General features: G+C 48.4%; 2 protein-coding genes across 6 annotated transcripts; one reads left to right on the top strand and one right to left on the bottom strand.

The window, feature by feature from the left end:
• Positions 1-712: 712 nt before the first annotated feature.
• On the top strand, positions 713-20,557 carry PAQR3 (progestin and adipoQ receptor family member 3). Its single transcript, XM_075998750.1, has 6 exons — positions 713-1,055; positions 6,819-6,981; positions 12,331-12,486; positions 13,449-13,646; positions 15,064-15,154; positions 18,018-20,557. Exons 1-6 carry the CDS (start codon positions 871-873, stop codon positions 18,158-18,160), a joined length of 936 nt encoding a protein of 311 aa, XP_075854865.1. The 5' UTR covers positions 713-870; the 3' UTR covers positions 18,161-20,557.
• Positions 20,558-28,592: 8,035 nt separating this feature from the next.
• BMP2K (BMP2 inducible kinase) lies at positions 28,593-105,344 on the bottom strand. Of its 5 annotated transcripts, none has more exons than XM_075998680.1 (16): positions 105,089-105,344; positions 82,343-82,461; positions 81,459-81,564; positions 79,573-79,715; positions 76,562-76,683; positions 73,775-73,856; positions 69,634-69,766; positions 65,252-65,355; positions 63,179-63,258; positions 57,006-57,166; positions 55,011-55,168; positions 54,080-54,160; positions 52,925-53,097; positions 50,175-50,332; positions 42,201-42,314; positions 28,593-31,437 (listed from the first exon to the last, which is right to left on the bottom strand). In XM_075998680.1, exons 1-16 carry the CDS (start codon positions 105,228-105,230, stop codon positions 29,966-29,968), a joined length of 3,348 nt encoding a protein of 1,115 aa, XP_075854795.1. In that variant the 5' UTR covers positions 105,231-105,344; the 3' UTR covers positions 28,593-29,965. The 5 variants fall into 5 exon arrangements, with proteins under 5 accessions (XP_075854795.1, XP_075854797.1, XP_075854796.1 ...); XM_075998682.1 differs by lacking the exon at positions 105,089-105,344 and adding an exon at positions 91,773-92,488; XM_075998681.1 differs by lacking the exon at positions 42,201-42,314 and having other exon boundaries at positions 105,089-105,343.
• Positions 105,345-142,862: the final 37,518 nt, after the last annotated feature.

Genomic DNA, 142,862 nt, shown 5'->3' with positions numbered 1-142,862 from the left:
GGGTGCTGAAGCGGCCCCCTTGGTGGCTGGGGAGAGGAGCGGGGCCGGCGCCGCGTGTGACGTCAGAGAGGGCGGCAGCGACTCCCTCAGCGGGTGGTTGGAGGAGTGGGGCCGGCGCCGCGTGTGACGTCAGAGGGTGCTGAGGCGGCCCCCTTGGTGGCTGGGGAGAGGGGCGGGACCGGCGCGGCGTGTGACGTCAAAGAGATCTGCGACGGACCTCTGGGCCGAGGGGCGGGGCCGGCGCTGCGTGTGACGTCACAGATGGCTGCCCTGACTCCTCCAGCGGCTAGGTGGAGCGGCGGGTCTGGCGCGGCGTGGACGTCAGAGTGCTGGGGCGGCCCCCTTGGCAGCTGGGCAAAGGGGCGGGTCCGGCGCTGCGGTGACGTCAGAGAGGGCTGCGACGGCCCCCTTGGCGGCTGAGCGGAGGGGCGGGGCCGGCGCGGTGTGTGACGTTAGAGAGGGCTGTGGCGGCCCCCTCTGCGGCTGGGCGGGACCAGCGCGGCATGTGACGTCAGAGGGCTGCGGCGACCCCCATGCTTGGCGGAGCGGAGAGTCTGGCGCTGCTTGTGACGTCAGTGATCTGCGACGGCCCCCTCAGCCGCTGGGCGGAGGGACGGGGCTGGCTCGGCGTGTGACGTCAGAGAGGGTTGCCGAGGCCCCTTCTGCGGCTGGGCGGAGGGGCGGGCCCGGCGCGGCGTGTGACGTCAGAGAGGGCTGCGACGCCGCTGGGGCCACGGGGCTGTGCGCTGAGAGCGGCCTGAGCGGCGGCGGCGGCGGCGGGCTCCGGGGCGGGGGCTGAGCGGCGAGGCCCCCTCCCCGGGGAGCGGGGCCGGGCTGGCTCCCGGGCGGGCGGCGGCGGCGGCCGGGACGATGCACCAGAAGCTGCTGCGGAGCGCGCACTACATCGAGCTGGGCAGCTACCAGTACTGGCCGGTGCTGCTGCCGCGCGGCATCCGCCTCTACACCTACGAGCAGATCCCCGTGTCGCTCAAGGACAACCCGTACATCACGGACGGCTACCGCGCCTACCTGCCCTCGCGCCTCTGCATCAAGAGGTGGGTCCCGCCGCCGGCCACCTGTCCCCGCCCGCCCCTCCGGCCCCGCCGGCTCCCCGACCCCGCCAGCCCTCCGGCCCCGCCAGTCCTCCCGCCCCGCCGGCCCCCGTCCCCGCCCCGTTAGCCCTCCAGCCCCGCCGGCTCCCCGACCCCGCCAGGCCTCCCCCCCCGCCAGCTCTCCTTCCCCGCCAGTCCTCCCGCCCCGCCAGCCCCTTCAGCCCCGTTAGCCCTCCAGCCCACCCGGCCCGCCGCCAGCCCTCCGGCCCTGCCAGTCGTCTTTCCCCGCCAGTCCTCCAGCCCCGCCAGCCCCTCCAGCCCTCCGTCCCCGTTAGCCCTCCAGCCCCGCCAGCCCTCCGTCCCCGTTAGCCCTCCAGCCCCGCCAGCCCTCCGTCCCCGTTAGCCCTCCAGCCCCGCCAGCCCTCCGTCCCCGTTAGCCCTCCAGCCCCGCCAGCCCTCCGTCCCCGTTAGCCCTCCAGCCCCGCCAGCCCTCCGTCCCCGTTAGCCCTCCAGCCCCGCCAGCCCTCTGTCCCCGTTACCCCGCCAGCCCCTCTACCCCCGCCGGCCTCGCCAGCCCTCCAGCCCCCGCCGGCCCCGCCAGTTCTCCTTCCCCGCCAGTCCTCCTTCCCCGCCAGCTCTCCAGCCCCGCCAATGCCCCCCCCCCTCCGCCAGCCCCGCCCCGCCCTCTAGCCCTTCTGCCACCCGGTCCTTGCTCTTTCCCGCCCCGCGGGGGTGCTTGGTCCCCGGAGTAGGCACGACAGTAAGGGCGGCACCGTGACCGCCCTCCGGTGGCGCTCTGCTGCGCACGGAGCGTCCGTCCGCTGCACCGTGTATTCTCGGGGACACGCGTGTGTCGGGAACCGGCCCCGCAGCAGACAAAGGCTGCGCCGAGCTGGCTCTCCGTGTGCTCCTTTTCGGAGCAGCCCTGCGGGTGCTCGGACGTCCGGGACCAGATAAGTGTCTGTGTGGTAGGAAACAAGTTCACGGGGCCCTGTAGACGCGTGTAGAGACCCCAGGTCTGTCCCCGTAGCCGGCGCTTGTGGGGCCCGCGCTCGGGGCCAGGCCCTGCAGGAGACGGCAGACGTGGCCCCCGTGTCCTCCTGGAGCTGCTCCGGTCTAGCCTGGGTGGCAGAAGATAAAGAGATAACGACACGGTTACATAATAACCATCGTGGAACACGCCGTGTAGGCAAGGCACTCCAGCAGAGAGCACACAGAGGCAGCTCTTAGAGAGGAATAATAAGTCTTTGCCACTCCCAACCTTTAAAACCTCAGACCCCTCGAAGGCCTGTGTTTGAAAAAAGCAAGAACCGAAAAGTTACTGTTCTGGTTCTCAAAACAGCTGTCAAAATTCCCTGGGTGCCTCCTGACAGGCAGAGAACCCTGCTTTAGGAGAATGGAGGTATAGACGGGTTAGTTCCAGGTGGCTGGTGTCGCTTGCAAACCCCAGTGCTGGAATGTGGGGTTCTTAAAACCAGGTGTCTCACGCGTGATCTTCTTTCTAGGGTGTCTCCCCCCCCCCTGTTTTTCTTTCCTTTTGTCCTGCCTTCAACATGTGTCTGTGACTCATGGTCACAGGTGACGTCACTGTCCAAGCCCTACTTGGTTTGCACGGACAGTCCACGGGACTTGGCAGTTGGAAGCCCGATTACCACTTTCCTTCCCTGGCTGCCTCCCGTGCTGAGTAATTCTAGGAGAAATCAGCCAGACCCAGCTGTGGACGGAGATTTGTCCAAGGACAGGGCAAGCAGGGAATTTTCTTTAATATTTTTCACCCACCTAGCAATGGCTCTCTGCATTCTTTTTTTTTTTTTTTTGGGAGACAGAGTCTCGCTTTGTTGCCCGGGCTAGAGTGAGTGTCGTGGCGTCAGCCTCACTCACAGCAACCTCAGACTCCTGGGCTCAAGCCCAGCTAATTTTTTCTATATATGTTAGTTGGCCAGCTAATTTCTTTCTATTTTTAGTAGAGACGGGGTCTCGCTCTTGCTCAGGCTGGTCTCGAACTCCTGACCTCGAGCGATCCTCCCGCCTCGGCCTCCCAGAGTGCTAGGAAGACGGGCGTGAGCCACCTCGGCCGACCGGCCGGCCCTCTGCATTCTAATGTGAGGGTCTGAATCTCAGAGCAGAAGGTGATAGATACAGTATTAGATTTTGAGCTGTTGAGTCAAAAAGAGTTTGGTGTCCAGATCTGCCACTTAAGAGCTGTGGGACCTGGAGCAAAAGTTAACCTTGCTGAGTTTTATTTTCCCCACTTTTAAAAATGAGGGTGGTCACCATATCTGCTTCAGAAGGTAGTAAGGATCAAATGAAGATTACGTGTATAAAATGCTATGTAGGGCCTGGTTCCTAATAAGCCCTCAATGAGTTGTGGCTGTTAGCACCAGTGATTTTGAAGCTGAACAGATGATGATGATGATTGATTTTGAAGCTGGAAAGAGTGTGGGGGTGCCTAACTTTCCATACGGTGAGAGGAGATCTTCTGTTGGATCGGCTTTTGCAAGTGCTTTTCCCATCAGCTTGATCCTTTCCAGGTTCAGCCTTTTGCCTTCTCCTCTTTTAGCTTTCAAGAGTGACCGGGACAGATTTTGTATATGGCCTGGGGCGTTTTATGTGTCATAAGGGTTCTGCTGCTACCTTTAATTGGAAGGAACGTGGAAGAACTGTGCCTCTCAGTTTTGATCAGATTATACTGAGTTCCAGAAGATGAAAAGTTCTGAGGCAGTAGGCAGAGCATGGTGTTGACTGTCAGAGCAGTCTTGTAGTCTTGTTCTCCTGCACGTTTGTGCCTTCCCTCCGGTAATTATAAGTAGTCTTTGTACTCGATGCTCATACACGACAAAGCCCGAAATTCGTAATACAAAATTCACTTTATTTTTGATGATTGGTTAATAGTTTGGGGACCTTGCTTTGTTTATCACTTGTAAAAATGGGAAAATTAGGCCGGGCGCGGTGGCTCACGCCTGTTATCCTAGCACTCTGGGAGGCCGAGGCGGGCGGATTGCTCGAGGTCAGGAGTTCGAAACCAGCCTGGGCAAGAGCGAGACCCCGTCTCTACTGTAAATAGAAAGAAATTAATTGGCCAACTAACATATATAGAAAAAATTAGCCGGGCATGGTGGCGCATGCCTGTAGTCCCAGCCACTCGGGAGGCTGAGGCAGGTGGATGACTTGAGCCCAGGAGATTGAGGTTGCTGTGAGCGAGGCTGACGCCACGGCACTCACTCTAGCCTGGGCAACAGAGTGAGACTCTGTCTCAAAAAAAAAAAAGGGGGGGGGAGTTAGAATCATGGTGACTGTTGCCAATTCAATAGGTTAGAGCTGGTATGTCAGTGCTTATTAATAAGGACTTCAGAGTCAGGAAAGGTGCAAGACCTAAGTTTAAGCACAAAGATTATATTTTGCAGGAATATTTTATTTTAAATTTTAGTCATATCACCTTTCGATAAATAGTCAGATTAGTCCTGTCCACATCTAGAGAACCATTTCCCAAAAGGAAGGACGGAGCTGGAAGAAAGTCTCTGCAGCCTCTAATCCAACTCCTTGACATTACAGATGAAGAAACCGAAGCCCAGAGAGGCCAAGCGACTTGCTTGGGTGGAGACAGTGCGTCTGCTGACTCCTGGTCAGGGCGGGACACTCCCCACTAACCTGTGCTGCCAAGACCAGTCAGCCAGGGCGTTCTGAGACAGGGCAGGCAGTACTTGTGTTAAAAGTGGAGCCCAGCGGGCGCGGTGGCTCACGCCTGTCACCCCGGCACTCTGGGAGGCCGAGGCGGGAGGATCGCTTGAGGTCGGGAGTTCGAGACCAGCCTGAGCAAGAGCGAGACCCCGTCTCTACTATAAGTAGAAAGAAATGAATTGTCCAACTAAAAATACATAATGAAAACATTAGCTGGGCGTGGTGGCGCATGCCTGTAGTCCCAGCTACTCGAGAGGAGGCTGAGGCAGGAGGATCGCTTGAGCCCAGGAGTCTGAGGTTGCTGTGAGCGAGGCTGACGCCACGGCACTCACTCTGGCCCGGGTGGCAGAGTGAGACTCTGTCTCAAAAAAAAAGTAAAGCCCTGTTGTTCCTAAAAAGGATAGACATATGCCACCAGGAAACTAGTACAGTTTCACAACATCCATAGCAAACCTGTTCCAGCTTGTCTATTTTTTTTTTCTTTGAGACAAAGTCTCACTTTGTTGCCCCGGCTAGAGTGCCTCGCTCACAGCAACCTCCAACTCCTGGGCTCAAGCAATCCTCCTGCCTCAGCCTCCCAAGTAGCTGGGACTACAGGCATGCGCCACCATGCCCGGCTAATTTTATACATATATATATATATATGTATATATTTTCTTTTTAGTTGTCCAGATAATTTTTTTCTATTTTTAGTAAAGACGGGGTCTCACTCTTGCTCAGGCTGGTTTCGAACTCCTGACCTCGAGTGATCCTCTCACCTTGGCCTCCCAGAGTGCTAAGATTACAGGCATGAGCCACCACGCTAGGCCCAGCTTGTTTATCTTAAAGAAACTTTCCACCTAGCACTCTGGGAGGCCGAGGCAGGCGTGTCGTTCGAGGTCAGGAGTTCGAAACCAGCCTGAGCGAGACCCCTTCTCCACCAAAAATAGAAAGAAATTAATCGACCAACTAAAAATACATATAGAAAAAATGAGCCGGGCGTGGTGGCACATGCCTGCAGTCCCAGCTACTCGGGAGGCTGAGGCAGGAGGATCACTTGAGCCCAAGAGTGTGAGGTTGCTGTGAGCGAGGCTGACGCCACGGCACTCACTCTAGCCTGGGCAACAGAGTGAGACTCTGTCTCAAAAAAAAAAAAAAAGAAAGAAAGAAGGAAACTTTCCAGTGGATAAATTTGTATTTTTTCTGCTGCTCTTAAGTCCATTTAATTTTGCGTTTGGATTTAATGTGTACTAAAGTATTTCAAGTTTATGCACAACCTTACACCGAGCAGGTTTTCAGATACCTGTTACTGACTAAGTGTGTTAGCCAATATTGGGTTTGCGTCTATACATTTTTTTCTGCAGACATTTTATAGACGAATCTGAGCAAGGCAGTGTGCTGGGAACAATGGTGTCATAAAGATGAATGGTATTTGCGGTCAGGGAGTTGGTGGACTGGAGGATGAAATGGAATTTGTATGTAAATAAATCTAACATAAGGCCGGGCGCGGTGGCTCACACCTGTAATCCCAGCACTCTGGGAGGCCGAGGAGGGTGGATTGCTCTGCTCGAGGTCAGGAGTTCGAAACCAGCCTGAGCTAGAGCGAGACCCCGTCTCTACTATAAATAGAAAGAAATTAATTGGCCAACTAATACATATAGAAAAAATCAGCCGGGCATGGTGGCGCATGCCTGTGGTCCCAGCTACTCGGGAGGAGGCTGAGGCAGGAGGATCGCTTGAGCCCAGGAGTCTGAGGTTGCTGTGAGCGAGGCTGACGCCACGGCACTCACTCTAGCCTGGGCAACAAAGTGAGACTCTGTCTCAAAAAAACAATAAAATAAATTAAAAAAATAAATAAATCTAATATAAACAAGGAAGTGATAATTATAATAGAGGTGAGCACTGCACAAGCTCTAGGTCTCAGGATTGGCGGAGATGCGGAAAAAGTTGGAGATTAATTAATTTAAATAATATATCAAATTTAGGAGGGTGCTGATGGGGTAAGAGCTTAAAGCAGCAAGAGTCCGATGATCTGAAAATTGCCCCTGCCCTCTGCGTGCTGACCCCAAGCCCGCGTGGATCTGAGTTGCGTGTCTGTTTGCTTTCCAGTTTGTTTATTCTATCTAATGAGACGGTGAACATCTGGAGTCACTTGCTGGGCTTTTTCCTCTTCTTCGCGCTGGGAATACACGACATGACGTCCGTGTTGCCTTCAGCAAGCGCAACCAGAGAAGACTTTGTGATTTGTTCCATCTGCCTCTTCTGCTTCCAGGTAAGGCATTGCCAGATACTGTTGTTGGTAGAGAGAAGTCTCCTCGGGCTCGGCCAGGTCACCTGGCTTTAGGCCCCGGACTTTGCCCTCAGCTTACTCAGTTTTTTTTTGTATTGTTTTTTTTTGAGACAGAGTCTCACTCTGTCGACCGGGCTAGAGTGAGTGCCGTGGTGTCAGCCTTGCTCACAGCAACCTCCAACTCCTGGGCTCAAGCGATCCTCCTGCCTCAGCCTCCTCCCGAGTAGCTGGGACTACAGGCATGCGCCACCATGTCTGGCTTATTTTTTTCTATATATATATTTTTTAGTTGGCCAATTAATTTCTTTCTGTTTATAGTAGAGACGGGGTCTCTCTCTTTCTCAGGCTGGTTTCGAACTCCTGAGCTCAAACAGTCCTCCCGCCTCGGCCTCCCAGAGTGCTGGGATGACAGGCGTGAGCCACCGCGCCTGGCCCTTTTTCACTTTCATAATATAAACACCAAAATATCTTCTTGTCATGAGAGTATTTTTGAAATCTATTTAAATTTCAAAGATTGGGAAAATTTGTTTCTTTCCTCCCTACCTTTTTAGGTGTCTGCTTTAAGGTTAACACAAGGACATGAATCTCTTACCGTGTTCTGTTGTCCGGCTGAAGTAGACATTAGTGTCTACTTAAATCTTGTTAGGAAAGATTTCTCATCTTTTTTCTGTTTATGCCTGTGATTTCTGTGTTTGTTATTTCCGTAACATCTTTATTTTACCCTTCCGCTCTGCTGGTGTTGATTTATTTTTGTGCTATGGCTTTAATGTTAATTTCCTTGGATCCTTTTACAGCTGCCTGGTTTTACATACTTTCGGTTTCTCTTCCTCTTGTATTTGTTGGTCCCATAGCACTTGCGTTTTTCTTCAAGGGTCTTTAAAGACGCCTTTAAAAGTTACATGTAGCAGTTTTCGAAGCGGATAATTTTAAAGCAGAAAACGAATGAGGGCCATGATCCTGCTGACATTTAAATTTTTTTTTTTTTTAATGCAGAGAGTCCATAAAATCATAAAAAGAAAAACATTTAAAAAGCATAAAAAGAAAAAGCTATTATCCTCCTTCCCGATAGACACAGAGCAGCCTTCCCCGCAGTCACTGCGAATGCTCAGTTCGAGAGGGAAGCCCACGGACCACCGCGCGGGTGCTGCTAGTTGCACGTCACTTTGTTTCAGAGCTTCGTCATTTGACTCCAGACTTTGACCTAAATACACGAGAACCACCTTTCTTCCCCCTGACCCCCGCCCCCATTTTTTGTTCCTAATTCCAGTTTCTGGAATGATATTTTAAAATTTCTTTGAGGGTAAGAATACTCCATATTTTTGTGTTACTAGAAAATTATGTTTTCTTTAAGTATACTCTTCTTCTTAAGTATACTCTTCATGAGGTTTGCTTTTTGTCCTGATTAGAGCCACCACATCTCTTAGAATACATGTCTCGTTTTATGATAGAATTGAATCAGTTTCTTATAGGTAAATTTTTACATGTGTCATAGCCTAGACTGAGATACTCCTTTTTTGGGGGGGGAAGGGATGGAGTCTCGCTCTGTCGCCCACGTTAGAGTGCCGTGGCGTCAGCCTAGCTCACAACGACCTCCAAACTCCTAGGCTCAAGCCATCCTCCTGCCTCAGCCTCCTCCCGAGTAGCTGGGACTACAGGCATGCGCCACCACGCCCGGCTAATTTTTTCTATATGTTTTTAGTTGGCCAATTAATCTCTTTCTGTTTATACTAGAGACGGGGTCTCGCTCTTACTCAGGCTGGTCTTGAACTCCTGACCTTGAGCATCCCAGAGTGCTGGGACGACAGGCGTGAGCCACCGCGCCCGGCCAGATAGAGTGCATTCTGCATAGTGGAATGTGATTCAGGGGTTCGGAACCTTCCCAGGGGTATTTTTATTTTGGAGAAGACGACTAGAGTATGGGAATACCTTTCACCAGATCCAGTCCATTTAAATGCAGTTCCACAAATATTTGTCGAATGCCGCCTTGTGTACATCCGGGCACCGTGCTAGGTGCCAGTGGCATGTTCCCGAACCAAACCAGTGGACCAGAAAGACCATGTCACCTGCGTAGGAGAGCAGAAGAGAAACTGAGGCGTTTAAGCAGAAAAAAAAAAATAGTTGCGTATCACTTTCTGGACTCACAGGCACCGGTTTTGTGATTGAGTCCTGAGAGAGTGGAGAAAGATGAGGCCAGAGAGGCCGGCAGGGGCCAGAGTACAAGGCGTTTTGTCATCAGGCCAAGAAACTCGGATGTAGGATATGACACTGTGATTGTCTGCTTACCATGATGACGTGAGATAAATCCATAGAAGGAAATGTTCTGACTTTTCTAATTTTTTAACTGAAACATTCTCACTTTGAAAGGTTATTTTTCAGTCTGTTTTTTTAAGGATCTCTAGCAGTAACATTCCTTTTTTTAATAAACAGAGCATAGGCTAACTTTTTAAAAACTTGGGGTTTTCTGTGAATACTGTTTATCCTACTTTGCCTTTGACACCATAGCTTTTCTCTTTCCTCTTCTGTTTTCCCTTTCACAACGAGACGAGCTTTATCATTGTTTCTCATTGTTAATCTTACTGTAAGACATACTCACGTAGAAATTCAAGCCAACACCAGAGTTTAGGGAGGCTGCGATCACCCCCACGGCACTCTAGCCGAGGTGACAGAGTAAGACTCTGTCCCTAAAAGAATAAAGTTTATGGAGGAAAGTGAAAGTCACTTGAAATTCCATTTCCCAGGGGTAGCTACACTTGACATTTGGGTTAAAACTCCTCGGCTGAGCATTGTGGCTCACGCCTGTCATCCTAGCAGTCTGGGAGGCCGAGGCGTGAGGATCGTTTGAGCTCAGGAGTTCGAGACCAGCCTGAACAAGAGTGAGACATCCCATCTCTACTAAAAAAAAAAAAAAAAAAATAGCAATTATCTGGATAAATAAAATATATATATATGTATATATATATATATATATATTTATTAGCCGGGCATGGTGGTGCATGCCTGTAGTCCCAGCTACTCAGGAGGCTGAGGCAGGAGGATGGCTTGAGCCCAGGCATTTGAGGTTGCTGTGAGCGAGGCTGATGCCGCGGCACTCTAGCCAGGGCAACAGAGTGAGACTCTGTCTGAAAAAAAAAACAAAAAACCAAACTCCTCCGTATGTTTGGGTATGCCTGGCTGTCTCACACCTGCCTACCTGTTTGCTCACCTGCCTGTCTACCTGCTTCTAAGGCACCGTCATCCCTGCTCGCTGTTTTATGACCTGCTCTTGTGCCCCTGTAACAATGGGATCTTTCCCCATCAGTGAGAACACGCAGGTTATTGCTCTCCTGATCTATGGTGCGGAATCTCAGCGGGCATCTGAGAAAACAGCATTTCTCAGCGTTTTAGAGTTATGTTTAATTAGGTCATTAAACTCTGACTGGTTGCTTAGCAGCCAAAAAGCTACAGATAAGTAAGGATTTTAGACAGTGGGTGAAGAAATGGAGTTGTAGTTAAGTTATAACAATAACAAGCACATTGTTTTTTTTGTTGTTTTTTTTTTTGAGACAGAGTCTCGCTTTGTTGCCCAGGCTAGAGTGAGTGCCGTGGCGTCAGCCTAGCTCACAGCAACCTCCAACTTCTGGGCTCAAGCGATCCTCCTGCCTCAGCCTCCCAAGTAGCTGGGACTACAGGCATGCGCCACCACGCCCGGCTAATTTTTCTAAATATATTAGTTGGCCAATTAATTTCTTTCTATTTTTAGTAGAGACGGGGTCTCACTCTTGCTCAGGCTGGTCTCGAACTCCTGACCTGGAGTGATCCGCCTTCCTCGGCCTCCCAGAGTGCTGGGATGGCAGGCGTGAGCCCGGCCAAGTCCGTTGTTACTGAATGTGGACTCTGAGCCTGTGGGAGTGGATTGGGCTTGTTTAATGACCGCAATGTGGAATAGCTAGAGGACCATTTCCCTGCCTTAGCTGCTGTGTACAGAATGCGCACATTGGACTTGCTTCATTTTTTTTTTTTTTTTTTTTTTTTTTTTTTGGTCCCATTTTCTCCGCCTGCATGTCTCTGTCTTAGAGTGTAGGCTCTTGTCACTGCTCCCCAGGGCTATTCCTGTAACCTGCCCTTCCTGGCCACACCTGTGAGGCACCTGCAGTCACGTACCTGGCCCATAGCATGGAAGGTGAAGCCCTTGGATGCGCAGGGACTTGTCGGAAGGAACCTCGTCATGGAGAGGCAGCGTGGCGTTCTTTTGCTGGTTCTGCATTTCTCCCAGAAGCACGTGCGGCACCTTTGCCCATGGCTTAGGTGAACGCCAGAACCTCCTGAGGTCTGGCTCAGGTGACAGCCCTCCCCTGCTGCTCTTTTCCTCCCACCAGCCCCGCCCCAAGGTGCAGGCAGACAGCCACACAGCCGATGTCGCCCACCTCAGTTTTCTAGCCACGTTCCACACCGACATTTTTTGTTTGTTTGAGACAGAGTCTCACTCCGTTGCCCCAGCTAGAGCGCCGTGGCGTCAGCCTTGCTCACAGCAGCCTCAGACTCCTGGGCTCAAGCGATCCTCCTGCCTCAGCCTCCTCCCGAGTAGCTGGGACCGCAGGCACGCGCCACCATGCCCGGCTAATTTTTTCTATATATTTTTAGTTGGCCAATTAATTTCTTTCTATTTTTAGTAGAGACGGGGTCTCGCTCTTGCTCAGGCTGGTCTCGAACTCCTGACCTGGAGCTATCCTCCCGCCTCGGCCTCCCAGAGTGCTGAGATGACAGGCGTGAGCCACCGCGCCCGGCCCATATCTGTATCACTTCTATATCACAGGTGTTGGACGTGCATCGAAAATGTCTGGAAAGACACAAATGTCAGTTGCTGCCGCCTCTTGGAAATGAGTGGGAGGGGCTTATATTTTCGACATCATACAATTCTTCGTTGATTTTTTTTTTTACAGACATATATTACTTCCATACATAGTAAATACTTTATAAAAGTAACCTCGTTCATGGATCAAAGTAATGCCTCAGATATTGTTGAAACACACACATTGTATAATTTTCCCATTACTGTGCTATTCGTTTATATTAAAATGATTTTTTTATATTAACAAAACGGCTATCATTTTATATTAACAAATGGCTACCATAAAGTGGGATCGTTGTTCCCACTTTACCCGTGGGAGGACGGAGGCCCCGAGAGATGACGCGGCTTGTCTTGCCGCGGTAGCGCACAGAGCCGGCTGGCGAGCCCGGGCGTGGCGGGCGTGCAGTGCTGGCCTCTGGCAGGGCCGCCTCCCCGACATGGGCCGTGCCTCACGCTCTTTCTTTCCGCGGCGCTTGGGTGAGATGCGTTTGCGTCCCCCGCAGGTCTGCATGCTGTGCTCCGTGGGCTACCACCTCTTCTCCTGCCATCGCTCGGAGAAGACCTGCCGGCGGTGGATGGCCCTGGACTACGCGGGGATTTCCATCGGGATACTGGGGTGCTACGTCTCGGGAGTGTTTTATGCCTTTTACTGTAATAATGTGAGTAGCTCAGAATGTTTGACATTTTCTCTCTCTCTCTCATAAGTCCTGGGTTTTCTTTTTTTGTTTTGTTTTTGGTTTTTCTTTTTCGAGGCAGAGTGTCACTCTGTTGCCCAGGCTAGAGTGAGTGCCGTGGCCTCAGCCTCGCTCACAGCAACCTCAGACTCCTGGGCTCAAGCGATCCTCCTGCCTCAGCCTCCCGAGTGGCTGGGACTACAGGCATGCGCCACCACGCCCGGCTGATTTTTTTCTATATATATGTTTAGTTGGTCAATTAATTTCTTTCTATTTATAGTAGAGACGGGGTCTCGCTCTTGCTCAGGCTGGTCTCGAACTCCTGACCTTGAGGGATCCTCCCGCCTCGGCCTCCCAGAGTGCTGGGATGACAGGTGTGAGCCGCAGCGCCCGGCGTTTAACATTTTTTTAACCCTTTGCACTCAGGTCGAGTGTGACTCGACACGGCTAGCAACAATTATAGAGATTAAAGTGACTCTTTGAATGCATCAATAATTTGAAATATAAAAAAAAAATCCAAATAAATAAGTCTGCATGAAAAGAAACCCCAGTTTTTCATTCCACTCCCGCGCTTTGTAAAACCCCGGGGCGTTTGAGAAATTAACTCCGGAGTAGAATATCGGAGTGGAGAGAAAGGCGAGGGAGTGCAGAGGGCCGGGGCAGGGAGGGGGCCTGTCCCTCTGGGGAGGAGAAGAGCAGGGAGCCGGGCGGGGTGGGGAGGGGCCCTGTCTGTCTGGGGAGGAGGAGAGCAGGGAGCCGGGCGGGGTGGGGAGGGGCGCTGTCCCTCTGGGGAGGAGAAGAGCAGGGAGCCGGGCGGGGTGGGGAGGGGCCCTGTCCGTCTGGGGAGGAGAGCAGGGAGCTGGGCCGGGGCGGCCGGCTGGCGTGGGAGCCGGATCCAGCCCGCCCCAGGGCCTGCGGCAGACTGTGTCCCTTTCCTCTGACTGCAGTACTGGCGCCAGGTGTACCTGATGACCGTGCTGGCCATGATCCTGGCGGTCTTCTTCGCGCAGATCCACCCCAGCTACCTCACGCAGCAGTGGCAGCGCCTGCGCTCCGCCATCTTCTGCTCCGTGTCCGGCTACGGCCTCATCCCCACCCTGCACTGGGTCTGGCTCAACGGCGGCGTCCGCGCGCCCATCGTGCAGGTAGGCCCGGCGCCCTGGTCGGTCGGTTGGTGGGTCGGTGGGCAAGCCCCTGTGTCCTCTCCCCAGTTTGCTCCCTGCGGGCGCAGCGGTGCGGCCGGCCCCAGAGGCCGGTCCCTGCCCTGGTAGAGCGCATTCGTAGCTTCACACTGGTGCTGCGGTTCCACGGCTGTTTGTATTTATTTATTTATTTATTTATTTTTTGAGACAGAGTCTCGCACTGTTGCCCGGGCTAGAGTGAGTGCCGTGGCGTCAGCCTCGCTCACAGCAACCTCCGACTCCTGGGCTCAAGCGATCCTCCTGCCTCAGCCTCCTCCCGAGTAGCTGGGACTACAGGCATGCACCACCATGCCCGGCTGATTTTTTTCTATATATATTTTTAGTTGGCCAATTAATTTCTTTCTATTTGTAGTAGAGACGGGGTCTCGCTCTTGCTCAGGCTGGTCTCGAACTCCTGACCTTGAGCAATCCTCCCGCCTCGGCCTCCCAGAGTGCTGGGATGACAGGCGTGAGCCACCGCGCCGGGAAGACTAGTACTCCTGAAGGGTGGGGTTCTAACAGAAAACTGGCAGTTCTCAGACCAGATTGGCGCCTTCAGGGTGCTGTGGCTGCAGACAGAAAGCCAGCGGTTCCCAAAGGCGGAATTCTCACGTGATCACAGGTCATTCATTCCAGGAGGAAACTTTCAGAGAAATTCTCTGATAAGCTCTAATTTAAAAAAAAAAAAAGGAAACTCCTGGAAGGGTTAATCCTGGGGGTTGGGATGATGTGATCTAAACCGCGTGAGAAATCTGAGGTCGATTAACCCGAAGAACGTAGGGCTTAAAGAGGGCCACGCGATTCTCACGTCCTCGAAGGGGAAGGAGGAACAGCGCGTCTTTACCTCTTAAATGCGTTCTCGGCGAGCTAGGTTTATATCAAGTGAGATTGGCGGGCTGGCACTTTGAGGGCCAGGCAGACCTTCCCAGGGTGACACAGCGGCGCTGGGCGCAGCAGCGTTCGGGAGGACCGCCATCGGGGCTGCTGGAGCAGGTCTCCGTCCCGGGTGGGGCTGCTCGGAGCTCCCAGCCTCACGGGAGCCCCTGGCCTTGAGTCCCTCTGCTGGTCGGGCTGCCGACTCCGTCCCGTGTCCGCAGCACGGGGGGAGCCCGGCTCCTGCCGTGGAGACGAGCCGCGGCGCAGCTCAGAGCCGGCACTCGCACCAGTCGGCTCACACAGAAGCCAGTGGCAGTTGATAGTTGGCGCTCTCCTTCATAAAAGAGACAGAGGCCGGGAGTCAGAATGCTCAGAGCCCCACGCCGGCTCTGCCACCAGCTCCCGATGGCAGGTGGTCGTCCAACCGTCTCGGCCCTCTGCCCCAGCGCCAGCCGGGGGTCCGGCCCAGGCGGGGGAGCTCTGAGGACGCGCTTTGCTCTTGCAGGACTTCGCGCCGCGTGTGCTCGTGATGTACGTGATCGCCCTCCTCGCGTTCCTGTTCTACATTTCCAAAGTCCCGGAGCGGTACTTCCCAGGTGGGTGTCGCGGCCGCGTGTGACATGGCCTCACGGCGCCTTCCCGCGCGGGCTCGGGGCGTCCACACCGAGACCTCTGCTGTGCTGTTGGTCCTGCAGAAAGGCCCTCCTGTTCCCAGGTGCCGTCTAGAGCTTTAACTTCCCTCCTCACGGTACGGGTTGAGCTCCGTCGGCAGGTGCAGATACGGCCGTTCCACGTCGGGAGCTGGGGCAGAGCCCGCGCTGGGCTCTGAGCACTCTGACGCCCAGCCGCTGCCTTGTGTTCTTGTTCTTGTTTATAAAGGAGAGCGCCAATTATCAACTACCATTACTCCTTTATGAACCGACTGGCTCTTAAAAATAATCTATTGGCCGGGCGCAGAGGCTCACGCCCGTCATCCTAGCCCTCTGGGAGGCCGAGGAGGGAGGATCGCTGAAGGTCAGGAGTTTGAGACCAGCCTGAGCAAGAGCGAGTCCCCGTCTCTACTAAAAATAGAAGGAAATGAATCGGACAACTAAAAATATATAGAAAAAATGAGCCGGGCGTGGTGGCGCATGCCTGTAGTCCCAGCTACTCGGGAGGCTGAGACAGGAGGATCGCTTGAGCCCAGGAGTCTGAGGTTGCTGTGAGCGAGGCTGACAGCACGGAACTCTAGCGTGGGTGACAGAGCGAGATTCTGTCTCAAAAGAACCGTTTCCCCAGGGAATCGGAGACGGGATTATACCACTCACCCGTGCTGGGGAGGAGAGGGGTGAGACACCTGGCCCAGGCGTAGGCACACTCAGACCCTCTGTGCCCCTGGTTCCTCACCTCTGAGCTGTAGGTGAGACTGGGACTAAGAACTAAGGGCAACACTAGGACGTGGGAACATGTCTAGGACGTGGCCCTCAGTTGAAGGCCACTAATCTTTAGACAGGGATAGAAAACAATTCTAGCAAAATTTATTTTTATATCACTTTATTACTAATTCTTTTTTTTTCTTTCGTTCTTTTTGAGACAGAGTCTCACTCTGTCGCCCAGGCTAGAGTGAGTGCCATGGCGTCAGCCTCGCTCACAGCAACCTCCAACTCCTGGCCTCAAGCCATCCTCCTGCCTCAGCCTCCCAAGTAGCTGGGACTGCAGGCATGCGCCACCATGCCCGGCTAATTTTTTCTATATATTTTTAGTTGTCCGATTCATTTCCTTCTATTTTTAGTAGAGACGGGGACTCGCTCTTGCTCAGGCTGGTCTCGAACTCCTGACCTTGAGCGATCCTCCCGCCTCGGCCTCCCAGAGTGCTGGGATGACAGGCGTGAGCCACCACGCCCTGCCTTTATTGCTAATTCTTTTTAAAATTCTGTTATTTGTAATAGACAAGTAAGAAATTGAACCATGAAGACTCTCTCTTCTACACCTGCGGTCCCCAACTTTCTGGCAACAGGGGCTGGTTCCCTGGAGGACAGTTGTCCCACAGAAGAGGTGGCTGGGCGGAGCTCTGAGAGTAGCAATGGGGGCGGCCATAAATACGGAGGAGGCTTCACTCGGGGGTCCTGCCTCCCCTCCTGCTGTGCACCCCCCTTCCTGAGTCTCGGTTGAAGCCAGTGTTTTCGTTGGCGGGGTGGGGGTTGCTCTGAGGCCCCGTCCCTAAGGTGGGCGGCCCAGGGCTTGGGGACCTCGGCTCTGCCCCTGTGGTCATGGCCACCATGGTTTAAGGCCTAAAAACACTCAGATCAGGAGTTGCCGGCCGTCTGGTGCAGGACGCCTATGAACAGTCAGGTGCCAGGGGACCGGGCCCTCCCCAGGATGAGGTGGACGCCCCGTGGGCCCCGGCAGGACGAGTGCGGAGGGCGGGTCCCCCACAGCAGGGGCGGCACGGAGACCATGGGAACAGCCGTGTCCCGCGGGCAGAAGAGAGAGCGGCGAGTATCCTGCGTGCATGCCGCAGAGACCTCCTCTGGCCGGTCCCACGCGTGGCCTGGCCCTGAGGACGGGCGTGGGCATCAGTGCTGGGCACAGGCAGGCAGATCTGAGAGCTTTGATTCAGCTCAGGTTAAGTGTTTTTTAAATACTTAAATGACAAAACGATGTGTGTTGGGTCCACTCCCAAAGTGTCCACAGGTAAAACGGAGTGTTTCCCGTAAAACAAGGGGGGATGCTTAGACATCCTGGCCCAATAGAAGCCTTACCCCGAAAATCAGCCCTGGTGGTGGGCGTGGCTATGAAAATCAACCCCAGTGGTGGGTGTGGCTATGAAAATCAGTCCCGGTGATGGGCGTGGCTACGAAAATCAGCCCAGGTGGTGGGCGTGGCTATGAAAATCAGCCCTAGTGATGGGCGTGGGTATGAAAATCAACCCCAGTGGTGGGTGTGGCTATGAAAATCAGCCCCGGTGGTGGGTGTGGCTATGAAAATCAGCCCTAATGATGGGCGGGGCTATGAAAATCAGCCCTAGTGACGGGCGTGGCTGCGCAGCGCATCTGCACGACCCATGCGTGTCGTCGCGGAGCGGGAAAGAACACGAGCAGCCCTTCTCATCCGCCCCGTGAGAGCTCTAGTGCTCGACAGGAGAGATCAGGGCTGGTGGCTCTAAAGGAGACAGAGTCTCGAGACATTCAGGATGGGATTCGGGGTTTGGAGAGTGAGGATGATGTCCCAGAAGAAGACGACTTCACTCTATTTGAATCAGTGTAGATGGTTGTACCGTCCTTAAGAAAAAATAACACATCCCCTGAAAATAATCTCTGGGGTGTCTTTGAGGAAAAACAAATATAAGGCCCTGTCTTATTTTCAGGGAAACATGGTATATGTTATGTGTGTATTTTTTAGTTTTCTTTTTTAATGTTTTTTTTCCCTCGTATGGACACACTACGGTCTGTACGACTTTCTCTCTGCTTCCCCTTCCAGGACAACTGAACTACCTCGGGTCCAGCCACCAGATCTGGCACGTCCTGGCCGTGGTGATGCTGTACTGGTGGCACCAGTCCACGGTGTACGTCATGCAGTACCGGCACAGCCAGCCCTGCCCCGCCCACGCCTCTCACCTGTGAGCCCAGGTAGGGCCGGCGAAGGCGGCCGAGAAGCAATACGTGACGGGGAGCCGCGCGCCCCACTGATTCTGAGGTTCCCATCGTTTTTTTCCCTTTTTCCTCGTGTTTAATGTATCATGGGTGATGCTTTCTAAAAAAAAAAAAAAAACTGGGGAAAAAATGTGTTTGGGGATCTACATGCTATTTAACTGCTTGACGAGACCCTGGAAACTACTGATTTGCTGCTTGTGCAGAAAGTGACAGTTGATGGTCAAGAAACGGCAACAGGGTGAAGGTGAAAGTAGTGCAGAGATGGGGTTTGTCTCGCTGAACACCAGCTTAATTTCCTTAGGAAGGGCTCCATCTCCATCAGAAAGTGGAGTCACCCTGTGTGATTAATAGGTGTTTTCAGTAAATCATCCAGTTTAAGTGCCTAAATCCAGGCAGTTGTGTTAATTAGGACAAGCTAGGATGGTGGTTTTGAATAATCACCGGCCTTCAAGTAAGAAACTGGCACTTAATGATATCATTTTCTTTAGCTCGTAGGTTCTCTTTTCCCTTAGGAGCGCAACACTGTATGTTTTACTTTGCCAGAACAAAAACTTTGTACTCCTTTAAGTTGAGAGGGGTGTCGGGAAGAGGAAAAGAACTCGCGTTGCCATTTTTCTGTCAGACAAGATAGAAGCTGTAGAAACTAGCTACGCGATCAGTCTGCAGATCCCGCGGTCTGAGAACCAGGAGCCACCTAAACATTTTAACTCCAGCTCCTATTTCATTTCACACCATCGCTGAATCCTCGGTGACCACCGGCTTGCGGAAAGTTTTTGATCCCAGAGTCGCAGGCGAGCTTTCGCCTCCCCAGTCTGCCGCCCCGAGCTTCCTCGCGAAGGGGCTTGCCCGCTCCCTGGGTGCTACTCTCAGGGCCAGGGTGTCCGCGTGGCCGTCTGCACCCTGACACGAGCCTTAAGCCTTAGAGCAGAGCCGTGCGGACGCCCCCGTGTGGTGGCGTGGCCGTTCTCCTGCGCGCTGGTCTGTCCGCGCGTGCGTGGGCATCGCGTTGATCGATCGCACTCACCTGGTGTTTTGACCCGAAGCATTGAACGTGCTCTTTGCTGTCGACACTTAAAGAATAGGTCTCGCTGCGCCCTAACCTGCAGCAGCCTGACTCTCTTGTTCTTTTCATGCGCGTAAACTAAAAATTAAAGCAGACATTTATACAAACTTGCATCATTTAACAGAATATAAACCATTACCCAAATCTCTTAAAGCGTGGACACAAGCTTGTCTTAAATACTGGTGTATTTTCAGAACAGTCGAATTACTGAGTATCAGAAAAAGAAAATGTAGGTTGAAGATGAAGCCTGTTCCCCAAATGCCTTTTGTACACATATTAGGAGAGTTAAATGTGCCTCGGTTTGTGCAGCTGCCAGATGTCGCTTCTCTTTCCAGCGTAGTGTTTTTGGGGATATAAACTCCCCGTGCCGGGGTGCGTGGAGGATTCCCCGGTGGGCCTGGGGCGGGCACTGCAGCGTGCCCGCTACTGTGACGGGTGCCGCGTTGACAGGGCCGCTCTGCCCGGTGACGCCACAGCGTGATCCTGTGCTGAGTGGTGAGAGAGGAGGGTGACAGAGTAGCAGGATGTACTTCTCCTGAAACATTCCTTATTGGCTCACATGCTGTGGTATCTTTTAAATATGATAGATAATCTTGTCACTTTGGCCAAACAGACTAACGCTGAGTCGTTGTGATTAAGTTAAAAATGAGGGGAAGGCCTGGTTGTAGCTCTTTCTTTGAATTTAAAAGACATTCAGATCTCACCGTAGGGAGAATTGTTCCATGTAAACATTTCAACTTGTTATGAAAATACTGTGAGAACTCGCTCCTCTCTTTTCTTTACTATGACGCATTTACTTACAGAGAATGAATGAATGTGGATTGCTGTCGACTATAAACACTTCTGTATGTCAGCATTTAATGGCCACCTACTGTGTGCACAACACTACTGGTAAAATTTTTAAGACATTGTTAACATTGAAACATATTTTAAAATTGCCTATAAATCTGAGCCTTGTAATGTATATTTAAGTTATTTTTGTTTTTATAGATTAAAATGACAGTATACTATCCAGTACTGGAAAAAAAAAAAAACTGGTTTCAATTTTATCAATGTGTAAACTATTTGCCTACCAACTTTTACAAGTACGTTTTAAAATTATCTATGGCTGTTTTAAATTGTCTGGTGACTTACAGAGCTGTAGTTAACTCATTTAAGAAACAATTATCTTTCTATATAAAGCCATTTTCCAATAGCAAGACAGTGCTTGTCTTTTTTTGTTACCACACCGAGTGCAATTCAGTAAGCTGCATGGCAAAACATGTATTATATTATAAATAAACCGGGTTTACTAAATATCTCAAGTGCCGCACGCTTGTCATTCTTTGTGATACGTAACAGCTTTAAATATCATATTTTGGAACCAGGAATGAAGACTCGGGGAGTACCTGTCCCATCTCACGGCTCCCTTCCCGGACAGACTGTCTGCCACGAGGAATGTGGCTGGCGGCACAAGCTGTGCAGCGCCCTGCCGGGCAGGCACCTGCCGGACGTGTTCTGTGCCCCGCACGAAATGTCGGGGGGCAAAGCCTGCTCTTCCGGAGTCCTGCCCCCCTGCCGAGCTGCGTAGGTCTGTGTCCCCCCGAAATCGGCATTCCTTGTCATTCCACGCCTGAGAAAGTGTCTGAAGAGCTGGCTCGCCCGTCAGGAGGCAGACGGGGTGTCTCACGCATGCGCTCTCACGATAGTTGTGCCAAGGTCCCCCTGGGACGTTCTGGGCCGTGTTTCCCGGGCAGTGAGACAGTAATCCAGAACTGACACACTAGCTTTAAGGAAAAACATTTTTGGGAGCCCGAGGCAGACAGTGATAGGGGTCGCTTATGGAAAGGAGACCTCCATAACTAGAGAGGGCTGAAATGAACAGAACGAGGTTCTAGTCCTGCCCTACAAATCCATTATCAAAATAACTATCTATTAATGACATGCGTGTGATGCCACTTGTGCCAACCATCTGAACTATCTAGAATGATGCCGTCTGAATCACGCCTAGCCTACAGTCTCGTACCCTACAAAACCGAGTTTCGTATGTGAAGGAGAGAGAAAGACATTCTCAGATAAGCAAAGACTTGAGGGAACTCACCAAGACAAGAGCAGCCCTCCAGGAAGTGCTCAAAACAGTGTTAATACCAAGACCAGCACAATAAACATGCAAGAATGTTAAACAAAACAAAACAAAAAACCACAAAAGCTAAAGGTCAGAGGCCAGATACCACAGTGGCTCAGGAGAGAAAACAAACCAACAAAGTTCATCTCAACAGGACGAACGGAAATGTGCCCCACTCACCAATTCTCTCCATGCGAATGGCTTGAACTGCCCACTATAAAGAGACATGGGCTGGCCGAATGGATAAAAACACGCAAGCCGAGTGTCTGCTGCCTTCGGGAAACACACCTAGAACCCGCAGGAACGCACTCAGACTCAAGGTGAAGGGGTGGAGAGCAATATTTCAAGCCAACAGAAGCCAAAAGAAGGCTGGCGTGGCGGTTCCGATCTCGGGTCGCTTAGTCCTGAAACCGACGAAAGTAACGAGAGACAAAGAGGGCCCCTACATAATGGGAGAAGGAAGACTTAACAACTCCAAACATGCACGCGCCTAACTTAGGCGCACCCAGATTCGTAAAGCAAATTCTACTTGATCCAAAGGAATTGATAAACAGCAACACCCTGACAGCCGCGGACACTTCAGCACCCCTCTGTTCGCACAGGACAGACCCTCCAAACAGAAAACTAACAAACAGACTTACACAGGACTCTAGAACAAGTGGGCCTGACTGACATCTACATAGAACGTTCTACCCAAAAAACACTCGGATATACGTTTTTCTCCTCGGCTCCTGGGGCATTCTCTGAGATTGACCATGTGTCTCCTAGGCCACAAAGCATGTCTAAAAAAAAAAAATTTTTTTTTTTTTTTAAATAGAAATTATACCATGCGTCTTCTCAGTCCACAAGTGGGATAACATTAGAAACCAGCCCCAACAGAAACTGTCAGTCATGGAAACGAAACAGCCTTCTGCTGAACGATTATTCCCATTAACAAGGAAATCGGGATGGAAATTGAGAGATTCTTGGAACTTGAACGACAAAGGCGACACAAGCTATGAAAATCTGGGGGACACACACAGCTATAAAAGCAGTCCCGAGAGGAAAATTTATTTCCATAAATTGCCTACATCCAAAAGACAGGTCACAAATAAACCATCTAATGAATCAAAGAACTGGGAAAGGATGAACAGACTGACCCCAAACCCAGCGGAAGAAGTGAAATAAATAAGATCAGAGCAGAACTAAATGAAATGGATGATTAAAAAAAAAAAAAAATGGAAGATTAATAAAACAAACAGTTGGTTCTTTGAAAAACATAAAATCGACACACCTTTGGCTAGACTTAACGAAAAGAAGAAAAGAAAGAACCCTAACAGGCTCCATCAGGAATGAAAAAGGAGAAATTACAATCGATGCCACCGAGATACAAGATATCATCTATGAATACTATAAAAACCTCTACGCACATAAACTGGAAAATGTGGAGGAAATGGACAAATTCTTAGAAACACACAGGCTCCATAGGCTCAACCAGGGAGAAATAGAATTCCTGAACAGACCGATATCAAGTACTGAAATTGAAAGAGCAGTAAAAAGACCTTCCTAAGAAGAAAAGTCCCTGACCAGATGATTTCTCACTTGCCCATCCATGCACGAGTGGATTAATAAAACGTGGTCTGTGCGCACCACGGAGCACTACTCAGCTCTGAGAAACAGCGGTGACCCAGCACCTCTTGTGTCTTCCTGGCTGGAGCTGGAGCCCATCCTACTAAGGGAAGCGTCCCGAGAATGGAAACACAAGCACCACGTGCGCTCACCAGCAAACTGGTGTTGACGGATCAGCACCTAAGTGGACACACAGGAGTGACATCTGTCGGGTGTCGGGCGGGTGGGAGGGGAGGAGGGGACGGGTGTAGACAGACACGACGAGTGAGACGTGCACCGTCTGGGGGATGGGCATGCTTGAAGCTCTGATTCGAGGGGGGAGGGGGGCACGGGCGATGTATGTAACCTTAACATACCCTCATATGCTGAAATTAAAAAAACTAAGTAGCTCAAATTACAGCATATATATATATATATATATATCTTTCTTTCCTGGCATAATCAAGGATTAAAATGTTATTTAACCAAATAACCAATATATTCTTTTTGTTTGTTGTTTTATTTTATTTTTTAAAAATTTACTGCTTTTCCTTTTTTTTTTTTTAAGCCACACATGTTGGAATCTCACCAATATATTCTTTAACCAAAGATGTTAATAATCTTTAAAGAGTTTAAAAAATAAGTTACACATAATACAAAAACTGTAAAACAAGTTGTTCAAAAGGTACTTCAAAAATCTAAGTTTTTGCCTTAAGTACCAGTAATTATAGTGACTGAACAAATTGTGCTATCAAGTGTCCCTCTTGCAAAAAATCTAAGAAAAATCAGTTTTCTTACCTAAGTCCTAAACTAAGTTTCTTAAGAAACTTAATCTTACTAATCTTACTCATTCTTCTATTCCACTAGAGGCTTAATGTCTGGGGTGTGAAAGAAAGAAATGAATAGAAGTTTCCATCCAAAACTTTTAATAGGCAATGGTAAGTAATGAAGCATTCAAAAGTCACCGATTATAAAGAATATTGCAGTCCATTTGGGATTTATTGCATTTAAAGAAAGCAGATTGTAACAGTAAGGTATGATAAATAACAGTAAGAAAATAACTCTTAAATTTCAAACAGAGTGAATCGGGGACAGAATGGAGTCAGAAAGAATAAGCAATGTAAAGACAATAAAACGATAAAATCTGTTAAGTGCTTACTCAGATATTGGGGGGTTTAGGGGGCAACAACTGATTCTATTCCATAACAGTTTCCCAGCTATATTTGAAGGTCGAAGTTATACTTTTAACAAGTTTGTTTTTATAACAATTTTAGAAACATGATAAAGATGTAGTAAATTCGGTTTATTTAAAGGTTAAAGTTATCTGCTTAGTGGTACATAAAAGGCCTCAGAAAATTCAAGTTTAACAAAAAAAAAAAAATGGAAGTGTGATCAGAGAAAGTGCACTTAAAGCTATTTGCCAACAGTTAACAAGCAGCTCCTAGACCGTTTCTGTGAGACGACCTCAGTCGCAAGACGAGCATAGTAATAAAAACAGTTCGCTCTCCAAGGTGGTACTACCATTGTAAAACAGAAACAACCCTAAATGACGACCCTTGGCGTTTTCGCCCACCTTACTCTTTTAGTGGCTTTTGTAAACTCTCACTAGGAGTGAATGTTCTTTTGGACACGATTGTGGTTGCAGTTGCATTTCTTAAAAAATTCACATTACCTCCACGGTAGAGAGATGTGGTATGTGCATGATTGTTTGTGTGTATGTATATATATATATATATATACTTTTTATCTTCATATATAAAACACCACTGAGTATAAAAGTTTTCAAATAAACTATTCCATTTATGTTATTCTCACAGTAGACTCTGTCAGCTCAATAATTGGTAAATTTAATATAATAGATTTGCTAAAAAGAAAAAAAATAAGAAAAAAAGTTCACTGCACATTCTAAATATTAAAACAAATGTACCCAAACTCTTCAGAACTAGTGACATTAAAAATACTTGTACCAGGCTGGGTGCGGTGGCTCACGCCTGTCATCCCAGCACTCTGGGAGGCCGAGGCGGGAGGATCGTTTGAGCTCAGGTGTTTAAGACCAGCCTGAGCAAGAGCGAGACCCCATCTCTACTAAAAATAGAAAGAAAATGAATTGGCCAACTAAAAATATATAGAAAAACTTAGCCGGGCACGGTGGCACACGCCTGTAGTCCCAGATGCTTGGGAGGAGGCTGAGGCAGGAGGATCGCCTGAGCCCAGGAGTCTGAGGTTGCTGTGAGCGAGGCTGACGCCACGGCACTCACTCTACCCTGGGCAACAGAGTGAGACTCTGTCTCAAAAAAATAAAAACTACTTGTACCTCCTAAGAGTGCTCGTGTGAAGTACCAAGTCCTAAACTAAACCGAGCAGGGAGCTTGGTGCTGGTGAACGGCCGCAGCCTGGCATCTTCCACCCGGGAGAGGAAGGCAACAGGCTGTCGCTGTCCGGCGAGGAACGGTGGGACAGAGAGCTGTGTCTCCGCAAATGCCACAGCTGCGCCCAAATCACACGCACGCACGCACAGCAGCTGGGGTGTGGGGGAGAGAACCCCGCTTCTGCATAGACGCTCCTGTCAGCTACGCCCGTCACCAGGGCTGATTTTCATAGCCACACCCATCACCAGGGCTGATTTTCATAGTCACGCCCACCACTAGGGCTGATTTTCATAGCCACACCCATCACTAGGGCTGATTTCCATAGCCACGCCCATCACTAGGGCTGATTTCCATAGCCACGCCCATCACTAGGGCTGATTTTCATAGCCACGCCCACCACTAGGGCTGATTTTCATAGCCACGCCCATCACTAGGGCTGATTTTCGGGGTAGGGCTTCTATTGCGCACCTGCTCAGACATCCTGCTGGGGCTTATTCTATGGGGAGGGCTTATTTTTGGGGAAACACGGCAGCTTCAGAGTATTTCTCTTCCCTCAGTGTGCCGTTCTAGTATAACAGGCTTAGAGTCGCAACAACCTCCCCCAGAACCACAGGACGCCCAAATAATGCTCATGATTGTTTTCAGCTTTCCTTCATTTACACTAAAGTTGGGACCACTCCTTCATGGAGCCACATCCTGCTGCAGCTGCATCCTTGTCACCCCTGGTGACACCCACAGGAGAGGGACCCTCCTTCCCTCCGGCCGCGTGGAGCAGCCAGCACCCGGACAGAGAGCCGCGAGGGAGGCCGAGAATGGAAACAGAAGGCGCCAATCTGTGCGTGACCCCTCGTGAAAACGCCCCTCCTGCAACACAGGTCTTCCTCACTTCAGTCCCACCGGACCCCAACTCGAACCCCACATCTTCCCTGGGAGCCACCGCGTGGGAGAGGAACGTTGCCAGGCCGCGCTGGGGCGAGCACACGAACGTCGGACCCTCAGCCACGTCGGTTTTTTCCGCAGAATTTTTATTGCTTTTCTTATTTCTTTCTTTTTTTTTAGTTTTTTTTTTTTTTTTTTTAAAGCTGTTCGGGTGTGGCTACATCCACAGAATTTTTCTAGCGTTAAAAGCCAAAGGGTCTAACACGTCAGCGCCTGAATCGTTTGCAACGACTCAGGTGTCTTGAAAAGCAGGTAGAGCTCCAGGCCTTTCACGTTGATACCCCAAGGAGACCGTATGGTAAGTTCTTCCGACGCCTCTTCTAAATGAGGCAGCTCGTGAGGCCTGGCAGAGACCAGGGGCTAGTAAGTCAGGAAACACAGTGTGTGCACATCTCCCAAGAGATTGCAAAAAAAAAAAAAAAAAAAAAAAAAATTTATGTTTGATACAAACCCAGAGTAGTTCATGAATTTTACTTTGCGTAATCAACTCTTCGCTTTTAAAAAGAAAAGTATCCCTTGAATCTATTCTGCAACGTTTTAAAGAACATCTACCTGAACATTTGCATCAGCAGGATTAACCAACCTGAGGATGTGAAAAACGAAACAAGGTGCAAACATAATATTTTGCCTTTTGGCACAAGGACAGTTGGTGCAGTTTGGCTCCAGAATTACACAACTCTAAGCAGTAACGTGGTGCTCGGTCTGCCTCTGCTGCTCAACATGCTGCTTCCCGATCCAATTTGTAGCTGATTTGGCACGTAAAAGAGAAAAAAAAAAAAGGGCCGGGCGCGGTGGCTCACCCCTGTCGGCACTCTGGGAGGCCGAGGCGGGAAGATGACTCAAGGTCAGGAGTTCGAGACCAGCCTGAGCAAGAGCGAGACCTCCGTCTCTACTAAAAATAGAAATTAATTGGCCAACTAAAAATATATAGAAAAAATTAGCCGGGCATGGTGGCGCATGCCTGTAGTCCCAAATACTCGGGAGGAGGCTGAGGCAGGAGGATCGCTTGAGCCCAGGAGTTGGAGGTTGCTGTGAGCGAGGCTGACGCCACGGCACTCACTCTAGCCCGGACCACAGAGTGAGACTCTTGTCTCAAAAAAAAGAGAAAAAAAGCATTAAAAAAGAATATGTGGTTTAGCCACATATACACCGCTTCTTTCCAAGTTGAGAACTGTGAAAACAGGCCAATAGCTTATCCCACTGGGGCACTATAATTAAGAGATTCTAATAAGACGACTCATAAAATACACTGTGATCGGGCTCAAAGAGTTAATTTAAAATGCCGTGTTTCCCCGAAAATAAGAGCAGGGTCTTATATTTATTTTTCCTCAGGAAGACACCCTAGGGCTCATTTTCATGTGTTATTTTGTTATTTTTTTTTTAAGTACGGTACAACCGTCTGCAATGATTCAAACACAGTGAAGTCTTCTTCTGGAACATCATCCTCACTCTCCAGACCCCGAATCCCATCCCGAATGTCTTGCGACTCTGTTTCCTTTAGAGCCACCAGCCCTGATCTCTCCTGTCGAGCACTAGAGCTCTCACGGGGCGGATGAGAAGGGCTGCTCGTGTTCTTTCCCGCTCCGCGACGACACGCATGGGTTGTGCAGATGCGCTGGGCAGCCACGCCTGTCACTAGGGCTGATTTTCATAGCCACGCCCATCACCAGGGCTGATTTTCATAGCCACGCCCATCACTAGGGCTGATTTTCATAGCCACGCCCACCACCAGGGCTGATTTTCATAGCCACACCCAATACTAGAGCTGATTTTCTTAGCCACGCCCATCACCAGGGCTGATTTTCATAGCCACACCCAATACTAGAGCTGATTTTCTTAGCCACGCCCATCACCAGGGCTGATTTTCATAGCCACACCCAATACTAGAGCTGATTTTCTTAGCCACGCCCATCACCAGGGCTGATTTTCATAGCCACACCCAATACTAGAGCTGATTTTCTTAGCCATGCCCATCACCAGGGCTGATTTTCATAGCCACGCCCAACACAAGGGCTGATTTTCATGGCCACGCCCATCACCAGGGCTGATTTTCATAGCCATGCCCATCACTAGGGCTGATTTTCATAGCCACGCCCATCACCAGGGCTGATTTTCAGGGTAGGGCTTCTATTGCCCACATGCTTAGACATCCTGCTGGGGCTTGTTTTATGGGTAGGTGTTATTTTCGGGGAAACACGGTACAGCAATCAAGGAGAGTGCCAGTTGGTAAGAGTTTCCACCCCTTTCTGTAAATTGCTTTAACAGTTCTAGTAACTTCCGAATGCTAGCCTGATCGGGAAGGCCAGTTCCTTTTAAGCTAAAATAGATGCAGACACAGGAAACACACATCGCGTTTAATTCACATTGATTCGTGTATGCGACATGCCCATCGTGAAGCACGATCTCTATAAAATCTCAAGTTCGTCATATGGGATTTGTGGTGGGGAAAGAAAAGGCGATTCTGGTAGCCGGGTTCTGGCTTTCGGTGAAGACAGGGCCCAGCCGGTGGGGCTGAGCAAGACGCTGGCGAGTCCTGCAGGACCGGCCACCTGTCGGGCTCCCTGGCTTTCTTCCCCTGCTCTGCCCCTAAGCCTGCTCCGCCCTCCACACCTGGTGAAGACAGAAGGGAAAACCGCTGCCCAGGACTCGGGGAATAGTTGGCGGAGGGGTGGTGATTTTTTTCTTAAAGTGCATCAGTAAATGCAACGTGATTTTCTTTTTTTTTTTTTTTTACAAGGTAAACGTCTCAAAATTCGGGGTTTCAGCTGCGTGCTTTGTGTCCGGAAACAAAATTTCTATCCCAGAGTTTCTAACAGTCTGCTCGATTAGGGGCATCGCACTAAAAAGTGGGGGCAGGAAGCCATTCGAACACGGGGTGTAAAGTGTTTCCAAAACACTGAACTTCTTCTCTTGCTCTGTCACTTTTTCTTTTTTTCTCTTTACATTTCTCAAATGTCAGCTATATTTATTTCTCTTTATGTTTCTGTTCTAGGCTTCTGTGTGGAGATCCCATTTTTAAAAAAATGTTGTGTCTCAGCTGACAAAAATTGCATATATGTGTCAGGCACAGCGTGTTGTGTTGACATACGTGTCTACCGCGGAACGTCTGAGCCGAGAGCGAATGAACGTGTGCATCATTTCGTGTCATGTCTTTACATGAGATATTCCATATTAATGGCACTTGTTTTTCTAAAAAAAAAAAATTAAATAAAAAAAAAAAAAACAGTTTTAGGCACAGTAAGTCAGGTACTTCTTGGCTCTGCCGGAGAGAAACAGGTGTGCAGTCTCTGCGCTCCCCAGAAAATAATCTTGCAACTCTTTAAGAGAGTCAGGCTGTCTTTTGCCGTGTGGCCGTTGGAGGCCTTAACAAAATTCGCAGACACTGCCTGAGCGTGTGTAGACAACCCTGGTTTTCAGTGCTGGGCCCGGAACGAGCCGGGGACACAGACACACCCAGGCGACACTCCCGCGTCCGAAGCGGCGACACCCGCGGGAAGGCGCCGCGTGCGTCTCCCCCACGCGTGCACAGCAGCAACCCGGGTGGGAGCCGGCGGCGTAGACCCGTCCCTGCCGCAGAGAGAACTTCCTTGTTCTATTTGGTTTATTGAAAACTCGCCTGTCCCGACCGACTCCAAGCGCGCGTGCCGCGGAGCCGCACAAATAAACTTTCTTGCAAATCCCTAAAGCTCTGCGCGCGCCGCCGCGGGACGCGCCTACGGCCTGGCGGGGAACGGGGCGGCCCCGAACGGGTCGGGCTCGGCGGGGCGCGGCAGGTGCGTGGGCAGGTGCGCGGTGGCCAAGCCGGGCAGGTGCGGGGCCAGGTGCGTGGGCAGGTGTGGGGACAGGTGCGCGGGGGCCAAGCCGGGCAGGTGCGCGGACAGGTGCGCAGTGGCCAAGCCAGGCAGGTGCGTGGGCAGGTGCGGGGCGGCCAAGCCGGGCAGGTGCGCGGTGGCCAAGCCCGGCAGGTGCGGGGACAGGTGCGCGGGGGCCAAGCCGGGCAGGTGCGCGGGCAGGTGCGGGGCGGCCACGCCGGGCACCACGAGCGCCGCGAAGGGCACCGCCCCGAAGTCGTCGGTGCCCGGCGCGTCGCCCAGGCCCGGGCCCCAGGGCGCGTCCGCGGGGCGGAAGGGCTTGGCGCCGAAGGGGTCGAGCAGCGCGTCGTCGGGCGGCGGCGCGCCCAGGTTCTCCTTGGCGTCCGAGGCGGCCCGCAGCTCGCCGCTGCCCTGCGAGTCGCGGCGGCCGGGCCTGCGGGGCCTGCGCGCGCGCTCGGGCGTGCGGAGCCCGGGCCGGGGCGCCCTCCTGGCGGGCGCGGGCGCGCCGTGGGGCCGCCTCCCGCAGGCCCGGGGCGCGGGGCCCGGGCGCGCGCGGCGCGGGCGCGGGGTCAGCCTCTGCCGGGCGCGGGGCGGGGGGACCCCCGCGGGCTCCCCGAGGGCCGCCGGCCCCAACGCGTCCTCGCCGCGCCCGCCCGCGCCCGCCGGCGCCGGGAAGGGCTGGAACGGGGCGCAGCCGAACGCGTCTACACTCGCGGCGCCGCCGCCCCCGCCGCCGGGGACCCCGTGCGCGCCCGGCCTGGTGCCGAAGGGCGCCCCGGCGAACACGTCGGGCTCCTCCCGGGCCCGCGCCCCGGGCCGCGCGCGCCCCGCCGCCAAGGGCACCGCGGAGAAGGGCACCGCGCCGAACGCGTCCAGCGCCCCAGCCCCAGCGCGGGGGGCCCCGGGGCGCGGCCGGGTCAAGCTGGGGTCCCCCGTGGGCCCCCCAGCACGGTCTCCACCGCACTGCGCTCCCGCCTGCTCGTAGTCCGAATCCGAACTCGGTTTCTCCTCCTCCTCCTCCTCCTCTTCCTCGTCCTCCTCCTCCGAGTCCATGAGCAGCGGCCGGTGGCCCAGGCGCTCCGCCTCGGTGTCCTCGTCGTTGAAGTCGCCCTGGTCGCCCGGCAGAGCCTCCTCTTCGTCCTCTGCACCCTCCTCCTCCTCGCTGCTCTTGGGGGAAGGCGGGTCCGACTCGAAGTCGCTTTCGGATTCGTCCTTGCCCTTGTGGACGCGGCCCTGCTGCGCCGACGAGCTCCCAGCGGTCTTCGCAGCCGGCCGACCCTTAGGCGCCGGGCCGGGCTTTCCGTTCCCGACGGGGTCCGCGGTGCGGTCGTCCAGACCCGAGGCTGCCCGGCCAGGTGTCTGCTCCGGGGAACCTGCAAGGTGCACAGAACCGTCACTGCGGCCCCCGCGCATCTGCGACCCCCGCGCCCCCGACCGGCCTGCGCCCCCCCACACCCCTGCGCCCCCGACCTCCATGCGCGCCCTCCGACCCGCCCGCGCCCCCGACCGGCCTGCGCACCCCCACACCCCTGCGCCCCCTCCGACCCCTCTGCGCCCCCTCCGACCCGCCCGCGCCCCCGACCGGCCTGCGCATCCCCACACCCCTGCGCCCCCGACCCCCCTGTGCCCCCTCCGACCACCCTCGGCCACCTCCGACCCCCCTGCGCCCCCTCCGACCCGCCCGCGCCCCCTCCGACCCCTCTGCGCCCCCTCCGACCCCCCGACCCCCTGCAACTCCTCTGACCCCCCTGCGCCCCCTCCGACCCCCCTGCGCCCCCTCCGACCCCACTGCGGCCCCTCCGACCACCCTCGGCCACCTCCGACCCCTCTGCGCCCCCTGCGCCCCCCGACCCCCTGCGCCCCCCGACCCCCTGCGCCCCCTCTGACCCCCTGCGCCCCCTCCGACCCCCCTGCGCCCCCTCCGACCACCCTCGGCCACCTCCGACCCCTCTGCGCCCCCTGCGCCCCCCGACCCCCTGCGCCCCCTCTGACCCCTGCGCCCCCTCCGACCCCCCTGCGCCCCCTCCGACCCCCCTGCGCCCCCTCCGACCCCCCTGCGCCCCCTCCGACTCCCCTGCGCCCCCGCGACCCCCTGCGCCCCCTCCGACCACCCTCGGCCACCTCCGACCCCTCTGTGCCCCCTGCGCCCCCCGACCCCCTGCGCCCCCCGACCCCCTGCGCCCCCTCTGACCCCCTGCGCCCCCTCCGACCCCTCTGCGCCCCCCCGACCCCCTGCGCCCCCCGACCCCCTGCGCCCCCTCCGACCCCCTGCGCCCCCTGACCCCCCTACGCCCCCTCCGACCCTCCTGAGCCCCCCACCCCCTGCGCCCCCTCTGACCCCCTGCACCCCCTGACCCCCTGCGCCCCCCAACCCTCCTGTGCCCCCCAACCCCCTGCACCCCCTCTGACCCACTGCGCCCCCTGACCCCCTGCGCCCCCTCTGACCCCTGCGCCCCCTCCGACCCCCCTGCGCCCCCTCCGACTCCCCTGCGCCCCCTCCGACCCCCCTGCGCCCCCTCCGACCCCCCTGCGCCCCCTCCGACTCCCCTGCGCCCCCGCGACCCCCTGCGCCCCCTCCGACCACCCTCGGCCACCTCCGACCCCTCTGTGCCCCCTGCGCCCCCCGACCCCCTGCGCCCCCCGACCCCCTGCGCCCCCTCTGACCCCCTGCGCCCCCTCCGACCCCTCTGCGCCCCCCCGACCCCCTGCGCCCCCCGACCCCCTGCGCCCCCTCCGACCCCCTGCGCCCCCTGACCCCCCTACGCCCCCTCCGACCCTCCTGAGCCCCCCGACCCCCTGCGCCCCCTCTGACCCCCTGCACCCCCTGACCCCCTGCGCCCCCCAACCCTCCTGTGCCCCCCAACCCCCTGCACCCCCTCTGACCCACTGCGCCCCCTGACCCCCTGCGCCCCCCACCCCCTGCGCCCCCTCCGACCTCCCTGTGCCCCCCGACCCTCTGCGCCCCGCACGCCGCCTGCAAACGCCCCCGCGGGCCACACGCACAACGCATCGCATCGTCATTAAGAGATGAAGTCCCTGGCCGGGCGCGGTGGCTCACGCCTGTAATCCTAGCACTTTGGGAGGCCGAGGCGGGCGGATTGCTCGAGGTCAGGAGTTCGAAACCAGCCTGAGCGAGACCCTGTCTCTACCAAAAATAGAAATAAATTAATTGGCCAACTAAAAATATATATACAAAAAATTAGCCGGGCATGGTGGCGCATGCCTGTAGTCCCAGCTACTCGGGAGGCTGAGGCAGGAGGATCGCTGAGCCCCGGAGATTGAGGTTGCTGTGAGCGAGGCTGACGCCACGGCACTCACTCTAGCCTGGGCAACAGAGTGAGACTCTGTCTCAAAAAAAAAAAAAAAAAAAAAAAAAGAGATGAAGTCCCTGATGTAATTCTCTAGACTAAAACATCACTTCTTGTTCCTTAACCATGGCCCGTACCGGGCGTCCTCAAACTATGGCCCGCGGGCCACATGCGGCCCCCCCAGGACACTGGTCCCTCGGGTGATTTTGCAGCCACTGCCCGTCCTGCTTAGCAGCCCACGGTCCCCCGGCGCGTGTGTGTGGAATGTGCCCGCTCTCTCCAACGGTCTGGGGGACAGTGGACTGGCCCCCTGTTTAAAAAGTCTGAGGACCCACCGTCTGGGGGATGGTCATGCTGGGAACTCAGACTTGTAGGGGTAGGGGGGTAGAAGGGCATTTACTGAAACCTTAAAATTTGTACCCCTATCATATGCCAAAATAAAAAAAGTCTGGGGACCCCTGGTTTAGAGGAAAACAGTGTTGTCAGCCTGTGCCATCAGCCTTACAGAGTGGCGCTCCTGTCCTGAGCTAGACTCTAGAGGGTCAAGTCCTTTTTTTTTTTTTTTTGAGACAGAGTCCCACTCTGTTGCCCGGGCTAGAGTGAGTGCCGTGGGGTCAGCCTCGCTCACAGCAACCTCCAACTCCTGGGCTCAAGCGATCCTCCTGCCTCAGCCTCCCCCCGAGTAGCTGGGACCACAAGGCATGCGACACCACGCCCGGCTAATTTTTTCTATATACTTTTAGTTGTCCAGCTAATTTCTTTCTATTTTTAGTAGAGACCGGGGGTCTCGCTCTTGCTCAGGCTGGTCTCGAACTCCTGACCTTGATCGATGCTCCGGCCTCGGCCTCCCAGAGTGCTGGGATTATAGGCGTGAGCCGCCGCGACCCGACTGTCTGTGATCTGTAAATAGCTGTGTTGAGGACCCTGTGTAAGGCATGGAAACTGACGGCTTTCAGAAAGAGCAAGGTAAGACACCCGCAGTGATCCATGCCACCTTGTGGGTAACTGGGGAAATTTTCTGTTGGCGCGGACAGACTGGTTGTATTTATTTTATGAAGGTATTTATCCAAATTCATTTTCTCTCCTGTATTCCCACACCCCACACTGACACTGCTGAAATGTCTATTTCTCCATCCTCTCTCCCCTGTGTAAGCTGTTACAGAGTCAAGAGCAGAAATGAACACCGGGTGCAAAAGGTGGCTCACGCCCGTCATCCCAGCACTCTGGGAGGCCGAGGCGGGAGGATCGCTCGAGGTCAGGAGTTCGAAACCAGCCTGAGCAAGAGCGAGACCCCGTCTCTACTAAAAACAGAAAGAAATTAATTGGCCAACTAGAAATATATAGAAAAAAATCTCCTGGGCATGGTGGCGAGTGCCTGTAGTCCTAGCTACTGGGGAGGCTGAGGCAGGAGGATCGCTTGAGCCCAGGAGTTGGAGGTTGCTGTGAGCGAGGCTGACACCACGGCACTCACTCTGGCCCGGGCAACAAAGCGAGACTCTGTCTCAAAACAAACAAACAAAAAATATAAGTATTACAAGTTATAAAAGCTGGTTACAACCACACAGCGTATAGTACTTTAAAATGTGCCTTGTTGCGAAGACCGCCTAAACGCACAACCCATTTCTTTGCCTAAACATGTTCCTGTAGTTTAAGACAAATATTCCCACTATTGGCTTCTGGGTCCAGATGCTTCTTTCTAGCTGTTGGATTAAAATAATACACGTTTGATTTACTATGACGTTTAATCGAAATTACTGCACTGCTAAAGTTAATTTCCCAAAAGTACAAATATGTTGCTTTATAATTCAATATATCCTAAACCCGAATAATCCCCATATTTGCTGAGATTTGTATGATTAACATAAAAATGGCTGCTTTTCAGGTAGGTAGGTAGAAGGGCTATAGTATTTAGTATAAGCACTAGGAACATGTATTTACAGCAATAAAAAATACCCAGAATTTGCAAACAGAGCAATGCACTAAATAAATAAATAAATAAATAAAATAAAATAAAATAAAATAAAAATATCCAGAATGTGCCCAGAATCATACTTCGCTCACATCTTTTCTCTATTATTTTGGTAAAATACTGTAAAATTCCACATATTAACCAATTATTTTTATTTTGTGCTCTAAATAGGGCATTTTTCCTCTCTCCTTAAACTAAATATAGAGTGATGTTTTGATGATTCCTAGTTGGGAAATTCTTTATTTCCGTTTTGTGCTTTGGAACTGCAAACTAAAACTTTCAGATTTTTTTTTTTTTTTTTTTTTTTTTTGAGACAGAGTCTCGCTCTGTTGCCCAGGCTAGAGTGAGTGCTGTGGCGTCAGCCTAGCTCACAGCAACCTCAAACTCCTAGGCTCAAGCAATCCTCCTGCCTCAGCCTCCCAAGTAGCTGGGACTACAGGCATGCGCCACCCTGCCCGGCTAATTTTTTATATATATATATCAGTTGGCCAGCTAATTTCTTTCTATTTATAGTAGAGACGGGGTCTCGCTCTTGCTCAGGCTGGTCTTGAACTCCTGACCTCGAGCGATCCTCCCGCCTCGGCCTCCCAGAGAGCTAGGATTACAGGCGTGAGCGCCCGGCCCAGCTTTTTATGTATCCTAGCAAGTTGCATTTTAATCAGTGATACTAAAGCAAGTTGACTAGTTATGCCGTGATTTAATAAACAAATGTCATGCAAAAATCTATGTGATCAACTAGCAACTATAAACAAATCTTAAAAGGGTTAATCAATTGAGAGAGATTATTTCAAATGCTGTTCCCCAAAGTAGACCGTCAGTCAAATCATTAAGTGATTTTTAGTGAAAAAACTCAAAATAGTGAATACATTAATATATTTCACGTATGTATAAGAAAATATGAAATAAAATTTTATTTATTTATTTAGAGACAGAGTCTCACTGCATTTGCCCTGGCTAGAGTGCCGTGGCGTCAGCCTCGCTCACAGCAACCTCAGACTCCTGGGCTCAAGCGATCCTCCTGCCTCAGCCTCCTCCCGAGTAGCTGGGACTACAGGCATGAGCCACCATGCCCGGCTAATTTTTTCTATATATATCAGTTGGCCAATTACTTTCTTTCTATTTATAGTAGAGACGGGGTCTCGCTCTTGCTCAGGCTAATTTCGAACTCCTGACCTCGAGCAATCCGCCCGCCTCGGCCTCCCAGAGTGCTGGGATGACAGGCGTGAGCCGCCGCGCCCGGCCACAATGTCCTTACTCTTAGTCCAAACTCAAAAGCCAAAATTTGTCGTCAATGCCTAAAATGACAATCCTCAGTCTCTATTTTCATATATTGTTAATAGTAGGCTTTTAAACACATACTTCATAAAAATGATGAGATTTCAGTTCTTGCCGTGCTAGTATAAAAAAAATATTGCAAAATACATATTCTCAAATCAAATGAATGAACCATCATAAACTATATCAAAAAATGCAAAATATCAGGCCGGGCGCGGTGGCTCACGCCTGTAATCCTAGCTCTTGGGAGGCCGAGGCGGGCGGATTGCTCAAGGTCAGGAGTTCAAAACCAGCCTGAGCAAGAGCGAGACCCCGTCTCTACTATAAATAGAAAGAAATTAATTGGCCAACTGATATATATATATAAAAAATTAGCCGGACATGGTGGCGCATGCCTGTAGTCCCAGCTACTCGGGAGGCTGAGGCAGGAGGATCGCTTGAGCCCAGGAGTTTGAGGTTGCTGTGAGCGAGGCTGACGCCACGGCACTCACTCTAGCCTGGGCAACAGAGCGAGACTCTGTATCAAAAAAAAAAAAAAAAATGCAAAATATCTAGAAAATATCAGATGTTTGCCTAGGACTGTTCCTATTCCCAGTCTTCCAATCGGGTTTCCACGTAGAAGGCAGTTGTTCTTTTAGTTTTAAGGCAGGCAGTACATTTTTAATCCTGTAAGAAGCTTCCAGTGTCCGGGAAATTTTGTTTGGGTGTTCTTCCCTTGGCTGTCGGATTACAGAGGATCAATGGCTTGGAACTGCGATTGCAATTACGAGCCTTCTGCTGTCTCCCCATGTGGGGTAGAGGGAGGGAGACTGTGGGACCCTCAAGTTCACTCATTTACAGTGAAAAGACTCAAAATAGTGAATACATTAACATATTTCCCTTATGTGTAAGAAAATATGGAATAAAACTTTCTTTAGAGTAGTAGCTCAGGTACACACTGTTTTTTCCACTTTAGAAAAGAACAAACATTTTTCAAGATTCAGTCCTGTCATCCCAGCACTCTGGGAGGCCGAGGCGGGAGGCTCGCTCAAGGTCAGGAGTTGGAGACCAGCCTGAGCAAGAGCGAGACCCCGTCTCTACTAAAAATAGAAAGAAATCAATTGGCCAACTAAAAGTATACACAGAAAAAATCAGCCGGGCGTGGTGGCGCATGCCTGTAGTCCCAGCTACTCGGGAGGAGGCTGAGGCAGGAGGATCGCTTGAGCCCAGGAGTTGGAGGTTGCTGTGAGTGAGGCTGACGCCACGGCACTCACTCTAGCCCGGGCAACAGAGTGAGACTCTGCCTCAAAAACTAAGTAAATAAATAAAACAAACATTCAGTGTTGTGGATTTAATTATTACTGCCCTACTTTTAGAGCCCAGACTCAAAATCATAGACTCTCACAAGTGGAAGAAACTTCAGTGATTGTGTAATTAATCATCATCTAAACTGTTACGCTCACTCAAGGGTACTGAGTTTGACTACCAGAAAAGCCAGAATTCATTCAGAGCCAAATCCAGAAAATAAAGTGAAGGACTTAAGACAAATGGCGCAGATGTGGGCAGATTCTGGCCGCCAATCACGCTCCGGAAACTCGCCACGCTTCGCCCAAGGACTGTGGGTTTGGGAGGAGGCCTTACCAAAATCTGCACCACTTCTCAGGAGACAGGCCACGGGAGGGGGTGTGAGTTTAAGGAGACAATCACACTGGCTGTGAACACTCTTTCCCCGCCAGATTAAAAATGGCATAAAAGTGTCATTTCTATTAAGTTACTCACATTACTGTAGATTTTTATTTAATAGGTTAATGCTCTTTTTATTTATTTATTTATTTTTTCCGAGACAGAGTCTCACTCTGTTGCCCAGGCTAGAATGAGTGCCGTGGCGTCAGCCTCACTCACAGCAACCTCCAACTCCTGGGCTCAAGTGATCCTCCTGCCTCGGCCTCCTCCCGAGTAGCTGGGACTACAGGCATGTGCCACCATGCCCAGCTAATTTTTTCTATGTATTTTTAGCTGTCCAGCTAATTTCTTTCTATTTTTAGTAGAGACGGGGGTATCGCTCTTGCTCAGGCCGGTCTCGAACTCCTGACCTTGAGCGATCCTCCCGCCTTGACCTCCCAGAGTGCTAGGATGACAGGCATGAGCCACCGTGCCCGGCCCAGGTTAATGCTTTCATCTATTTTTTGTTAGTGTTTATAGAATAGAGTTTAGAATCAGACAGAGCTGGAGCTATACTCACGAACTGTGACCTCATGCAAGTCACTAGCCCTTTTTGAGACTTAGTTTCCACTGTATACAGCCGAATTCATAAATGTTAGCTATTACTGCTGATTATCCTGAAATTCTTCAAGAATTATACATTCGAACCCACGGGAACAAACAATACACCTCCTTCTGCCTTATAAAATGAGCCAGCATTTGGACTGACAATCTGCACAAGTTTACGTTCCAACAAATATTTACTACCGTGTTTCCCCAAAACTAAGACCTCCACATACGATAAGCCCCAGCAGGATGTCTAAGCACATGCTCTACCCTGAAAATCAGCCCTAGTGATGGGCGTGGCTATGAAAATCAGTCCTGGTGGTGGGCGTGGCTATGAAAATCAGCCCTGGTGATGGGCGTGGCTATGAAAATCAGTCCTTAGTGGTGGGCGTGGCTATGAAAATCAGTCCTGGTGATGGGCGTGGCTATGAAAATCAGCCCTAGTGACGGGCGTGGCTGCGCAGCGCATCTGCACAACCCATGCGTGTCGTCACGGAGCGGGAAAGAACACGAGCAGCCCTTCTCATCCGCCCCGTGAGAGCTCTAGTGCTCGACAGGAGAGATCGGGGCCGGTGGCTCTAAAGGAAACAGAGTCGCAAGACACCCAGGATGGGATTCGGGGTCTGGAGAGTGAGGATGATGTTCCAGAAGAAGACGACTTCACTCTGTTTGAATCAATGCAGATGGTTGTGCCGCACTTAAAAAAAAAATAACACATCCCCTGAAAATTACCCTAGGGTGTCTTCTGGAGGAAAAATAAATATAAGACCCTGTCTCATTTTGGGGGAAACATGGTATATATGATGTGATCTTCCCGATCCCTAAACCCAATTTAAATTCCCATTAGACAGTGAGACCCACAGGGTGGCTGTCTAGGATTTTGGGGGAGAGAAGAAGTTCACTAGACCTAATTGAAAATGAAATGCAAAGTGAGAAATCTAAAACTACAGTAACCCGGCTAATGTGGCCCACATGTCAATAAAACTCTTCAAATGCAATTTTAGAATTTCACAGAACCTTCATATGTTTCAGAAATTGTGGGTGTTTATCGAGTATTCTACACTGTGATACTGCTCACAGAGACACACACCCTTGTGCTGGTAGACACGGTAACAGCCAAACAGGCCCCCTGGGGAGAGGGAGGGGTATGTGTGGCAAGACTGGGAATGTGGTGGTGGCTCTCGCCTGTCATCCTCCCACTCTGGGAGGCCAAGGCAGGAGGATCCCTCAAGGTCAGGAGTTCGAGACCAGCCTGAGCAAGAGCGAGACCCCCATCTCTACTAAAAAAGAATAGAAAGAAATTAAGTGGCCAACTAAAAATATAGAGAAAAAAATGAGCCAGGAGTGGTGGCGGATGCCTGTAGTCCCAGCTACTTGGGAGGAGGCTGAGGCAGGAGGATCGCTTGAGCCCAGGAGTCTGAGGTTGCTGTGAGTGAGGCTGACGCCACGGCACTCACTCTAGCCTGGGCAACAGAGTGAGATTCTGTCTCAAAAAAAAAAAATTGTAAGGAACACTAGATTCAGGACACTGGTTTTTCTTAAATGCATGTTAGCACTGGACATAAAACGTACCAAATTCTTAACACCATTCTGCCACACGATTAAACTCATTTTGTATTCAAGTAGCATTCTCTATATGGCTTGCGTAAAATTAATTCTGTTCAGTCAACTCTCAATCTCAGATTCACACTGAGGAGTGTGAATCTGTACGGAGTCATGATTTCTTATATTCGATGGATGGCATTAGGTAGTGATCAGATTGGCTACTGCTCGGGATTCAAAGACAAAGGACTCAAGATTCCAACCCTCAATCAGCTTAAAATGTAACACAGTTAAACACTCACGGTAAAAAGTTAAACAAAGTAACAGCGGCAATCAAGCTGAGTCTGGGAACGTGTTGCTGACTACGAAACCCCCAGGGCCAAATTCACAGTCAGTCCAAGGACAAGGCCAGACACTGAAGCTCACTGCAGTTCTCGGGACTCCACTGTTCATTTCCCCCCAGGGTTCCTCCAAGCAGCTGCTAAAGAGCCAAGAATCTGGGAGGCCGAGGCGGGAGGATCACTCAAGGTCAGGAGTTCAAAACCAGCCTGAGCAAGAGCGAGACCCCTGTCTCTACTAAAAAATAGAGAGAAATTAATTGGCCAACTAAAACTATATATACAAAAAATGAGCCGGGCGTGGTGGCGCATGCCTGTAGTCCCAGCTACTCGGGAGGAGGCTGAGGCAGGAGGATCGCTTGAGCCCAGGAGATTGAGGTTGCTGTGAGCGAGGCTGACGCCACGGCACTCACTCCAGCCCGGGCGACAGAGTGAGACTCTGTCTCAAATAAATAAAAATAAAGATCCAAGCAGCAGTCATGCAGGTCCCTGCCAATCTGAGGATGGGGCAACTCCCTCTAGAGGATGGGAGAGAGCCAGTGCCGAAACTGCTTTCTGTCTGCCACAGCTAGATCAGGACCTCAAGCCACTGAGCATTCGCTCTTCCGAGCTTACCAAGACTGTTCAGAGGTGGCATAACTAGAAAATACCACTTTTGTAAGCTAGGGCATTGGAGGCGTGAGGAAGCGGCTGTGCCAATGATTGCAGATGCACGCAGCGAGACATCTTCTGTAGTTAATGACGGCGTGTCAACCACGACAAGGGCATCCTGAAGGCGGAGAGCAGAAAATGGCAAGACTGTGGACGGCTTCCAACAAACGGCAAAGAGAGAAACGCAGGCACCCTGGAAGCAACTGAAGCAATCCTCATTGCTGTGCTGTGTGTTATGAACAACCCAATCTGAATGCTGAAAGCCGTTCCATGTAACCCATCTGAAATGCTACGTACTTGATTCTCATTGTGACTTTGTAAGTTTTTTTGTCTGTTTGTTTGTTTCTTTTTGATACAAAGTCTCACATTCCTGCCTGGGCTAGAGTGGCTGACGTCAGGCTAGCTCGCAGCAACCTCCTGGGCTCAAGCGATCCTCCTGCCTCAGCCTCCTCCCGAGTAGCTGGGACTACAGGCATGCGCCACCACGCCCGGCTCATTTTTTCTATATATATTTTTAGTTGGCCAATTAATTTCTTTCTATTTTTAGTAGAGAAGGGGGGGAGGGGGTGTCTCGCTCTTGCTCAGGCTGGTCTCGAACTCCTGACCTCGAGCGATCCTCCCGCCTCGGCCTCCCAGAGTGCCGGGATGACAGGCGTGAGCCACCGCGCCCGGCCCGAAATAATCTTCTATTCAACTTTCTGTAACACCTGCTTCTTATTGTCACTCTACACTAAAACAAGACTTTTGTTGTTATTCTCGCGTACATTTTTTTTAATGACGGCGATGACATCACATGTGTAACTTGCCTGGGTGGGAAATGAAAGGAACAGAACCGAAAGGGTCTTCCGGAGGCCGGTGGCGTGGAGCAGAGAGTGGGTCTACGCTCTTATCTGAGGGGGCTGTCTCCTCCTCCAGCCTGTCTGCAAAAATAAGACGGAACAAAATAAAAAAATAAAATAAAATAAAAGTGGTCTTTCAACCAAAAAAAAAAAAAAAGTGGCATGCAGCATAAATAAAAGCGAAAATTAAAGTCACAGCCCTTTTCAAAAATATTCAGATTGAGAGTCCGCTAGGACGAGCTTTAGGGGGTTGTCATAATGAGGTTCATAGATATTTGTTGTCGAAAAGGCAAGACTAACAACACGATCGGTGCCAGGTTCCACTCGATACAATTAACCTAAAAATCTAACAAAATAACTTAAGTCTGGTCCACGGAAACACTAGCTATTTTTTCAACCTGTAACACACTGGACCTGAACTCAAAAGCTTACTACAGAGAGACATATTTGGGTAAACCTTCTCCAAAAACACATAGAGAAAAAATATTGCAAATGGTCGTTCATCCATAAAATAGGTAAAACTCCTATTTCTCAATAGCAATAAGGATTCACTGTATTTCATCATTCGTTCCTCATATTACTTTGCATTATTAGCAAATCATTCACAAGCACGCATACACACACACAAAGACACAGATGAAAACCAAGTTTATTCGTCCATCCAACAAATATCCGAGCACCTAGGCAACTGGCATGTAACATCAAATAAAACAAAGACCTCTGTTTATGCGTTGGCATGAAGAAACAATAAACTAAGAGCCCAATAAGAAACATAACACGGTATGTTAAAAATGAAGCCACTGGCCGGGCGCTCACGCCTGTCATCCCAGCACTCTGGGAGGCCGAGGCGGGAGGATTGCTCGAGGTCAGGAGTTCGAGACCAGCCTGAGCAAGAGCGAGACCCCGTCTCTACTATAAATAGAAATTAATTGGCCAACTAAAAACATATATATATATAAAATTACTTAAGCTCAGGACTTGTGGAAAAATAAAGAAAAAATAAATTTAAAAGAAAGAAAAAAATAAAAGAAAAAGAAATTTAAAAAAAATATATTAGCTGGGCATGCTGGTGCATGCCTGTAGTCCCAGCTACTCGGGAGGAGGCTGAGGCAGGAGGATCGCTGGAGCCCAGGAGTTGGAGGCTGCTGTGAGCGAGGCTGATGCCACGGCACTCACTCTAGCCCGGGCGACAGAGTTGAGACTCTGTCTCAAAAAGAAAAAAAAAAAATTCTATTTGGGACTTATTCTGCCTCCTTTTCCGGCCTCTAAGGTTGGATCTTTGGCCCACGGCTGTTCAAAGAAACCCAGTTCACGCTCAGGCTGGCCTGTCCTCAAGAATTCTGCGGGTGGGTCACACCGGTCTCAACTGGGTTCTCAGGAGCTACAGGGAGGGGAGCGGGGGGGATCCTAACAGAACTGGAACTCCCCGTAAATACACCTGTAACTTTGGAGAGAGCGTCAAGTCCAAGCAGAGTCCCGTGGCGGCGATTCTCGCACTCGAGGCGCGTGTCAGCCACCTGGGGCTGTGCTGGCACGCAGGCTGGGGTCGGGTAAGCGTGGGCCGGGCTCTGAGACTCTGCACAGCAGCCGGCTCCCAGGTGACAGCGAGGCTGCCGCCCAAGCAGCAGGGGCTTCAGAAGAACAGGCCCTGGAGCCCACGGTCCCCGAAATACCTTAGGGCCAGGCGTCCTCAAACTGCGGCCCGTGGGCCACGTGCTGGCGTTTTTGCCCGTTTGCTTTTTTACTGCAAAATAAGGCATGTGCCGTGTGCGTAGGAATTGGTTCATAGTTTTTTTTTTTAAATGAATAGTCCGGCCCTCCGACGGTCTGAGGGACAGTGAACTGGCCCCCCTGTTTAAAAAGTTCAAGGTCGGGCCGGGCGCCGTGGCTCACGCCTGTCATTCCAGCACTCTGGGAGGCCGAGGCGGGAGGATCGCTCGAGGTCAGGAGTTCAAGACCAGCCTGAGCAAGAGCAAGACCCCATCTCTACTATAAATAGAAAGAAATTCATTGGCCAACTAATATATATAGAAAAAATGAGCTGGGCATGGTGGCGCCTGCCTGTAGTCCCAGCTACTCGGGAGGAGGCTGAGGCAGGAGGATCGCTTGAGCCCAGGAGTTGGAGGTTGCTGTGAGCGAGGCTGACGCCACGGCACTCACTCTAGCCTGGGCAACAAAGCGAGACTCTGTCTCAAAAAAAAAAAAAAGTTAGGGTATTAAGTAGGGAACGTCCAATTTCCTTAAGTACTAAGTTTGACGGTTGATATCTCTGACATTTTTTGTTGTTTTTTTTTTTATAGAGTCTCACTTTGTCACCCAGGCTAGAGTGAGTGCCGTGGCGTCAGCCTCGCTCACAGCAACCTCCAACTCCTGGGCTCAAGCGATCCTCCTGCCTCAGCCTCCTCCCGAGTAGCTGGGACTACAGGCATGCGCCACCATGCCCAGCTCATTTTTTCTATATATATTAGTTGGCCAATGAATTTCTTTCTATGTATAGTAGAGACGGGGGTCTCGCTCTTGCTCAGGCTGGTCTCGAACTCCTGACCTTGAGCGATCCTCCCGCCTTGGCCTCCCAGAGTGCTGGGATGACAGGCGTGAGCCGCAGTGCCCTGCCGGTTTTTGTGTTGGTTTTAATTGTGAAGGTACGTCCTCATGCTTTCCAACGAATGCTTTGGCTTGTGATTATCTTTCAAATTATTTTTAGAGCAATTTTCGTGAAACCATGGATGAGTCAAAAATGCGTGTTATTTTTGGATGTGAGTTCTGTCGTGGAACCGGGACAGCGCATGTGTCTACGGCAACCGATTGGATGAAATGGTGAGCATGCTTGCAATTAAGCAGCCGACACTGGTCAATAAAAACGGGTCATCGTATTATCCTGCATTGAGCTTGAGCCCGTTATCCGAAGTGAGGCGACACAGGATCAGAAGAATGGGCTCCACGTGCTCTCGCCATCAAATTGGCACTGACCGATCAACACCATGGTGCTCAAAGGGTGGTGGTGTTCTCCAGGGATTCGGGGGTTGGGGGTGTAGACCCACATTTAGGGATGGGGTGAGCATTGTGGAGGGGAAGGGCATGCTTCTAACCCTTGCTAGGGAGAAGCTGAGATATAAAATGTAACCAAAACGTTCGTACTCTCATATTTTCTTGAAATAATAAAAAAAAAAAGAGGTCAATCCTCTTGCAAGAAAACATAAGTAAACACATGGAGATACTTCTATGCTAACTTCGATTATCCAATTATTTCAAAACAGAAACCTCAATGAATTCCTAATAAAATTGAACCATGTTTTCATTGTTCCACAAAACAGTTTTTCAACAAAATATTTTTTAAAAACAATCCGGATTTCTACAGTTCATATGATAATCTGGGTCTTAAGACAAAATACAAAATAAATATACCGTGTTTCCCCAAAAATAAGACAGGATCTTGTATTTATTTTTTCTCAGGAAGACATGCTAGGGCTGATTTTCAGGGGATGTGTTATTGTTTCCAAGTACGGTACAACCATCTGCACTGATTCAAATACAGTGAGGTCGTCTTCTTCTGGAACATCATCCTCACTCTCCAGACCCCGAATCCCATCCTGAATGTCTTGCGACTCTGTTTCCTTTAGAGCCACCGGCCCCGATCTCTCCTGTCGAGCACTAGAGCTCTCACAGGGCGGATGAGAAGGGCTGCTCGTGTTCTTTCCCGCTCCGCGACGACACGCATGGGTTGTGCAGATGCACTGCGCAGCCACGCCCATCACTAGGGCTGATTTTCATAGCCACGCCCATCACCGGGACTGATTTTCATAGCCACGCCCACCACTAGGGCTGATTTTTCATAGCCACGCCCACCACTAGGCTGATTTTCCTAGCCACGCCCATCACCAGGGCTGCTTTTCGGGGTAGGGCTTCTATTGCACACATGCTTAGACATCCTGCTAGGGCTGATTTGATGGGTAGGGCTTATTTTCAGGGAAACACAATACGTTAATTTTTTAATTACCTATAAATAAAAACGAATGAAATGGTTAATGTAGAGTACTTTTCAAATACAGTTATCCCTAAAATGTACTTAAGTACCATTTTCAAATGATTGGTTTCCTTTAGATTAGAAAAAAACTTGAGCTTGATTTGTCCAATGTAAGAAACTTACCTCCTTCTCCCTTTCCAAACAACTGTGTTGATGAATAAAAACAATATCTTTATTTTTATTTATTTATTTTTTGAGACAGAGTCTCACTCTGCTGTCCGGGCTAGAGTGCTGTGGCGTCAGCCTCGCTCACAGCAACCTCCAACTCCTGGGCTCAAGCGATCCTCCTGCCTCAGCCTCCTGAGTAGCTAGGACTATACAGGCATGCGCCACCACGCCTGGCTAATTTTTTCTGTATATTTTTAGTTGGCCAATTAATTCCTTTCTATTTTTAGTAGAGACGGGGTCTCGCTCTTGCTCAGGCTGGTTTGGAACTCCCAACCTCGAGCGATCCTCCCGCCTCGGCCTCCCAGAGTGCTAGGATGACAGGCGTGAGCCACGGCGCCAGGCCCAACCATTAATTTTCATTGCACAGTCAGTCTTCCACTGAAACTCTTAAGGTCCTGGGAGAAGTCTTTTGCCCATTAGCACAATATAAACCCTATCACGGGCTGGGCATGATGGCTCAAGGATCACTGGAGCCCAGGAGTTGGAGGTTGCTGTGAGGGAGGCTGACCCAACAGCACTCCAGCCCGGGAAACAGAGTGAGACTCTATCTCAAATAAACAAATAAATAAAAATAAACCCAATCGCACAGATCCAATACTCTACACCTTACTTCTTGTGAATGAAAAGGTGCTAGAGATGAATGATTACAGTTAAGTAAAACTTTGGGAGGAAATCTTCCCAAACTACATTCTATACATTATTTACAATCATAAACGTTATTAAAGACATTTCACCCCTTGACCCCCGATAACCATGACTATCAATTATTACGAGAAAAACGCGACCCTTTTCCATCCCCCCCGTCATTTGCCAGTCCTGCTACTGACGTGTTTGATCGCAGAGCCGCTTCTACTTTGATTTTTTAAAATTGCCACTGAGAAACCTGGTAATTCAGATGCATTTTTTTTTTTATTTTATTTTTTTTTTGAGACAGAGTCTCGCTTTGTTGCCCAGGCTAGAGTGAGTGCCGTGGCATCAGCCTCACTCACAGCAACCTCCAACTCCTGGGCTCGAGCGATTCTCTTGCCTCAGCCTCCCGAGTAGCTGGGACTACAGGCATGCGCCACCACGCCCGGCTAATTTTTTCTATATATATTAGTTGGCCAGCTAATTTCTTTGTAGTTTTATTAGAGACGAGGCTCTTGCTCTTGCTCAGGCTGGTCTCGAACTCCTGACCTCGAGCGATCCCCAGCTCATTTTTTTCTATATATATATATATTAGTTGGCCAATTAATTTCTTTCTATTTATAGTAGAGACGGGGGTCTCGCTCTTTCCCAGGCTGGTTTCGAACTCCTGACCTCGAGCGATCCTCCCGCCTTGGCCTCCCAGATTGCTGGGATTACAGGCGTGAGCCACCATGCCCGGCCCAGATGCAATTTTTAAATGCTAGCTGAAGGCCAAAAACCTAAGGTCAGAGACTAGAACTTCTACAGCGTGATAAGGAAAGGGAAAGTGGCATTTACTTATGGAGTGCCTGGACTCAGTCAATTATTTCACTGAATTCTCTTGACAACCCTGTGAGGTAACACCATTATTCCCAGTTTATAAATGAGCGAGTGAGACTGACAGGAGTGGAGTGACTTAACTGAAACGGCAGCCTAGTTAAGTTTCATCTGAGGGATCAGAATTCTTGTTTCCTGGTACTACGGGCCCAGTCAAGCGCACAGCCTGTCGGCAGGGATCTATCTCAGCAGCTCCGGGAACGTGTTGGGTGGTTTTCCAAGTGGCTGAGGTTGCTTCCAAGTCTGACCTCCTCATCAAGTCCCTTTTGTACTATCACTTGGAACTTACTATCTTTCTTTTTTGAGACAGAGTCTCACTCTGTCGCCCGGGCTAGAGTGAGTGCTGTGGCGTCAGCCTCGCTCACAGCAACCTCCAACTCCTGGGCTCAAGCGATCCTCCTTCCTCAGCCTCCTTCTGAGTAGCTGGGACTACAGGCATGCGCCACCACGCCCGGCTAATTTTTTCTTTATATTTTTAGTTGACCAGATAATTTCTTTCTATTTTTAGTAGAGACAGGGGTCTCGCTCTTGCTCAGGCTGGTCTCGAACTCCTGACCTCGAGCGATCCTCCCGCCTCGGCCTCCCAGAGTGCTGGGATGACAGGCGTGAGCCACCACGCCTGGACGGAACTTACGATCTTTCTGTGACTAACTAATAGTGCAATGAAGTCTGAATGCTCTTTGGCACACACACACACACACACAGAAATGCATGCACAAATTACACGGTTGTCTGATCTTGAAGTTTGAAAGCAAATAGCTGGTGAAGAACTTTACATGCCAAACCCAATTTTATGAAGTTATTGCACTACAGGCACATTCACACGCTGTTCTTGCCTGTGCTAAGTAAATGAAACGTGGGTGTCATTACAAACTTTAGGGAGATTAGAACAACACATAGTTATAACATACAAAATAACGCAAACGCTTCACCAGTTCCATAAACTGATTTAAGCATATTTTACCCAAGGAGTTGAGAACACTCATATAGCAAACCCTGTCACGACAGATTAAAATCAATACCATGTGCTTTAAAAATAACCATTCAGATATAATGATTTGGTTACTCCCTATATACGCCCCCACCCCCGCCGTCCCTCTGAAAGAAAAGATACATTACTGCCTTTTTTAAAACCTCACTTTTGGGGCTGCTCAACATAAATTCTAGGAAAAAATGCCAAACAAAATAGTTGTGGTTTAAAGAAAATTTTTTTTAATAAGGTTAAGATTGGTTTTACCAAAGTCAACAAACCTTTATTGAGGGCTCAGAACTCATTTTTGTATCTACAGGGTAATCGTCAGTTTAAATCTTCATCATCATCATAAACCAATATGCAAGATACAAATTTAAATCCCAACAACTATTCTTACAGGAATTCGGGGCATTTATAAGTTTTACATAAAATATGCAGAGAAACAAAGCATTTCATCTATTAAATGTTGTCGTAAGGCCGGGTGCCTAGATGAAATAGAAATCGGGAGCTACAGAGCAAGGACCGTTAAGACCTTCGTCTCACATGCAAAAGGTGGAAGAGTGAGGTTTCTGCTCCTATTTCGCAACCCCCTCGAAACACCCAAAACCCTTTTCCAAAAATAAAAAGAAAAAAAGAACATTTGCAGAGTGCATGTGGCACAGCCTGACGTATATGTGTTAGTTAGTAGTTTAAGGAGAGGCAATGATTCCAAGGAAAAACGTGGAGATAATCTGATCGCAAGTGACAAAGAATTTATTTGACTTCTGCTGTGGCAGGACGACAGAGCAGCTGTCCTTAGTCACCTCGGATCCCGAAACATTAACATTAATCAGGCATTGTCAAAGGGCACCTCAGACCCACAGGATTTTCCACCGAATGCGCAAGAAAACAGAGCCGCAGAACGGTTCGGAGGAAGGTGAGACGATAAATAACATCTCCCCCCCCCCTTTTTTTTTTTTTACTTGAACATCAATTTTCCTCGTTTTGGAGATACTGTGAATTTAGGGTCTGTAAATATACAGTATTTTAGTGGTAGGCGCGTACCAGCCCACTGTCGGCAATCTTGGATGTGACGGCTACCATGGAGCGGTGGGTTTCCCGCGCACACAGACGGTCTGGCTGGGTCTGTGAAAGGCGGCGGCCCGGACTTCGCCCTCTAATGCACAAAGAGAATGTTCTACGCACCACCCTCAGAAACGGTCTTTGGCCTCACTGTTAATCACACAGCTGTCATTTTACTGGGAAGCAAAATAAGCCTTCAGGTGTCCCTTACTTGATCTCAGGAGGTCGAACTCTCGGTCCAACAGCTCCTCTTCTGTTAGCTTGGAGAAATTATCCTCTCCAAAGGGGTTCCACCCTGACATGTCGGGCGGGTTACTGATGCTCTTCTGGTTTGCGAAGTTTGCCACGGCCTCTTTACCGGCAGCTGGCCTGTGGTAGAACAGTTGAGAAAGGAACCGGGAGAAGAAAAAAATCAGAATGAAAACTGACAGCGCCCTGGGGTTCATACTTTATAGATGCTCAGAAGATGAGATCGCCGTCATTTCATTACGGTGGGGTGGGGTGGAGAGAGAACCCGTGGGGTCTGAATCTTCTCCATAAGGGACACCAGCTCCACGACCACCCACAGAACGGTGCATTGGCTGTGCACCCTCGGGCAAGTTCCTTAACCTCCCTGGGCCTCAGCTTCCTCATGTGTAAAAAAGGAATGACAGTATCTACCTTTATGGGGTGTGAAGGGAAGAAAATGGTGCCTAGCAAAAATATAAGCAGTCAACAAATACTAGCTGTTATTGTCACAGTGAACAAGCTTCAAAGTGAAAATCAGTTACCGAGTTTCCCCGAAAATAAGGCAGGGTCTTATGTTTAGTTTTCCTCACACACCCCATGGCTTATTTTCAGGGGAGGTGCTATTTTTTCTTAAGTACGGTACAACCATCTACATTGATTCAAACACAGTGAAGTCGTCTTCTTCTGGGACATCATCCTCACTCTCCAGACCCCGAATCCCATCCTGAATGTCTTGCGACTCTGTTTCCCTTAGAGCCACCGGCCCCGATCTCTCCTGTCCAGCACTAGAGCTCTCACGGGGCGGATGAGAAGGGCTGCCCGTGTTCTTTCCCGCTCTGCGACGACACGCATGGGTCGTGCAGATGCGCTGCGCAGCCACGCCCGTCACTAGGGCTGATTTTCATAGCCACGCCCCTCACCAGGGCTGATTTTCATAGCCACACCCCTCACCAGGACTGATTTTCATAGCCACGCCCATCACTAGGGCTGTTTTCGTGGCCACGCCCATCACCAGGGCTGATTTTCATAGCCACGCCCACCACTAGGGCTGATTTTCATAGCCACGCCCATCACTAGGGCTGTTTTCATAGCCACGCCCATCACCAGGGCTGATTTTCATAGCCACGCCCATCACCAGGGCTGATTTTCATAGCCACGCCCATCACCAGGGCTGATTTTCATAGCCACGCCCATCACTAGGGCTGATTTTCATAGCCACGTCCATCACTAGGGCTGATTTTCAGGGTGGGGCGTCTCTTGCGCACAGGCTTAGACATCCTGCTGGGGCTTGTTTTATGGGTAGGTCTTATTTTCAGGGAAACACGGTGAATAGGTATAGTAACAGTCGTGCGGTACGTGTGGCTGGAGCCTAGGCCGCACAGAAGGTCTGGGTCCCTGACCATTAGCGGCCGGGTATGGAATGGTTTCTACCAGCCCTCCTCCGCCTTTTGGCTGAGACCAAGTGTAGTATCTCTTCTAATCATCAGTTTGACTGCTTCTACCACAGCTCTAAACACGTGACTTCACAGGACTGGAGTATATCAAGTCTTAGTTTCATAGATAACCAACTCATTATTTCCCAGCCTGGGGTATACAAGATGACTTTTTTTTTTTTTGAGACAGTCTCACTCCGTTGTCCAGGCTAGAGTGAGTGCTGAGGCGTCAGCCTGGCTCACAGCAACCTCCAACTCCTGGCCTCAAGCGATCCTCCTGCCTCAGACTCCTCCCGAGTAGCTGGGACTACAGGCATCCGCCACCACGCCCGGCTCATTTTTTCTATATATTTTTAGTTGGCCAATTCATTTCTTTCTATTTTTAGTAGAGACGGGGTCTCGCTCTTGCTCAGGCTGGTCTCGAACTCCTGACCTCGAGCCATCCTCCCTCCTCAGTGTCCCAGAGTGCTCGGATGACAGGTGTGAGCCACCGCGCCCAGCCTATACAACATGATTTTAATGATAAACTAATTTTTTTAATTTTAATAGTTGCACAGAAAATAGAAAAAAGTACTTATTGCGACGTATCAAAGCTGTGATTCCCTGAATGGTTTCAGCACAGATGGGAACAAAGCAGCAGCACCGTAGCCACTCACACAAGTCAGAGGTAGGACGAGCACCTTGCGAGCCTGTGTGTGTCTCAAACCTTGGGCACCCAGCTCGCTATAACTGATCGGAAGTTTAGATAGCATATATGCTACAGAACACTAACACAAATACTTTCATACGAGACGTCTAATTCATCGTTCCATTCTCATCGGTGACATGACTCAGCTTCTGGAAGTTCAGACAGTCTTTCAGAACAAAAAGTATACATAAGTATGTACGCTATGTCAGCGAAGACTATTGAATGCCTTTGGATTTTCCAACTAAATACACTAGATTTAACTGATAATTTTTGCTGCTAGCCAGGTGTGGTGGCTCACGCCTGTAAGTCCCAGTATATTGGGAGGCCAAGGCAGGAGGATCGCTTGAGGCCAGGAGTTCGAGACCAGCCTGGACAACATAGTGGGATCCTGTCTCTACAAAACATGGAAAATGAGCCGGGCGTGGTGGCGCATGCCTGCAGTCCCAGCTATTTGGGAGGCTGAGGCAGGAGGAAAGCTTGAGCCCAGGAGTCGGAGGCTGCTGCGAGCGAGGCTGACGCCACGGCACTCACTCTAGCCCGGGCGACAGAGCGAGACTCTGTCTCAAAATAAAAAGACGTGTAACCAGAGCAGGGAAACGACAAGATACTTGCCTACTGGCAGCGTGCGAGAAGTCCGTCATGGTCCCGGCCTGAGCGGGGAGCGAGGCCGGGCAGGGAACGGAGGCCGGCGAGAACTCCCGCGGGGAGGCGAGGCGCTCGGGGGAGGCCAGCTGGCGCGGGGGGAGCACCTGCTGCTGCAGGGACGCCTGCCGGTGCTGCTGCATCTGGAAGAGAGAGGGCGCCACGCAGGCTCAGGCTCCCGTCCCAGAGCACACGCCCGCCGGCCGCTGCGTCCCCCCTGCCCAGTGTTGGCGACCGGACCCGAGCCCTGAGAGACTGGGGCCTGCAGGGGCAGCCGGGCTGCTCCAGAGCTGCAGCAAGATGACGTGAACCCGTCCAGGAAGCTGCAAAGCCAGGCTCACTTGGCCAGATCAAAAAAAAGAGAAAGAAAAAGAAAATCCTCCTTTAAATGTTTTAAGAAAAATAGGGTAGCTTAAAGTGACCGGTGCGGCGGTTGCTGTAAAAAAGGTCAAATCATCCTCTGAAGCAGATGCGCTGTCCCGTAAGTTCCACCGGGTACTGGCGAACGGGGGAGGCATGACTGGAGGGCACGGACAAGAGTGGCCTCCCTCACGCTGCGAGACCGGAGAAGCACGTCCATCCGCCGACTGCAGCGCGCCACATTCAGGCACACGGTTCCCCGCAGCTCAAAGCTGCCTGAGGCCGGGCGTGGTGGCTCGCGCCTGTCATCCCAGCACTCTGGGAGGCCGAGGCGGGAGGATCGCTCGAGGTCAGGAGTGCAAGACCAGCCTGAGAAAGAGCAAGACCCCGTCTCTACTATAAATAGAAGGAAATTAGCTGGCCAAGTAAAAATATATAGAGAAAAAATTAGCCGGGCATGGTGGCGCATGCCTGTAGTCCCAGCTACTCGGGAGGCTGAGGCAGGAGGATCGCTTGAGCCCAGGAGTTGGAGGCTGCTGTGAGAGAGGCTGACGCCACGGCGCTCACTCTAGCCCGGGCGACAGAGCGAGACTCTGTCTCAAAAAAAAAGAAAGAAAGGAAGCTGCCCGAGAACTTATGACTGGCTTTGATGAGACACATGCAATCAACTCCCTCGAACTGACTCTGAACAACACTGTTTACACCGTGCACTGCAGCACAAAGCTGTGCACTCAGAGACATCCCCGGAAATCATCTGACATTTACCATCGCAGGATACTGGGATGCAGAAGACGGCGGCTGGTACGCTGAGTGCGCCAGGAACTGCTGCTGCACCGCGTGCTGACACTGCAACGACAGAGACACGCCTGTCAGCCCGGGTGCCGCAGCTCCCGCCTGTCACCCCAGCGTGACAGGTGAGGCCGAGGCGGGAGGTTCGCTCGAGGTCAAGAGTTGCAGACCAGCCTGAGCAAGAGCGAGACCCCCCCGTCTCTGCTGTAAATACAAAGAAATTAGCCGGACAACTAAAAACATATATAGAAAAAATTAGCTGGGCTGAGGCAGGAGGATGGCTTGAGCCCAGGAGTCTGAGGTTGCTGTGAGCGAGGCTGACGCCACGGCACTCACTCTAGCCTGGGCGACAGAGCGAGACTGTCTCACAAAAAGAAAAAAAAAAGAAAGGGAGGCCCAGAAGGGTCAGACAGCCAGACAGCACGCCCAAGGCGATTCAGCCAGGTCACGGCAGAACCCGACCCAGACCCCGGCCCAGGGCATCTTCTGAAGCGACACGAAAGGCCAGGGCCCTTCCCCCGAGTCCTGCCTGTTGTGGTCAGCGCCCGTGCCTTCCCCCACGCCGCCCGGTACGCCTTGGCCACCAGCCGCCGCCGCGCCCTTGCGTGGGCCCGCCGCGTGAGAACGCTCGCGAGGGTTTCCTCATCGGTCCCCAAGTGCGCGCTTATCCAATCTAGGAGCGTCTTGGATGCGTCCATGGGGTTCTCTTACGCTTGAAGCTGGGGCGCGGCGGGGTGGGGGGCGGAGGGGTGGCAGGGGTGATATGTGTAACCCTAACAATATCTGTACCCCCATAATATGAGGAAATAAAAGGGAAAATTATAAAAAAAAAAAAAAAAGAGGCCCACGCACAGAAGGGAAGGCACCGACAGGCAACGCGCAGGCGCCGGCACCCCGAGGGACTCACCTGCTGGGCGTAGGCGTCCTGGAGCAGGTGCGGCTGCTGCAGCCTCCAGTCCCCCTGCTGCAGCTGCTGGAGGACCCTGTGCGGCGGCGGGGGCAGGGGCGGCTGGGGAGGGCCCTGGCCCAGCACCGCCTCGGGCCCGCTCCCGGGTCTGGGCGCCCCTGAAACGGGTTTCCAAGAGCCCGACGTTAAGAACACGCTGATGGTTTCAGTGGCGCGGCCGGATGCCAGACACTCATTCCAATCGTCGATTAAGGCGGGGGGGTCCTCAAACTTTTTTTATTTTACACACACACATATATATGTTAGTTAGCCTATTAATTTCTTTCTATTTTTAGTAGACACAGGGTCTCGCTCTTGCTCAGGCTGGTTTCGTTTTTTTTTTTTGTTTATTTTGAGACAGAGTCTCAGTCTATTGCCTGGGCTAGAGTGCCGTGAGCGAGACCCCTTCTCTACTAAAAATATAAAAAATCAGCCGGGCGTGGTGGCACATGCCTGTCGTCCCAGCTACTCGGGAGGCTGAGGCAGGAGGATCGCTTGAGCCCAGGAGTTGGTGGTTGCTGTGAGCGAGGCTGACGCCACGGCACTCACTTTAGCCCGGGTGACAGAGGGAGACTCTGTCTCAAAAACAAACAAACAAACAAACAAACAACCAGTAATAGCGGTTTATAGTTAACATTTCTTAGGGAAATTATCAGGTATTACATTAAGTAGTCATTAAGCCTCACGATGACACGATGAGATGGACAGTAACATTTTTACAGGCCGGGCGCGGTGGCTCACGCCTGTAATCCTAGCACTCTGGGAGGCCGAGACAGGAGGATCGCTCAAGCTCAGGAGTTGGAGACCAGCCTGAGTAAGAACAAGACCTCTGTCTCTACTAAAAATAGAAATTAATTGACCAACCAAAAATATATAGAAAAAAAAAAATGAGCCGGGCGTGGTGGCGCATGCCTGTAGTCCCAGCTACTCGGGAGGGAGGCTGAGGCAGGAGGATCGCTTGAGCCCAGGAGTCTGACGTTGCTGTCAGCCTGAGCAACAGAGTGAGACTCTGTCGCAAAAAAAAAAAAAAAAGAAAAAAAGAAAAACAGATTTTTATAGATATATTACTGAAAAATGGAAAAATCAGGTTCATGAGACTCAAAGTGTAGGCGCTTAACCATCCAAATTGGAAACATTTTCACATTTAGAAGAATAATTTTCCTCAAAATCAGATGAGAGGACAAGCTGTTTCTTTTTTTTTTTTGAGACAGAGTCTCACTCTGTTGCCCAGGCTAGAGTGAGTGCCGTGGCGTCAGCCTTGCTCACAGCAACCTCCAACTCCTAGGCTCCAGCGATCCTCCTGCCTCAGCCTCCCGAGTAGTAGCTGGGACTACAGGTGTGCGCCACCATGCCCGGCTAATTTTTTCTATATATATTAGTTGGCCAATTAATTTCTTTCTATTTATAGTAGAGACGGGGTCTCGCTCTTGCTCAGGCTGGTTTCGAACTCCTGACCTTGAGCGATCCTCCCAGAGTGCTGGGATGACAGGCGTGAGCCGCCGCGCCCGGCCCGAGAGGACAAGCTCCTACTTCATGATGTCCGCGTGGTTCAAGACAACTTCCCCTGTCCAGGCTGCAGGCTCAGCGAGAAGACACGCAACTCGGGAAAGCTGCCGTCTCCACTTCCCCTTCTCCAACACAACGCAAGAGTTTTCTGCAGCCCTGGACTTTATTAACCAACCTCAAACCCTCAGAGTTGGTGGCTCTCGGATAAGAATTTGTATTTTTTTTTTTTTTTTTTGGTACCTTACTTCCCTATTGCCAGTCACCTCCACCTCTGCCTACAACTTTAGGAAAACAGTGGAGTTTATTAGACGTAAGTAGAAAAGTTTCTTAAATTATCTGCTCTGTAATTTTTAAGTTTGCTGGCAATGTATGCCCCCAGGAAACCGAACCATACAGGTCTTGCTTTCGTTAACTTTTATAAAGGGGACGGGCTGGGCAGGGCTGCGTTACCTTTCGGCCTGTGGTTGCCAAATTCACCGGGAACAGGGACTTTGACAGGCGTTGCCGAGCTGGGAATGGCCAGCACGCTGGGAGTGCCAGCGGTGGAGTTGGCCTTTGGTCTCTGTCTTGGTGCGATTGAGGTTTCTGTTGGTCCAATGGCATCTGTTATTCTACGACAGAAGAACAATTTCATTCCAAATACTGGGGTCATGTCTAACTCACTGCCCGTTCTGCAGAGCATGTTAAGTCGACAGATGCATTTTAATTATTGCCCATCACGACGCTAGTCCTCTTGGCTCCCTCCTAAGTCTCGCTCCCAGGTAGTCAATGTTTAATGGAGATAGGAAAGCAGATAAAACAAAACTAACCATCGTCCTCAAAATAGTACCCTACCAATAAAGCTGGCAGAGAGAGTATAGCCCCAGACACTGTTCTTAAGGTGATAAAATGATACTGAAAGGAAACAAACAGAAAACTTTTCCTACTGTTTTAGACAAATCTGAGAGACAGCTCTGTGAATCAATAAGAGAAATAAAAATAAGAAGCAACGAGAAATCTTCTATCCTAGCTTAGACTCGAGGCACTTAAAAAAACAAACTGCGCTGCGGCATGTAAAACAAAAGCAGCCAAGACATTTAACAGGTGCAAATGCACGCTCACGTTCAACCTCTTGAAGCTTTAAGTTCTCTTTACTTAAAACACTGAGTAGAAATTATACAAAACTCTTCCCGTGAGGACTTAGTTTAGGCCCCAGATGTGGCTGGTGAAGCGATCAGCACAGTTTTGAAATCAAGAGACAGTAAATATAATTTGAGAAGACAAAGACATTTGCTTTTCTTTTTCAAAGAAAAAGGCAAGTAGGCCGGGCGAGGGGGCTCACGCCTGTCATCCCAGCACTCTGGGAGGCCGAGGTGGGAGGATCCCTCAAGGTCAGGAGTTCGAGACTGAGCAAGAGCGAGACCCCGTCTCTACTAAAAAATAGAAAGAAATTATCTGGACATCTAAAAATATAAAGAAAAAATTAGCCGGGCATGGTGGCGCATGCCTGTAGTCCCAGCTACTCGGGAGGCTGAGGCAGGAGGATCGCTTGAGCCCGGGAGTCTGAGGTTGCTGTGAGCTAGGCTGACACCACGGCACTCACTCTAGCCTGGGCAACGGAGTGAGAGACTGTCTCAAAAAAAAAAGAAAAGAAAAGAAAAGAAAAAAGCAAGTAAAATATCAGCTTTGCTATCTATAACTTACAAAAACTCAAATACTTTTTGATAGGGCCGTATGTTTGCTTTCCAACAGGATTTGCAATGAAACCTCTTTATTAAGTTCCCTTTCCACATTTTCAAGTGATTCAATCCTTAGGATTTTTACACATATGACTTATCAAGCACACATCTGCATCTACCTACAGCTTCGCAGAGTTCCTCCCTGACATCTAGGTGCACCACAAGAGGGAGCCCTGTAACAACTATTTTTCCAAAACAAGTGAACCGGAATCAAAAGATTTTAAAAAAATCAGAAATATACTGTATACACACGCTGGTTGTTGAAAATAAGCATGTATACTTTAGATGAGATGGAAATGACACCATTGATATGAAAATTGAACAAACAGGCAGTAAAAAATCATATATACATATAACAAATCATATCTCATTTTAACGATAATCAAGAATGTATCGACTTCAAACTCTTGATGTGGCATTATAAAGCCAATGCTGTACTGCATAAGTTCAGGTGATTTGGGGAAAATACCACATATAACAAATCATATCTCATTTTAACGATAATCAAGAATGTATCGACTTCAAACTCTTGATGTGGCATTATAAAGCCAATGCTGTACTGCATAAGTTCAGGTGATTTGGGGAAAATACCGTATACAATCTGTTTATCTATTCTTTATTAGCAGGTGGTACAGGCCAGCCCTAACTTGTTCCCGGCCTAAATTGCTCTTTAAAGGTTCACAGCACACATAAGCATGACAAAAGCTCTTAAAAGCACATTAAGGGTCTGCAGAGTTTGTTCGATCTAAGGCCTCCTAATCTGTTCTGCCAACGTACGGATACCTGTCGCACATTTACTGACACCCAGCAAAACAGCGCACGACACCCTGCTTTCGGGGAACTTACAAGATACTCAGGAAGGCACGGCGCACGGCAAAAATAAGACAAAGTGACAGACAGGAGAAACACTGGTCGCCAAGCTAGGGCCGTGGAGAGGTTCTCGGAGGAGGAGTCATTTTACCTTCGGCCTGACTCGGCTAGAGAAGGTTCCGGGTAGGAATTGGGGTTTACGGTTTTTAAAATAAAATCCGATTCCACTGGACAGTGAAAAAAAGAAGCGAGGCATTCCGTGTCAAGGGACGGGAAGAAAACGCCTGGACTTGTGAGGCAAAAGGAAGACACCGAGTGGACCAAGGTCAAAGAGAGGGCAGAGCGATCGCTGCGCACACGCTGCCGCCCGGCCTCAGTGCAGGACTGCACCGTCCCAGTGCCGTGCCTCTGCCTCCTTGCTCTTCCTCCCCCTCTCGCTGTCACCTCGACAATCGGCCCCTAACTCAGACCCTCTCTCCTGCTTAAAATCCTTCCGTGTTTCCATCTGCCATTCTCAACATTTCCGTCTTTAAGATACATGCTAGACAAATTTCACGTGTCCCAAGAGCAGGTGCAAAGTTTGGGGAGATGGAAGGAAACTTTTTTTTTTTTTAAGGCAAGAGTCTCACTCTTTCATCCAGGCTAGAGTGCCGTGGCATCAGCCTCGCTCACAGCAAACTGAAACTCCTAGGCTCAAGCCATCCTCCTGCCTCAGCCTCCCGAGTAGCTGGGACTACAGGCATGCGCCACCACGCCCGGCTAATTTTTTCTATATAGTTTTAGTTGGCCAATTAATTTCTTTCTATTTATAGTAGAGACGGGGGTCTCGCTCTTGCTCAGGCTGGTTTCGTGCTCCTGACCTCGAGCGATCCTCCCGCCTCGGCCCCCTGGAGTGCTGGGATTCCAGGCGTGAGCCACCTCGCCCGGCTGGAAGGAAACTTTTAAGAAGTAAAGCAAGGAGCACCACAGACTGAAGGCAAGGCAGTTGGATCATACCCACATAACAGCTTTTTGAAAAGATGTGAATAATGAAGCTAGCTATTAAAAGATCTCTCACCCCCAAAATATGCCTTTTACAGGGGAAAAAATTTAATTTTTTTTAATATCAAGCCTGGGACACATTCAGACTTTTAAAGTTTTCACTGATACTATTCATAAAGAATAAATTTATATGTTGACCAATAAGCTCCAATGAGCCCTATTTTGAATATATATATAATGTACAGATTTAGCATACTATAAGCACTTTAATTTTAAATAGCACTATTTCATTGGCTTAAAATTTTATCGCTATTTCTTGTGCCATGGCGAAAAGACACTTAAAGTATCATTCTTGTCCGGCCGATTACTGTTTTGTTTTTTTTTTTTTAAATCAGCACCTATCTTCTCAAAGATTTAATTATCTGCAAATTACAAAGAACACAAGTAAGGGTGAAATTCAACTGGCAAACCCTACAGTTGATTCATGATCACCGCTGGGCTGTAGCAGCAGATGCTGAGGAAAGCTGTGAGGTGGGAAAGACAGCTGCCGGTCACACTGCATTCCTGAAGTTAGAGGTAAGGTCGATCCTTCCTCTCTCTCCCTCCCCTTCTCGCTCTCTCTCAAGAGAACCTTTTGAAACTCAAGTGGACGAAGATCTTTTTAGAGCGATGCCACGTGTTTTTAAAAACCAAGTCATGCACAAATGTTTTCGCAATTTAAATGCGTGACAGGCCACTGGTAACGCCATTTGTAACACCACACCAAGCCCCAAATGGTAGAATTTACAGGAAGGTGGAAGATTCACTGGGACTCCCAGCCAAAGTCCAGATTTCTCAGCATGATGCAGAAACAAAGACGCCCATTTCCAGCATCTATCGTGTTTCCCCGAAAATAAGACAGGGTCTTATATTAATTTTTTCCTCCAGAAGACACCCTAGGGCTTATTTTCAGGAGATGTGTAATTTTTTTTTAAGTACGGTACAACCATCTACATTGATTCCAAAAGAGTGAAGTCGTCTTCTTCTGGAACATCACCCTCACTCTCCAGACCCCGAATCCCGTCCTGAATGTCTTGCGACTCTGTTTCCTTTAGAGCCACCGGCCCCATCTCTCCTGTCGAGCACTAGAGCTCTCACGGGGCGGATGAGAAGGGCTGCTCGTGTTCTTTCCCGCTCCGCGACGACACACATGGGTTGTGCAGATGCGCTGCGCAGCCACGCCCATCACTGGGGCTGATTTTCATAGCCACGCCCATCTCTAGGGCTGATTTTCATAGCTGCGCCCATCACCAGGGCTGATTTTCATAGCCACGCCCATCACTAGGGCTGATTTTCATAGCCATGCCCATCATTGGGGCTGATTTTCATAGCCACGCCCATCATTGGGGCTGATTTTCATAGCCACGCCCACCACTGGGGCTGATTTTCATAGCCATGCCCATCATTGGGGCTGATTTTCATAGCCACGCCCACCACTGGGGCTGATTTTCATAGCCACGCCCACCACTGGGGCTGATTTTCATAGCCACGCCCACCACTGGGGCTGATTTTCATAGCCACGCCCACCACTGGGGCTGATTTTCATAGCCACGCCCATCACTAGGGCTGATTTTTCATAGCCACGCCCATTACTGGGGCTGATTTTAGGGGTAGGGCTTCTATTGCCCATGTGCTCAGACATCCTGCTGGGGCTTGTTAGATGGGTGGGTCTTATTTTTAGGGAAACACGGTAGATACCAATCCAGCCTCAGTTCACTTCAGCGCAGGCCCCTTCTGCTCCGGCCTGGTCACGTCACAAGGGCCCTGCTTCCTGCCTCAGTTGTCCCCACCCTTCCCGGGGGACTGACTATTCCTCACGCAGGGCAGAGTCCGGCTAGGCCTGCCCCAAGAGGAGCACTCTGTGCTCTCTTCTCCGCCCACCCTCCTCTCCCTCCTGCACTCTGAGAACGGCCTGGTCTCTACCAGGCCGCACCTGTCCACTTGTCCATCAGCACGCGAGCCCCTTGGAAATAAAGACCGCTCCTTTCCTTGTGCCTCCATTATCTGTACCCCGCATATAAAAGGTAGGTGACAAACACAGTTTTGTTTTTTTTTTGCATCTTATGTCAAATAAAATACTCTGCATAAAGAAGATACAACAGAAAAAAGCTTTAAATAGGAAATCTCCCCAAATACAATATTATACCTGCCTGATAATCCAAGATACAGTCTTATTTATTAACTTTTAAGTTCAAATAAGCACGCAAGGGGGAAAAATGATCAATCATTAACAGAGTCAGGTTGTAACCTATGTAGTAATACATTTCAAACATAGTTATTTAATACAGTAAATAACCATGAAAAATAAGATTTAAGGCATATTTCTTCACCAGTTTGTTTGTTTGTTTGTTTGTTTGTTTGTTTGTTTGTTTTAGAGACAGAGTCTCGCTCTGTCATCCAAGCTGGAGTGCAGTGGCACAATCATAACTCACTGCAGCCTCGACTTCCTGGGCTCAAGTGATCCTCCTGCCTCAGCCTCCCGAGTAGCCAGGACTTGCTATGTTACGCAGGCTGGCCTCGACTCCTGGCCTCAGGCGATCCCGCTACCTTGGCCTCCCGAGATGCTACAATCACAGGCACGAGCCACCGAAACCAACCTCTTCACCAGTCTTAAAAAGGGTTATAACCACTCATTATAAATTCTACAAACTACATACACATTCTACATATTCTAGTTGCCTATAACAGCTATATTTTCCTTAAGTTTAAGAATTAGAATACTAGCTACAAACTCAAAACATAAGATTTCCAAGAGTTGCTATGTGAATGAAAATAATGACAAGCCCCCGCCCCCCAAAAAGACTCACTGTAACATCAGCAGTTAAACAACCACTTCCTCATTGCCGAGAGTGAACAGCTCAAGTGGAACTGACGGCAAACCCGGTATCTGACATTTTAAAAAGCGTATTTCGCACTTGCTAAATTATACCACAAGCAATGAGCAACACCACATTTTGGGGGCAAGGATATGAAGATAAATTTAATTGATGACATCTGCTAGGATTAAAAAAAAAATGAGAACTTTAACTTTTTTGTTTTTAAATGCCTTTTCGGTCTCAGCACCGCTCTGCCTACCTGGCTTTTATTTGGCTTTTCCTAGCAGCTGCCTCGCTAGCAGTCATCGGTTCCGGAAGAGCTGGGGGAATAGAAGAATTCTTGGAAGAAAAAAAAAATAAATAAAACTTTTCATTTCAGTTCTTAATTTCAGAAAGCCTTTTTTAAACTATGAATATATTATTTATCAGACTTTAAAAGTACTATGTGTTACTATCACCTTCACATGAGATACCTATAAATAATTCACATGCAATTGGCAGCTCCAATCTGCAGGTATCTATCACTGCATGCTACACAAATGTCATTTTCGTATTCACGTTCCACACAAACCCTCAGAAAGCAAGCAGAAAAAACCTCATTGTGTCCACTGACAAATGGGTAAGTCTTGGGTAAAAAGAAAGATTATAATTTAAATCAATGACTATTTTGCACTTTGGAAAAAGCAGCTAACACCAAGGATAAGAATAAAGCGTTTTTTTCCTAAATACTACAGGTAATTCTCATGACACTGCCTGCAGTCCAGAAGAGGAAGGTAGAGAAGGCCTTACTCATTTGTGGATGCCCAGCGTTTGCCTGGAAGGTACTCAATGAATATCTGCTGGACAAGAAGCTTTAAATCCACAGTCAAACCCACTTCCATTACTGGAAATGTTAGAACTGCAAAACTTTCAGCTTCAACAGAGAAAATATCACATGCATACAGTAAGGCCTTCAAAAAGACAAACCCAAAAGAAAGCACCATATTCCTTCTGTCTTCTGACTGGGTGAATTAAGTTACACACAAAAGAAACCGTGTAAGAGTAAGTCAGGACAGTGCCGGGCGCGGCGGCTCACGCCTGTCATCCGGGCACTCTGGGAGGCCGAGGCAGGAGGATCGCTCGAGGTCAGGAGTTCAAGACCAGCCTGAGTAAGAGCGTCTCCCCGTCTCTACTAAAAATAGAAAGAAATTAATTGGCCAACTAAAAAAAGAAAAAAAAATGTATAGAAAGAAGTGAGCCGAGTGTGGTGGCGCATGCCTGTAGTCCCAGCTACTCGGGAGGAGGCTGAGGCAGGAGGATCGCTTGAGCCCAGGAGTCTGAGGCTGCTGTGAGCTAGGCTGACGCCACGGCACTCTAGCCCGGGCGACAGAGTGAGACTCTGTCTCAAAAAAAAAAAAAAAAAAAAAAAAAACAGAATAAGTCAGGCCAGAAGGACCTTTACAAAGTTGAGAATGGCTGATGAAAATGAGCGACGATTATAGCAACCTTCGTTAAAACTAGCAGAGACCTGCCACGCACGGTCCGTCTGAAACAGGCAAGCGTATACTGCGCAGGCCGTGAACATAATTCCAAGCCCCCGAGTGACATTAGGTTATCGGCAACCCAGCACCTTCCGTGGACTAGGCACTGGGTTTTACACGTAACCCTCGTAATTACTCTCCTTGTTCTACAGAACAGGAAATAGACACTAAGTAACCCCCCTCCCACCCACTGGCCCTGGTGAAGATGGAACTGAACCCGGGTCTCTCTGTTTAGACGCCTGTGCGTTTCACAACGGGAGTTCTTGCACCTTCTCGGCTAACAGACTAGTGAGCGTCTCGGCAATTTTTCACGGCACATGTACGCAGGAAAAAAAAATCTGATTGTCCTAGTTAGTTATTAAATGGTCGGGCCCAGATAACTTAAAATTGGTTTGTGCTATGTCAAACATCTGTCACTGCGTTTTCCTCGAAAATGCAAAACTATCCTGCCAGTGACCTCTGAACCTGCCGCGGCACCCCAGGGTACCTCAGTTTGAGCACCACGGGTTTACACCAAAAATACAATCAAATGTGCTATCAAAGCACCCGTCCTGAAACAAGTAACTCTGAAAGGATATATATATATATATATATATATATATATACACGAAAAATCAGATTTTAAATTCATAAACTACTCTCAGTGCACTTTAAGACAAAAAGTAGAAGAAATAAAGTAAAATATGAAAAGAAACATTTTTAAAGACATAAAAGAAAAAAAAAGAAAACATAATTTTTTAAAATAAAGTAAAATTTTAAAAAATTTAAAAAATAAACAAACAGATTCATAACCTACAGGAAAAACTACTCACATTGATATTGGAGACTGGACACTCCTTTTTGGCAAATTTAAATGCAAAATGTGACACTTGAAATATATCGGGTCTGCGTTCCGGATCTGGCTCAAGCATAAACCCTGCAGGAACAGAGCAAATGTGAAGTTTTACAAGACGGATCGAAGCGACACATGATAAAGGATAAAAAAAAAACAACAAAAAAAAAAACGTATGTTTTCTGTTCCATTCTGAGACCAGCGATGATTCTAGCAAACTTTGTTAATGTTTCTAGAAAATGCAGAAATCACTATTTTATAAAAAAACAAAACAAAACAAAACAAAAGCCTGAAAGCATTATCCCAAGCCAACAGATCAATCATGGAACAGTTCTGCACTGAAGTACGAATGACAAATAGGATCATGCTCTTATTTTAATAAAGCTCCAGGGCCACAGTGGAGGATCCTTCAAAAAAAAAAAAAAAAATTCAAAATAATTGTTACTATTATGTAGAATACTTCTTCTTAATTCTTAAGTGATTCTGGATCACTGAGAAAAAGGCTAAATTGTGTGCGTTAGAATCTATTTAACACGCTGGTGCTAACAGTATCCACCACAGTTCTGTATTTTCACGTGTTACCACGTGATCCGCATCACGTCCAGAAGCACGAGCAGCTTTATTGTTCCACGGTGAAGAGATTCTGCACCAGCCCCACAACGCCGCTTGAATTGTCTGCTGACCGTTTTTGTGACCCACGCGTTTTTGTAACTACCGCCACTTGTCCATTTCTTGGGTGGTTGTTTCAATACAAGAAGGCTAGCATTTATACCCAATTCCATAACAGAAATATTCATATCCTGTTAAGACATCTCCCTGTCTAACACTGCTTCATTAATCAACTCTAAGGTCTTATAATGTTTAAACGATTTTTAAGCCATTTCAAATGTAAAATTTATAGCTTTAATTAGATGATATTCTGAAATTTGCCAATAAAATACAGAGAAGTCTAAATACATAAATGGGTAATAAAACCATAAATCAAAATGAATTAAATCTTCTTTTCAAATTTAAGTAATATTTTGAACAAAGAATGTACAATATATCTCCAACAGTAAAATAAACTTATTTTGGCTAAAAACACATTTGTGTGGCAAGGGGTACTGAGCCCAAAACTTGAACATTTATTTGGGAGATTCTGACCTCAGTATAAAAAAATATTAAAATTATGCCTGTAACTTGATTTTGTAGATTTATAATGTTACTATATATCACTTACAAAATTGATTTTTAAAGTTTATGATCATTTGAATTAACTAAAAACATTTTAATTCTAATATTTACTTTTTATTCAATTTCACTCCAGAAAAGATTTGAGGTTTATTTTATCCCCCCAAATAAATCATATTTTATCTTGATATCAACAGATATTAAATGTTTTAAAAGTAACAGCAGTATGTAAAATAGGGATAGATTTAAATATACTTTTAACGATAAGTGCTTATTCATGTAATTTTAAAAACCGAACAATTCACAAGAAACCTATCAAATTCACAAACTTATGAACCTATTTTTCTATTCTCAAAAGTTTCTCTTTTAAAATCTAATTTCAAATGCCAGGCGCGGTGGCTCATACCTGCCATCCTAGCACTCTGGGAGGCCGAGGAGGGAGGATCACTCGAGGTCAGGAGTTGGAAACCAGCCTGAACAAGAGCGAGACTCTGTCTCTACTAAAAATATAAAGAAATTAATTGACCAACTAAAAATATATATAGCAAAAATTAGCCGGGCATGGTGGCGCATGCCTGTAGTCCCAGCTACTCGAGAGGCTGAGGCAGGAGGATCACTTGAGCCCAGGAGTCTGAGGTTGCTGTGAGCGAGGCTGATGCCACGGCATTCTAGCCCGGGCAACAGAGTGAGTCTGTCTCAACAACAACAACAACAACAACAAAAGACTAATGATCATACCCCAAACCCATAGGTACAAGAACATGGCTACATTTTTACACTATGATTATCTTTAAGTTGATTAAAGATATTATAATGGCTGTTATAATAACCATTAAGAAAGAAAAAGAAAAAAACGCATTAAGGCATCTTTAAGTATTTAATTTAATTAACATAATTTCTTGAACTCTTTAAGAGAATGAGTTAAAAAACATACCCTTGGATTACTAAATGGCGTAAAGTGCAGGGTATCGGATTTAACCTAGCCAAACCCTGGGACGAGTCTCTATCAAGACGACTTCAATCTGTAAGTAATTTGTTCAAAACTGTTTTCTCTCACAATAATTAAACCTCAAGTGTATTGTTTTCTCAACTCCTACCTTCATGACAATAAAACCATATAATCTAAAAATATATAAATTCTTGGGGAGAAGAAATAGATTAGGAAGACACGGACATAGTTCATCCAAAAGTAATATCAAGTGATTATGTTTCAAAAAAAAAAAAAAAGCAAAAACAAGCAGAAAAGCTAGATTACACACCCTCCTTCTTTACTCAAAATGATCATGTGAATCATCACAAGACCATTACCACGGTCTCTGATTCTACTACAGATATAAAAGCAACTTTTTAGAAATCGGTCGCACAGAAATGAAAGGATATTTCTCTGCTCATCTTAATTGTGTAACTCTTCCTATTGACACAAACACTAGTAATACAACCTAAGAACACAAAACAGTCTCAACACGAGCTAGTACGTGACTAAACCACCACTATACTTCCTATTCATACATCACACATATCCATCATGGCTATTCCATTTTCAGAAACTCTGAGTAAGGCCGGGGGCGGTGGCTCATGCCTGTCATCCCAGCACTCTGGGAGGCCAAGGTAGGCAGATCGCTCAAGGTCAGGAGTTCGAAACCAGCCTGAGCAAGAGCGAGACCCCGTCTCTACTAAAAATAGAAAGAAATTAATTGGCCAACTAAATATATATAGAGAAAAAATTAGCCAGGCGTGGTGGCGCATGCCTGTAGTCCCAGCTACTTGGGAGGAGGCTGAGGCAGGAGGATGGCTTGAGCCCAGGAGTTGGAGGTTGCTGTGAGCGAGGCTGACGCCACGGTACACTAGCCCGGGCAACAGAGTGAGACTCTGTCTCAAAAAAACAAAAATTCTGAGTGATACAAAATGGATGCAAACAGCATTAGTATCACCATTAACACTAAAAAGATATGTCTTTAGCGCTTTATCTTATATTAAAATGAGAGAATTGTATTGCACGAATAGACAACTGGCAATAAGAAAGTTCAAAAACTGAACAAAAATAGGCAATTCCTTGCTTTCTGATTGTAGGAATTACTTCGCAGCAACGTAAATCGCTTACTATGTATTATAAACACAGACAAGGATACCTAAGTTGGAAGGCGGGAAACACACAAGGCCACAGGTGAAAACGTCAAGAATAAAACTACAGAGAATCCAAATGTTTTCTAAAACATATAATATATTGTAGATAAGGATGTTTTGGTTTCTAAAATCTTTATTAAGATTTTTACTACTCAACACTATATTTAAAAACTAAAGTCCATAAAACCCTCTGACAGGAAGTAAAATGACGGGATTGATATAATTTCAGATTTACTTGAATTTTTTTAACCTTTTATTATTTCTGCCTAGCTCTGAGAAATAAGTTCAAAGACATTAAAACACAAATTTATACTAGCAATGATAAAAACTGAAAATCTGCACGTTTACTGACAAAAGCACGTGATGCACTAAAAAGCATCGATTAACTGGTATCCAATCCAATGCTAAAATTATCAGTAGTATTTATCACTTGTACCTCCCATTCCACACACACATACACACACACAGAGAAGGGAAAAAACTAAACAGCAGAAAACAAGATCTTATTACTATTTTTTTTTTTTTTGAGACAGAGTCTCGCTTTGTTGCTTGGGCTAGAGTGAGTGCCGTGGCGTCAGCCTTGCTCACAGCAACCTCCAACTCCTGGGCTCAGGCGATCCTCCTGCCTCAGCCTCCTCCTGAGTAGCTGGGACTACAGGCATGCGTCGCCATGCCCGGCTGATTTTTTTTTCTATATATATTGGTTGGCCAATTAATTTCTTTCTACTTATAGTAGAGACGGGGGTCTCGCTCTTGCTCAGGCTGGTTTCGAACACCTGACCTTGAGCGATCCACCTGCCTCGGCCTCCCAGAGTGCTAGGATGACAGGTGTGAGCCACCCGGCCCCGGCCAATATCCATGTATTATTGATCAGTAATTAGGCTGTTTTCATTCTTCTAAAAAGTCATAGAAACATCTTTTTAAATGTTTTTTTTTTTTCACTATAGTTTCAAAAAAAATTATAACACTTCATGAAACCGAAAGGCTAGATTTAAGTAAAGAGACGTAAGTAGCAGGCCCCAAGTACAGCACCTGGCCGTTTCTTCACGCACGTTTCCAAGTACTTACTGATTAAGCAATGTAGGTTGTGGGAGTAACAAGAGTTGTCTGGGATGGTGAAGCTGCCATCGCAGATGGCAACCTGGCTCTCGCCAAAAGGGAGAACGAAGAAACAAAGTTTGTAGAGCAAACATCCCAGCGCCTGTAAGACAAAGGAGCGTGAGTATGGTTAGGGCTCAGGCAGGCAACTCCACCACAGGACACAAAAACAGCCCCAGGCCCAAAACTAAATATATTATTTTTTTAAAAAAAAACCTAATGTTTCTATACTGTATCACTCTCTTCACAAATTTTTCTTTTTCTTTTTCAATGTTTCCACGGATCTTTTCACAAATTACTGCCTACACAAATTAATGCTTTATATTTGAAAAGACATTGAACTACATCATTTCTGGGATTTTTCTATCACATCTGTGGCTAGCTGGCTGAATTAATGGCACCATAACTGAAATCAGAAGTGGGCTATTCCTTCTCGAAAAAAATTATACTTTTACTTCTTCCACAAGTAAAATATATATTTAGTACATAACTAGCATATATATATATAACCAACAAAGTAAGTACCAAGGCTCCTTCTAACAGCATTTTAAAAAATTCGCTGTAAAGCACACGTAAAATTGTGGAATTCCAAACCTAAGTTAGACAGCACAGTTCAACTTATCAGACAACCATAAATAAATTTTTATTGATTACTTAGTAAACACACCTCATTACTTCATATTATAAAAATTAAGTTCTCTATCTCTATATATAAACCTACAGTTTTCACTGCACATTATACTAATTATATTTATAACCTGGGTAAGCTATATTAAAATGTAAAAAGGAAATGAAATAAAAAAAAAATGTAAAAAGGAACCCTGCTTTACTTGCACTGCCTCATAAATATCTTGGCACCGATAAATCCACTTGCTAACAGTGACAGCAAAACACCGTAAAACCCAAATTGCATCTAAAAAGCAGCATACGAAATGTCTAGCTAAGCTGGTAACAGCCCAAACCTGAGAAGCAGGGGGGAAAAAAAAGTGATTTGGGGCTCAAGAAACCTTTACTTGGTGACAAGAAATGGCATCTTCTACAGGTTTTAAGTTGTGTGAAGGCCATTTGCGATTCTAAACAAATTGCATAAAATTATCCAGCCGTCAGTATACTGTTATTATCAGCAATAGTGAAATTTGGCCTTATCATCTAAAAATTAGCAAATCAGCTTTCTGCTGTTAAATTTTCTCTAGACACCAACTTAGCAAACACAGCCAACTAACAAGCGGTACACTAACTTCCGCAACCGCTATGAAGACCATGACAGCATACTGAAACACCCTGGTTGATCTCCGCAATATTAATTCACAAAACATTATTTTCATTGCTGTAACAATGTTGCAATGAGAACAGTTTAAAAGCTCTAAAATTTCAATATATTAGTTCAAAAACATCACTGATTCTATGACTAACAAAATGATAAAGATTCTGAATAGAAATAATCAGCTCAGTATGGTTGAAGAAGATTTACGATGCTTTTTCCTATAAGCAAAGACATTTTCACCATATATACAGTAAAATGAACACTGGGCAGCACTACCCACACTAAAAAAAAAAAAAAAAAAAAAAATACAGAGTCTCGCATTGTTGCCCAGGCTAGAGTGAGTGCCATGGCGTCAGTCTAACTCACAGCAACCTCAAACTCCTGGGCTCAAGCCATCCTCCTGCCTCAAGCCTCCCGAGCAGCTGGGACTATAAGCATGCGCCGCCATGCCTGGCTAATTTTTTCTATATATATTAGTTGGCGAATTAATTTCTTTCTATTTATAGTAGAGACAGGGTCTTGCTCTTGCTCAGGCTGGTTTCGAACTCCTGACCTTGAGCGATCCTCCTGCCTTGGACTCCCAGAGTGCTAGGATTAAAGGCGTGAGCCACCGCGCCCGGCCAGCAGTACACATTTTTAAAGTATCCCTGACACTGGGAATGATAGTGGAGATCACTGAATGGAAAAAAAAGAAAAGAAAAGAAAAGAAAAGAAAAAAAAGAAAAGAAAAGAAAAGAAAAGAAAAGAAAAGAAAAGAAAAGAAAAGAAAAGAAAAGAAAAGAAAAGAAAAGGAGAATAATAAAGAAAATATTTTTTAAATAAATAAAGTATCCCTGACAACTTACTGTGCCGACTTGCACACTTACTAAGTCTGTTGAAAAGTAAACAAAAACAAAGGATTCCCTGCTATGTGTTATTAGATGGCAGCCATGTTCTTAGAGGACAGCTGTTTTAACCAGCTTTCAATGGTTTCAAAACAAGTCCAGCTATGGTGCCTGGCTGTTCACCTGCTACTGAAATACTCTTTTCGGGTAATAAGGAATTCAACAGCAGTCACAAAATTAGGTTTAAAAAAAAAAAAAAAAAAAAGACCTGCACAATCACCTCCTCTGCCTTCGTTTTATAAATTGAGACCAAATTCAGTTTGCTTTCTGCATCACGCATAACTCCTGCCTGCGCTGTATATATAAGCCATTCCATCAGTCAGGTGCTGATGCTGCGGGAAGCAAACCACAGGTGAGTCGTGCTATGCGAGGGGGAGGTCTATGAGCGCTATGCAAATCAATAAACATGCCTGCAATTCGATTTATTTATGTGTCTGGCTAAAACTTCAGCTACCACAAGAATCACCGTTTGGTGAAAGTGCGTATACCACGGAGACAGGAAAAAAAGATATCTGAAGATATTCTTGGTTCTATCACCTTGCAAGAATGTTGGTCTCTCGAGACTTTGTCTGGTGCCCCAAGCCCAAAGAGCAGGAGCCAGAAGAGGAGAAAACCAAGGAGACACTCACGTGGTTTCACACAATAACTTGACTATTTTCTGAACATTATGTTTTAAAAATGAAATAGGCTGGGCGTGGTGGCTCGTGCCTGTAATCCTAGCACTCTGGGAGGCCGAGGCGGGCGGATTGCTTGAGGAAGTCGGGAGTTCGAAACCAGCCTGAGCGAGACCTCGTCTCTACTAAAAGTAGAAAGAAATTAATTGACCAACTAAAAATATATATACAAAAAACATTAGCCAGGCATGGTGGCGCATGCCTGTAGTCCCAGCTACTCGGGAGGCTGAGGCAGGAGGATCGCTTGAGCCCAGGAGTTTGAGGTTGCTGTGAGCGAGGCTGATGCCACGGCACTCAATCTATCATTCTAGCCTGGGCAACAAAGTGAGACTCTGTATCAAAAAAAAAAAAAAAAAATGAAATAAATTTGACTTTTCTGTATGCTCTAGAACTATTTCCAAAGAATTTTATTCCTCCATACCTGATAAGGTCACTATCGGTAGATGCGGCTAAACCGTTGTTGGATTTAAATGAATTGACATTTAAAACAGTCCTCTGCTAGTTTATTAAATATAACCAAAAACATATTTTACTCATGAAATAAGTTTTAAAGAAATGTTGACATTCTAACATAAAGTTCAACTCTAAAGAAACGTGGTCCAGGCTGGTCCGATGGTAGTGGGTTATCAGAACTTATTAACATTAGTGTCACTAAAGTTGGTATTCAACGCCCCACTGCTAAATTTGACTGGCTTTTAAAAAAAATGAAATAAAATAATTAAAAAGACAGAAAAAAAAAAAAGAAAAGAAACATGGTCCGTATCTCGGTAATTCTATCCAGATATCTATTTATATGCGCTAAATGAAAAAGAACTACCATGTACACAAGCCAGTCAGTGGCATGTTCCTTCTGTAATTAGAAAAAGGTATACTTGTGTCAGTTTCTATTTAAAAGATCCTAAAAATACTCCAGAAAATTATTATGTCATTACTTAGGAGTTGATAGCTAGCTTTTCTATATTGTGATCGACCAGTATCCTACTCAATCGGAAAAAAAAAAAAAAAAGTTCACGCCTCATAGTATAATCTAAATCCTAAAAAAAAAATAACTATGAAAAAAGGTTACATTACACAGAAGATTTTTATTTGCTTTCTGACACACAAGCCATCCACCTCAGAATCGAGAAGATGAAATGCACTGGTATTTTTCTTCTCCCGGAACAGGAAGCTCTAGTCTGTAGGGCTCTCTCCCAATCAGGAAATGCCTGCAGGGGCCGGGGGCAATCAGGCACCTACACTCGGACTTTTCTATCTTGTCAGAGCAAACTTCAGCCCCTCTCTCGCCTTACCCAGATGTCAGCCTTGGTGGTGACCGGTCTCCCTCCATAGAGGTTGATCATTTCGGGGGCTCTGTATGACAGAGTCGTGTACCTGGCAGCAGACGAGTGGCACGGAGTAGAGATATAAAAAATAATAAATAAAAATGAAAAGACAAATAATACATTGTTTCTACATAAAACACTACCAAAAATCTTTTAGGTCCAATAACATTACATAGACATGTACTATCGATATTCTTAAAAGCTCATTAAAAACCCGCCAAGGATTAGACAATACGAAGCATCTGTACACATTTGTATTCAACAAGTACGACAGCGCCTCTCGTGAAATAAAAGCTTAATTTCCTTAATTTATTATAAATATCTTAAATAATGACAATGTATTAGAAACAGTTTTCCTTGAATTTCTTATGCGCAATACTATAATTTGACTGTTATAATCACCTTATCAAAATATTTAAGTCTATTAATGTAAAAGCAAAACTTCCACCCTCTCAAAAACTTAATTTACATGTTGACTAAGGAGTGTGTTTCCACGGGCTCTAACATCATACTTCCCATGTGCACATGGCAGTAAACCTCCTTTGAGTTTATTTTTATAATCGTTGTTTTGAAAGTGATCTGGCTGCCACGATTCCAACCACACCCACTAAGCACACTTCTAATACTGTCATCGTGAGCTATCTGGAATCAAAAGGCACTGTGAGTAAATGTTTACCAGTATTATAGAAATCCAAATTCATGATGAAAGTAACATTTTAATGAAGGCGTGCTCAAAAATCCCAAATGTTTACCAGTATTATAGAAACCCAAATTCATGATGAAAGTAACATTTTAATGAAGGCGTGCTCAAAAATCCCATGTCAGAAATTACCAGACTGTGGACGGACTTTTCCGTATCATGGGATAATTTAAGATTTACTTTGAGTGCTCACACATTTTACGAGAGGCAACATAAAACTCAACGTTCTACCATCTCCCCTTTTTCCAAACTGCTCTGACCGGTGGAAGATCTGAATGACGCTACCGCAGAGGGAGGACCTGGGAGATGAGAATATAAACCGCCTGAGGGCAGGGTCTTGGTTCGCGGCTAGACCCGACACCAAGGAGGGTGCTGGCTCTGGATAAACACTCAGTCATCGAGTGAAGCCTGACTGTATTCCAAAAGGCAACGGCAAGAAATAAAACGTCCAGCCGGTCAGAGACGCCTGGGCAGAACCCTACCGCAGCCGCTAAAAATCATAATCTAATAAATAAATAACAGATCTAACATAATCTAACAAATTTTTTAAAGTTATGAACGTGCATACATGTCTCCCCAAGAAGTCAATGCAATACTTTCTTATCCTTGTGTTCTCCACGACACTCAGGTATTTACTTAAGGAGTCTGTTTTCATGGAATCTACTAAGTTCCTTGAGACTACGTGGTCTAAGAAACCCACAGCATCATGCAGACGGACCAGAACAAAACAGCTCTGTCGGAGCTACTTCAAAACGCTGCGGAAGTTCCAACGACAGCTCTTAGGTAACATCAAACAGTCGAGAACTTGTCAGAAAGCGATGCGAGGCAGACGTAGGAAGTCCTATGCTGACAGATCTCTCTGCATTCTGTATCATTTTATTAACCACTCGGGCCCGGCGCTCACGGTCGCAGGGCGGTCTGCGCCGCGCGTGGACGGCGCACCTGTTCTGCTCTTGCGTGACGAGGAAAGCTCGAGAGCACCGGAAGCTCGTTTCGCTTCACAGGCAGCTTTCCTTGTCATGTCAAAATCAGAACAGGTAACGTGCACATGTGTGTTTTCATCACGTGATTTTTGAATGTTCACAATTTCATTTTGATAAATGAAAAATTAGAAAAGTCTATCACGGCTGTCGGCTACGGTCGATGCTTGTACCGAACTGGCTAAGATAATCTAAGATTTACAAGCAGTTCCATCTTCTAAAACCAGAAAACAGAGAAATCAGGGAAGACCCTCACAGGTGCTCTAGCGACCTCGGGAAGTGCAGGATTGAGGCAACGTGCAGCAATCTTAGTTTTTTTTTTTTTTTTTTTTTTTTTTGAGACAGAGTGTCACTGTGACGCCCAGGCTAGAGTGAGTGCCGTGGCGTCAGCCTCGCTCACAGCAACCTCCAACTCCTGGGCTCAAGCGATCCTCCTGCCTCAGCCTCCTGAGTAGCTGGGACTACAGGCATGCGCCACCACGCCCAGCTAATTTTTTTTCTATTTTTAGTTGTCTGGCTAATTTCTTTCTGTTTTTAGTAGAGACTGGGGTCTCGCTCTTGCTCAGGCTGGTCTGGAACTCCTGAGTTCAAGCGATCCTCCCGCCTCGGCCTCCCAGAGTGCCGGGATGACAGGCGTGAGCCACCACCGCGCCTGGCCAGATGTCAATCTTCTTAATGTTAAATAAGAAGTAAAAGAGTCGACGTTTCCAAATAATTTAACCTTTTCTTAACAAGCACAAATCCGCAGTATCGGTAAAAACAAAGATGCTTAAAATCAGAAATCACTCAAAAGACCCTTTTTAATGATTCCACTAATGACTGTGGCTTATTTAACAAATTTCTTTATAAATCTGTTTACAGTATAGATGAAAAACTTGGCTCCATGACAAAAACATATTCATACATTTCCTGCTGAGTTAGGTCAGACATGAAATAATCAGCCTCTGTGGCCTGGGAACATTTTGAAAAAAAATCTACAAGTGGGACATCTAAAACCTGGGTCAGCAGAGCTCGTCTCGGACTCAAGTCAACGAAAACTACTACGAGGCAAAGCGCGATAAAGACAATACTCACTTTTTAATTTCCTCTTCCACTACGTGAACTCCATCTTTTTGAGGATTAAGAAACTTATTAGTGGCACTGCCAAAGTCACAAAGCACATAGTTTCCACTATCATTCAACAAAATATTTTCTACCTTAAGAAAAGAAAATCAGTCGTTAGTAGAATTTTCAAAGTGGAAATGATCTTTTTTTTTTTACAGCCATGTCTTTACACGACGAACACTGAGGGGGTCCGTGACACGCTCGTGCCCAACACTCAAACCGCGAGGACAAACCGACCAGGGCGAAAACTCGCCCGGCTGTGTCCACTGCTTCTCTCACTAAGAACAGAGCGGTGCTTACCCCATATCCCGGGAGGAAGCAGGCGTGCGTGGGCCAGAAAACCCCAAATCTTCTCTAAAGCTACTTTCGTGAAAGAGAAGAACGAGCAGCCAGCAGAGCCCAGCCCCTCTCATTTACTGCACCTCCACCCTTCCCCTTTTCTGAGGCTTCAGCTCATCGAGAGGTAAGTGATGACGAAGGCCGCTTAAACTCCTTCATGTACTGCCAGGACCCTTTCTACTTAAAACATCACACTGGGGGCGGGGGTGTGGGGAGGGCAAGGGCGATATAAGTAACCTTAACACTTGTACCCCCCATAATACGCTAAAAAAATAAAATAAAATAAAACATCACACTGAAAAACACAAATTCTCACTCAACTTGTGGATCGGAGTGGCGGTAACTAAAATAAACAAACTAGGCACACACTTTCTTGACTGGTAGAAGGGGGGCTCACAGCCCAGCCGGCTACTTACCGCCCTGTGTACCCATTGCTTAACCACTTTTTTTTTTTTTCTTTTTTTTTTTGAGACAGAGTCTTGCTTTGTTGCCCAGGCTAGAGTGAGTGCCGTGACGTACCGTCAGCCTCGCTCACAGCAACCTCCAACTCCTGGGCTCAAGCGATCCTCCTGCCTCAGCCTCCTCCCGAGTAGCTGGGACTACAGGCATGTACCACCATGCCCGGCTCATTTTTTTTTCTATATATATTAGTTGGCCAATTAATTTCTTTCTATTTGTAATAGAGATGGGGGTCTCACTCTTGCCCAGGCTGGTCTCAAACTTCTGACCTCGAGCGATCCGCCCAGAGTGCTGGGATGACAGGCGTGAGCCGAGGGTGGCCATTGCTTAACCACTCTTGGGCTTTAGTCCCCTCATCAATAAAATGGGGAAGATTATGAAACCTACTACACGGGATTGTGGTAAAAATTAAATGACTTAAAACATGTGGAGTGCTTACTTAGATTAGTGTCTGGAATATAGTAAGCACTCAATGAATTATTATTATTACATGTTTTTCCACACTATCTTTTTTGTTACGATAATCACAGATGAGAAATTTCCTTCTGCTCTATCAAAATACTTGTAGTTCATTTACACATTTTCTTTCATGTTTCATTTTAGTCTGCTCTTTAAAAAAATTCACACAAAATAAAGATTCATATAAAAATCTACTTAAAACAATCATATTTTGCATACATTCACATATGTAAAAAGAACTAAGCATATAAAAAATAAGAACAACAAAGAACTATAAAGTTTAGTGTCTTTTCTGAATTTTAAATCAAGGAGACTCAGTAGGAAATATCAACTTTGTAGACAAAAAGGTAAAGAACTACAACAGCAAAAAACAAAAAAAAAATCATACCAAATTATTACGGGAAATGTCGCATATTCAGAAAACCTGCGAGGAGCTGTCCTGACTTATCCAAATTAAGGGACAGAGATCTGCAATCACGTATTTCAACCCTGCCTACCTCCTGTCACATGTTTCCTGGATGATACTTTTATGATTAACCACCTACCATGTTTCCCCGAAAATAAGACCGGGTCTTCTATTTATTTTTCCTCAAGAAGACACCCTAGGGTAATTTTCAGGGGATGTGTTATTTTTTTAAGTACGGCACAACCATCTGCATTGATTTAAATAGAGTGAAGTCGTCTTCTTCTGGAACATCATCCTCACTCTCCAGACCCCGAATCCCATCCTGAATGTCTTGCGACTCTGTTTCCTTTAGAGCCACCGGCCCCGATCTCTCCTGTCGAGCACTAGAGCTCTCACGGGGCGGATGAGAAGGGCTGCTCGTGTTCTTTCCCGCTCGACACGCATGGGTTGTGCAGATGCGCTGCGCAGCCACGCCCGTCACCAGGGCTGATTTTCATAGCCACGCCCATCACTAGGGCCTATTTTCATAGCCACGCTCATCACTGGGGCTGATTTTCATGGCCACGCCCATCACAGGAGCTGATTTTCATAGCCACGTCCATCACTGGGGCTGATTTTTTTCATAACCATGCTCATCACTGGGGCTGATTATCGGGGTAGGGCTTCTATTGCGCACGTTCTTAGACATCCTGAGGGGGCTTGTTTTATGGGTGGGTCTTATTTTCAGGGAAACATGGTCTACTCTTAGAGACACCTTCTATTCTGCCTTACAAGCATTTTATAATCAGCTTCCATAAAACCCCATGCGACCATTCAAGAACTGGGCTGCACGGGGTCATTCACTGAATGCATCTGCAGGCTCTGCTGTGTCCAGCTGCTATTCCCAACGCCCGGGCACACCACTAAAAAGGAACAGAAAAAGACAGGGCCCTGGCCGGGCGCAGCAGCTCACGCCTGTCATCCCAGCACTCTGGGAGGCCGAGGCGGGAGGATCGCTCGAGGTTGGAGGTTCGAGACCAGCCTGAGCAAGAGCGAGATACCCCGTCTCTACTATAAAAATAGAAAGAAATTAATTGGCCAACTACAAATATATAGAAAACATTAGCCGGGCGTGGTGGCGCGTGCCTGTAGTCCCAGCTACTCGGGAGGCTGAGGCAGGAGGATCGCTTGAGCCCAGGAGTTGGAGGTTGCTGTGAGCGAGGCTGACGCCACGGCACTCACTCTAGCCTGGGCGACAGAGCGAGACTCTGTCTCAAAAAAAAAAAAAAAAAAGACAGGCCCCTGCCCTGACCCTGCTCGGGGGAAGGCGCAGGCTCACCTTCAGGTCCCGGTGGACGATGGGCGTCTGGCACTGGTGCAGCCGGGCCACGGCCTCACAGGTGTCGCAGAATATCCGCAGCACTTCCGGCTCCGTGAAGCCCGTCTGCAGCCTCTGGTTCATCTGGTTCACCACCTGCCCGGCTGCACAGAGAGCCACTCTGAGAGGACGCGCTTCCAGTGAATAGAGTCGACCGCAGGAGGGGGGGGGTACACGGGCAGTATGGGTAACCCTAACACCTGCACCCCCACATAATATGCTAGAATAAAAAAAATAAAACAAAGGCCGGCCGGGTACAGTGGCTCACGCCTGTCATCCCAGCACTCTGGGAGGCCGAGGCGGGAGGATCGCTCGAGGTCAGAAGTTCGAGACCAGCCTGAGCGAGAGCGAGACCCCATCTCTACTAAAAGTAAAAGAAAATTAATTGCACAACTAATATATATAGAAAAGATTAGCCGGGCGTGGTGGCGCATGCCTGTAGTCCCAGCTACTCGGGAGGAGGCTGAGGCAGGAGGATCGTTTGAGCCCAGGAATTGGAGGTCGCTGTGATCGAGGCTGGCGCCACGGCACTCACTCTAGCCTGGGCGACAAAGCAAGACTCCGTTTCAAAAATAAATAAATAAATAAAAATTCTTAAAAAATTAAAATAAAATAAAAATATAAAAAGTCTACCGCAAACAGATTGAGAAATGCCTTTATGGCTACAGGCTGGCGTTCTCAAGATTCTTACGGAAGGGTGCTTATTATATATCATGTCGTGCCGATTCAGTGACAAACATGCTTTCACAATTTACACCTCAGGGATCAGTACATCTTAAGACAGAGTCCTGTTGGCCGGGCACGGCAGCTCACGCCTGTCATCCCAGCACTCCGGGAGGCCGAGGCGGGAGGATCTTTGGAGCTCAGGAGTTGGAGACCAGCCCGAGCAAGAGCGAGACCCCGTCTCTACTATAAATAGAAAGAAATTAATTGGCCAACTAATATATATAGAAAAAATCAGCCGGGCATGGTGGCGCATGCCTGTAGTCCCAGCTACTCGGGAGGAGGCTGATGCAGGAGGATCGCTTGAGCCCAGGAGTCTGAGGTTGCTGTGAGCTAGGCTGACGCCACGGCACTCACTCTAGCCTGGGCGACAGAGTGAGACTCTGTCTCAAAAAAAAAAAAAGAGTTCCTGATAGAGCAATTAAGAATCATAACTGTATTAAGAGAATGTAAATATAAACCAGGGCTCACCAGAACCCTAATTGCTAGATACAGCATGATTTTTTTTTTTAAGTTTGTAGGAAATAGATTAATTGCCAGCTTTGCACACATTAAAATTTTAAAATGTTAGGGCTTTTTAATGATGATGATGATTATTATGAAAGCATACTACACAAGTAAACATTTACATAAAAATATCACATTAGGTCCTAATAAAACGTGGTTTTCTAGCTTCTGATATTTACAAAAGAACAAAAACCCACATAATACAAGTTTATAAAGATTATAGATCAAAGTGCATCCCCTACATTTGTTAAATTAAATGTTTACAATAACACGGTAGAGTGCTGAAAAATCTTTACTAGTATTGACATAGTATGCTCTTCTTGGTTGGATTATAAAAGAATGGCATAGAGAGCAATCGTAACAATTTACCTGCTTAGATTTCCTGTTTTAAACTGAACTGCACTTTTCTAAGTCTCCATTTACATGCTCATATTCATAATCGCAGCAACTGTGACTTATAAATAATTTTTTAACAGCATTCCTAATTAGATAATGAAGGCTAAGATTTCAGTAAGCGTCTAGAATGAGTTAACAGCTGCCCTAGGAAAAATCAAGACACCTGGTGAGCCATGTTAAGGGGAAACTTTAGCATAACACAAATACAGAAAGATACTTACCTCGACAATATTCCATTAAGATAAGCACCTCCCATACATTGTCGCTAATTGAATTAACAGCACAGTCCAAATAACCCACGATATTTTTGTGACCAGACAGCTCTTTCTGTAAATAAAAAAAAATTAAAAGCTGAATAATGTACATTTTAAAAGCTGTATAATTTAAGCATAAATTAATGTATTTAAACAATTTCAAAAGGTAAGAATGTATGAAACCTAATGTTTCAACCAGCCACAAACTTCTGTGGTTTCAATGGAAGTTGACCTGCATGTCCATCATTTTCTAACAGACGAATGTCAATGAATATTTATTTTTATGAGAAGATGGTTCAAAGTATAAAGATATTCTTTATACTCCAAAAGTGTATACAAGATAATCTTTTGGGATTCCAAAATAAAATATCAGAATTTTTTTTTGAATTTTTTTTTTTTTTTTTTTTGAGACAGAGTCTTACTTTGTTGCCCAGGCTAGAGTGCCGTGACGTCAGCCTAGCTCACAGCAACCTCCAACTCCTGGGCTCAAGCGATCCTCCTGCCTCAGCCTCCCTGGTAGCTGGGACTACAGGCATGCGCCACCATGCCCGGCTCATTTTTTTCTATATATTTGTAGTTGGCCAATTAATTTCTTTCTATTTTTAGTAGAGACGGGGGTCTCGCTCTTGCTCAGGCTGGTTTCGAACTCCTGACTTCGAGCAATCCGCCCCCTTCGGCCTCCCAGAGTGCTGGGATGATGGGCGTGAGCCACCACACCCGGCCCAAATTTTTCTAAATGTGTATAAACCAATAAGCAGCTTGCCTAAATGTTGGTTCATGGTAGAATACAAAACCAAAAAGAGAAAAAAAGAAAAGCCAAATTTCTGAAGCAGAATTACTCTTTCCCTTACCATAATTGTGATTTCTCTTTTACAAATGTTAAGGTCTGACACGTTATTGACATACATCCGCTTCAATGCACATCGAATTCCACCATGAGTCCGCACCAGGAAAACTGTGGAGAATCCACCTGTAGAAAGACATCACCCATTAATTCGAAAGAATCAGAAACAACTGCCCAACTCATATGATATCACCATGGAGACTTAATATCAACGGGAAATAAACAATGACCCAAGACAAAAATAATCACAGTAAGCAACTAATAAATTACAAGCAACAATACTGGCTTTCTAACGCAATCATGAAGTAATACTTAGAGGAAAACACAACTTCTCAAAGGAACGTGCTTCTGTTTTAAAGGCCAAAATATTAAAAATTGCACATTTTGCACAGGAACGTCTCTTACGTAGTGTGTGAAAAAAGTTAGAAGTACATTATTACAGTTTGTCGTGTACCATGTTTTCCCGAAAATAAGCCCTACCCATAAAATAAGCCCCAGCAGAATGTCTAAGCATGCCCACAACAGAAGCCCCACCCCAAAAATCAGCCCTAGTGGTGGGCGTGGCTATGAAAAATCAGCCCTAGTGGTGGGTGTGGCTATGAAAATCAGCCCTAGTGATGGGTGTGGCTATGGAAAGCAGCCCTAGTTGTGGGCGTGGCTATGAAAATCAGCCCTGGTGGTGGGCGTGGCTGTGAAAATCAGCCCTAGTGGTGGGTGTGGCTATGAAAATCAGCCCTAGTGAGGGGCGTGGCTATGAAAATCAGCCCTAGAGACGGGCGTGGCTGCGCAGCGCATCTGCACGACCCATGCGTGTCGTTGCGGAGCGGGAAAGAACACGAGCATCCCTTCTCATCCGCCCCGTGAGAGCTCTAGTGCTCGACAGGAGAGATCGGGGCCCACGGCTCTAAAGGAAACAGAGTCGTGAGACATTCAGGATGAGATTCAGGGTCTGGAGAGTGAGGAGATGTTCCAGAACACGACGACTTCACTCTATTTGAATCAATGTAGATGGTTGCACCGCACTTAAAGAAAAATAACACATCCCCTGAAAATGAGCCCTGGGGTGTCTTCTGGAGGAAAAGTAAGTATAAGGCCCGGTCTTATTTTGGGGGAAACAGGGTAGTCGTGATAGTTGGAGGTCAGGAGTTTGAAACCAGCCTGAGCAAGAGCGAGACCCCATCTCTACTATAAATAGAAAGAAATTAACTGGCCAACAAGAAATATATAGAAAAAATTAGCCGGGCATGGTGGCACATGCCTGTAGTCCCAGCTGCTCGGGAGGCTGAGGCAGGAGGATTACTTGAGCCCCGGAATTAAGAGGTTGGTGTGAGCTAGGCTGACGCCACGGCACTCACTCTAGCCTGGGCAACAGAGTGAGACTCTGTCTCAAAAAAAAAAAAAAAAAAAGAAAAAAGAAAAAAAAAACCAATTATGTGAAAGTTCCGCACACTACAAAGAGCATCCCCCCCACCTCAACCTGAGGTGCAGCCAGGCATACAGGGCTAATCACAGAAGGAGGGAAGAGAATTTCTCTTCTGGGAAACTGAAAGAAAAAAAAATAAATGCAGATACTGAAATTCAGTAGGCACACAAGGAGAAAGTGGCTTCCTGCCTTCCCTCACTGAACTGAAGCCTTCAGATCAGGAAACCCTCCCGATTTGCACAGAGCACTTCCCTCGTCATCACTTCAGGACTTTCTAAAAGAACAGACGCAAAAGGATGGTCAGACACTCCCAGAAAACCTCACACATGACAAGGGATGAAAAACAAGCAAACAGAAAGAAAGAGCTTTGAAGAGGTGCTGGGAGGGAGCCACAGAAATCCCTCAAAGAACCTATCAACACCCCCAGAGTTGAAGAAAGATACCGTCCTCGTAAAATGAGAGCAGGGTATTTGAAGAATGAGAGATTACTTTTGCAAATCAGAACAGAGAGATCAAAAGCAAAACCTTCTGCAGAGGAGCTAGAAGATAAAAAAAATTAAGGAAATGCTCCAGAAATTTTCCAGAGGATGAAAGAAACAGAAAGACGGGAATATTAAAAGGAGTCTAGCAGATTCGATATCACAGTAACAGAAGCTCCAGGAAGAGGAGAGAGAGAAAATGAAGGAGAAAAACATATCAAGGGTCGGGCGCCGCGGCTCACGCCTGTCACCCTAGCACTCTGGGAGGCCGAGGCGGGCAGATTGCTCGAGGTCAGGAGTTCGACACCAGGCTGAGCAAGAGCGAGATCCCGTCTCTACTATAAATAGAAAGAAATTAACTATCCAACTAATATATATAGAAAAAAAAAATTAGCCGGGCGTGGTGGCGCATGCCTGTAGTCCCAGCTACTTGGGAGGCTGAGGCAGGAGGATCGCTTGAGCCCAGGAGTCTGAGGTTGCTGTGAGCGAGGCTGACGCCACGGCACTCACTCTAGCCTGGGCAACAGAGTGACACTCTGTCTCAAAAAAAAATCAAGAATATCTACATTAAGCTTTGTCATCACAGATATTTCAGAAGCTCAAAATAGGGCGAAGACCCTCAAAGTTGCCAGAAGGAAAAAATAACCGCAAAATCCATATCCAGTCACCTGACAAATCAAAGAGTCAATGTGTAGGCACAATTAAGCTAATACTGTTTTTTTGTTTGTTTGTTTGTTTGTTTTTTGAGACAGAGTCTCACTCTGTTGCCCAGGCTAGAGTGAGTGCCGTGGCGTCAGCCTCGCTCACAGCAACCTCACACTCCTGGGCTCAAGCGATCCTCCTGCCCCAGCCTCCCAAGTAGCTGGGACTACAGGCATGCGCCACCATGCCCGGCTAATTTTTTCCTCTATATATTAGTTGCCCAATTAATTTCTTTCTATTTATAGTAGAGCCGGGGTCTCGCTCTTGCTCAGGCTGGTTTCGAACTCCTGACCTCGAATAATCCGCCCGCCTCAGCCTCCCAGAGTGCTGGGATGACAGGCATGAGCCACCGCACCCAGCAGCTAATACTGTTTTTAAGTGAGCATATTACATGCTGACGGCATCATTTTCCCAAACATTGACACTCCATTGTCTACCTGAAATTAGTCTGACAACTTTTATGCACTTTCACGCTCTATGCACCTGTTTATCTTGCTGTCCATTTATATTCTTTATAACAAACAGTAGCAATAAGTACAGCACTTTCCTAAGTTCTGAGTCACTCTAGCACATTATCAAACCTAAAGGAGGGTCAAGGGACCCTCCCCCCAAATTTCTGCTCAAGTAAGTTTCATCAGAAGCGCTCAGTGGGGCCAGGTACGAGGGCTCGTGCCCGTAATCCTAGCACTCTGGGAGGCCGAGGCAGGAAGACTGCTTGAGACCAGTGTGAGCAATCCACTTGTACAAAAAATTTAAAAAAGTAAGAGAGAAACCCCCAACTCCCCCAAAAATAAGAAATAAGAAGCGCAGGTGGCCCCCAAGGCTTACAGCTGGTCTGAAGAGGGGGCAGTATTGTGGAAAACTCTGTCCCTTAACTAACTATGGCAGGGGTCCTCAAATTTTTTAAACAGGGGGGGCCAGTCCACTGTCCCTCAGACCCTTGGAGAGTGCGCACTGCGGGCCCGGGACGAGTCGGCTGCTAAGCAGGACAGGCAGCGGCTGCAAAAACACCCGGCAGCGGGCCGGACAAATGTCCTCGGTGGGCCGCGTGTGGCCCTGTGGGCCGCAGTCTGAGGACCCCTGATATGGGGTCTGTGCTAGCTCTCAAAAGTGTCAGAAGAGGAACTGAACTGCTGCACACCTAGCAGGTGTCAGAGAGCCGCTGTCATAACACAGCTACGGGTATGTCCCATCCCCTGCCCAGGGAAATGAGAAGTACGAACTCAACCCACAGTTAAGAGACTTTTTAAATCTGCCCCGGACTCAAAACTGATTTTCAAGGGATCATCTGAAAAGGTACTGGAAGTCGCAGCCAAATATTTCAGAGACCTGCAATGCTGAGCTGATGAGTACTTGAGGGATATTTATTTATCCACGCAATTAGATTTCATGTTTCAGAACGCTTATTTCAAACAATCACACAGCTTCCCGCCCACACTGCCCAGAGACTCGGCGCTGTTTATCAGTAAGTCTCTCCCGCTAGGTGCTCAGCAACTCAGAGAGGGCCTCACACAGCAGTGACTGCAAAATGAATAATCGGTGTGCTCAGAACATAACTATGTGGTCACCCATGAATTAATCAAAGGGGGATTTTTTTAAATGCCTTGTTAAAACGGGACTTATGCTAATTTCTCTGACACGACATAACTACGAATAAGTGTCCCAGCGGGCTGAGAGAAATAAATTTAGTCAAGCATAACTCACATTCAAATTATGCAAACCTGAATGCCTCTCGGCTCCTAATCGGCACTCTATTTCCAAAGAAGTGAAAATCCAACTTGGAGGAAGTGAGAGAAAATTAGATACCATTAAGTGTTGTCTATAAACTACAGTTCCCAACTCGTGTTCTAGCTCAACTACTCGGATTCTCAAAAATGAGACAAATTGTCAGTGGCACTGGGAGAAAAAGTACCCAAATTGAGGAGCAAGAAAAAAAAAAAGTTGAGCAGTAGCATCATTTAAAAATTGATTCGGGCCGGGCGCGGTGGCTCACGCCTGTAATCCCAGCACTCTGGGAGGCCGAGGCGGGCGGATCGCTCGAGGTCAGGAGTTCGAAACTAGCCTGAGCAAGAGCGAGACCCCGTCTCTACTATAAATAGAAAGAAATTAATTGGCCAACTAATATATATAGAAAAAATGAGCCAGGCGTGGTGGTGCACGCCTGTAGTCCCAGCTACTGGGGAGGCTGACGCAGGAGGATCGCTTGAGCCCAGGAGTCTGAGGTTGCTGTGAGCTAGGCTGATGCCACGGCACTCACTTTAGCCTGGGCAACACAGCGAGACTTGATCTCAAAAAAAAAACAAATAATTTCATATAATGTTTAAGATCATTGGACTTGATCACTAAAAGAGGGAAAAAAAAAGAAGAAAATAATAAAAATCTTTACAAAAAATAATTTAAAAAAAGATCACTCAGGATCCAGTTCATACCAAACAAATCATCTATTTGCATATGTAGGTATACGCTAAGAAATTCAAATATTAGTATGTTAATATCAACAAAGTTATTGGGCACTGGTTTTTCACATCATTGTCATAATTTAACACAGTTATCAAATACTTCCTCTTGAAACTGACTTTAGAGAACACCATAAATTATTTTCAATAAATAACTTCAATGTGGAAAATTTCCCACTGAACAGAATTTCAAAAACAGTTATACATCATTCCTCGTGAATCCACCTGAATGAAGAAATAAGTTTTTGATAAGGTGGAAGGAGTGTTTGGAAGCCAGTGCATGACAGGTCAATAAATTAAGCCGCGTATTTTATAAATGGGCCCTGAGAGAAATTCCTTAAAATGACTTCTAAAATGTGTTATAAGAAATGTCTTTATCGGCCGGGCGCGGTGGCTCACGCCTGTCATCCTGGCACTCTGGGAGGCCGAGGTGGGCGGATCGCTCAAGGTCAGGAGTTTGAGATCAGCCTGAGCAAGAGCGAGACCCCATCTCTACTAAAAATAGAAAAAAATTAATTGGCCAACTAAAAATATATACAAAAAATTAGCCGGGCATGGTGGCGCATGCCTGTAGTCCCAACTACTCAGGAAGCTGAGGCAGGAGGATCGCTTGAGCCCAGGAGTTTGAGGTTGCTGTGAGCGAGGCTGACGCCACAGCACTCACTCTAGCCCGGGTGACAAGGTGAGACTCTGCCTCAAAAAAAAAAGAAAAGAAATGTCTTTCTCAATGGGCAAAAATAGACCTGCTTGATGAGAACTGCCTCGTAAAACATCACTCATTTACCTGTAAATTAATCTGAAAGATGAAGGTCATTCCCTGAAACACACACATAACATATACCAATTTTATTATTCCTTTTATACAATTAGAAAAGGACAAATTATAGAAAGAGAAAGAAAAGAGCAGCTCCTATTATAAAAATTAGCTAGCCCTGTATCTGTAATTTCCGGGGCTTACCGTGTATGTGCGTGTATGAAATTCTAACAGGACAGACTTGCTTCCACAAACTAAGCTAGCCCGACACTAAGCACTGTGCACACATGACTATACTTCAGTCTCTAGCTCGTTAAAGTACGATTAAAATTATACGTGACAGTCTAAGGTTAGTCAAAAAAAAAAAAAGAAACCCCCACTAAAATTTGTATCACTGAACATACATGACTAGGTTAGGAAACCCCGGTAATTTCACAACATCCAATGCAAATAAGGATAGACTTTATTTATCTATTTATTCATTCATTCATTCAGAGACAGAGTCTCACTCTGTTGTCCGGGCTAGAGTGAGTGCCGCAGCACCAGCCTCGCTCACAGCAACCTCCAACTCCTGGGCTCCAGCGATCCTCCTGCCTCAGCCTCCCGAGTAGCTGGGACTACAGGCATGGGCCACCATGCCCGGCTAATTTTTTCTATGTATTTCTAGTTGTCCAATTAAGTTCCTTCTATTCTTTTAGTAGAGACGGGAGTCTCGCTCTTGCTCAGGCTGGTCTCGAACTCCTGAGCTCAGGCGATCCTCCTGCCTCGGCCTCCCCAGAGTGCTGGGATGGCAGGCGTGAGCCACAGATGGACTTTTCTTTTTGAGTCACAGAAGACACAGAGCGCACCGACTGGGGCATATATATTATCTCCTGCTGACACTGCCATTTATCTCTGCACCAGCCCCGACACGTTGGCGCTGACTCACGCGCCCTGCGGGACAATCTCAAGCGTGCCCAGTAAACACAAACGCCTTCTGTGATCGCTTCGGCAGGGGGAGGACCGGGACGCTAGGAGAGGTCTCAGCCCGGAGCCAAAGCACTGGCCGGGAGCCACTCTCCATGACTTGAAGGCCGGACGCCAGGACCTTGAACCAGAAAACAGACACACATTCACACGTTCCCTGGAAACCCGCAGAAAAGCATGCCGTGCACTGTTTCAAAAGGGTTTATCTTTCTTTTTTTTTTGAGACACAGTCTCACTGTGTCGCACGGGCCAGAGTGAGTGCCGTGGCGTCAGCCTCGCTCGCAGCAACCTCAGACTCCTGGGCTCAAGCGATCCTCCTGCCTCAGCCTCCTCCCGAGTAGCTGGGACTACAGGCATGCGCCACCACGCCCGGCTCATTTTTTCTATATATATTTCTAGTTGTCCAGCTAATTTCTTTCTATTTTTAGTAGAGACGGGGGTCTGGATCTCGCTCGGGCTGGTCTCCAACCCCTGACCTCGAGCCATCCTCCCGCCTCGGCCTCCCAGAGTGCTGGGACGACAGGCACGGGCCACCACGAATGGGGTTTTACCTTGACGTTACTAAAAACAAACAAGACTTTCAAACTGAAAAAGAGGGTTGCCAGAGTTTACACGGTCCATCCTCCCCAAAGGGAGCCCAAGTCTATTTCCTGACTTCCCGGGCCTGGCAGGTGGAGAGTAGCACACCCTTTCCCACCAACGCTTAAAGCTCACTGACTGCTTCTGTGTGTGTCTTACTGAGGGGAAAGCACCCGGCATTATTGCTGTTCTCCAACACCCCGGCCGGCCCGCTGTGTTAATGAAGAAGTCTGCTTTCAAGCTGAGCTGACCAGCTGGCATCTTCACACACAACCGGGCCACTTTCTCGGGAAACGCACCTTGCCACACCTGCGCCCGTTGCTTATGGAGTACCTGGGTAGCAGGCGCACAACAGTGGGAAGAACTGGTCCAGTTCTTCGGACACTTAAAGATAAGTCTAGCCACAGCCTCACAAGCATTCTGTGCACTTCTGATGGAAAAGCCAGATCATATTAAAACTCTTTAATTAAATATATACACATACACACATATTTGAATCGGCACCAGAACGTCGACCAACGAGGATGTGTACACAGGTTAGAAACATAAATTCTCGGCCGGGTGCGGTGGCTCACGCCTGTCATCCTAGCACTCTGGGAGGCCGAGGAGGGAGGATCGCTCGAGGTCAGGAGTTTGAGACCAGCCTGAGCAAGAGTGAGACCCCCCCCCCCCGTCTCTACTAATAATAGAAAGAACTGTATTGGCCAACTAAAAATATATATGCAAAAAAATTAGCCGGGCATGGTGGTGCATGCCTGTAGTCCCAGCTACACGGGAGGCTGAGGCAGGAGGATTGCCTGAGCCCAGGAGCTTGAGGTTGCTGTAAGCGAGGCTGACACCAAGGCACTCTAGCCCGGGCGACAGAGTAAGACTCTGTCTCAAAAAAAAAAAAAAAAAATTCAGCCTCACACAGATACGTAGAGAGAAAGGTTAAGACTATTTCAATAGTCTTTTTCAGATAACTATGGATAGTCTATTCTTCTTTGCTAATGTAGGAAAACATGACGATAGTTTCTTAAAAGTCAGTTGCAATATGGAATCGAAAACCACATCACTGAATTTTTTGCACTGCTACAATTAAAATCTACTGGTCAATCCAGTATAATACTTTGTATTTACAACATTTAGAAAGTATCATTCCACTGTGTTATACAGACCTTCCACTGCAGTTTAAAATAAAAACCACAGTTGTTAGTATTATCACTTATTCACCCAGAAAAGCATGTAAAGTAACAGGAAGCTGTCAAGCTCACAATGGCAGAAGAAAAAGTTTTCCAAAATTCTGCTTTTCTTTTGAAAGTTCAAAGTCCTACATCAATAACACCTATCGGTTGTTTTCCTTGAAGTGACAGGCTCAGTTAATCATTTGAAAAAATGTCTGCCAAACGTCCAAGTTTAAATGAACCATCACAGTTTGTCAGTCATTGTTCCAAATAAAAATGGTATTCCATGAAAAAAGCAGCTAGTTCAGAACATGATTCAATCATACAAGCGCTTTCCCTCAATTTTACCATCATGATTTGTCATGCAGCAGAAGTGTCTTATGTGTATTTCCCATTTCTTCACATAAGATATTAAAGAGACACATTTGTAGTCACAAATGGCCAATAGGCACATGAAAAGATGCTCAAAATCACTAATCATTAAGGAAATGTACATCAAAACTACAATGGGATAGACACTATTTTATATTCATTAGAATGGTTATTTTTGTTTGTTTGTTTGTTTGGTTGCTTTTTTTTTTTTTTTTTAAGACAGAGTCTCACTCTGTTACACGGGCTAGAGTGAGTGCCGTGGCGTCAGCCTCGCTCACAGCAACCTCAGACTCCTGGCCTCAAGCGATCCTCCTGCCTCAGCCTCCCAAGTAGCTGGGACTACAGGCACGCGCCACCATGCCTGGCTAATTTATATATATATATTTTTTTATAGTTGGCCAATTAATTTCTTTCTATTTTTAGTAGAGACGGGGTCTCGCTCTTGCTCAGGCTTGTTTTGAACTCCTGACCTTGAGCGATCTGCCTGTCTCGGCCTCCCAGAGTGCCGGGATGACAGCCGTGAGCCACTGCGCCCGGCCTGACCTGTTTAGGAACTCCTGCGCTCCAATGATCCTCCTGTTTTGGCCTCCCAGAGTGCCTGGATGACAGGCGTGAGCCGCTGCACGCCCAGCCTAGAATGTCTGTTAAAAAAACAAAAACAACTGCTGACTTTTTTCTGGAATGAAAAGGGGGGAAAAAAAGAGAGAGAGAGAGAGAGAGAAAAAAAAAATTATTAAAAGAGAAGAAAAAATATTTAAAAAAAAGAACAAAAACAGGCCAGGCAAGGTGGCTGAGGCCTGTAACCCTGGCACTCTGGGAGGCTGAGGTGGGAGGATCCCGTGAGGTCAGGAGTCCAAGGCCAGCCTGAGGGAGAGCCTCCCATCTGCCTCTGGGCGCTAAGGAGACCTGAGCTGGGCGTGGTGGCGCTTGGCTAGTTAGGGGCCGGGCGCCTGGCAGGAGGTGGACGGTGAGCAAGCATGCAGGAGAGGGAGGCCCCGTGTGTGTGCGGCCACTCCCTGCCCTGGCATCGCTTCCTGGGCCCTGCCGACTATCCCATCAGCACTGGATTCACACAGGAGCGTGCACCCTGCCCTGCCCTGCGGCCCGTGAGGGACCTAGGGTGCCCGCCTTGCCGGGGTCTCCCGCCCGGCAATCCGGGCAGTGCTGGCGCCGGGCAGCAGAGACTGTCGCTGGCAGAGAGCTCTGACCACACCATGACCGTGGAGCGCCTGGGTCATCCTGGGACCCCCCAGCCCAGTCCCAGGAAGGACTGTCTTCCACGAAGCTGGCCGCGCCAGGTGCCAAAGAGGTTGGGGACCGCTCGTTTTAAGACGATGAAAATTTTCTGGACACCTACCATTGTTTCCCAAAAATAAGACAGGGTCTTCTATTTACCTTTCCCCAAGAAGACACCCTAGGGCTGATTTTCAGGGGGTGTGGGTTTTTTTGTTTTTTTGAGAGAGAGTCTCGCTTTGTTGCCCAGGCTAGAGAGAGTGCCGTGGCGTCAGCCACACTCACAGCAACCTCTAACTCCTGGACTCAAGCCATCCTCCTGCCTCAGCCTCCCTCCCGAGCAGCTGGGACTACAGGCATGCGCCACCATGCCTGGCCAATTTTTTCTATATATATTAGTTGGCCAATTAATTTCTATTTATAGTAGAGACGGGGTCTTGCTCTTGCTCAGGATGGTTTCAAACTCCCGAACTCGGGCAATTTTTTTTTTTTTTAAGTATGGCACAACCATCTACATTGATTCAAATACAGTGAAGTCGTCTTCTTCTGGAACATCATCCTCACTCTCCAGACCCCAAATCCCATCCTGAATGTCTTGCGACTCTGTTTCCTTTAGAGCCACCGGCCCCGATCTCTCCTGTCGAGCACTAGAGCTCTCACGGGGCAGATGAGAAGGGCTGCTCGTGTTCTTTCCGGCTTTGCGATGACACGCATGGGTTGTGCAGATTGGCTGCACAGCCACGCCCGTCACTAGGGCTGATTTTCATAGCCACGCCCACCACTAGGGCTGATTTTTTTCATAGCCACGCCCACCACTAGGGCTTATTTTCATAGCCACGCCCATCACTGGGGCTGATTTTCATAGCCACGCCCATCACTAGGGCTGATTTTCATAGCCACTCCCCTCTCTAGAGCTGTTTTTATAGCCATGCCCATCACTAGGGCTGATTTTCAGGGTAGGACTTCTATTGGGCACATCCTGCTAGGACATCCTGCTAGGGCTTATTTTTTCCGTAGGGCTTATGTCTTGGAAACACGGTATATTCCCAGCTACTCAGGAGTTTGAAGCAGGAGGATCGTTTAAGAGTTTGAGGCTATAGTGAGCTACGATTCACACCACTGCCCTCATGCTTGGGCCACAGAGCAAGACCCTGTCTCTTCAGGAAAAAAAAAAAAAAAAAAAACTTTCTGGAAATGGAGAGTGATAATGAGTGCACAACAGTGAGAACGTACTTGATGCCACTGAACTATACACTTACAAATGGCTGAGGTGGTAAATTGTATGTATATTTTACCACCATTAAAAACCAAAAAAAAAAGTCTGGGCATGGTGGCTCACACCTGTAACCTCAGCACTTCTGGAGGCCCAGGTGGAAGTACTGCTTCAGGCTAAGGATTCAAGAGCAGCCTAAACAACATAGCGAGACTCCATCTCTACAAAACATAAAAAAAAATTAGCCAGGCGTGGCAGCACAAGCCTGTAGTCCCAGCTACTCAGGAGGCTGAGGCAGGAGGATCGCTTGAGCCCAGGAGTTGGAGTTTGCTGTGAGCGAGGCTGACGCCACGGCACTCTAGCCCGGGCGACAGAGTGAGACTCTGTCTCAAAAAAACAAAATAAATTAACTTGAAGCGAATTAAAGGCAAGAACTCAGATCAGCAGCTGTCAGGACTCCCCCACACCCCCACACCCCGATATTTTCCTCCAAGAAAGCACTATTTCAAAGATGATAATAATAATAAAAAAATGTTACGATAGGTAAACCAGCAGCCATAATCGTTTCGTATTTTAAAATAATACCCACGGCAAAATGCCTCTCCCTAAAGGCTATATTCCAAATCACGCCCTTAATGTTCCTGGAATTCTGCAAGACTAGGATAAACCAGTAACTCCAAAAACAGAGTCTCTCTGTGAAGAGGGCCTCACGCACTGCACTCCTCCCTGCAGGGGGACTTTTAGAACTGTCAGCAGACATGCGCTAACTGACCTCATTTGTACAGACGACACGCACAAAGAATCTCCAAATTAACTAAGTGCCCAGCTATGTAAAACAGCTAGAACATTAACCCACTCGACTTCCCAGCTCAGGCCCCTAAAAACAGCAGGCCTGAGGGGCGGACGGATGGCTTGCCAGACGCACGCAAGATGAAACCAAGGAATAAACAGTCCCAACCCCCTTGGAGATGAAACTCTGTACCCAGACCACTAGAAAAGTGTGGCAGCTTTGAAGTCACGGTTTTAAGAAGGCCTTAATTTTGGCATCTCGAATCAACGCTTTAATCATTTCGATAGCTACCAAACACGCTCTAGGAGATGTACATGGTCTACCTCCAGTTTCGACCAAAACAAACAAACAAACAAAAAAAAGGGACAGAAATGGAAAAAGAAAACCAAGATAACATAGAAGAAGCTCATAAAGAATACTATAGAAAACCTGGCATCACTAGCGCTCTGGGAGGCCGAGGCGGGAGGATCGCTCAAGGGGTCAGGAATACGAGACCAGCCTTAGCGACAGACAGCAAGACCCCGTCTCTACTAAACAATAGAAAGAAATTAATTGGCCAACTAAAAACATAGGGAAAAAAATGAGCCGGGCGTGGTGGCCCATGCCTGTAGTCCCAGCTACTCGGGAGGAGGCTGAGGCAGGAGGACGGCTTGAGCCCAGGAATTGGAGGCTGCTGTGAGCGAGGCTGACGCCACGGCACTCACTCTAGCCCGGGCGACGGAGTGAGACTCTGCCTCAAAAACCTGGAATCAATGTGAGAACATCAATGCCACCTTCAATCTCTAAAAGGGACAACATCAAGGACTTTTTCCTATCTTTCCCTCCTGCAGACCCCAGGATGAAAAATACTAACAGATATCGATTCATTTCCATTGTTTTCTAAATGGCCAAAGACATAATGTTTTCGATCTGCTCAGCATGAGAATGTAAGGGATATCCACAACAGGTAACTACAGCTGAAAGCAAATCTATGTGGCAATGTCTGTGCAATTTAGCGCCTTTACTGGAGATAAATGCATAATTTCCACTATGTTTTTTTGTAATACTGAAACCCAGGAATAACTGTTTTAGTACTTTTTCCTTGAATGAAACTGCCACCTCTAGAGAAAAATATATCAGTGGACAATCAAAATTACATCCTAGGAGCTATCCTTACAATGATAACACAAACAAATCAAAAGAGAAGTATGTGTTAAAAACGTGTTTCCCAGAAAATAAGACCCATCAATACAACAAGCCCCAGCAGGATGTCTAAGCACCTGTGCAATAGAAGCCCTAACCCAAAAATCAGCCCTACTGATGGGCGTGGCTATGAAAATCAGCCCTACTGATGGGCGTGGCTATGAAAATCAGCCCTAGTGATGGGCGTGGCTATGAAAATCAGCCCTGGTGACGGGCGTGGCTGCGCAGCACATCTGCACAACCCATGCGTGTCATCGCGGAGCGGGAAAGAACTCGAGCAGCCCTTCTCATCCGCCCCGTGAGAGCTCTAGTGCTCGACAGGAGAGATCGGGGCCGGTGGCTCTAAAGGAAACAGAGTCGCAAGACATTCAGGATGGGATTTGGGGTCTGGAGAGTGAGGATGATGTTCCAGAAGAAGACGACTTCACTATATTTGGATCAATGTACGTGGTTGTACCGTACTTAAAGAAAAATAACACAACCCCTGAAAATAAACCCTGGGGTGTCTTCTTGAGGAAAAATAAATATAAGACCCTGTCTTATTTTGGGGGAAACACGGTAATATTCTACATAGCATTCTTTGCTGCAGATCATTTCCATTTTACTGTGAAAGCATATGTGACTACAGAGGTCAAAATTCTACATAACTGATTGAAACCTGAAATTATATATGGCTCAATGATATATAATAATTTAAGCTATTCATATTTTTTTACAAACATAAATGTGATACTAGTCCGGGTGCAGTGGCTCACCCCTGTACTCCTAGCACTCTGGGAGGCCGAGGCGGGTGGATTGCTCAAGGTCAGGAGTTCAAAAACAGCCTGAGCAAGAGCGAGACCCCGTCTCTATTAAAAATAGAAAGAAATTAATTGACCAACTAATATATATAGAAAAAGTTAGCCGGGCGTGGTGGTGCATGCCTGTAGTCCCAGCTACTCGGGAGGAGGCTGAGGCAGGAGGATCGCTTGAGCCCAGGAGTTGGAGGTTGCTGTGAGCGAGGCTGACGCCACGGCACTCACTCTAGCCTGGGCAACAAAGCGAGACTCTGTCTCAAACAAACAAAGAAACAAAAAGTGATAGTAATGAGAGCAAGTTACTACAATTTCAGAATCAGATTTCACTGAAAACTTACAACCAAATCTGTATCTAAAGTTCACCCATATTTACTGAGAAATTTGGCATGCACTATTAAATACTGTCACACATTATCCCCCTTAAGTTTCATAATAGACAATAACTCCTCGTTTCAGGAGAGCAAACAATGTTTCCTGAGAGTTTAGTTCAACAAAAGAAATTGCTAGATATGTAATACAGGGCAGGAACGGAGGGTACAGAGATGAACAGAACATAAAACAATTTCACAACTGCATGTAATAACACTTTTTTTTTTTTTAACTGAGTCACTTTTGCAGAATAAAGAAAAATATAATTTCAATAGCGTAAGATGACCATGAAGGGGTATCTGGGTTATTCTTTCTTTACTGCTTCAAGGAGGCTAAGTGCAATGACTCTTTGCCCTGACTGTTGTCTGTCTTCACCAAAGTAGAAAATTCAGTAAAAAGCCCTTCACTGGGCCGGGCGCAGTGGCTCACGCCTGTCATCCTAGCGCTCTGGGAAGCCGAGGCGGGAGGATCGCTCAAGGTCAGGAGTTCAAGACCAGCCTGAGCAAGAGCGAGACCCCCGTCTCTACTAAAAATAGAAAGAAATTAATTGGCCAACTAAAAACATATAGAAAAAATGAGCCGGGCATGGTGGCGAATGCCTGTAGTCCCAGCTACTCGGGAGGAGGCTGAGGCCGGAGGATCGCTTGAGCCCAGGAGTCTGAGGTTGCTGTGAGCGAGGCTGACGCCACGGCACTCACTCTAGCCCGGGTGACAGAGTGAGACTCTGTCTCAAAAAAAAAAAAAAAAAAAAAAAGAGCCCTTCATTGGTGCTTTTCAATATGCAAATTAGGTCTCAATGAAGAACCCTGTCTGTTTTAAAAAGAAAAGTCAAACATCATTTCTTTTGAAAAGTATCTGAGTGTCCAGTGTACTTGTGTGATACAAGAGCAATCAAAGCAGAGTGCTTCTGGCCTCAAGAAGTTTACTATCTGCTAGGGGCGATGAGAGGCGGAACAACAATTAACCACCTTAGGGTTTCCAAGTGCTTACATAATTACAGCTCCAGACAAAAGATCAAATGTGATAAAAGGAGAAATGGCAAGAAGCAAATAGCTACAGGCGTCCACAGAGAGGAGGAAGAGATCATAAACCGGTAGTTAGGGAGCAGGAATTACCCAGGCAAAAGCAGTGACAGTACAAGACTGAGTCACAGGTGGGAACATTTTGTGGCTGGGGCAAAGAGTAGCCACCTAGCAAACAACCAGAGATAAGATTCAAAAGGTAGGTTAAGGGCTGGGGGCGGTGGCTCAAGCCTGTCATCCCAGCACTCTGGGAGGCCGAGGCGGTTGGATTGTTTGAGCTAACGAGTTTGAGACCAGCCTGAGCAAGAGCAAGACCCCCGTCTCTACTAAAAATAGAAATAAATTAATTGGCCGACTAATATATATAGAAAAAATTAGTTATCCTGTAGTACTGACTGGCTAAGAAAGAAAATAATAAAAAAAGAAAAAATGAGCCGGGCATGGTGGCGCGTGCCTGTAGTCCCAGCTACTCGGGAGGCTGAGGCAGGAGGATCGCTTGAGCCCAGGAGTCTGAGGTTGCTGTGAGCGAGGCTGACGCCACGGCACTCACTCTAGCCCGGGCAACAGAGTGAGACTCTGTCTCAAAAAAAAAAAAATGTGATCAGTGACGTCTCAGCAACACACCTGTCCACTCCATCCCCTCCCGAAATGCTCTCGTGTTCCCGGGCATCGGGTTCTCCTGCTGCTCCTCCTCCCTCCCTGGCAGCTCCTCCTTAGTCCCCTCTGCCTGCTCTAAATCAGAGGCTCTGGAGTGTGGCCCCCCGACCGGCAGTGTCAGTGTGTGGCTGAGGAAGGCAGCGGGAAAGGAAGTGCGGGCCCCAGCCAGGCGTGCTCAGTCTAACGTCAGGGGCCGAAGTCAGGGGCCAGGTTCGGCCGTCTGCGTTTATCAAGTCCTCCTCCGAGTGATTCGGATCAAGACCAACGTTTTTTTGTTTTGTGTTTGAGACAGAGTCTCACTCTGTCACCCGGGCTAGAGTGAGTGCTGTGGCGTCAGCCTCGCTCACAGCAGCCTCCAACTCCTGGGCTCAAGTGATCCTCCTGCCTCAGCCTCCTCCCGAGTAGCTGGGACTACAGGCATGCGCCACCGCACCCGGCTCATTTTTATTTCTATATATATTTTTAGTTGGCCAATTAATTTCTTTCTATTTTTAGTAGAGACGGGGGGGTCTCGCTCTTGCTCAGGCTGGTCTCGAACTCCTGACCTCGAGCGATCCTCCCGCCTCGGCCTCCCAGAGTGCTGGGATGACAGGTGTGAACCACCGCGCCCGGCCACCCGGCCACTTTTAAAGAACCCTGTGGTAAATTCCCGGCCTCCAATTAATGACAGAGCCAATAACCCCACATCCTTCTCAGTAAGTCTAACCCATTCCACTGTATTCACGCTATCATTCCTATCGAGGCCCCATAACCTCATGATTAGATTATATCAACAAGTTATTGTTGACACCCTAGTCTAAATGTCTTAAGTCCATTTTGAACCAAGGACATTTTGGGGAAAAAAACGTCCCCTACTCAAGAACCAATTTGGCCAGGCGCTGTGGCTCACCCCTGTAATCCTAGCTCTTGGGAGGCCGAGGCGGGCGGATTGCTCAAGGTCAGGAGTTCAAAACCAGCCTGAGCGAGACCCCGTCTCTACTATAAATAGAAAGAAATTAATTGGCCAACTGATATATATATATAAAAAAAAAAAAAAATTAGCCGGGCATGGTGGCGCATGCCTGTAGTCCCAGCTACTCGGGAGGAGGCTGAGGCAGAAGGATCACTCGAGCCCAGGAGTCTGAGGTTGCTGTGAGCGAGGCTGACGCCACGGCACTCACTCTAGCCTGGGCAACAAAGCGAGACTCTGTCTCAAAAAAAAAAAAAAAAAAAAAAAAAAGAACCAATTTCCTAAAACTAAAAAAAAAAAAAAAACACAAAAAACAAACAAACAAACAAAAAAGAACCAACTTCTTCCCATCATCAATCGATACTGAATTCCTCAGACTAGCACCAAAGGCTTCTCATGATGAGGCATGTCTCAAGAAAAACTTCGAAGGTCACACTGAATTGATTCCATGTGCTTGAGGACCTGACGCTGTTTCAAGCTAAAATCGACATAGGACTCCATCTCATTTCTACGGCCCCAAGTTGGGATTTGCTTAGCACGGACTCCCGAAACCGAGCGGCTTTTGGGAAAAATCATAAAAAAAACTCCTCACCATGCCGGTCCCCTAAACCCTTGAGCAGCCTGTCAGCATTTTCAAACATCCGGAAAGTGCTTGACCAGAAGGACACGGCGACACGAAGTATACAATGTCTCGGAGAGAAAACTACTTCAACAGTTTAATTACAACCCTGAGAGTCTGGGTTTCTGAGACCAGAGTCTCGCTTTGTCACCTGGGCCAGAGTGCCATAGCGTCAGCCTCGCTCACAGCAACCTCAAACCCCTGGGCTCACACGACTCTCCAGCCTCGGCCTCCCAAGCAGCTGGGGCTACAGGCCCACGCCACCAAGCCTGGCTAATTTTTCTGTCGTTAGTAGAGACACGGTCTCGCCTTTGCTGAGGCTGGTCTCGAACTCCTGACCTCAAGCGATCCTCCCTCCTCGGGTCTCCCAGAGTGCTGGGATGACAGGCGTGAGCCGCCGCGCCCGGCCCTGGGTTTTTTAAACTGTAGACATGACACACGTGTGCATATGAGTATGTAACAACGGTTTATCATTATTTGGGATTCCATATTTGGAAATTCATCTACTTGCTAACATTTCTTTGTCTGCCCCAAATAATTACCCACGTCACTTTCACGGTCGTTTGCAGACATATGCACAAGGAAGAAAAATCTGAGTTTCCTGACTTGCACATTCTTGTTACAGCTCTCATTCTGTAAACCCTTTTCGGGGTCTACTTAGTGCCATTTTTTTCCCTCATTTTTGCGCTTTTTTTATTTGTGATTTCACTGTTTTAAAATGGCCCCCAAACATGGTGCTGAAGTGCTGCAATGTTCCTAAGTGCAAGAAGACCATAAAGTACCTTACAGAGAAAATACAAGTGTTAGGATAACCTTCATTTAAGCATTATAGTGCTGTTGGCCGTGATTTCAATGTGCATGAATCATCGATATAGAGTAAATAAGGTATCTTTAAACAGAAATACGCATAAAATAAAATAAGGTTGTACACTGATCAATTGACACAAAAGTTCTAAGGAATCTAACACTGTGGTCCCCACAAGAGCAATGGTTCACTATCTGCTAATTCCACACCTATGGTGACTTTTGGGAACATAACTCTGTGTGTGTGTGTGTGTTTGTGTGTGTGTAAAAGAAAGGGCGCGGTGGCTCACGCCTGTCATCCCAGCACTCTGGGAGGCCGAGGCGGGTGGATTGCTCAAGGTCAGGAGTTCGAAACCAGCCTGAGCGAGACCCCGTCTCTACTAAAAATAGAAAGAAATTGACCAACTAAAAATATATATATACAAAATATTAGCCGGGCATGGTGGCGCATGCCTGTAGTCCCAGCTACTCGGGAGGAGGCTGAGGCAGGAGGATCGCTTGAGCCCAGGAGTTGGAGGTTGCTGTGAGCGAGGCTGACGCCACGGCACTCACTCTAGCCTGGGCAGCAAACTGAGACTCTTGTCTCAAAAACTACTAATAATAGGGGGAGGGGGGAAAGGGCATTTATTGAAACCTTGAAATCTGTACCCCCATAATATGCCGAAATAAAAAAATAAATAATAAGGGGGGGGGCAGGGGCAGGTAAAAAATAAAAAAATAAATAATAATAATAAAAGAAAGAGACAGACAGGGACTGACTTATCAAAAACACACTGCACGGGTCACTCAGTAAGCTGCCTATGTTCGCAGCAGCAAGGCAAAAATACCTTGGGGCCCAGAGTCCACTGTGTCCTGGCCCTCTTTAAACAATACTGAGTGGAAGCAAAAAAAAAAAAAAAAAGTAAAATCTACAAAGTTTGCGTTTTGGTCTGTCCTAGCATCTATCGCTTTTCCTACTCGGTGGCATACCCCTGCCCAGTTTGGGTATTCTTACGTCTTAATGCCTTCTCACAAGCACTTGCCCCGACCTTATGACCGGGCGAACTTGTCAATTACTGGTGAATTAATTCATGCTTAAATGTGAACTACACTTGTGCTAAAACACATCGTCTTAACTGTGGCGTCACCTAACTGAGAAGGAGAGGAGCTATCAAGCACCCGGAGTAAGCGTAAACCAGCGGGGATGGTCCAAGGGCAGACTGGATCCTGATGACCGCATCTGCGTGTTTGCCGAAGAGAGGAGGAACACACAGGGAAGGAAGCCTCTGGCCTCTGCTCCAGGGAGGACGTGGAGCTGGAGTGGAGGATGAAGTTCCACCTTCAACCCTCGCTTCCTTCCTGCTATCACCTGATTACTGGTCTCTCTAAGAGAAACGACAAACTTATGGCAAAAGTCAGTGGACATGAGTGCTTGCAAACATTTTTTCGTTCTTTGCTTTTTGTGGCTGAATGAGGACTCTTCCTTTGAAATTCATTTTTATTTTCATTTTCCAAATTTATTTATTTATATTGAAAATGGCTTGCCTGGAGAGAGCAAAAGGACATGTTTGGGGCAGTGATAGCAGTTAGGAATTCCAAGTCTAGTTTACGTTAATATCTTCTATTAAATAAAAGACCCGCCTGGGATTTAGTGGAACAACGTGAGCGTAACACCACTCAAGCTACACTTCGATCAGTGACTAACACAATTCGAAGACAGAAGTATGGCATGTGAGTTAGCCATGTGTTTGTTTTTTTTTTTTTTTTTTTTTGAGACAGAGTCTCACTTTGTCGCCCGGGCTAGAGTGAGTGCCGTGGGGTCAGCCTCGCTCACAGCAACCTCAAACTCCTGGCTCAAGCAATCCTCCCGCCTCAGCCTCCCAAGTAGCTGGGACTACAGGCATGCGCCACCATGCCCGGCTAATTTTTTGTATATATATTAGTTGGCCAATTAATTTCTTTCTATTTATAGTAGAGACGGGGTCTTGCTCTTGCTCAGGCTGGTCTCGAACTCCTGACCTCGAGCAATCCTCCCGCCTCGGCCTCCCGGAGTGCTGGGATTACAGGCGTGAGCCACCGGGCCCGGCCAGCCATGTGTTCTTAAAACCTACAACCCAATCTAAGGCAACACTTGAAATTCATGCGCAGTAAGGAGCCAGAAAAGTTTACAGCACGGCGAATCTTTCACTGAGACCGTCCACCACACGCTCGCTCTTCTGAGAAGCGAAGGACCCTCCTACCTCTTCAAGGTGTGGGCTAGGCTCGTTACACTGGGCAAGCGTTTCCCAAACGACGACATCCACCCCTGAATATTTCAAGATTTCTTTCTCTTTAGAATACTTCACACACAAATCTTCAGGTTTTTCTTTTGCACTAATTTACCAATGTTCATAGCATTTAAAAAAAAAAAAAAACACAAGTGGAATCTCAGCCTACTGGTTTCAAACCACACCAATGTGTCTAACTCTCACAGAACCAAAACTATGGTCTTCCATTTCTTTTCTCTTAACCATATAACTTAAAAAGGGCCACTCGGCTGGGGCAAGGCGGCTCACGCCTGTCATCCCAGCACTCTGGGAGGCCGAGGCGGGTGGGTGGATTGTTCCAGGTCAGGAGTTCGAGACCAGCCTGAGCAAGAGTGAGACCCCGTCTCTACTATAAATAGAAAGAAATTAATTGGCCAACTAATATATATATATAGAAAAACATTAGCCGGGCTCTGTGGCTCACGCCTGTCATCCCAGCTCTCTGGGAGGCCGAGGGGGGTGGGTCGTTTGAGGTCAGGAGTTCAAGACCAGCGTGAGCAAGAGCGAGACCCTGTCTCTATTAAAAATAAAAATAAAGTTAATTGACCAACTGAAAATAGAAAATAAATAAATAAATAAATAAAGGAAAAAAATAAATCAGCCGGGCATGGTGGCGCATGCCTGCAGTCCCAGCTACTCGGGAGGAGGCTGAGGCAGGAGGATCGCTTGAGCCCAGGAGTCTGAGGTTGCTGTGAGCGAGGCTGACGCCACGGCACTCACTCTAGCCTGGGCAACAGAGTGAGAGTCTGTCTCAAAAATACATAAATACATACATACGCACATACGTGAATGAATGACTGACTGACTGAATGAATGACTGACTGAACGAATGAATGAATGGGGCCACCCGCTCGCCAGCAGACCCCCATCCACTGCCGAAGCGTTTACTCTGCAGCTCCAACTCAAGGCCAGCGAAGCCGCGACAGACAGGGGAGCGGTCTGCACGGCCGGTCCTGCCAGGAACACAGAACTCGCAGTCTAAGGGTTTGGGGTTTTCCCCACGGAGTAAAGCTCCCTCGCGAGCCGGCTCCCACGCGCTGCCCAACCGCCCAGGGCGGGCGAGGGCCGCCCGGACACCGGGGAGCGAGGCCGCCTGCTGGCCGCCACCTGGCGGGGCGCCCGGGAGCTCGGCGCGTCTCCCCGCGACCATCTCCGTCCGCTCGCGCGCTCCAGGGCAGGGAACCAGGTGAAAGCCGGCAGGGGGAGAGCCGCGCGCCGCTCCGAGCAGCCGGCGGCAGAGAAAGCCGGCCCCGGAGACGGCCCCGCCGGCCCCGCCAGACCCGCCAGCCCCGCCGGCCCCTACAGACCCGCCGGCCCCGCCAGACCCACCAGCCCCGCCGGCCCCGCCAGCACCGCCAGCACAGCCCCGCCGGCCCCACAGCCCCGCCAACCCCGCCGTCCCCACAGCCCCGCAGGACCCACAGCCCCGCCGACCCCACAGCCCTGCAGCCCCACAGCCCCGCCAACCCCGCCGGCCCCACACCCCCGCTGGCCGGGCAGAAGGCGCGCCGGCCCCACAGCGCCGCCAACCCCGCCGACCCCACAGCCCCGCAGGACCCACAGCCCCGCCGACCCCACAGCCCCACCGGCCCGGCAGAAGGCGCGCCGACCCCACAGCCCTGCAGCCCCACAGCCCCGCCGGCCCGGCAGAAGGCGCGCTGACCCCACAGCCCCGCCAGCCCCACAGCCCCGCCGGCCGGGCAGAAGGCGCGCTGACCCCACAGCCCCGCCGGCCCGGCAGAAGGCGCGCTGACCCCACAGCCCTGCAGCCCCACAGCCCCGCCGGCCCGGCAGAAGGCGCGCTGACCCCACAGCCCTGCAGCCCCACAGCCCCGCCGGCCCCACAGCCCCGCCGGCCCGGCAGAAGGCGCGCCGAGAGGGCGCGGACCGAGCCGCCGCCGCCACGCCCCAGCCTCCCGCGCCCGCGCGGCGCCCGTACCTTCGGCCAGCGACTCCTCCAGCGTGACCTGGTAGCGGCCGACGGCGAACACCCGCACGCCCACGGACGAGCCCCCGCCGGCCCCGCCGGCCCCGCCGCCCGCCGCGCCGTCCGACTTGGGCATCCGCGAGAACTTCTTCATGGCCCCGCCGGCGTGGCGGCGCGCGGCCCGGGGTCGCCGCCCTCGCCCGCCCTCGCCGGCCCGCGCGGCCCCTCGCTCGCTGCGCGCCGCCCGCCCCGCCTCGCCTCACATCCCGCGCCCGCCCGCCGGCCGCCCCGCCGGCCCGGTCCGCAGCGCGCGGGAGGGCGGGGCGGGGCGGGGCCGAGGGGCGGGGCCTGCGCGAGGCGCCGCCGCGGCCCCGGAAGCGCCCGGACGTCCCCGCCGCCTCTCGGGGGGCGGCGCGCGCGGGGCCGACGTAGGGAGCGACCCCGGCAGGACCCCCGACCCCGGGCCGCCGCGGCCCCTCAGCGCTGCGACCCCGTTGGCGTCGCGGCGGCGGCGCCGCTGACCCCGCTCGCCGAGGCCGGGCGCCCTTGCGCATGCGCGCGCGCCGGATGCTCGGCGCCGCCGGAAGTGACGTCGCCGGCTCTTGTCACGTGGCGGGAGCGCGACGAAAGCAGGCGCGACGCGGGGCGCTGGGGACGCCGGCGACGTCCCGGGGTCGCAGGGTCCAGCCCCGGGCGTGTGAGGGTCGCGGCCGTGACGGGGACCGGGCCCGGCGACCCGGCGGCCGTCCCGACGGGGACGTCAAGATGCCGGCGGCGCCCGCAGCGTCACCCCGGGCTGCCGGACTTGTCGCCTCGCCTGTGGGCCGGGTCCCGGCCTCAGTTTCCCCCGTCCCTCGCTCTCCGCGCCCAGCGGGGACGCCGGGGACGCGGACGGGAAGCGCTTTGCACTGTGGGAACCGCTCCGAAGCGCTTCGAAAGCGTCCCGGACGCCGGACGCGCCGCCTGTGGGGCGTCGAGAGCGGGTTTCCCGCGCGCAGCGGTCCCGGACTCAGTTTCCCCGTCCCTCGCTCGCCGCGCCCAGCGGGGTGGCGGGGCTCCGCGGAGTCGCCCGGGGGTCACCCACGGCTGGTGTTCGGTGGCCGGGACCGCCACGCTGTCATCCTCTAACGTCTGTGGGTTTTTTTTGTTTTTTTTTTTACCGTTCCGGAAGAGTAGGTTAGGGTGGGAGCGTTAAAAAACGACGCGCAGATTTAGGACGGCTTGGACCGGAAGCAGGAAGCAGCCACGGAAGGGGTCTTCCTTTTGACAAGCAGGAAAGGCAACTTAATGTATGGTTATAATTAAGTATAATTATGCAAAAATAGAAATATAATAGGAAACAAGTAGTTTTTTTAAATTTTATTTTAACTTATTTTTCTTTTTTTTTTCCTTTTTCCACCCAGAACTACCTTTAATCAACCAAAGCAGTTCTTATTTTTTTATTTTTTTGCAAATTAATTGCAGAAAACAAAGTAGTTTTGAAAATAGAAATAAGAGCGAGGCTGACTCCACGGCACTCACTCTAGCCTGGGCAACAAAGTGAGACTCTGTCTCAAAAAAATTAAAAAAAAAAATAAAATTTAAAAAAAAGAGAGAGAAATCAGTAGGAAAAAAAATAGTAAAATCTTAATAAAAAATTTTTAAAAACGCTTAAAAAAAAACCAAAACGGTTGCGGCCGGCCGGCCTGCCTGGCCACATTGCTCACACCTGTCATCCCAGCACTCTGGGAGGCCGAGGAGGGAGGATCGCTCCAGGTCAGGAGTTCAAAACCAGCCTGAGCAAGAGCGAGACCCTGTCTCTACTATAAATAGAAAGAAATTAATTGGCCAACTGATATATATAGAAAAATGACTACAGGCATGGTGGCGCATGCCTGTAGTCCCAGCTACTCGGGAGGAGGCTGAGGCAGGAGGATCGCTTGAGCCCAGGAGTTGGAGGTTGCTGTGAGTGAGGCTGACGACACGGCACTCACTCTAGCCCGGGCAACAGAGTGAGATTTTATAAAAAAAAAAAAAAAAAAGATTGTGTGGATTGCATAAACCGCGGGAGTCCCCGAGGAGTGGAAAATGGGCAATTGTGCAGCGTATTTAGTACAGAGAGCAGCCAGTTCTCGGCTTCAGCCTCCTTTTCCGCGTGGGAAGACGGGCCCACCGTGCCCAGAGGCTCTGGTTTCTTGAAAGAAGCAAAACACCTAAATTTTTTATTTTTTATTTCATTTTTTTGCAGCATTTCCCCAAGTTTTAAAATAGAGGCCAAATGAAGTCCCGTGCCTGCAGGACTCCGATTTTTTTGTGCATCTTCTGCGCACAAGTAGATGAACAAGGTCCCACTCCCACCTCGGTTTACCCTCCTGCAGGAGATGCAAGCGGAAACGTGAACGTCAGAAAGTGTGCTCGGCTTTCAAAGGCTTTTGACCTTGAAACCTTTTCGTTCCTTTCTTCTCCTCCGCTGTCCCCAGGTGTTTCTGCCCACGCCGAAACGGAGCTCCTGGTTCAGGCGTTTCTGCTGCAGAACCCGCTCACCTAAAACCCTTCATCCAGAGAGGTGACCTCCCAGCGCGTTCCAGTGGAAGAGAGATTCTGCGTCAGATGGTGGACGTGGTGTCCCAGTTGGGGATTTCCACGTAGAAATAAGCTGGCCATTTTCCTTGCTGTGGGGATTCACGGTAGAGTTTCATGCCCACATTTGGTTTTTGTGTTTGTTTTTTTTTTTGTTTTTTTTTTTTTGGAGACAGAGTCTCGCTCTGTCGCCAGGGCTAGAGTGAGTGCCGTGGCGTCAGCCTCGCTCACAGCAACCTCAGACTCCTGGTCTCGACAATCCTTGTACCTCCGCCTGGACTGGGACTACAGGCATGAGCCACCATGCCCGGCTAGTTTTTTCTATATGTATTTTTAGTTGGCCGATTACTTTCTATTTTTAGTAGGGACGGGGGTCTCGCTCTTGCTCGGGCTGGTCTCGGACTCCTGACCTCGAGCGATCCTTCCCACCTCGACCTCCCACCAGAGTGCTGGGATGACAGGCGTGAGCCGCCGCGCCCCGCCCCTACATTTGGATTGTGTCTTTCAAGCCGAATATAGAAATTTAGTCATTTCGTGTAATTCAAAACTGGTCAGGCCCAGCAGGGTGGCTCACTCCTATAATCCTAGCACTCTGGTGGGAGGCCAAGGCGGGAGGATCGCTCGAAGTCAGGAGTTCGATACCAGCCTGAGCAAGAGTGAGACCCCTGTCTCTACTATAAATAGAAATTAATTGGCCAACTAAAATTATATATAGAAAAAATCAGCCGGGCGTGGTGGCGCATGCCTGTAGTCCTAGCTACTCGGGAGGAGGCTGAGGCAGGAGGATCGCCTGAGCCCAGGAGTCTGAGGTTGCTGTGAGCGAGGCTGACGCCACGGCACTCCAGCCCGGACAGCAAGAGTGAGACTCTGTCCAAAGAAAAAAAACTAGTCAGTCTACAAAGTCGGGACCTAACACAGCTTCACCTGATCCCGACGCAAGAGTGAGTGAAATCTTCTATGATCAGTTCGAAAGTGAGTTTTACCACAATTGCCGAGGCAAAGAAAACGTGGAGGCCGGGCGAGGAGGCTCATGCCTGTAACCCTAGCTCCTGGGAGGCCGAGGCGGGAGGATCGCTCGAGGTCAGGAGTTCATAACCAGCCCGAGCAAGAGCGAGACCCCCCGTCTCTACTATAGAAAGAAATTAATTGGCCAACTAATATACATAGAAAAAATGAGCCGGGCGTGGTGGCGCATGCCTGTAGTCCCAGCTACTCGGGAGGGAGGCTGAGGCAGGAGGATCGCCTGAGCCCAGGAGTCTGAGGTTGCCGTGAGCGAGGCTGACGCCACGGCACTCACTCTAGCCTGGGCGACAAAGCAAGACTCTGTCTAAAAAAAAGAAAAAACGTGGAGAACCCTCACCTTTTTCACTTAAAGGAAGTACTTTGTAGCTTCTCTCTGACACATCCCAATGAATGCCCTTGCCTTTGGGGCCATCACTGGGTAAAACGAGGGTTCCCCGCACCCAAGCCCTGAGGTACCCGGACAGTAGACCTGATAACGGGAGACTAAGCGCTCACCGCGGGTTAGTGCAGACAGCGCACGTGACGCGGGACACGGGGATGACCGAGGTCCTGGCTGGGACGGGACGGCTGGACGGCTAAGGATTTCACCGTGCCAGCCACTCAGCGCGGCAGGCCGTTTAAAATTGTGCGAATTATTCGTTTCTGGAATTTTCCATTTAATATTCTCAGAGCGTGGTTGACCTTGCGTAACTGAAACCTAGAAAGCAAAACCACAGACGAGGGGAGCTACTGTCTATACTGTCAATGATAACAAGATTGCCAAACACTGCCGAGCGCCTTTACTACCAAAAGGTGTTGTCTATTGTCAAATTGCACTCTCCTAGCAAACTTGTGAGTTACAGATGTATGGTTTTGGTTGTTTTTTTTTTTTTTTTTTTTTTTTTTTGAGACAGAGTCTCGCTCTGTCGCCCAGACTAGAGTGAGTGCCGTGGCGTCAGCCTCGCTCACAGCAACCTCAGACTCCTGGGCTCAGGCGATCCTCCTGCCTCAGCCTCCCTCCCGAGTAGCTGGGACTACAGGCATGCGCCACCACGCCCGGCTGATTTTTTCTATATATATTTTTAGTTGACCAATTAATTTCTTTCTATATTATAGTAGAGACGGGGGTCTCGCTCTTGCTCAGGCTGGTTTCGAACTCCTGACCTCGAGCGATCCTCCCGCCTCGGCCTCCCAGAGTGCTGGGATGCTGTACAGGCGTGAGCCACCGCGCCCGGCCAAAAAAAAAAATGTATATTCTTAAACCAATTTGTAGGCAGAAATTGAGATACTAAGGGCAGATTGTAACCAGTAGAAAAACTGTATTGAGAATTGTAGTCTTTCATTTTTTATTTCCCAGAAACTTTTACAACAGGCATCTAGTAATTTTTCAATCTTACACATAAAAATGTATTTGCTGGTTTACAGATTAAAGTATTCATTTTAATGACTTTCATTTTAATGAATCACGTAACTCGTAGATGTAATAAAATAATGTTCTTGTGTTTAAAACCTCTGTAATACACTTGGTAGTACTTAGAACAGACTAAAAATGCTGACTCTTGATCTGAAGGTTCAAGAGATTAAATGCAGGGCCAGGCGCGGTGGCTCACGCCTGTCATCCCAGCACTCTGGGAGGCCGAAGCAGGCGGATTGCTCGGGCTCAGGAGTTCGAAACCAGCCTGAGCAAGAGCGAGACCCCCGTCTCTACTGCAAATAGAAAGAAATTAATTGGCCAACTAAAAATATATATACAAAAGATCAGCCGAGCGTGGTGGTCCCAGCTACTCGGGAGGGAGGCTGAGGCAGGAGGATCGCTGGAGCCCAAGAGTCTGAGGTTGCTGTGAGCAAGGCTGACGCCACGGCACTCAACTCTAGCCAGGCTGACAGAGTGAGACTCTGTCTCAAAGAAACAAAGACAAACCAGGCGATGCATTTAGGTACCCACGCCGAGATGACAGAGGGCTGGACCCCACCTGGGTCGTCCCAGGGCCTGGGGACCAGACAGAGGCCCGGAGGGCAGGTCTGGGGTCAGAGGACCTGGGCTCAGCCCCGAGGGTATGCGGGCACTCAGCAGCTGTGTGGGGAAAGCCCCCAGTGTCTCCAAGCCTCGAGCCTCGGTTCCCTGAGAACGGGGTTAAGAGTAGCACGGGCCCCACCGCCTGCCGTGAGGACGAGGACGGAGCGAGTTAGCTCACGTGCAAACGGCTCTGGCCCCTGGCGCTCAGGCAGCGCACCTGAGCCCTGCGTCCTCAGGTGTGTGCCCGTCACCGCGCGTGCCCGCTCGGCCCCAGCCCCACTCCGCGCCCTGCTGCCTCCGTGAGCTGGCTGCTGTCTTTTATTTTTATCTTTTTTAAGTTTTCTCTTTTTTTTTTTTCTTTTTGCTCAAGGAACTGAAATCTCTTTTTTTTCTTTCTTTAATCTTTTATAAGTTTTCTTTCTTTTTTTTTCTTCTTGCTCAAGGAACTGAAATCTTTTTATCTTTCTTTTTTTTATCTTTTTTAATTTTTCTGTTTTTTTCTTTTTGCTCAAGAAACTGAAATCTTTCTTTTCTTATCTTTTTTAAGTTTTCTTTTCTTTTTGTGCAAAAAACTGAAACCTTTTTTCTTTCTTTTTTTATCTTTTTTAAGTTTTTTTTTTTTTCTTTTTGTTCAAGGAACTGAAGTCTTTTTTTTCTTTGTTTTTGTTATCTTTTTTAAGTTTTCTTTTTGCTCAAGAAACAAATCTTTTTTTAATCTTTTTTAAGTTTTCTTTTTTTTCTTTTTGCTCAAGAAACTGAAACCTATCTTTTTTTCTTTCTATTTTTTTATGTTTTTAAATTTTTTTTTCTTTACATTTGCTGTTTTCATCAGAACACTCTGCAGTCTCAAAATATGCAAACTCAGCTCCCGAGATCTTAGCAAATACAAGGCATGATATCTTCGAGTTCCTCTTTTAGCAGGTTCTACAGAAATACCCCGGGCTTTGCTAACCTTTGTTTCACTTCCTCAAATCACTTCTCACTTCTCCTTTCTTCCTAATGTCAGCCTTGTTTTACTAAGATTCTTTTTTTTTTTACTGTATCAATAATTATTTTTTTCACTTTTTTTTATTTCAGCATATTATGGGAGTACAAATGTCAAGGTTACGTATATTGCTCATTCCCCCCACCCCCTCTACTAAGATTGTTTCTAAGCGAGAAACTTTCTTTGTTGTCATTGAGGATTTTTTCTGTTTTGTTTGTTTGGTGGTGGTATTGTGATTGATGGCACATTCTTTTTTTTTTTTTTTTTTTTTTTTTTTTTTTGAGACAGAGTCTCACTCTGTTGCCCAGGCTAGAGTGAGTGCCGTGGCGTCAGCCTCGCTCACAGCAACCTCCAACTCCTGGGCTCAAGCAATCCTACTACCTCAGCCTCCCGAGTAGCTGGGACTACAGGCATGCACCACCACGCCCGGCTCATTTTTTCTACATGTTTTTAGTTGGCCAATTAATTTCTTTCTATTTTTGGTAGAGACAGGGTCTCGCTCTTGCTCAGGCTGGTTTCCCGAACTCCGGACCTTGAGCGATCCTCCAGCCTCGGGCTCCTAGAGTGCTAGGATTATAAGATGGCACATTCTTTAACCATGAGCAAACACAACTTGGGTCGTCCAGTGGGTGAAAAATATCTCAATTCACGTTGCTTCTACCATGTGCTTCTCAACAAGTTTGCCTTGAGGTTGTCAGATTTCATAATTACGGTCAATTTTCAATTATCCACATAAATAAAAAATCTGCCAGTACAAATAATAGAAAAGTACAGATTCCAAAACTGTGGTTAGCCATACAGCAGAGTTGAGCCAAGCTTCTGTATATACCAAGCAGCAATGCTAACTGGGTTAGAGGAATTTAGCCACTCTATAATCTTCCACCCCATCCTTTGATGTGAATACTTGACATTTTCTCAATCTTACATAAAGTGCTAAGAAATTACAACTTCAGGCCAGGCGCGGTGGCTCACGCCTGTAATCCCGGCACTCTGGGAGGCCGAGGCGGGAGGATCGCTCGAGGTCAGGAGTTCGAGACCAGCCTGAGCAAGAACGAGACCCCCGTCTCTACTATAAATAGAAAGAAATTAGCCAAACAACTAAAGATATATATATCTATATAAATTAGCCGGGCACGGTGGTGCATGCCTGTAGTCCCAGCTACTTGAGAGGCTGAGACAGTAGGATTGCTTGAGGTCAGGAGCTCCAGATCAGCCTGAGCAAGAGTGAGACTCCATCTCTACTAAAAATAGAAAAATTAGCCGGGCGTGGTGGCGCATGCCTGTAGTCCCAGCTACCAAGGAGACTGAGGCAGGAGGATCGCTTGAGCCCAGGAGTCTGAGGTTGCTGTGCGCTAGGCTAACGCCACAGCACTTTAGCCTGGGCGACAGAGTGAGACTCTGTCTCAAAAAAGATATATATAAATGACCTTTTAATTACCAATCATGAGTCAACAAGAATCTTAGAAATTTCTGGGTGACACTTATTGTTAAGGAAGTCAAATATCCTGACTTTCAGATGATTACGCCTGTAGTGGCAGCAGCCAAGGGCTTGAAAATGAACAGAAAATAAAAGGGAGAAGCATAAAGGACTTAATTGCTGTAGAATGCATGAAATATCTCCTGCTGTTCTTCATTCATGTACGCTGTACAAGTTGCCTACAGCTTATATTACAAACTATACCAAATCTTAGTGGATTAAAACAACAAACAGCGCGCCAGGGCCCAGTGGCTCTCACCTGTAATCCCAGCACTGTGGGAGGCCAAAGCGGGAGGATCCTTTGAGCTCAGGAGTTTGAGACCAGCCTGAGCAAGAGCGAGACCCCGTCTCTGCTATAAATAGAAAGAAATTAATTGGCCAACTAAAAATACATAGAAAAAAGTGCAGCCGGGCGTGGTGGCGCATGCCTGTAGTCCCAGCTACCAGGGAGGCTGAGGCAGGAGGATCGCTTGAGCCCAGGAGTCGGAGGTTGCTGTGAGCGAGGCTGACGCCACGGCACTCACTCTAGCCTGGGCGACAGTGTGAGTCTCTGTCTCAAAAAAATAAAGTACAAATGACCTTTTAATTAACAATCATGAGTCAACGAGAATCTTAGAAATTTCTTGGTGAAGCTGATTGTTGAGGAAGTGAAACATCCTGGCTTTCAGATGATTAACGCCTACAGTGGCAGAAGCCAAGGGCTTGAAGATGAACGGGAAATAAAAGGGAGAGGCATAAAGTACCTAATTGACCAGGGACAGCTCAGAAGCTACACCCTCCGTTTTCCTCCTCCTGAGTGACAGAGCCCTGCCTTCAACCCCCTACTCGCCGGACTGTTGAGAATTTTTTTATTTTAGCGTACTATGAGACTGTTGAGAATTTAAGCAAATATTTTCTACAGCCTAACCTCAGAGTTGATTTTCCTGTAATGAAAGGCTCTCAGCAGCAGCGGTGAGAGATCAAAAACATAAACAGGGTGATCTAGCAACGGCGAAAGAAAACAGACTGTTTGCAACACCAGGTGGCAAAGCAGATGGCATTGGTTATAGGAAGCAGTGGCATTCGTTAGGAGAGCGGCAATCTTAGCTTTGGCTGAGAAAGGTTTCCAGGAATGTGGGGTGTACACAGGCAAAGCTGTCTGTACCCCCAGCCCTGCTCGTCCCAGCAAAACTTGAAGGTTTTGTAGTAGAACTAGCCACAAGTTACGAGAATTTCGAAAACTGAGGCTATCTGGCTTTATCTGAAGCCCCTTGTTTTCATTTACGTTGAGAAAAACAAAACAGGCCGGGCACGGTGGCTCACGCCTGTCATCCCAGCACTCTGGGAGGCCGAGGCGGGAGGATCGCTCCAGCTCAGGAGTTTGAGACCTTTCATTTACGTTGAGAAAAACAGTAACTGTAAGAGGCGCAGGAAAAGGTTTGAAGTCAATGTTGATGGATTACATTCTGGTGGGGAAAAAAAACTCACCTTTTCTTTAAAAAATTGTATTCTTTATTTTTATTTAATTTGTTTTAAATATATATATGTATGTATATATATATATAGTTTTTCCATGCTAGTAAGGTTGATTTTTTTGTTTTTTTGAGATAGTGTCTCGCTCTCTTGTTCTGGCTGGAGTGCCGTGGCGTCAGCCTAGCTCATTGCAACCTCCAACTCCTGGGCTCAAGCGATCCTCCTGCCTCAGCCTCCCTCCCGAGTAGCTGGGACTACAGGCAGGCGCCACCACCATGCTGGGCTAATTTTTCTATTTTTAGTAAAGACTGCGTCTGGCAAGACCAACTCCTGACCTTGAGCGATCCTCCCGCCTTGGCCTCCCAAAGTTCTGGGATTACAGGCATGAGCTACCTTGCCAGCCCTAGTCCAGCATTTTTACCACTTTTAACACCTTGAACAAATCCTGACTAATCATGCGTTTGGTTTCCAATGTATAGAAATGAGGATAAAGAAATTTCCTTGACAAAGGTCCATCTCTTGAATGTTTTATGCTGTCAACACATTTGAGCCTTTCAGCTAATTGTAGTTAACTCAAGAGATGTGATCTGGCCAGGCACGGTGGCTCACGCCTGTGATCCTAGCATTTTGGGAGGCTTAGGCTAGAGGATCGCTCAAGGTCATGAGTTCGAAACCAGCCTGAGCAAGAGCGAGACCCCCCCCCCCCCGTCTCTACCATGAATGGAAGGAAATTAATCGGCCAACTAAAAATATATAGAAAAAATCAGCCGGGCGTGGTGGCGCATGCCTGTAGTCCCAGCTACTCGGGAGGAGGCTGAGGCAGGAGGATCGCTTGAGCCCAGGAGTCTGAGGTTGCTGTGAGCGAGGCTGACGCCATGGCACTCACTCTAGCCTGGGCAACAGAGCGAGACTCTGTCTCAAAAAAAAAAAAAAAAAAAAGATAAGGGCCAGCCAACTTTTTAAAGGCAACAGCCAACGTCGAGTTTTGTTTTCAAGTAGGGGAAAGTATGACTGACTGCTTGTAATCATTTCCGAGTGAACGTTTCCTCTTTTTCTCAGCGAGCCCGAATGTGGAGCTTTTTGAAATATTAACTTGTCAGCATTTCAGGAAACATTTTTTTTTTTTATAAGTAGGAGGTAAAAGGATAAAAGGTTACTGACCCTGCAGCTATATGGCTGAAGTTTGCTGTTTTTGGAAAGAAAGTCTGTAATAGTTTGTTTGTTTTTTTTTTTTAAACTTTTAATTTGGAAATTCATAGTTAACAGAAAAGCTGCTTGCATAACACAAAGAACCGTACACAGTCAGGCCTTAGTATCCACGGGTTCCACACCGTGGATTCAGTCAACCCTGGACTGAAAACATGTGGGAAAATAACTGCATCTGTACTGAACGTGTACAGAATTTTTTCTCATCATTATTCCCTAAGCGACACAGTATAACAATTATTTACGTAGCATTTACATCGTGTTAGGTATTATGAGTGATCCGGAGATGGGTTAAGGACTACGGCAGGATATACATAGGGTACATGCAAATACTATGCCTAATTAAAAGAAATCCCCATTTACAGAGGCATCAAAAAAAAAAAAAAGGATAAAATATTTAGGAATAGACCACATAAAAATTGTTGAATATAAAACTAAAGACCGGCCGGGTGCGGTGGCTCATGCATGTCATCCCAGCACTCTGGGAGGCCGAGGAGGGAGGATCGCTCAAGTTTAGGAGTTCGAGACCAGCCTGAGCAAGAACGAGACCCCGTCTCTACTAAAAAATAGAAAGAAATTAATTGGCCAACTAAAAACATATATAGAAAAAAATGAGCCGGGCATGGTGGCGCATGCCTGTGGTCCCAGCTACTCGGGAGGCTGAGGCAGGAAGATCGCTTGAGCCCAGGAGTCGGAGGTTGCTGTGAGCGAGGCTGACGCCACGGCACTCACTCTAGCCTGGGCAACAGAGTGAGAATCTGTCTCAAAAAAAAAAAAAAAAAAACTTTGGGGAAAAAAATTGCACTTGTGCTGAATGTTTATAGACTTTTTTCTCGTCATTATTCCCTGAGCAACACAGTATAACAATTATTTACGTAGCATTTACATCGTGTTAGGTATTATGAGTGATCTGGAGATGGGTTAAGGACTACGGCAGGGTATACGTAGGGTACATGCAAATACTATGCCTAATTAAAAGAAATGCCCATTTACAGGGGCATCAAAAAAAAAATTCAATATGAGCAAAAAAGGAAAAGGGAAAAATAAGTATTAAAATGTATTAAAGGGAAATAATTTTTTTAAGTTATAAAAAAATAAAGGACAAAATATTTAGGAATGGACTACACAAACAATGTTCAATATCCATACAAAGGAAACTATAAAACATTCCCCAAAGACAACTGAAACAAATGGAAATATGTCCCTGGTTCTTGCGTCAAAACCAGCAAGACATCACTTCCCTACCACGATCTAAAGTTTTGTTTGTTTTTTGTTTTCAGTAACTCGTAGTGTATTTATAAAACGAAAAGCTCTCTATCAAAATACACTTTTCACTGGGAAAAAAATAAATAAAAGTGACAAATGGATCTACACAAAGCAAACGTGAACTTTGGCAGATTTCAGAGCAGGATATTCCGTCCCAAGCATATTTGCCCTTACTCCCCCAGAGCTGCTCAACTTCCGAGTTAAGAATCTCTAAAGTATTTTTTTATTTTTTTTTTTATTTTTTTTTTTTTGAGACAGAGTCTCACTTTGTTGTCCAGGCTAGAGTGAGTGCCGTGGCGTCAGCCTGGCTCACAGCAACCTCAATCTCCGGGGCTCAGCGATCCTCCTGCCTCAGCCTCCCGAGTAGCTGGGACTACAGGCATGCGCCACCATGCCCGGCTAATTTTTTGTATATATATTTTTAGTTGGTCAATTAATTTATTTCTATTTTTAGTAGAGACGAGGTCTCACTCTTGCTCAGGCTGGTTTCGAACTCCTAACCTTGAGCAATCCTCCCGCCTCGGCCTCCCAAAGTGCTAGGATTACAGGCGTGAGCCACCGCGCCCGGCCCAGTTATTTTTATTTATTTTTAATTTTTTTTGAAGAATCTCTAAAGTATTTTTTAACTGAGATTTCATTACGTTGACATTTGTTTCTCACTCCACATCATCTTCAGCCAGAGCTCTGAGCGCTTAACAATTCTCTGGCTAATTGTCGGGAGCTCAGTCAGAAGCATCTGGAACACTTGGTGGTGGAAGAGTTGGCTGCAACACCTGGAGCAACTGCTGCGGCTGTCCACGCGCAGCAACTGCGTTCGTGAGACGGTCCACACCCTTCTCCAACTCACCTTGAGCTACTAACTCTTCACTAACCTGCGTTTCTTCAAGGGAGAATTTCTGAGCAGCCTCAGCATCTTCAAGATCTGGTAACTCGGAAAGTCCAGCTCTCTCCTTGGCAAGCTTCTGTTTCTTTCTTCCTTCTCGAAGCCTGTTCTTTTTTTTTTTTTTTTTTTTTTTTGAGACAGAGTCTCGCTTTGTTGCCCAGGCTAGAGTGAGTGCCGTGGCTTCAGGCTAGCTCACAGCAGCCTCAAACTCCTGGGCTCGAGCAATCCTCCTGCCTCAGCCTCCTCCCGAGTAGCTGGGACTACAGGCATGCACCACCACGCCCGGCTCATTTTATATATACATATTAGTTGGTCAATTAATTTCTTTCTATTTATAGTAGAGACGGGGTCTCGCTCTTGCTCAGGCTGGTTTCGAACTCCTGACCTCGAGCAATCCGCCCGCCTCGGCCTCCCAGAGAGCTAGGATGACAGGCGTGAGCCACCGCGCCCGGCCTCGAAGCCTGTTCTTGAAGTTGGGGTCACTCCGTCTCTTCCGGCCCACCATCTTCTCTTTCTCCCTAGAACACGGAGTGTAGACGGCAGCGGCTTGGCGGGGACAGCGAAGGAAGAAGCGATTGGCCGCCAACCCTCCTCAGAGCGGGCAGAGCGGCTCAGTCCCCGACGCCCGCCAGCCTGGGACTCAGAAAAGCTAAAGTTTTAATGTGATCCCATAAAAACACTTTTCTCTGGAACTAGACAAGCTGATGTGAAATACAATTCCTATGGAAAAACAAACATCCTGGGATATCTGGGAAAATATAGCAAAGTCAGAGCTACAAAGAGCCACACCAGCTTTAAAAAGATAATGTGAGGCCTCGGAAATTAAAACCATATGATGTTCATGTAGGTTCCTGTAGGAAGAAAAAAAATATTAAAGTAAAGAAAATAAATAAAAAGAAAAATAGTTTTAAATAACTTAAAACATAAAAAAAAAAAAAGAATGTGATACTAGCACAGGCGTAATCAGACCGACCAATGAAATAGAATTAAAACCCAGAAATAGCCACCACTATATATGGACATCTCATAAATGAAAATGATGGGATTTGAAATCCCGGAGAGAAAGATGGACTTTTTTATTTATTCATTTATTTTTTTTGAGACAGAGTCTCTTTCTGTCGCCCGGGCTAGAGTGAGTGCCATGGCGTCAGCCTCACTCACAGCAACCTCCAACTCCTGGGCTCAAGCGATCCTCCTGCCTCAGCCTCCTCCCGAGTAGCTGGGACTACAGGCATGCGCCACCATGCCCGGCTCAATTTTTTATATATATTTTTAGTTGGCCAATTAATTTCTTTCTATTTTTAGTAGAGATGGGGTCTCGCTCTTGCTCAGGCTGGTCTTGAACTCCTAAACTTGAGCAATCCCCTCGCCTCAGCCTCCCGGAGTGCCAGGATGACAGGCGTGAGCCACCGCGCCCGGCCTATGCATCACGCTCTTTCACACACCAGGAATATTTACCCATTGAAAATCCCAAAGTGGCCAGGTATGGTGGCTCACGCCTGTCATCCCAGCACTCTGGGAGGCTGAGGCGGGCGGATCGCTCAAGGTCAGGAGTTCGAGACCAGCCTGAGCAAGAGCGAGACCCCGTCTCTACTAAAAATAGAAAGAAATTAATTAGCCAACTAATATATATAGAAAAAATGAGCTGGGCATGGTGGCGCATGCCTGTAGTCCCAGCTACTCGGGAGGAGGCTGAGGCAGGAGGATCGCTTGAGCCCAGGAGATTGAGGTTGCTGTGAGCGAGGCTGATGCCACGGCACTCACTCCAGCCCAGGCAACAAAGCAAGACTCTGTCTCAAAAAAAAAACAAGAAAATCCCAAAGCTATGTGAGTTTGCTGATATCCAAGAATACACGACGCCAACTCAGTCTGTTAGGAAAAAACGGAATCCTGCCTCTCTTAGGACGAGGATGTCATGGATGACAAAGGCCGAGCCACTTTCAAAGCCGGGTTCCCCCACTGCCGAGGGAAAGGGGAAGGAAGCGGAAAGGCGGAGGGACGGAGCACGGGTTCCACTCCGGAAATGACCCCGAGGGGCGTCGGGCCCCGCCAGGAAGAGGAGAGGAAGATAAAAGAGCCGGGAGCTGGGAACCGGAGGCCGAGGACAGCTGTGGGAGCACTGATGGCTCCCTCACCTTTGCCAGCTCTTCCTGGGTCCCTTCACGGTGGGGGGGGACACTCCCCACTCCCCACACCCGGGGGGGGGGAGGGGACTCAACATGCTGACAAGCGTCCGCTAGGCCCTCGGTGGCTCACGCCTGTCATCCCAGCACTCTGGGAGGCCGAGGAGGGAGGATCACCTGAGGTCAGGAGTTGGAAACCAGCCTGAGCAAGAGCGAGACCTCGTCTCTACTAAAAAAAAAAAAATATACATATATATATATATATATAAAGAAATTAGCTGGAAAACTAAAAATATATAGAAAGAAAAAAAATTAGCCGGGCATGGTGGCTCACGCCTGTAAGCCTAGCAGTCTGGGATGCCAAGGTGGGAGGATTGCTCAAGGTCAGGAGTTCTAAACCAGCCTGAGCAAGAGCGAGACCCCCGTCTCTACTAAAAATAGAAAGAAATTAATTGGCCAACTAACATATATATATAGAAAAAATGAGCCGGGCATGGTGGCGCATGCCTGTAGTCCCAGGTACTCTGGAGGGAGGCTGAGGCAGGAGGATCGCTTGAGCCCAGGAGTCTGAGGTTGCTGTGAGCGAGGCTGACGCCACGGCACTCACTCTAGCCTGGGCAACAAAGCGAGACTCTGTCTCAAAAAAAAAAAAAGAAATAATTATAGGAGAAGGGGGCAGGGGCGAAAAAAAAATAATAATTGTAGGATAAACCAGAGGGTTTTCCGACTTCTGGGTTGTTTGTAGGGGATAAAAGGCCCTCAGGCAGGGACCTCTCCCAGTTCCTTCCTCTGAGCCCTGCAAATGCTGCTTACACTTACAAAAATAATTCACTAGAGCTTGGCCTGAAATATGCAGCTATTTTGGTGGCTCTTAAATACCCATTTTTATGCTCAGCGGCACGCACTGAAATCTGGAGTGGAAATGACTCTTGCAAAAAAAAAACACATCCACTTTGAGTATGAATCACAGTTTGAATGAAGCCCAGAGCACCTGTTGTTTGCACCTTACCCTTTGGGACTCTACCTTCATGTCTAGGTTTCCACCAAAGGACACGGAACAGTAATTTGCACATACATGGTCCTCCATTAAATGAATAAATCCAACAATGCAATGGATCTCGTTAATTCCACTAAATTATATGCAGAAGCTGGATTTCGTTTTCTTTTAATTTTGGGGGGACACAGAGTCTCTCTCGGGCTAGAGTGCCGTGGCGTCAGCCTCACTCACAGCAACCTCCAACTCCTGGGCTCAAGCGATCCTCCTGCCTCAGCCTCCCGAGTAGCTGGGACTACAGGCACGCGCCACCACGCCCGGCTCATTTTTTTCTATATATTTCTAGTTGGCCAGTTAATTTCTTGCTATTTTTAGTAGAGACAGGGTCTCGCTCTTGCTCAGGCTGGTCTCGAACTCCTGTCCTTGAGCGATCCTCCCGCCTCGGCCTCCCAGAGCGCTGGGATTGCAGATGTGAGCCACCGCGCCTGGCCAGAAGCTGAGTTTCTAAGTTTCTTGTCCAGGCCCCTGGGACAGTGCGTCTACACCATGTGCCAGTGCTTAGCTTAGTGCCCGGCCTGTAATCGCTTTTGAATGTATCAGCGAATAAACAGGGCAGGGCCACGTCCAGCAATTAAATATTCACAAGCTCGTCAGAAACAATCTGATTCTGTCACATACATCATTTGGAAACTGCCTGTGTCAGCTTTTTAGGGCGCTTTTATTTTCATAATGAGAAGTCGCTTCTGTTGGAAGGGTAAACAGGAAACTATTATCTGCCCAGACCGAATGGCCTCCCAAAAGGGCCCTTTGGACTCTAATTAAAGAACAAAGCATCCAGCCTCATCAGATTGAACTCAGGAGTAACCTCTCTCTGTCTGTTTCATCTTGCAATTCTGATCAAGGAATCAGAGGGAACGGGCCAGGCAAAGCAGCTGTTTGAGGGATTTAATGAAGGGATTGGGTTGCACCCACGGCTCAGCAGCTGCTCGGGTTAAGGAGGATGGGACGGGCGCGGCGGCTCACGCCTGTCATCCCAGCACTCTGGGAGGCCGAGGCGGGAGGATCGCTCGAGGTCAGGAGTTGGAGACCAGCCTGAGCAAGAGTGAGACCCCGTCTCTACTATAAATAGAAAGAAATCAATTGGCCAACTAAAAATATATAGAAAAGGCCGGGCGCGGTGGCTCACGCCTGTCATCCCAGCACTCTGGGAGGCCGAGGCGGGAGGATCGCTCGAGGTCAGGAGTTCGAGACCAGCCTGAGCAAGAGCGAGACCCCTGTCTCTATTATAAATAGAAAGCAATTAATTGGCCAACTAAAAATATATAGAGAGAAAAAAATGAGCCGGGCGTGGTGGGGCATGCCTGTAGTCCCAGCTACTCGGGAGGAGGCTGAGGCAGGAGGATTGGTTGAGCCCAGGAGTTGGAGGTTGCTGTGAGCGAGGCTGACGCCACGGCACTCACTCTAGCCCGGGCGACAGAGTGAGACTCTGTCTCAAAACAAACAAACAAACAAACAAAAAACAAACCCAATTTCAGTTAGCTATAGTCATGTAAGAAAAGAAAAAAAAAAAAAAAAAAAAAGAAGGACGGGGCATTGCAGAGGCTGGGCAGCTAGCTGCTGGTTTTGCAGACTCTGAGATCTCATTCTGTCACTCGGCCAAGGAATGAGCTGTCAGCCTCTTCCCAGCCCGTCTTCTGGGTCTTCCCCTCGTGCCTGCTTTGAGCCTCGCCCCACCCAGACTCTATGACCAATCTAAGCCTCATCCTTTGTGAACTTGTTAGCAATGCAGAATCCCAAACCCCACCCCAAACCTTGTGGATTAGAATCCCCATTTCAGCAAGATCACCAGTCTGCACATTCAAATTTGTCACACGGCCGGGCGCGGTGGCTCACGCCTGTCGTCCTGCCACTCTGGGAGGCCGAAAGGGGAGGATCGTTGCAGCTCAGGAGTTCGAGACCAGCCGAAGCAAGAGCGAGACCCCCATCTCTACTAAAAATAGAAAGAAATTAATTGGAGAACTAAAAATATATAGAAAAAATTAGCCGGGCATGGTGGCGCATGCCTGTAGTCCCAGCTACTTGGGAGGAGGCTGAGGCAGGAGGATGGCTTGAGCCCAGGAGTTGGAGGTTGCTGTGAGCGAGGCTGACACCACGGCACTCACTCTAGCCTGGGCAACAGAGTGAGACTCTGTCTCAAAAAAAGAAAAAAAAAGAAAAAAGAAATCCTGCTAGGGCTTGTTTTATGGGGAGGGCTTATTTTCGGGGAAACGCGGTACTTGTCATCGGCTGTTCTCTGAGGTTTCTACATTTATTGCTGCTCCTGGCTTCCTCTCCGGGCCACCCTAGTGGCGGCCAGCCTCTCGGGGTTCTCTCTGCCCCTCTTGTCCCCTGTGTGGAGCTATCTCCAGTGCTCAGGTTATGACCCATGACCAGGCCTGGGGACAGATAAGGCTGATCTTGCAGCCTCTGAGGATGTCATACCCACTCAGATCCACACGCAAATGCAAACGCAATTTCTTTTCTTTTTTTTTTTTTTCTTTTTTTGAGACAGAGTCTCGCTGTGTTGCCCGGGCTAGAGTGAGTGCCGTGGCGTCAGCCTCACTCACAGCAACCTCCAACTCCTGGGCTGGAGCGATCCTCCTGCCTCAGCCTCCTCCCGAGCAGCTGGGACTACAGGCATGCGCCACCAGGCCCGGGTCATTTTTTCTATATATTTTTAGTTGGCCAATTAATTTCTTTCTATTTATAGTACAGACAGGGTCTCCCTCTTGCTTAGGCTGGTCTCGAACTCCTGAGCTCCAGTGATCCTCCCACCTTGGTCTCCAGAGTGCTAGGGTTACAGGCATGCACCATCGTGCCCAGCTACTTTTTTCTATTTTTTTAGTTGTCTGGCTAATTTCTTTCTATTTTTTTTTTTAGTAGAGACAGGGTCTCCCTTTTGCTCAGGCTGGTTTTGAACTCCTGACCTTGAGCGATCCTCCTGCCTGGGCCTCCCAGAGTGCTGGCATGACAGGCATAAGCCACCATGCCTGCCTATGGATTTGAATCTCAATGAAATGGGAAGCTTCTTGGGAAGGGAGGGTTTTTGGTGGGGTTTTTTTGTCTTTTTTGAGAAACAGTCTCGCTTTGTTGCCCGGGCTAGAGTGAATGCCGTGGCGTCAGCCTAGCTCACAGCAACCCCCATCTCTACTGGCGGCCAACTCCTGGGCTCAAGCGATCCTCCTGCCTTAGCCTCCTCCCCCCCCCCAGTAGCTGGGACTACAGGCATGCGCCACCATGCCCGGCTAATTTTTTCTATATATTTTTAGTTGGCCAATTAATTTGGTTCTATTTATAGTAGAGACGGGGTCTCGCTCTTTCTCAGGCTGGTCTCGAACTCCTGAGCTCCAGTGATCCACCCACCTCGGCCTCCCAGAGTGCTGGGATGACAGGCGTGAGCCACCTCGCCCGGCTACTTTTTTCTATATATTTTTAGTTGTCTGGCTAATTTCTTTCTATTTTTTTAGTGCAGACGGGGTCTTGCTCTTGCTCAGGCTGGTCTCTAACTCCTGACCTTTTTTTGTTGTTGTTGTGGTTGTTATTGATCAAATTTATATTTCTAAATTTTAATTGTCTTCTTCTATCTTATCAAAATCCTGTGCGTGAGATAACTCCTGCCCTCGAGCGATCCTCCCACCTCGGCCTCCCAGAGTGCTGGGACGACAGGCGTGAGCCACCACGGTCCCGGCCTGTAGATTTGAATCTCAGTGAGATGGGAAGGGAGGTTTTTGTGCAGAAAGAGGATAAAGTTGCCGCATGTTTGTAAACTGATGCTCGTGGTCCCCTAGGGAGATCAGCAACCTTGGTCTGTCTGGGACTCAGGGGTTACACCTGGATCCCCCAGACGTCCGGTGCCGAAACTGGGATTGTCCTGCACAGAGCGGAACAGAGGTTCTTACCTCTATGGTTGCTCACATAGAGGTAAGAACAGGTGTAGCGGGAGTTCATGGAAAGTCCTGTTTAACTGCTTTGAGCATTGCCAAGCGAGAAAGGGCAGCCCTCCCTCAGTGCATTCAGGCCATTGCTCAGCACTTCAGTTACCTGAAATCCAGGGTTTTGCAACGTGAGGACGTTACAGGCAGTAGCCGCAGTTCCTGTTCCGGAGGGGCTGAGGCTGGCAGGACAGAAACATGACTACATACGAGGAAACCAACGTGAGATGCATGTCATGTGGTTGTTTTGAGACAGAGTCTCACTCTGTCGCCCGGGCTACCGTGAGTGCCGGGGCGTCAGCCTCGCTCACAGCAACCTCAGACTCCTGGGCTCAAGCGATCCTCCTGCCTCAGCCTCCTCCCGAGTAGCTGGGACTACAGGCACGCGCCACCATGCCCGGCTCATTTTTTCTATATGTTTTTATTGGGCCAATTAATTTCTTTATTTTTTTTTCTATTTTTAGTTGACCAATTAATTTTATTATTATTATTATTTTTAGTAGAGACGGGGTCTCGCTCTTGCTCAGGCTGGTCTCGAACTCCCGAGCTCAAACGATCCTCCCGCCTTGGCCTCCCAGAGTGCTAGGGTGACAGGCGTGAGCCACCGTGCCCAGCCCGGTGTCCTCAATTCTGAAAGGGGCAAGTGAGTTTTCAGTTTTGAGCACTTGTTGATTTGCCCAAGTTCCTGTGTTAGAAAGCTGTCTTCTGGGAAAACAGTATTAATAATAATCAGAATTTTGTGGGGGGGGGCGGGGAGGGCATGGACAATATAACCTTAACATTTATACCCCCATAATATGCTAAAATAAAAAGAAAATAAATATCAGACTACATGAACTACAACCTGTGGGAAATTTTAATAAATATATTTATATAAAAATAATTTTAAAATAATGAAATAAATAAATAAAAATAAGTAAAAAAAATAATCAGAATTTTTAAAAAATTTCTTGGTAGTTCAAAGTACTTTACGTCTACATCCTTCCCATATTAGCATGAAATGCCTGAGAATGCAACAGTTTCCATAAATGAGTGAGAACGAGTGTGAAACGTCATTCCATTCAGACGCCCAATAATGCAAGATCAGAGATGTAATTACTGCTGAAAAGTACAAGTTAGAAAGTATCCTTTTTTCTGGGCCACAGTTTTGTTTTGTTTTGTTTTTTTCATTTTATAAACTGGATCCTAAAGAGAAGGGACTCGTGAACTTTTCTGCCTCTTAAAGTTCTAAATATATATGATTAATAAGAAAAACACCGAAGGAAATGAAAATAGCCTCACATCCTATACTTCCTGACATCCTCTTTTTATTTTGTAAAGTTTCCTGTCATTATTTTCCAGTGCATTTATTTTTAAGGAAGTTTCTTTTGCAAGAAGAGAGAGACAAGAACCCCGTCCTTCCCCCCACACATGCTCCTCTGTGATTTGGAAGTTCGTTTTGCCCTATCATTCCACAATTAGGCGCCGTGGCCTACCTCAAGATGGACAGGACGGGAGAGGTGGCTCACGCCTGTCATCCCAGCACTCTGGGAGGCCGAGGAGGGCGGATCGCTCAAGGTCAGGAGTTCAAAACCAGCCTGAGCAAGAGCGAGACCCCGTCTCTACTAAAAATAGAAAGAAATTAATCGGCCAACTAAAAATATATGGAAAAAGTTAGCGGGGCATGGTGGCGCATGCCTGTAGTCCCAGCTACTCGGGAGGAGGCTGAGGCAAGAGGTTCACTTGAGCCCAGGAGTTGGAGGTTGCTGACGCCACGGCACTCACTCTAGCCCGGGGGACAGAGTGAGACTCTGTCTCAAAAAAAAAAAAAAAAAGAAAAAAATGGGCACACAGGTTGGGAGGCCATGGAGAGAACCCCCAACACTACAGAGAAAGCAAGAAGTGCCAAGTCCTAGGTCTCTGCATTTATGCATTGAAGGACTGATGAGATAAACATGTCATGATTAGCACCAGTTATTGTTGTTAGTAACTACTGTGTTTCTCCGAAAATAAGTCCTACCCATACAATAAGCCCCAGCAGGATGTCTAAGCACATGCGCAATAGAAGCCCTACCCCGAAAATCAGCCCTAGTTGTGGGCGTGGCTATGAAAATCAGCCCTAGTTGTGGGCGTGGCTATGAAAATCAGCCCTAGTTGTGGGCGTGGCTATGAAAATCAGCCCTAGTTGTGGGCGTGGCTATGAAAATCAGCCCTAGTGACGGGCGTGGCTATGAAAATCAGCTCCCGTGACGGGCGTGGCTATGAAAGTCAGCCCTAGTGGTGGGCGTGGCTATGAAAATCAGCCCTGGTGACGGGCGTGGCTGCGCAGCGCATCTGCACAACCCATGCGTGTCGTCGCGGAGCGGGAAAGAACACGAGCAGCCCTTCTCATCCGCCCCGTGAGAGCTCTAGTGCTCAACAGGAGAGATCGGGGCTGGTGGCTCTAAAGGAAACAGAGTCGCAAGACATTCAGGATGGGATTCGGGGTCTGGAGAGTGAGGATGATGTTCCAGAAGAAGACGACCTCACTCTATTTGAATCAATGGAGATGGTTGTACCGTACTTAAAAAGAAATAACACATCCCCTGAAAATAGCCCTAGGGTGTCTTCTGGAGGAAAGATAAATAGAAGACCCTGTCTTTTTTTCGGGGAAACACGGTCCCATTTATTTGTTGATCTATTGCTAGGAACTGTCACTTTGCTAAATGCTTCATATACACACACAGAGAACAAATTTGTCATATGCCTGTGATTCTTTTTTTAATTTCTATTTTTTAAGAGATGGGAATCTCTCTATGTTGCCCAGGCTGGTCTTGAACTCCTGGCCTCAGGGATCCTCCTACCTTGGCCTCTCAAGTAGCTGGGATTATAGGAATGGGCCCCCATGCCCAAATGCCTATGATTATTTTTTTTATGGAGACAGAGTCTCACTCTGTCGCCCAGGCTAGAGTGAGTGACATGGCGTCAGCCTCACTCACAGCAACCTCCAACTCCTGGGCTCAAGTGATCTTCCTACCTCAGCCTCCCGGTGTAGCTGGGACTACAGGCATGCGCCACCATGCCCGGCTAATTTTTTCTATATGTTTTTAGTTGGCCAATTAAATTCTTAAAATTTTTAGTAGAGACAGGGTCTCGATCTTGCTCAGGCTGGTCTGAACTCTTGACCTTGAGCAATCCGCCCACCTCGGCCTCCCAGAGTGCTGGGATTACATGCGTGAGCCTCCACGCCCAGCCTGGCCACAGTGTTTTGAGGGTTCCTTTATGGAAAGCCAGCGTGAACCCTCAGCCCACCGTGGCTCAGATCTGTGCTTGGGTTTCATGGCCACCACGGATCACTTCCCCACCCTGGAGAATTACAGCTCAGTGGTTTTAACTCTGTCCCCAGGGGAGTGTTGAGCAAGATGAAAAAGCATGCCAGGGCACTAATCGATCCTTTCTGGAAAGAGGAACATTTCAGGAAAATTACACAAAACATAGAAAAAGCCTTAGCTTGCAATCCTGTTTGTTGCAAAGTTTGAACCGTCGCTTCTCCTCCCAGCTTAGACAAACACCGAGCAGGAAGCTCTGAACAGGAAAGAAAAGAAAAAACAGAAAATTCTGTCCAGAGCCACAGAAGACAATAAGCAGCTCACGATGATGGTCATTGTGACTTAATTGCCGATTTGAGCAAAAATGAAGGCAGCTGTTTCTTTAACCCTTTCCAACTGATCTGATTATTTGCACAAGTTCTACAGTGGGGACTCACCACGTTTCCCCGAAAATAAGACAGGGTCTTCTATTTATTTTTCCTCAAGAAGACACCCCATGGCTTATTTCAGGGGGTGTGTTATTTTTTTTTTTAAGTACAGTACAACCATCTGCATTGATTCAAACAGAGTGAAGTCGTCTTCTTCTGGAACATCATCCTCACTCTCCAGACCCCGAATCCCATCCTGAATGTCCTGCGACTCTGTTTCCTTTAGAGCCACCGGCCCCCCGATCTCTCCTGTCGAGCACTAGAGCTCTCACGGGTCGGATGAGAAGGGCTGCTTGTGTTCTTTCCCGCTCCGAGATGACACGCATGGGTTGTGCAGATGTGCTGCGCAGCCACGCCCGTCACTAGGGCTGATTTTCATAGCCACGCCCACCACTAGGGCTGATTTTCATAGCCACGCCCATCACCAGGGCTGATTTTCATAGCCACGCCCACCACCAGGGCTGATTTTCATAGCCACGCCCACCACTAGGGCTGATTTTCATAGCCATGCCTATCACTAGGGCTGATTTTCAGGGTAGGGCTTCTATTGTGCACGTGCTCAGACATCCTGCTGGGGCTTATTTCACAGGAAGGTCTTATTTTCTGGGGGAAAAACGGCACCTAACAGCTCTCGAAATCCCGCCTGACAAACTAAAAATTGGAGCATGATTTTTCAAAGTTATTTCAAAGCTCAGCTAAAACCCAGAACAGTTTAACTAGCATCCCCTTGTTCCCTGGCTACAATGAGCAGATAAATTGCTCTCCCTGGGATCTCCACTGATGGAAACACACAGGGAAAAACGGCACTCGTAGCTCATTCACTGGTGTTTGTAAACATCTCCTGGATTCTGAAAATTATGCTTTTTATGTGGACTTTGCGATTTTTTTTTTTAAGACTGTCTCAAAAAATAAAAACAAAGTTTCACTTTATTGCAAAGGCTAGAGTGAGTGCTGTGGCGTCAGCCTCGCTCACAGCAACCTCAGACTCCTGGGCTCAAGCGATCCTCCTGCCTCAGCCTCCCGAGTAGCTGGGACTACAGGCATGCGCCACCACGCCCGGCTCATTTTTTCTATATATATTTTTAGTTGGCCAATTAATTTCTTTCTATTTATAGTAGAGACGGGGTCTCGCTCTTGCTCAGGCTGGTTTTGAACTCCTGACCTCGAGCGATCCTCCCGCCTCGGCCTCCCAGAGTGCTGGAATGACAGGCGTGAACCACCGCACTGGGCCCGGGATTTCTTTTTATCTGGCAAATTTTGTTATCATTGTCCTTCTTTCTTTCTCCTCTGCTGCACGATTTCAACTCTCGGCTGTCTGTTAATTGATGCACTGGTACCATCCCATAACAGTGTCAGCCCAAATTTATTAGCTGAGTTTGCTGCCATAGCAACCAACCGAAAATATTATAGGACTTCCCCCAGGAGTCCAGACTGAACAAGAGTCCGTTGCTGCTTTTTTCCGTTTCAATGTTTGTCTACCCCAACAGGAGCTGGGAGGAATTGAGAAAATACCTTTCTTCTGTGAATAGACATAATGAACGAGGTCAAATTCTAGGCCTCATTTTTTTTTTTATGTGCCCTGATTATTAATTATCCCACTCTGAGGAATGATTGATCCCATTTACCTGGAAAATAAGTCACTTATGTTATTGCATTCTATTCTACTCTTCCTTGGCGTTGTTAAGATGAGTAAATTCTTTTGTTTTGTTTTGTTTTTTGAGACAGAGTCTCACTCTGTTGCCTAGGCTAGAGTGAGTGCCGTGGCGTCAGCCTCGCTCACAGCAACCTCAAACTCCTGGGCTCAAGCGATCCTCCTGCCTCAGCCTCCACCTGAGTAGCTGGGACTACAGGCATGCGCCACCGTGCCCGGCTGTTTTTTTCTATATATATATTTTTTAGTTGGCCGACGAATTTCTATTTTTAGTAGAAGCGGGGTCTCCCTCTTGCTCAGGCTGGTCTCCAACTCCTGACCTTGAGCGATCCTCCCTCCTCGGCCTCCTCATTTGCCCAGCTGATTGTCATCTCACTCTGATGAATGACTCATGCCATTTACCTTGAATAACTCACGTATGTTATCTCATTTTATTGTACTGTTCCTAACATTGGTGTTGTTAAGATGAGTAAACTCTCGTAATAGGTGGAGACTCAGTGAGTATTGATATGTTTGACTCAACAATTGCTTCTATAAAATATTTTAACATAATTTGAAATTTCAAAAGCTCCTTAGGATAATAACTGGCATTATAAAGAAGGTCTGGAGGCCGGGCGCGGTGGCTCACGCCTGTCATCCCAGCACTCTGGGAGGCCGAGGCGGGAGGATCGCTCGAGGTCAGGAGTTTGAGGTTGCTGTGAGCGAGGCTGACGCCACGGCACTCACTCTAGCCTGGGCAACAAAGTGAGACTTTGTCTCAAAAAAAAAAAAACAAAAAGAAGGTTGGGGACACCGATTCTTGTTCTCTTTTAATAGCCCTTCCAGATTGTAAATGCCATGAACTTAGGAGTACAATAGTCACTCCTAATTCTCAGGGGAGGCCAGAAACTGTGGACAGTACTGAACCATATACGCTGTGCTATTTCCATCTGATAACCTAGGAGGCTGTTGAGTGACTAATCGGCAGAGTCCACAGGGCAGATGACCTGGACTACGTGATTCATCTCCCAGGCAGGACAGAGGCAGACGGGCGAGAGTTCATCACACTCCTCAGAACAGCGTGCGACTTAAAACTTACGACCAGCCTGAGCAAGAGCGAGACCCCGTCGCTACTAAAAATGAAAAGAAATTACCTGGACAACTACAAATATATATAGAAAAAAATTAGCCGGGCGTGGTGGCGCATGCCTGTAGTCCCAGCTGCTTGGGAGGAGGCTGAGGCAGGAGGATTGCTCGAGCACAGGAGGTTGAGGCTGCTGTGAGCGAGGCTGACGCCACGGCACTCACTCTAGCCTGGGCGACAGAGTGAGACTCTGTCTCAAAAAATAAAATAAAATAAAAAAAAAATAAAAATAGAAAGCAATTATTTGGCCAACTAAAAATATATAGGCAAAATTAGCCAGATGCAGTAGCTCACGCCTGTCATCCCAGCACTCTGGGAGGCCGATGCGGGAGGATCGCTCGAGGTCAGGAGTTCGAAACCAGCCTGGGCAAGAGCGAGACCCCGTCTCTACTATAAATAGAAACAAATTAATTGGCCAACTAAAAATATATAGAAAAAAATTAGCCGGGCATGGTGGCGCATGCCTGTAGTCCCAGCTACTCGGGAGGAGGCTGAGGCAGGAGGATAGCTTGAGCCCAGGAGTCTGAGGTTGCTGTGAGCGAGGCTGACGCCACGGCACTCACTCTAGCCCTGGCGACAGAGCGAGACTCTGTCTCATAAAAAATAAATAAATGCAAAAGAGCTGAGCTGGTGCAAACGCGATGGCAACGGAGTAAGGGGTGTGGCATGAGCTCCCGGAAGCCCTGGAACCTGTTGTCGGGCTGAGATTTGGCGCATGGGGGGGGGGAATGGGCCCTGCTAGCACCAGGACGCCCAGAGCGCATCCTCTGTGCCCGGGCTGCTCACTCACTGGGACTCCTGCATTCTTTCTGGCAGAGTCATTTCCTGCCTAAACCTCTCCAAACTTTTTTTTTTCCTCGTTGGCCCAGAACAGGGAATTGCCTCTGTCCCCCAGAACATGAGATAATCTTGACCAAGGTAAGCCATTCTTGAGATAGTATCATGAGTCTCTCATGGAACAAAGGCAAAATAATTGAGATCTGCAGCTAGGAATTGTTGTTTTTTTTTTTTTTTTTTTTTTTTTGAGAGTCTCGCTCTGTCGCCCGGGCTAGAGTGAGTGCCGTGGCGTCAGCCTCGCTCACAGCAACCTCCGACTCCTGGGCTCAAGCGATCCTCCTGCCTCAGCCTCCTCCTGAGTAGCTGGGACTACAGGCATGCACCACCATGCCCGGCTCATTTTTTCTATGTATTTTTAGTTGGCCAATTAATTTCTTTCTATTTTTTTTTTTTTTTAGTAGAGACGGGGTCTCGCTCTTGCTCAGGCTGGTCTCGAACTCCTGACCTGGAGTGATCCTCCCGCCTCGGCCTCCCAGAGTGCTGGGATGACAGGCCTGAGCCACCGCGCCCGGCCTGCAGTTAGGACTTTGATTTGGAAGCGACCAACGGTCCTTACACCTGCCCAGACGGAGTCTGTCTCTGGCGTTTTTTGCCTGGGTCGAGTCTGTCCGCACCTGTGTGTGGGAGACTGGCTTTAATGTCTCCCTGCTTCTTTAAGACTGGGCCTCCCCCCCGGGCCTCCTGGCTCTTGGCAAGCAGCAGGCTGACTTCATGTGGTTACTCAGCATTTTGTGTCTTATTGAAATGCTGGGCTCTGCACAACCGGTTTGCAAAGTCCAAAGGTCCCCTGGGCGTGGGCAGAAGGGCGGCAGCCTCAGGAAGACAGAAGAGAAAAGGTTAGAGAGAGAGAGGAGGACAAGGGCCCTGTAGCCCCTGCCAGCTGCAGGCTCTCCTCCCCTTGCTCAGCATCCTGCCTGCTCCTGCCCCGGCACCCAAATGCTGCCTCGCCCAGCCGGGCACGGTGGCGCATGCCTGTAGTCCCAGCTACTCGGGAGGCTGAGGCAGGAGGATCGCTTGAGCCCAGGAGTCTGAGGTTGCTGTGAGTGAGGCTGACGCCACGGCACTCACTCTAGCCCGGGCGACAGAGCGAGACTCTGTCTCATAAAAAAAGAAAAAAGAAATGTTAACTAATCTTATCATCTGACAGTTTTTAGGGTTTGGTGGAGACATGGAACTAGAAATGGTCCCAGGATGGGTGTGGATGAGGCTAGACTAGAGAGGAGAGAGAATCTGGATCCTGAAAATACAGGTGAGGTTAAGCCACCTGGGGGAAAAAAAAAACAAAGAAAATATGAGCTGGAAAAGACAAAAAAATGAACTCACCGGAGTTGTTTTGTAGGGTGGATAATTTTAAGTAAAAAGAAGAAACTGGAACGAAAGTATCTCAGGCACCGTGTGAAAGGAAATGAAACTAAGTAGCAGTTAAAAAAAAAAAAAGGCAGCCAACAGTTGGTACGAAAATCAAAATGAAATTAAAAAGGAAAAACAAAACAATCTGCCAACAGTTGATACTTAAACAAAAATGAAATTTAAAAAAGCTGCCAGCCAGGCGTGGTGGCTCACACCTGTCATCCTAGCACTCTTAGAGGCCGAGGCGGGAGGATCACTGAAGGTCAGGAGTTCGAAACCAGCCTGAGCAAGAGCGGGGACCCCCGTCTCTACTATAAAAATAGAAAGAAATTAATTGGCCAACTAAAAATATATACATAAAAAAATTAGCCGGGCGTGGTGGCGCATGCCTGTAGTCCCAGCTACTACTCGGGAGGAGGCTGAGGCAGGAGGATCGCTTGAGCCCAGGAGTCTGAGGTTGCTGTGAGCGAGGCTGACGCCACGGCACTCACTCTAGCCTGGGCCACAAAGTGAGACCCTGCCTCAAAAAAAAAAAAAAAAAAGACGTCAAGATATGGTTACTCTTGGGGGAGTTATTGACTAAACGGGCTTGAAGGGTGGGTGCACAGGCTGGTTTTGGAGGTTTTGGGGGTGTTCAGTGTGTTAATCTAAGTGTTGATGACATCTTTATGTTGGATTTGCAAAAATCCATGAAAGTGTACACTTACTACTTATATCAGCACACACAAGTGTATACTTGTGCATCTTTCATTATGTATTTAATTCTTCAATAAAAAGTTTGAAATATTTGTGCATAATAGAAAATAGCAAAAGTCGCTGGAAATCATTGTGTTCACTCTCAGAAGGCATAGATAGCTGTTTTATGTCAGCTTTTTATTGGTACAGACAGTGATTTTTTTTTCTTGAGACAGAGTCTCACTCTGTCGCCCGGGCTAGAGTGAGTGCCGTGGCGTCAGCCTCGCTCACAGCAGCCTCCAACTCCTGGGCTCAAGAGATCCTCCTGCCTCAGCCTCCTCCCGAGTAGCTGGGACCACAGGCATGCGCCACCACGCCCGGCTATTTTTTTTTTCTATGTATTTTTAGTTGTCCAGCTAATTTCTTTCTATTTTTAGTAGAGACGGGGGAGTCTCGCTCTTGCTCAGGCTGGTCTCGAACTCCCGACCTCGAGCGAAACTCCCGCCTCGGCCTCCCAGAGCGCAGGGACATTTTTATTTATTTATTTATTTTTTTGCAGAGCCGAACCGCGGTGCCGTCTCAGCAAGGAATATTCATCACGGTGTCCGGGGTGGGTACCTTTTCAGGTTTGCAGAAGCAGGAAAAGCAGCAGGCGGAGGGGCGTGGGTTGGCAGGCACGGAATAGCGGCCACCAGGAAGCCAGCCGGCCGGCCGGGCGGCCCGTTTGGGCCCTGCAGCTACCGATGGAGGCCATGGGCTCCCCTGGCGACATTCGTAGTGCCCCATGCCAGGCCCTCCTCCGCCCAGGAGCTGAGAAATCTGGGCAACCCATTGTGCTTGCTCAAGTTGTACTTCATTGAAATTCTCCTCCGAGTGTCCCCTTTGTGGTCACAAGTTCCCTTTCTTGTCCGAGAGCCAAGACGGCGGCAAAGCTTAGCACGGCCCAGCGAGGCCTTCTGAACCGGTCCTGGCAAAGCCACCTCCAGTGGCCGGGGTGTCACAGCCGGCCCCGATCCATGGGCCTCCCCAAGTGGAGAGCAAGTTATTGTGTCTCTTTTGGCCTCTTTTCTTCCTCCCAACCCCAGGGTTACTTTTAAGCAAAAGGTTTCGAGTTTGTTTTTCAGGCTATTATATTCAAGGGAGGGCAAGCACTTTGGCACCGCTAGAAGATCAGTTCATTTGGAGACAAAGCCTCATTCTTCCTGAGTCTTTTCTTTTGGAGGATCACGGCAGAGGCCAGAAATACCGTGGTGGGGCGGCCCTGGAAGGAATTAATCTCAGTGTTGTTGTTCAGGCAGGGCTGGTCCTGGCTGCAGGCTCCTTTTTTTTTTTTTTGAGACAAGAGTCTCGCTCTGTCGCCCCGGGCTAGAGTGAGTGCCGTGGCGTCAGCCTCGCTCACAGCAACCTCCAACTCCTGGGCTCCAGCGATCCTCCTGCCTCAGCCTCCTCCTGAGTAGCTGAGACTACAGGCATGCGCCACCACGCCCGGCTAATTTTTTTCTGTATATCTTTTTAGTTCTCCAGCTAATTTCTTTCTATTTATAGTAGAGACAGGGGTCTCACTCTGGCTCAGGCTGGTCTCGAACTCCTGACCTCGAGCGATCCTCCCGCCTCGGCCTCCCAGAGTGCTGGGTTGACAAGCGTGAGCTGCCGCGCCCGGCCCAGAGAGACATTTCCCTGAAGAAAGAGGAAGGCAAAAGCAGCCCAGGAGGACGCCAATGTCCCCCCGCCAAAAGCTGTAACCGGGAAGAGATCTGTGGGGTTTCCCCATGGGGCTTTGCTCTGGGTGGATTCTGAGTTCTGGGAAAACTCGGACCTCCCAAGAAGGGTCCGGCAGCACCGAGCCCAGCTGTTCATAACCTGCACGCCCAGTCCCCGGGAGAAAGTGTGAGGAGAAAATCAACATGAACCGACTGGTGGCCACGGAAGGTCCCCACATTGAAATAATTAAGAGTAGACCAGACTGGGCATGGCGGCTCACACCTGTCATCCCAGCACTCTGGGAGGCCGAGGTGGGAGGATCGCTCGAGGTCAGGAGTTCGAGACCAGCCTGACCAAGAGCGAGACCTCGTCTCTAGTAAAAACAGAAAGAAATTAATTGGCCAACTAAAAATATATAGAAAAAATTAGCCGGGCGTGGTGGTGTATACCTGTAGTCCCAGCTACTCGGGAGGAGGCTGAGGCAGGAGGATCGCTTGAGCCCAGGAGTCGGAGGTTGCTGTGAGCGAGGCTGACGCCACGGCACTCACTCTAGCCTGGGCGACAGAGTCAGAGTCTGTCTAAAAAAAAAAAAAAATTAATAAATAAAGGCCAGCTGCGGTGGCTCACGCCTGCAATCCTAGCACTCTGGGAGCCTGAGGCGGGAGGATCGTTCGAGGCCAGGAGTTCAAGACCAGCCTGGGCAAGAGTGAGATCTCCTGTCTCTACTATAAACAGAAAGAAATTAGCCAAACCACTAAAAATATATAGAAAAAAATGAGCCGGGCGTGGTGGCGCATGCCTGTAGTCCCAGCTACTCGGGAGGAGGCTGAGGCAGGAGGATCGCTTGAGCCCAGGAGTCTGAGGTTGCTGTGAGTGAGGCTGACGCCACGGCACTCACTCTATCCCGGGCGACAGAGTGAGACTCTTGTCTCAAAAAAAAATTAATTAATTAATGAAATGTTCCGTGAAGAAGGAGTTCTCGGAGAAAATGGGATCACGACAAACATCTCGTAGGTGTTTCCAGGCGGTTTATATCTGGGCCGGTTACATCCTGGGCAGGTGAAGTAGGTTTTTGCCAAGGAGACACAAAGTCCACCTTGAACTTGACCTGCCACCTTGTGGAAATTAGAGGCAATAAGAAAAGCATCACACAGAAGTGGAAACATAATGTCAAAAAAAAAAAAAAAAGAAAAGAAAAGAAAAGAAAAGAAAAGTAAAAATATTTATAAAAAAAAAAAAGAAAAGTAAAAATATTTATAAAAAAAAAAGGAAAAAGAAAAGCAGCCCACGAATGTCACACTAACAATGATAACAGGATACAGTGTAACATTTGTCAAGGGCTGGGCAACGCACTGTGCCCAACACATTCAGATAATTAAATGAGGAGGCGTTTCCTCGTTTAATTATCAGAATAAGCCGGGCGCGGTGGCTCACGCCTGTCATCCCAGCACTCTGGGAGGCCGAGGCGGGAGGATCGCTCGAGGTCAGGAGTTCGAAACCAGCCTGAGCAAGAGTGAGACCCCGTCTCTACTACAAAACAGAAAGGAATTAATTGGCCAACTAATATATATATATATATAAAATGAGCCGGGCGTGGTGGCGCATGCCTGTAGTCCCAGCTACTCGGGAGGAGGCTGAGGCAGGAGGATCGCTTGAGCCCAGGAGTTGGAGGTTGCTGTGAGCTAGGCTGACACCACGACACTCACTCTAGCCTGGGCAACAGAGTGAGACTCTGTCTCAAGAAAAAGAAAAAGAAAAAGAAAAGTAGGCCGGGCGCAGTGGCTCAGGCACGTAATCCTAGCATTCTGAGAGGCTGAGGCGGGCGGATTGCTCGAGGTCAGGAGTTCAAAACCAGCCTGAGCAAGAGGGAGACCCCGCCTCTACTATAAATAAAAATAAATTAATTGGCCAACTAACATATATATAGAAAAAAATTAGCCGGGCATCGTGGTGCATGCCTGTAGTCCCAGCTACTCAGGAGGAGGCTGAGGCAGGAGGATCGCTTGAGCCCAGGGGTCTGAGGTTGCTGTGAGCGAGGCTGACGCCACGGCACTCACTCTAGCCCGGGCAACAAAGTGAGACACTTTGTCTCAAAAAAAAAAAAAAAAAAAAAAGAAAGAAAGAAATGCTGTCGTCATTGGGTTTTAAAGGGGGAAGTTGAAAAAATTTTTAAATTTTAAAATAAGAAAGAAAAATAACAAGTGCTCACTGGTTGGGTTGCCTCGAATGAACTAAAAATAACGTGAAATTTTAGGCAACCCGGGTTAAAAGCCAAGTTTCTTTCTGATGAAGTCTTTTGCATAGCAAATGTGATTATCTTCGTCCTCTAAGCTTTAGCCTCACGTATTAATAGTGTCTTTTCTGAACCAAGATCTTTTTTCGGCTGGCTTGGGGGAAAGAAACCTGATAAACATGTTCTTTGAAGATGTGGTTCATTTCACTTTTGTCTTTTTTTTTTTTTTTTTTTGAGACAGAGTCTCGCTTTCTTGCCCAGGCTAGAGTGAGTGCCGTGGCGTCAGCCTCACTCACGGCAACCTCCAACTCCTGGGCTCAAGCGATCCTCCTGCCTCAGCCTCCTGAGTAGCTGGGACTACAGGCATGCGCCACCACGCCCGGCTAATTTATATATATATATATATATTAGTTGGCCAATTAATTTCTTTCTATTTTTATGGTAGAGACGGGGTCTCGATCAGGCTGGTTTTGAACTCCTGACCTTGAGCAATCTGCCCGCCTCGGCCTCCCAGAGTGCTGGGATGACAGGCGTGAGCCACCTCGCCTGGCCTCACTTTTATCTTTTAAATCAGGCAGTATAGGATGGTATTGAGGGTCGGGGCTGTGTGGGTTCAAATCCTGCTTCTGACCCTTACTCTCTATATGATTGAGGAAAAATTTCCTAACCCCTGGTTTTCTCATTTTATTAATGTTTATCTATTTAATTAATTAATTAATTAATTTTGAGACAGAGTCTCGCTTTGTCGCCCAGGCTAGAGTGAGTGCCGTGGCATCAGCCTCGCTCACAGCAACCTCAGACTCCTGGGCTCCAGCGATCCTCCTGCCTCAGCCTCCTCCCGAGTAGCTGGGACTACAGGCGTGCACCTGTATTTAGTTGGTCAATTGATTTCTTTCTATTTTTAGTAGAGACGGGGTCTCACTCTTGCTCAGGCTGTTCTCGAACTCCTGACATCTAGCGGTCCTCCTGCCTCGGCCTCCCAGAGTGCTGGGATGTCAGGCGTGGGCCACATGCTTTTGAAAACAGTTCACTGGGCTAACAAACTACTCCACCTCCTCCCTACTGCTGGCTTTTATTCAGAATGAAAGGCCGCTTAACCTGAATTTCAAAGCCTTGTAACAGCACATTTGCACGGCCGTTCAGCACAGTAATCATCTTCAGCCGCGGGGAAAATAAAATTACCTGCCAGAGAAACACCCACGGGGCCTGACTCATCTCCAGACCCCAGACAGGCTGATCGCCTGCGCTCATGCTGCTAACCCCTCCGGGTTTACGGTCGCTCAGTTTCTACTGAGACCAAAGAAGAACTCGGGACTACGGACTGCAGAGATGTTTCTGCAAATCACTCAGTAGGCAGGAAGGGGCACTGCAGTCCTATTTAAAAGCGATTTTTCCAATGCAAAGATTTTCTTTTAAACGACCGCATTAGAATTTATCAGCTCGTGAGAGTAACTACGTTAGAGATAGCACCTGTGATCGAAATTCAGTTGTCTAAAAAAAAAAAAAAAAATACTACAGCTTTTAATTCTTTGCTTTTTTTTTTTTTTTTCTTTGAGACAGAGTCTCACTCTGTCGCCCGGGCTAGAGTGAGTCCCCTGGTGTCAGCCTCGCTCACAGCAACCTCAGACTCCTGGGCTCAAGCCATCCTCCTGCCTCAGCCTCCTCCCGAGTAGCTGGGACTACAGGCATGCGCCACCACGCCCGGCTCATTTTATACATATATATTTTTAGTGGTCCGGATAATTTTTTTCTATCTTTTTAGTAGAGACTGGGGGTCTCGATCTTGCTCAGGCTGGTTTCGAACTCATGACCTTGAGTGATCCTCCCGCCTCGGCCTCCCAGAGAGCTAGGAGGACAGGCGTGAGCCTCCGCGCCCGGATCTGCTAATCTTTACGCAGCCCAGAGACTATTAGGTCTTCCGCTAATCATGTTGAATCCACACGCTCTACACAGCCTCTGAGAGGCTCATCCAACCTCCCACACCAGAAACCACGAGTCTAATCTGAGTGGCTTCTAACACAGAACAATAATGTACTATAATTTGAATCTCTTGCATCAATGAAAACAGTTAATTCAATTAAGCAGTGATTATTGAGAGCAAAATTCACTGCAGCTGTAATATTATAAATGTAAAAACCTTTTTTTTTTTTTCTTTTTTGAGGCAGAGTCTCGCTCTGTTGCCCAGGCTAGAGTGAGTGCTGTGGCGTCAGCCTCGCTCACAGCAACCTCAGACTCCTGGGCTCAAGCGATCCTCCTGCCTCAGCCTCCCGAGTAGCTGGGACTACAGGCATGCGCCACCATGCCCGGCTCATTTTTTCTATATATTTTTAGTTGTCCAATTAATTTCTTTCTATTTATAGTAGAGACGGGGTCTCGCTCTTGCTCAGGCTGGTTTCGAACTCCGGACCTTGAGCGATCTTCCCGCCTCGGCCTCCCAGAGTGCTAGGATGACAGGCGTGAGCCACTGTGCCCAGCCGGTGGTGGTAGTTTTTAATATTAAGTAAATATGGCAAATGTTAAGATTTCATAAAATTAGGTTCCATATCTATGTCCTCATTGTTTCTCAATTTTAAAAAATCCCTGATAATTTCTTTAATGGAGCAGGCCAACTTGGGCAAACCGAACCTAGGTACTTTTAGACTGTAACGTTACTGATTTGCTGCAATATTAAGAAAGGGATCGTGGCCGGGTGCAGTGGCTCCCTCACGCCTGTCATCCTAGCACTCTGGGAGGCCGAGGCGGGAAGATCGCTCGAGGTCAGGCGTTCGAGACCAGCCTGAGCAAGAGCGAGACCCCATCTCTACTAAAAATAGAAAGAAATTAATCAGCCAACTAAAAATATATATACAAAAAAATGAGCCGGGCGTGGTGGTGCGTGCCTGTAGTCCCAGCTACTCAGGTGGAGGCTGAGGCAGGAGGATCGCTTGAGACCAGGAGTTGGAGGTTGCTGTGAGCGAGGCTGACACCAGGGGACTCACTCTAGCCCGGGCGACAGAGTGAGACTCTGTCTCAAAAAAAGAAAGAAAAAAAAATTAAACTCGTTTGTCTTCTTCCTCCTAACAAAATCAGGTAAAATAAACTATGCTTATTTTTAGAGGAGAACGGCTCCCAGGAGGGGTGGGGCTCCCAGTCCTCAGCACAGAGATCTGGCTGGCAACCTGGGGACCCCAAGACTGTCGAGACCCCAATTTCTTCTGTTCCGAGGCCTGCACGTCGGGGGAGGCCGACTTGGCCCCTGAGTCGCCTAACGCTGGCCAGGGTGACAAATGACGCTGAGGCACCCAGGGACAGGAATGCCCAGAGCCCTCAACACGACCACCACCAGGAGACCCGCCCAGAGCCCTGACCCTTTGCCACACGGGGCCTCAGTTTCCCCGATTCTGCAACCCAGATAGTGGGCTTCACATCCAAGGGGGCCTCCAGCCTGGCTGCGGGTGGTGACTCGGCCGCCAGCCCTGCCCAGCCCCCAACCCCTGCCCTAATCCTAACCCCTAACCCTGACCCTGCACTGCCCCAAACCCCTGCACTAACCCTAAGCCCTAACCCTGCCCCTGACTTGCCCCCAACCTCTGCACTAACCCTAACCCCTAACCCCTGACCCTGCCCTGCCCCCAACTCCAGCCCTAACCCTAACCTCTAACCCATGACCCTGCACTGCCCCCAAGCCTTGCGCTAACCCTAACCCCTAACACCTGACCCTACCTTGCCCCTAACCCCAGACCTAAACCTAACCCCCAACCCAGCCCTAACCCTAACCCCTAACCCCTGACCCTGCCCTGCCCCAACCCCTGAACTAACCCTATCCCCTAACCCTGACCCTGCCCTGCCCCCAACCCAAGCCCTAACCTTAACCCCTAACCCCTGACCCTGCCCTGCCCCCAACCCCTGAACTAACCCTAACCACTAACCCATGACCCTGCCCTGCCCCAAACCCCTGCACTAACCCTAACCCTGACCCTGCCCCCAACCCCTGCACTAACCCTAACCCTAACCCCTGACCCTGCCCTGCCCCCAACCCCTGCCTTACCCTACCCCTAACCCTGACCCTGACCTACCCTCAACCCCTGAACTAACTCTAACCCCTAACCCTGCCCTGCCCTCAACCCCTGCACTAACCCTAACCCCTAACCCCAGACCCTGCTCTGCCCCCAACCCCGGCACTACCCCTACCTCGGCCCGGCCCCCAACCCCTGCACTAACTCTAACCCCTAACACTGACCCTGCCCTGCCCCCCACCCCTGCACTAACTCTAACCTCTGCCTAAGCCCTGAACCCTAACCACGTCTGTGCCATTAACCCTTAACCCATGCCCCTAACCCCTGCCCGTAACCCCCGGCTCTAACCCCTGCTCCTAACCCTGCCCTGAACCCCTGCCCCTAACCCCTGCCCCTAACCCCTGCCCCTAACCCTGCTCCTAACCCCTGCTCCTAACCCCTGCCCCTAACCCCTGCTCCTAACCCCTGCCCCTAACCCCTGCTCCTAACCCCTGCCCCTAACCCCTGCCCCTAACCCCTGCTCCTAACCCCTGCCCCTAACCCCTGCCCTGCCCCTAACCCCTGCACTAAC

Source organism: Microcebus murinus, chromosome 29, assembly GCF_040939455.1.
Source record: "Microcebus murinus isolate Inina chromosome 29, M.murinus_Inina_mat1.0, whole genome shotgun sequence".
NCBI classification, from domain to species: domain Eukaryota; kingdom Metazoa; phylum Chordata; class Mammalia; order Primates; family Cheirogaleidae; genus Microcebus; species Microcebus murinus.
This window is presented reverse-complemented; position numbering and strand designations above follow the sequence as displayed.

What these genes read in the sequence shown, in the direction of transcription:
- PAQR3 (XM_075998750.1), top strand. Translation starts at nt 871, where the DNA reads ATGCACCAGAAGCTGCTGCGGAGCGCGCACTACATCGAGCTGGGCAGC. An exon ending in TCTGCCTCTTCTGCTTCCAG is followed by an intron (nt 6,982 to 12,330) that starts GTAAGGCATTGC and finishes CGTCCCCCGCAG; the next exon opens with GTCTGCATGCTGTGCTCCGT. An exon ending in TCCGCGCGCCCATCGTGCAG is followed by an intron (nt 13,647 to 15,063) that starts GTAGGCCCGGCG and finishes TTGCTCTTGCAG; the next exon opens with GACTTCGCGCCGCGTGTGCT.
- BMP2K (XM_075998680.1), bottom strand. Translation starts at nt 105,230, where the DNA reads ATGAAGAAGTTCTCGCGGATGCCCAAGTCGGACGGCGCGGCGGGCGGC. An exon ending in CAACCTACATTGCTTAATCA is followed by an intron (nt 65,356 to 69,633) that starts GTAAGTACTTGG and finishes CTGTTCCTGCAG; the next exon opens with GGTTTATGCTTGAGCCAGAT. An exon ending in CATCCCAGTATCCTGCGATG is followed by an intron (nt 53,098 to 54,079) that starts GTAAATGTCAGA and finishes TCTCTCTTCCAG; the next exon opens with ATGCAGCAGCACCGGCAGGC.